The 144179-nt window shown below is 40.4% G+C and overlaps 2 protein-coding genes and 1 long non-coding RNA gene across 11 annotated transcripts; 1 reads left to right on the forward strand and 2 right to left on the reverse strand.

Annotated features, from left to right (window-relative positions):
• Positions 1 to 204: 204 nt before the first annotated feature.
• Positions 205 to 39194, reverse strand: ARNTL2 (aryl hydrocarbon receptor nuclear translocator like 2). Of its 5 annotated transcripts, none has more exons than XR_003990443.1 (17): positions 38957 to 39194; positions 30555 to 30702; positions 29232 to 29267; positions 25438 to 25476; positions 23030 to 23187; positions 20189 to 20268; positions 19311 to 19403; positions 17325 to 17442; positions 16353 to 16496; positions 14449 to 14689; positions 13440 to 13546; positions 12694 to 12844; positions 11457 to 11512; positions 10661 to 10680; positions 5530 to 5617; positions 3731 to 3839; positions 205 to 2460 (listed from the first exon to the last, which is right to left on the reverse strand). XR_003990443.1 is itself a non-coding variant. In XM_030478566.1 (17 exons), the coding sequence occupies exons 1-17, from the start codon at positions 39015 to 39017 to the stop codon at positions 2324 to 2326; spliced, it is 1875 nt and encodes a 624-aa protein (XP_030334426.1). In that variant the 5' UTR covers positions 39018 to 39194; the 3' UTR covers positions 205 to 2323. The 5 variants fall into 5 exon arrangements, 4 of the variants coding, with proteins under 4 accessions (XP_030334426.1, XP_030334427.1, XP_030334429.1 ...); XM_030478566.1 differs by having other exon boundaries at positions 10572 to 10680; XM_030478567.1 differs by lacking the exon at positions 38957 to 39194 and adding an exon at positions 38496 to 38685 and having other exon boundaries at positions 10572 to 10680.
• Positions 38655 to 45822, forward strand: LOC115604932. Its single transcript, XR_003990444.1, has 2 exons — positions 38655 to 39089; positions 45607 to 45822. It is a non-coding gene; the product is annotated as an uncharacterized LOC115604932 (long non-coding RNA).
• Positions 45823 to 46792: 970 nt separating this feature from the next.
• STK38L (serine/threonine kinase 38 like) lies at positions 46793 to 97919 on the reverse strand. 5 transcript variants are annotated; one of them, XR_003990445.1, is made up of 15 exons: positions 97768 to 97919; positions 68760 to 68904; positions 66690 to 66741; positions 65300 to 65422; positions 64633 to 64716; positions 61831 to 61954; positions 61121 to 61275; positions 60078 to 60180; positions 59238 to 59299; positions 57463 to 57580; positions 56930 to 57053; positions 54087 to 54182; positions 53606 to 53738; positions 52382 to 52473; positions 46793 to 50945 (listed from the first exon to the last, which is right to left on the reverse strand). XR_003990445.1 is itself a non-coding variant. In XM_030478571.1 (14 exons), exons 2-14 carry the CDS (start codon positions 68891 to 68893, stop codon positions 50818 to 50820), a joined length of 1395 nt encoding a protein of 464 aa, XP_030334431.1. In that variant the 5' UTR covers positions 68894 to 68904; positions 97768 to 97919; the 3' UTR covers positions 46793 to 50817. The 5 variants fall into 5 exon arrangements, 3 of the variants coding, with proteins under 3 accessions (XP_030334431.1, XP_030334433.1, XP_030334432.1); XM_030478571.1 differs by lacking the exon at positions 53606 to 53738; XM_030478573.1 differs by lacking the exon at positions 53606 to 53738 and having other exon boundaries at positions 66588 to 66741; positions 97768 to 97870.
• Positions 97920 to 144179: the final 46260 nt, after the last annotated feature.

Raw genomic sequence — 144179 nt, forward strand, 5'->3', positions numbered from 1 at the left:
TATATCTTATTAGAATTGTATTGTTATACAAACAGCAATAAGCACAGGCTATCTCAGCTGTATTCAACAAGTGTGTTAACTTCATCATTACTTACAAGTCACACTTTTTCTGTAAGACTGTTTTAAGCCACAATAATTCACAAATAGTAAAGGGAGAATCTAATAAATTAATTGAGAGCCACAATATTGATCATTGCAGAAGACTCCAGGTCACATTTCTGGTTTTATTTTTTAAAGAAATCCAAGAAGAATCAAAAAATAGTGGTTTGACTCTAGACAGTTATATAAATCTTGTCAAAGAGTGAATATGCTTCTTCAATAAAAACATGTACACCATTTTCAAAAAGAAACTGTTGAGGAAAGTCTGTATAATTTCAAGTTATTTATTTACTCAGTTATCTGTGTTAGCTGCAGTATTTCTTGCTTTATTTAGAGTTTATTTCTATAATTAAATAGAAAAAGGAAAATGCATTTTACAGTGGCAAAAATTGAAATTCTCTGAGTTCATTTATACAAATAGAATTCTATCAATTCTTTAAAAGTGCCGGTTTATTTTTCTCATTTTGCTCCATGATGTAGCCCAAAATTCATCTCTGTGAAGAAACAGCAAAGTTCATTCTAATAAAGCTAGTGAACAGATAATTTTGGCCCCATATCTGTAAAAAAACCAAAACCTTTGACGGTAGGAAATCACATGCAAGTTCAACGCAAAAAATCTATAGACTGAAAAATAAAAGTCAATCCAACAATCCGTTCTAGCAAATCTGGACAAGATGTCACCAAAAAATTCATCATTTGCAAAGAGGTTCATATCTATAAGATACAAAGGTGCTCTGTCAAAGCATAGAAAGAAGTCAGTGCATGATCAAATCATGCATTCCTTCAGGAAAGGGCCGTTATCCAACAGTAGAAGCCTGACATCTAGCGGCTACCACATCGATTTGTTCACACACCTCGGCCGTCGTAAAAATAGCCCAAACAGGCTGCCTATCTCTCACCTTTAGTGTTAAAACGAATACCATAGCGCTTATGGTAGTCCCTGTGGTTAAATGTCTGTATTAAGTATGCACGTATTGAGTATCTTCAAATGCTTTCCTTTCATTACCTGAATTTAAAAACCAAAACAAAGCAGAAAAACTATGCTTTTATGAGATATAGTTGATGCAAAAAATAATCTAAACCTTTTAATACCAGAGATAAAAGATCCACTTTATATAGTAGTGCTATATTGTTCTAATGCAACCTATTAAGTGCCATGTTCTCGAGTAATATTCTGTAACTGGGTTACAATTCTTGCAAAAGCTGTCCCCCAAAAGAAGGTCATCCTATATAGCATTTACTTACAGACAGCACTATATTACACAAATACTTTAAAAAGTCACAGACTCAAGCAATAGAAAATCACCCTAATCTCTCCAAAAACCTAGAGACTATAAAAGATAGTATAGAACATGTTTGCACTAACAGACAGTGCTAGCCTCACTCTGGGACCAAGACAATCCAAACTTCTCTAGTTAGTAAATAACCTGTGGTGAGACCAAAGTGCTTTATTACAGTTACAGCACTACTTTCCTTAGGTTCTACGCGCTGCCCCTCTAATAACATATTACAATACAAAATAGTAATTAAGATTTTGTTGCTCCTTTCTTATACCCTTACCATGTACTGGGGAAATGACCATTTTTCTCAAAACATTCTCTTCGGATTGTTATGGTGATCCAATGCAAATCCTTGCTCCCAGAGCTGTATGCTTTATTTTCACTTTTGACTACAAAAATTGCACTTCTGAGAAGGGCAAGGAATCACAAACTGCTTCATTTGAGAATTACAATACCTTATTTTACAAGTGTAGTGTGTGCAATTCATCATTTCAATGAAATTTAATAGTTACAAATATTCTTAAACTGTGTAAGTACAGTAGGTTCTACAGAAAGTAACATGGATAATCAATATTCTACCATTTGAAACAAAAACAATAAATAAAAGTTTTAAGTATTAAAACTAAGAAAAAGTATTCCTGTACACTGTACAGTACCTTTTGGTTAAAGCTTCTTAGCAAAAATATAGTGTTTTAAGCATTCCAGTTACAGATGGTTCAATATTAAAATTTCAAGGTTTCCCCATCATGAAAAAGATATTGCATTTTTCCATAGGTGCATCAGAAGAAACTGTCTCTCTCTGAACAAGGCTTCAGTCTTTAGAAATATATAGACAGTAAGTATGAATTCAAATGAAACATTAAAAAATTATAATACAGTACTGAGGATGTATGGTTGTTGTGCATTACAGATTTTACATTCCTTCTTCTTTTAAAAAAGCAGAACTAGAGAGCCCACTGTATATCACTGAGTTCCACTGGATCACCAAGTCCTCCATCAGCCTCCAAGTAATTCATAAGAGCTGTCATAGCAGTGTCATCATTTTCACATATTGCATCAAAGTCCAGCTGAGAATTACCACCTATAAAATTATTAACACATTAACGTAAGCAGCATGAAGCATGAAGAATATAATAACTTTTACAACATACTTGTTTTTAAACAGCACCTTCCTTTGAAGTCAAGACAAACACGTTAAAAAAAATAATCCAGTAATAGAAATAATGGCTATCCACAAACAGGTACAAGGACATAGATAACTTGATTTAAGACAATGACTGAAGTCTTGCCGATCCCTTGGACTACCTCCAACTGCTAGCTAATAAAACTTGTATCCATGCAGTAAAGTTCATGTCACTGAAGCAGAAAACCGTGTTCTACTTTATGTTACTTTAGTGGGAAACACAATCCTGTGCCTGAATTCTCATCTAATGTGTTATGCCGGATGAACTCCTGAACCTTACGAGTTACTATGTGTTAGCTCTAGAAATCAACGCTATACCCTTGCCTTTAACAAAAGTAAGGTAAAATGCTCTGGCTCAAGTATCAATGAAAAATATTTCCTTGCCTATCCTGGATAATTGTTGGTTTGGATTTCTTTTTCAAACACTTATTTGAGGATTAGCTTTTTTTTTTCCCTTGGGGATTTTTTTATATAAAGAGCTCATAGCTAAACTGGAAGAAAGCTATAGATTATAAATAAATAAAGCTCTAGTAACAGAAATGAAAGAGGGAGATGGAAAAGTTTCTAAGAGGTGAAATACAGCATAAGCATAAACATTACTCCTCTAGCACTTTGCCTTTTATATTAAAAACAATACAATAGAATTCTCCTCTTACAAGGCCAGGGAATCCTACATTCAGGCAAACTGCTGCCTTAGTGCACACTTGAACTGAAGGATAAGGAAAAATAAAATTCTTTCTGAAACATTTCACTAGCCCTTTCTATTGACTGTTCACAGCTTGCAGTTAAGGAAGACATAAAGTGCTTAAAGGACAAAAGTTTACAAGTTCACAAACTACAACCAGTTCCTGTACATTGCACTGAAATTCTCTCTTTTCTGGAGAACTAGTAAGTACCTAATTAGAACTGCGGCATGCAAGAATGCAATGGTAAATTTCTGTTACACAGTGTTATTTTTGTCACGAAATTCAATCACTGATCAACCTTTGCTGTTTGCCTTCCAGTGATAACAGATCTGTTTTAAGAGTCCCCTCATCTTCAGACAGACAGACAAACCTCTTTACAATTTATACATGGTTGTAAAGTGGCGCGCTCAAAAATTACACCATTTATCAGAAATGTCTTCCCCTGCAACCCTCAGAATACCCACAAGAGAAACAAATCTTACTGAGGAGAGGTTCATTACTGGGATATGGACTAGCACCCTGGTTTTGTTCTGAAGTCTCTCTAACTTCTGTTTCCGAAGGACGTAACTGAATCAACTCTTTATTTGGCACCTGAAAGAACAGAAGTAGTAAAAAGGACAGAATTAAATCCTGAATTTAGTCACAATTATTACATTTCAGAAACTTAAATCACTGTCAAAGTATTAAGAACTAAATAGGGTAAATGAAAAATATGCAGATCTACTGCATTTAAAAATACATTTTACTTAGCACTGGACTTGGCCTAAATAAAAGGTGTTACTTAGACATCTGTCAAAGGTACTTTACAGTGATGGCTTCTCCTTTATTGAGGGTCTAATTCAATATTCAGCAAATAGATCCAGCACAACAAATTGTACTGGTATATACATTCCATGTGTAGTTCCATAAACTACAAATTCCCAGTGACATCATGTTTGTCGATGTTGACACATTCTAGCTAAAAGATAACAAAAAGACCCTCATACCTCCCATGTTCTATATGCATTAAACTATACAAATTGTAAACTTTCATCTTTCCTATTATTTTGCATTTTGTTACCATCATGATAAAAATCTTTGCTCTTCAGAAAAATGAGGCTAGCAACAATAGAGATGGAAGTCATTCTAACCCAAACATACAGGAAAGAAAATACCTTTTTAAAACACTTCTTTATTTGTTTCATGTAACTCAAACATGCAATTTAGCAGGAGAGGTATCTTGGGCTGCCTGACTTGTGTATATTCTACTAGGAAATTAATAAAGTTGAAATGCCTTACAACAGCATTTTAGGAACAAATCGGATACCAAAGCACTGAATAAAGAAAAACCTTCAATGAATACAATCAAATTATCCTTATGATGAGATGCTGCAAGACTTAGAGAGTTCAGTATATAGGAATTCAACCAACTCTTAGAGAGAAAGACCTGCAGTAAGGCATGGGAGAGCTTATCATAAGAAAGGAGGAAGCCAAAACAATCCCTAGTCCAGAACAGCATTGTTAGGAAATGAAAATTGCAATGGGAAGATAAACTGTCTTTAAATGGAAATAAATTTACATTCAAAGAAATGCTGATGGAGAAGTAAATGTCTTTTAATACAGTGCACAATACACAACATACAGTACACTTAAGTAAAAAATATCCTAATTAGTCCAAAGGTATGATCAATATCTATAACAGTTATGGTTTGTGGTGTTACCAGCACTACTAGATTAGCAAAACAGCACATTCTATCAATTTTTAGAAAACTACTGAAATACCTTCAAAGTAAAAATTTGAAACATTGAAGAACTGGGAACATACAGCACAGACTTTTTAAAAGGGTCTTTAAGAACATTAACATTAAAAGTACAAATGAGAGAAAACAAGAACTGATTTATATTTAGGTTGTCAACAGGTAAAAATACTTCTACCCTCTGACAGTTTTTTATCAAAAGTTTTTATGCAATTCCAAATCCCGAAGAGTTCTCATCACATGAATCACATTCATATTTAGCACATTTGTAGAGCTTCAGCAGAGATCCTAATAACTGAGTGGAGACTGCAGTGCTCTCAGCCTTGGAAATAGCCCCTTAGGGCTTGAACTGATGCCCCTGTAAGTAAGGTTGGAACTTCTGCTGCTGTCACATCTCTCAGATGTTCTCAGTTGCCAGGTAGCTGGCAATGCCTTACACAGCCTCTCCCAAAAATGTAAGCCAGGGTTTTCATTCAAACATAGGTTTTAAGCTATCTGACATTAACCTTTCATTTTCAGATTTTTACAGGCAGTGACATACTCACATTGCTGCAGTTTACAGTTAAAGCTGGAGAAGGTGACTTTCTCAAGAGATGTGATGGACTTAACTCCTCAGATGGTGAAGAATGTAACCTAGAATCGTATATGTTTAGTTGATTTAGCAAGTGACATTGTTCATAAACTGAAAAATAACCTAAGTGTTGCAGAACCCACCAGACCTCCCCAGTGACGAAGCACGAGCCAGCTAATCTGAGACAATGTTGTCTTAAATTCTCCTGAAGATTCTACATTCTCCTGCTCCAAGTTTTGATAACACGAAGAGATCAATAAAGGCCATGGGTCATAATTACTTGAGCACACGTTTATTTTTTCTGTTGAATCACCAGCACTGACAGACCAAAGAGTAACAGGTTTCAGAATCATGCACACTGGGACAAATAGGTACAGTTCAAATACATCTAGAATACAGACAACATAAAGAGGTTCTGCTAAATGATAGAGGAAAACCAACACATCCTTCTAATGTTCCCTCTACTGTTATTTTGTTATGCCTGTCTTTCCATATTTTCATAAAATTCCAACTAAAGACCACTATTTGTTACCAGAATTCCTTGAGATACTGCTCATCCTTCCTCACCCAATGTGCCAGATAACAAAACTAACAGTGAGAGTGTCATACCAGGGCCCTTTGAACAGCTTGCTCCCATCTCCCTCTGCTCTTCCTAACTACCAAAGAACAAGCCTATAGAAAATTGGGGTACTCTGGATGCCTCTGTTTCTGTCACTTCAACAGATCTGAAATGTGATAAGGGATAGGAGGAAAGATAGAAAATGGATGAATAAACAGCCTATCTTAAGTAAGTTGAGCTGTTTGTGGTGAATATTTGTTAGTTCCCTACATTCCAATCTCCCATGTGCCATTTGATAAGCAGTACTGCTATCTCTAAAAGCCAGGAGAGAAACTCCAGATTGAATAGATTGCTGTAACTGTATTGCTGTAACTGAACTGATCATTCATCGGATGCCAATTCAATTCAAATATGGCTGTAAATAGAGCTGTAGGCATAGTCCTGGAGTTCTTAAAAAAACTTGATGATGTCTGATGCACAGCTTGAGAACCATCTGTGTCTTATTGGTATTAAAAATGCAGAGAGCAGATTCAGGTAATAAATGCACTCATCCTATTGGATTAGGTTTGTAGTCACGAAGATATTTGATGAAAAACAGCTGGTGTTAGCCTCTGTTGATCACTCTTTTGTCCAATCCTGATTTCCTCAGTGTGTGCAAAATGATAACTTGATTTCATACAAATGAGAAATGAAGAAATAGCATGAAGTTCTGCTCTTTGGCAGGAAAGAAACACAGCATTGTTTTCAGCAACAACTCTGGAAAAGTGAACTACATCTGGGTGCAAGCAACTACATCCAGACATCTCCAGAAACGGTCAGTTCTTACTGATGAGGCCAACTGTATTTGTGACTTTTTTTCCCCGTTTTATTTTCTCTCAAGATATAAACCTGTAAGATGAATATGATGCCAGACATCCCAGTTACGCAGTATAACCGCTCCCCTCCTTAGCTGGCTTCTTTTCAGCACTGCCCTTCCTTTGGGCACAGAGTTTACCTTATTCCGCATGACTTTGTTCTTAATCCAGTGAGACACTGGCACAGGTTTCCCAGAGAAGTTGTGGATGCTCCATCCTTGGAAGTGTTCAAAGCCAGGTTGGATAGGGCTTTGAGCAACCTGGTCTAGTGGAAGGTGCCCCTGCCCATGGCAGGGGGTTGGAACTAGATGGTCTTTAAGGTCCTATGCAACTCAAACCATTCTGTGATTCTATAGCAACTTCTTGGCCTATTAGTTTCAGCACAAGTTTATGTCTCAATTCCCAGTGTCCATGGACAACTAAGATCACTGAAACAAACATACCCGCACAAGACTAAAATTGCTTGGATTACTGTGGCTGATGAAACTGGTAAGCAAAACATTTTTCCTTTCAAAATCTTGTGACATTCAGTCTATTAGCTGAGAAATAAGATGACTGTTACCAAAGAACAGCAGAGGAGTAATGGGTTGGTTTAATCTTCATACGAAGCTCACAAGATTTCCCTCTGTTGCTTAGGAAGATAGAGAAACTGTTGCCTCTGTACCAGTATGGAGACAAAAAGCGTTGCTTGTGGTTCTTAAAAACACAAATACCACAGAACTTTCAAGGGGTAGCTTTGAAGAAAATTTTCCCAGGAATGCATTTGTTCTTTCATCATGCAGCAAATTTAGTATTCATCTCCTTCAACTGGTTTCCTTAAGCTGATGACACATATGCTCACATGGATAAGCATTTTCAGCAGAAGTCAGGTATCTCAATCAAGAACACCACATTGAGATGACTGAAGCATCTAGAATAAGAGTCAAACTAAGCTCTTGGGTCATGCCTGGATATTAACCATCAGGGATGAGAACTTCTGCTGACTTCTTCAGTCTTCAGAAAGATATTAATAAATTAATTTTATTATTAACAAGTGACTCTCCTTCTGTCTAGGTGGTACTGATGAGAGGACATTAACAATGGTATTTCCAAAATGTAACACCCCATCTTTGTTGCTGATGATATTAATCCTTTTTTTGTTGCTAGTGCTTTTCTTCCTCCTTGTTGGAGAATTCCAGCAACCTGCCAACATGCCTTGTGGTGGACTTTAATTTTTGTTGTACTTAAGTAGCAATTTTTTTCATCACATCACAATTGAAATATTTGTTCTTTTCCTCCTTTCATTGAAAATGAATGTTTCCCTGTTCGTTTTGACTATTCTAGTAAAAGGATGTGACTTCATAGTTGGAACGAAATTCCAAAATACTGGAAACAGAGTAAGAAACATTTACCACTGTCACTCATCACACTCTTCAGCTGTGACCATGGTTTTTACTGTTTCAGAAAACTAAATACTTTCTTCTGATGAAGAGACAGCTGAGAAGTCAACCACATTGTGAAAAGATGATGTGTAATTCTGGACTTCAGCATGGACTTATGAAAGGGAAATCACGCTTAACCAAGCTGACAGCCTTCTACAAGGAGGTGACCAGCACAGCGGATGAGAAGATGGCACTGGATGTTGTTGATGTTGACTTCAATAAAGCTTTTCACACTGTTTCCCTTAACAACCTCATAGGCAAGCTGATGCCTGCTTCTGAAACAGCAGAAACTGACTATGATATGGCATATGATGTATGTATAGACTGGAGGACAAGAGCATGGAGTGCAGCCCTGCTGAAAGAGATTTGGAGGGTTTGGTTGATGGTAAGCTCAGCGTGCGTCAGATGTACCCTGATGGCCAAGGGGAACAATGGTATCCTGAGGTGCATTAAGCCAACCAGTCAAAAGAAGGGATTGTCGCACTACAGTCAGCATTCTTGCAGCCTCATCTCGAGTACTGTGTGCCAATTTGGGTTCCACAATGTAAGGATATAAAAATATTAGAATGTGTCCAAAGGAGGACAACAAACATGGTGAAAAGGCTACAAGGCATGACTTCTGAGGAACAGCTGATACTAAGTTTGTTCAGCTCAGAGGACAATGAGTGGTGATCTCACTGCTGTCTACGACCTCCTTATAATGGAGAGCAGAGAGGGAGGTGCTGATGTCTTTTCTCTGGTGTCTGGTGGTAGGACATGAGGAATTGCTTTAAGCTGTACCAGGGAAGATATTAAGAAGATCATCTTCACTGAGAGGATGGTCAAACACTGGAACAACCAGGGAAGTGGTCATGACCCCACATCTGTTGGTATTCAAGAACTGTTTGGACATCACTCTTAAATATATAGTTTAACTTTTAGGTTACCCCATGTAGTGTCAAGAGCTGGACTTGATCCTCACCAGTCCTTTCCAACTCAGGATATTCTAGGATATAGACCTATTCCTTATACCACTACCATTGTTGCCAAAGCTGGTATACTTCTGCCTGGAAGATTTAATATTACTACTCTCTTTCAGATCCAGTTGCAAAGGTGCCAGTGGAAAGAACTACATGGGACCTTGGAACACACTGCTCTGCAGACAAAAAATATCTTGGCAATCCTTTACCTGGAACTGGAATTATAAGATCTAAAGTCTGAGGGACAGCTTCATTATCCAAAACTAACACTTAAATAACTTCTCCTGTGCTGATGAGATGATAGCACCATTATCCTAAATCTGACCTGAACAAAAGTAGTTAGATCTGATGAAGCCTTAGTTCCTGAAAGAGTTGTGACTGAAAACAAACTTTTTCTGTGCATGTGCATCCAAAGGCATGGAATTAGGGGGCTCAGAGACTTCTTAAAAAATGTTTTTAGACAACAAACGATACAGTGCAAACTGACATAGCGTAATATGAGAACAAGGCAAGTCAGGCACCACTCTGGGTACACACCACAATAAAAAATATCAAAGATATCTTCACATTAAAATTATGTTTCTTCCTTTCAAATTTCTTGGCTATCTGTATACCTGCTAAAACTAGTTAGCTTTAAAAGGGCCAATCTTTAATTCACAATTTGAATCTTGTATGGATTCCCACTTGGAATGACGCAGTAAGGTTTTTTTAATCTGTGGCTGGGTATGGGTGGGAACTGTGCTATCATTTTAGCCTGCATTCAGGATAATCAGGCAAGGGACAATACAGGCTACGAAACCACTCCACTGGGGACTGTTGCAAGGAAAGTTCTCCTAGCAGAGCAGTGCTATCAAAAAATATAAACATTACTCACAGACAAGCGATTTTCCATTCCCGAATGATTTATCTACCCATTTCAACACCATGAGAAGCAGCTGCGTCACAGTAACACTTTTGAAGTCACAATTAAATAATACTTCCATTAACAAAGGAAACTGCATGCCCAGAACAAAACTATTTATCGACACCAGTGATGTCTTCTTTCATGTATGAGACTAACATTAGATTATAATCAATAGCATCTCAATAAAGCCACTGCTCAACCTAAAAATATTTACACATAACACAATAAAAATGAAACTTGAACAACCCTCACATACTCCCATATACCTCTTCTCTATCTTTACTTAAAAGCCTAATGTACAATGTTAAGCATTTATTACCTTTGCAATTCTAATATTTCATTTGCAATTTCAGTTCCTATACTTCCAGCACCAAGAACTGTTCCAGAGGACATTCCAGGTACACTTACTAAAGACTGTTTTACAGCATCTACAGTTAAAACAAAACAAAGCAAAAGAAAACCTTAAGTCTATAGCAGTTTCATTACACAGCAAGGACAATCAGGCCAGGATCCATTTTAAAGCAGTTTTTGTTCTGTACCTCTTATTTTCAGAAATTAAATTCCTTAAAACCCTGACTCATGGGGGAGGGAGTTGTCTCATTTGCAATATGAAGTGAATAATGTATTTGTGAAAATTGCCAATCTCCAGTAGTGAAATTAGCTTTAATCATTGCCACCTCCAGTCTCTCACAGACAATGCAAAACACGACAAAAACAAAACCCTTGAATTTTTCACAAACTGAAAGCAGTCATTAAAAGGAACAATTTCAAAAGCAAAAATAAAAACCTTACAGCAAGATGATAAAAAACCATGTAGAAATCACAATCTATGCGTAGCAGAAAAATATTAACAAAATATATATCAATATCAGTATCACCCTCTATTCTATAGGTAAACTCAGACAGTACAATTGCATTTCATAAGAAAACCAGGCAAAATATGAAAAGAGGCTGTGACAGAGGTATAATATCCTATCCTAGAATATATTGGTATTATAGTAGCTATGGTAGAAGCTGCTAGAAGGAAAAGATGTGCTATAAGCTTTTCTGGTCAGAGTTACATGAATGGTATGAATTAGGATGCTGTGAGTAACTAGAAATTTTTATCAGAGTTAGCTTTAAAACCAATTAGTACTTCCTTGCACACAACCTAGAATAAAAAGAATTCCATGCACCTATGATAACTGTAAGAAGCAACACTTGCCTTCTGCAGGCTGGGAACTGTAGACGACCTCATCTTCAGCTGACTCATTATGACCTCTAAGATTTAAATAGATAAAATTATTTTAAAAACCCCAAATCAGCAAGCTTTTCAAAAGCAAACCCCAGCATGCTTACGTTTGATTTCAATAATATTTTACACAGAGTAAAAACTAACATCCTCAAACTAGTAAAAAAAATCAGAGATATTCCTCACATGTTTCTATGTTCAATCCTTTGTACTGTTTCTGAAGCACTGGGTGAAATATTATTTCCACTTATTCTCCAAATAGGGAAAGACCAATATAGCTGTCTGTGTTCCATGACAAGAGAACAAGGCCACGATTTTTACTACTAGGAGGGGGACCAGCTAACCAGAAAAAAATGCTACAAGGACAGGCCTTCCACCAGCAGCCTCTGCCTACCTTTCTTCCTCCAGACAGCTGCAGATGCCCAGATCTCAAGGGCAGGCAAAAGTGGCCTTTGGCTGTTGGACAGCACAGACTGACTTAACTGCTCTTCTCTGTCTTCTTGAAGAAAAAGGTCATGGCCAAAACAGACATGTTGACTGAAGACATGAACCAGCTACAGAATGGGTAAAAGGCCCCTCTGACAACTTTGTCCCCCTCTCAAAAACCCAGTCATTGCAAAGATCCTCAGTATCACTGGAACAATCAATCCAAATTATAGCTCCATTGCAACACAGAAAATGAAAAAGACGACTTAAAAAGAAGAATTAAATACAGACTTTTCTGTCTCACAGGCTCCTCCCTTGCAATCAACTTGGAGATGATCTTTTTGTCCTGCCTTGCATTTTTACAATCTATCAGTTATGCTTCTCCACATTCTCACATGCAGTAGGCAGGGTAGCATTTAAAATTAGGTCAACTGACATGCAGTCTTGTAAAGCTCAGAGGGAAAAGCAGAACTAACTTCACATTTCCATTTAATCATATCTACTTTTCTTAAAAGATCCATAATTTCTGCCTTTAAAGAACATTGTTCACCTCTTTTTTTTCTACTGGGAAACAGCAGAGTTTTCAGAGTCAAATCCATGACTTAAGACTGAAATAAAAATAACTGGCAAAGACAAAAAAATGTTCTTCCAGGTTACTCAACCACTTTTTGCGCAGTGCTGATATTTTCTAGTCTTGTTCTGCTTCTTAAACAGGTTGTTTCCTGTTAATGCTAACTGTAATTAAGACAAAACGATAACATGGGGAGTCGTATGAATTACTTACAATACCACAGTGTTGTTTGATACAATGTATTCTAGTTCTTTGGTCCACGGATTCATGAAACTAAACCACTGACTCTTTAAAGTAACAAAAGTCCCATCTTTTGCTCTAAATTTGTAGGAATTTGTAAATACTTTTTCTTTATTCTGCAACACTAGATAAGAAAGGAAAGTTGTAGTCACCATATTTATTCTTGGAAAGATAAAGTTTAATAACAATAAAAATCTATATTATAGTATCATAAAACCAAAATGGTTTTGATGGCCGGTAATACAAATTAAATGCCGAAACCACTGACAGGACAGGATCCTTACTAAAACCAAACTATAGTTTCAGCACTGTTATTAATCTTAAATTAAAGCCGAAGTAGTAGGTTTCTGCAAACCACTAGTAGGAAGCCTCCTGACTGTGAACTTTCATAATCAGTGTCTTTAATCATATGATTAGCACACTTGCTTTTCAGGATTCCTTCCTCATTCTTATAAAGAACTGAAGCAGAGGGTTGAAAGAAACATTAACATTATTGCCTTGCAACTAAAGCACCGCACCAAGATCCAAGGCAACAGAAGTTTCTCCCTGCTTTTATTTCAAGCTTTATGCAGGCATGTCTTGACAGAGATGTAGAAAAGGACAATGCTAAGACTGTTTAGTTTTCTTAATTCTCAGCTTCTGATATTTTGATTTGTAGTGTTTTCACACAGCAGCTAAACGTAATTGTAAGTAGTCTGGGAGGACCAATTATTTTGTACCTTCTTTATGTTTTTCAGCTAGATGATTGTGATCATCTTGATGGCAGTACTCGTAACAAGAAGTTCCTAGAAGCTCTTGTGGCAGATACCCTAAAATTGCTGTTGCACTGTTAGAAATAAAAACATGAACTACAGTGGATTCAAACAACTGCAAAGCTGTTTTCTTCAGTATCAGATAAAGCAGAAAAATAATATTAAAGAAATAAGTGCTTGTGTTCATGTTTGGGGAAAAGATATAGCATTAGTATAGCTCTAAACCAACAGGAAATATTATTCACTGCAAATTATCCATTTGCAATGAATGGCAATTTAAAGACAAAATAACAGTGTTTAAACATGCAAACCACAAGTACACACACAATACTTTTGATCATTAGGTCTTCCCATTAGACAATCAGGGTACTGGTCATATAAGGAGTTGTTAAAAAAAAAGCCCAGTAGTTGAATTTTTCTCTGCCACTTTAAGGAAGAGGTCTAAACTGTCACTTTTAGATGAAAGACAAGATGATTGAAAGCAAAAAGCTTCCAGTGACAATAATGACTCAGTCTCTGCATCAAATAAACGTCTGTTATATGAAGTTCAGGAAATAGGAACTTCGTTTTCACTTCTAATGAAACAATTTGGTACCTCATTTAGATAGAATGTATTTGTTCCAAATAGTAAGATTTAAAGAAGTATAATTTTTGGTTGTGTTTACTGCTTAAGTCGTATACATCACTATGAAGCTCTAACTGGAGATTTTTCTTTATGAATAAATAAGTACGAGTGCATTTTATGACATATTTTAATCTTGCTACCTCACCTTTTCCTATAAGATAATACACTTACTTTTATACAGTACATTTTGTTTGACAAATAACCAAAGTGCAACTACTCATAGATTCAGAATGAATTGCACCTGAAAATTCTATCCTGCCTGAGAAATTGCAGCTCTGACAGAAAGTATGAGAAAATTTAACTAGTGGTGCCATTCAGTAGTTTCTTTTCATTAAAGAACAAAATGCTTACCGCTGATCTACATAAACAAATTTTCCATCCATGGCAAACCGTGTAACAAATTCTGTGGCTTTGACTTTTATCTCTCCACTCTTTTGTGGAACAATATAAGGGTGTAACCTCCCAATTGCAACAAGACAGTTAAAGTTACTACTGTCCTTCTCTACATCATTTTCCTCGTCTACTCCCACTTCATTAGGAGGCCAGTTCTTCATATACCCAGTGCAATGAATGGTACAGTATTTTCTGTGATCTAGTGAAAAGAAATGAAATAAGAAGCAGTTACAGTTCAAAAAGTAAACTGAATTACTTTCTTTTATTCTGTTCACTGTGAGACCACAGCAACTATATCTTATGCTTACCTACAACAACTGTACAAAGCTATAGATATTTTTACAGAGTATTTTTTAATTAATTTTGTACTACTTAATTTTGGCTTACCTGGAGAGAGCACTTCTAACCCTATGTAAGATTTAGGAAGATAAGTTATAGGTGTTGGCAGTTCAAACACAGTCTCACAGAAATAAAAGTAAACCAATAGTTTGGTAACCCACAGATCACTTTCTCCTTATATGGTTGCATGTGTATTGTAAATGAAAATAAACTCTGCAGCTTCCAAATCAATTTACCTTTTGTGAACACAATGACCTTAACATACTGCAATTGCTAGAAGAATAAGTCAAGAGAACAATACAAAACAACCCAGCTTGTTTTCTATTTATCTCAAGCTTCTGAATTCCTCAATTTTCTGGGAACACAAGTATTTTATAAGTCTTAAATTACAGCATACACTGTCATTCATTCCTGTGGCTGGAAGACTCTCTGCTGCCTATCTTACATGCAAACGCCCCCATATGCATCAAGGTATAGAGATGATTATGTGTCCTGAATTATCTTTTTTGAACTATCTTTCAAAAAATTGCCAAAGAATTCTTGATATCTCCATTCTGAACAAATCATGCTTTACATAGATTTGATTTCCTATCAACTATGCAAAATGAAAGAATGAATTATCTACTATGACTTTGTCACAATTTCTCAGACTGTCAAAGTGCCTTCTCTGAATACTGCTTTTCCAAAAAACATTTGTAAAAGTTAAATTCTTATCTCACACCGAGTTAGCTGGCACGCCAAGGGAGATTGAATTCTATTTACTTACAATTACAGACCTATTTTAACATTTACTATTGTATAGTATATCTCAACAGTAACAGGTTACACTGAAAAACAAAAGTAGGAGGATTTATTCAGGGTCAAACAATTTCAGCACACCTTTGCAAAAATCAATACTAAGGTATTAAACAGAAGGTGGAAATTACATTTTAAAAAGATCCATTCTCTGAAAACTTGACAAGAGTCTACTGCTGTACAGGCATACCAAAATATGAAGTAAATTAAAATTATTGGAAAAAATAATGGAATTACACTGATAAATTAACTTTTAATAGTAAAAGAAATAAAAGGAAAATTCATACTTTTAAGTACACAACACAAAAAGTAGATCAGAAAAAAAAGTTGGTTTACTTGCTTTTTTTCCTTCAAAACAGTAGACTTTGCAGGCCTTATTCACAGAGTTATCTTCAAGACTTACGTTATTTAGTTTCCTTCTTCTGATCTGCTCCAGTGCTTTCAAAAATTTCCCTTAGACTTCTAAAATTTGACTACAACAAACCACGCACTCCTAAACAGCCACTGTAACTCAGGTTCCTCCCTCCTTCTTTTCCAGGAGGAAATAGGGAGGAGAAAGAGTACAATTAGACTGTTTTTCAAAATGTGTCTCTAGTACGTATCTACACGTCTCTACAGCTACTTTGTTAAGTTACTGATAACTACAAGGGTCACACTACTGACTCAGAACTTGAACATACCAAATTTCAAGACAGAAAGCCCCCACTTTATCTACACTGTTTGAATACCTTTCTTATTTGGGTTGGGCAAGCACTCCTTTTCTTCTTTGACTGTGGTCCTACTACATTTTATCCGACAGAAGAAGGAACGTCGAGCACCAGAATTCAGTCGAGCTGGTCCAGCTTGAAAATCTGTGTGTACTTGCAAGCCAGCTTACAAAAGTTTGGTAAAATAGTTAAAAAACCCCAAACAAGCAAAATCCAACAACAAAACTTCAGAATACAAGGCCTTTTTCTCCTTTTAGCTTCCAGTACATTCTCCTTACTGGTTAGCTGTCTAAATTTCTCCTTACAATTAAAAATGAAAAAAGTCTAACTTAAATAGGGCACAGAAAATGTGACTGTCACACAGATTCAAAAACTAGGAAGAACTATCATACTATTTTTAAACCTTCTTGATATTTTGAATGGTATTTTAATAAGTATGCCTTATAAACTTTCAACTTCTATTTGGTACAAGGAAGAACTGCTAAGATGCTGATAAAAGCCAGCTATTATATAGTCATTAGCTGCACAATATATAATGCTTTCCATATTAGAAATAACTGTAAACAAAATAAGATTTGGTTAAATTAGGATTGACACTTAGCATTTTCAGAGAAGACAGTGATTCTTGATACTGAAGTATTTTATCCCATGTTCGACTACATCAGGTCTTTTGTATTGACAAGACCTATCAAATACAAGAAAAAAAAGTAGTATGCCTGGTAGGAAGAACATCAGACCACATCTTGCTAAATGTTTAACAATGCAGGTTTCAGTAATTCTTATTATCTAAAATAAATTCTTTCCTGGGCTAGCTTTTAAACTGTAAGTGCATTCTAAGCAGCAGATAAGCAATCAAATATGTTTGGTTCATAGAAATTATACCTCAAGTTTGTACATCTATGCACATACAAACACATGAATATATCCTGTGTGATAACTAGATTTATTAACATCTCTTAAAAAAAAATCTGAGCACTTTCAAATATGACTTACTTTTCCCATCTACGAGCTTCTCCCTAGGAGAGACATCTGAAGAAGAAAGTTGCTCCTTAACTTTTGCAACATCTTTTGGATGCAAGTAATCAAACAAACTTTGTCCAATTAAACTGGCCTATTTGAAACAAAACAAAAACCAAACCAAAACAAACAAAAAAAGATATAAGAACCACATCATTTTAGAACATGACCCTACACATATTACTTTTCTCAGAAAAACTTCCTACACTATTAAAAGTCAAATACCACAGTTACTCTACCCATCAATATTTAGATCCTCATTTAATTTGCAATTAATATTTTTAATATATAATTTTTATAAAAACCGTAGTAAAAACAATTTTTTACTTCCCCTTTGAAAAACAGTAGATTTTAGGAGACATTAAAAAACAGTTCTGTAAAATCAAATGTTAAATCAAATGTTTTATTTACACACATAATGATTTCTGTTAACAAGCAGTATGCTAGATTTGAATTGCAACTAATTTTGGACCCACACTACTTGCTATGCGATCACTGCATACATAAAGGGGAACACTTTTCCAATAAGCCAAACATGGGTTTAATGAAAAGCTTCTAAGAAAGCAGGATAAATGTACAGCCTCTGTCATTTGCCTAGTCCCCATCTAACCCTAATACAAAAGGAAAATGCTGAGAGGGGCAATGACCATAAACAAGAAGTTTCACCTCAACATAAGGAAGAACTTCTTTACACTGAGGGTGGCAGAGCCCTGGAACAGGCTGCCCAGGGCGAGTTGTGGAGTCTCCCTCTTTGAAGATATTCAAAACCCACCTGGACGTGTTCCTGCGTAACCTGCTCTTGGGGGCCTTGCCTTGGCAGGCGGGTTGGACTGGATGATCTCCAGAGGTCCCTTCCAACCCTAACAATTCTGTGATTCTGTGTGCCTCAGAAAGGCTAATAGCAGCCTTGTCAAAATATACAGGGTGACATTCATTACCTACAATGATTCACGAAAAAGTTAATGAATTCATGCATTAAGTCAGTTATGTTCTCTGACCCTCTTTGACTGGAATAGCAAAGATCTTATGGGTCTCGAAGTAGGCATGTCTGATGTCAGAAACTCCAAAAGGTACTTTTTAGTCCTTCAGTAAATTCAGTGCAGAAGTTTAATAAAAAATAAAATGGTATCTGCCTTATGCTTGTTCCCAAAAGATGATTCATTTTAATTTAAAAAGATACAGTTTTAGTGTTTTGGATTTTTTTTTTTTTTTTTAAAAATAAAACATTTTTAAAAATCTATAAAACATATGCAACAGAGTCCAGATTGGTTACTCTTCTGCTTATGAAGAAAATGGAACATAGCACAAATGGTTTCAAAGTTATAGAAGTAGTCAGATGGAAGCACTATTTTAGCCTTTGTTTTCAGAACAGAAGTCATAAACATATGACTTGATTATTTGTGGTTATTGTCCATGATGTTCAATGTCAACTACTGTAAGGTACTTATATTTTTCCTATTTCTCTTCTTTTACAGGCTAAGCTAACTCACACTATCTTGGTTTCCTTCAAGTTAAGAGTATCCACATGGATGGTTATTGTGGTTGAGGTGTTATGTAGTACATCTGAGCATAAAGGCATTACCAAGGAAAGCTTTAATTAACTTCCACTACTGCAATTTTCGTTGGCCTAAAAAAAGCCCCAAATCACTTCACTATTTAAAAAGAAAATCACTTGGAGATATAAATTAGGACATCTTCAATTTATCCCTCCCTCTCAGACCAGCAGTTTTCTTAAGGATGATTGATTAACATCTGGTGCTATGACTCAGGTCTGGAACACTGAATATAGTTGCAAATATTTTATTTCAGATATTCACTTACTCTGAAGGAAGTTAAATCAAAGAAATTCCAAGGAATTATATCCAAGGACTGTTTATAGCAATATACAATAAAATGTAAAAGTTTAAAACTGTCTAAGAAAATGCAAGGTAAAAGCAAACCAAGAAGCTCAATTATAACCACCTGATCATAATTCAGTATTTTGCAAACCGATTCTGAGACAAACAGTATTTTTCCTCTGTTGCATCCAACCACAAATAGGAATCCATCTGCTGCCTGAAAATACAAAGATACCATAGTTTAAAATATACATTTAAAACATACAATGAATATTGATGACTACAAGGAAACATACTTTTAAACATGGGTTTTTTTAATTAACTAAGTTATAAATCACACTAAAGAGCAACTAAGGTTACAAGGACCAAATCAGACCTTCAGCTACAGACAGCTAAAGTTTCTTAAACGCAGCCTTGGGAAAAGAGGTGGCCAGCTGCAAAACAGCTTAATTTAGGAGTCATCTTACAGACCTTGGCAAAGCCTGCTATTGCAGCAAAAGGAAAAAGAAAATAGCTGCAAATGAGAAAGAGTAAAGGGGTGTTGGTATAAGACAAAGTGCAAAAACAAGAAAGATTTTCTTTGGGTCTTTCTCTGCATCTCTGCATCTTTCTCAAGATTTAAAAATTATCTCTGCATCTTTCTCAAGATTTAAAAATTTAAAATGAAGGAGAGCAAACAACTGGAACTATATTTATGTGTAATTAAAAGCATTCTCTATACTTGCATGCAGACTTCAATAGCAACATAAAAAACTGTATGTATTAAATATGCAGACTGCATACAAATTTATTATCCCTTCAGGGGCTGCTGTCTGCCATGCTCACAAATCATCTTCTGCATCCCTTTATGAAAAAGCCTGTATAGTGTACAGAGTTTATGAACTTAACAAGTACGTCAAAGCACTTGCCTGAAGAAAAAGATGGCAAAACATTCTCCAACTGAAAACTCAATGGCAAGCTTTAACAAAGACATCATTTAGCTGAACGATTCCTTCCACTTACCCTAAGGATTAACTGTCGGAGCTCATCATCCTTTAGAAATGAAGGTTTATACCGGACTTCTGTATAGGAACTAGTGGAACCTGGAAAGTAGATTATTTGTAGACGTAATGTCAAAAGTCACATTTTAAATTTACTTTAACAGAGTTATACTTGGTTTGTATTTTAGATTTTTTTTTTCAACCAGAACAGCTTAATTAAAAAAATTCTAAAAATATTAAAAATAAAAGAACTTCATAAACATATGCTGGTAATTAATACGGGCACACCACCAGTTTTTTCTTGCCCTTTACTTAGCATGAACCAAGGAAACTTCTGCTCAGATATCCTGAATGTACTGCTAAAGAAAAGGTATTATGAGAACTGAATTTTCTACAAACATTTCATAAGCCTATTTCAGAATCCTTAACATTTTCTTAATCTGAATAATTCCAGTGTTATCGATTGACTTCTGGCATGAATAATGCTTCATTAGTACTATATATCCAACAATCCAAAAACCACTTTGTTGTAGTTAAATCAAAAGTGTCACTCACTACATTTACTGTTCTAGCACCTGTGGCAAGTACTCAAAAATAACTTTTAGCCATTAAAAGCATTTCCACAACTTCTATATATTTTTTGAGGTATATAGCATTTGAGCTTTCCAGCAAATTTCAGCATTCACCATAATTCCACATAGTACCCTGTATTTCTTAAAGCATTTCTTTTGAAGATACATATAACAACTGTGCTGGATGGAGTCCAGTTTTCATGTCCTATTGTTAAAATACGAATGTTTTGAGCTGAAGATTTCTTGTAGATGCTTGTTTATACTGCAAGTGCAATTACTGCCCTGCTAATTTGTCACAATATTGCTTTATGCAAAATTCTCCTTCTGCTTGGGCTGATGGAACTCTGGAAAATCCTTCCAACCTAAATTATTCTATGATTCTATTACTGTCAAGTTAGTAGAATAATTTGTTTCCTACACTCCTTTGACTTAAGACTAATGGGGCTCTTATTAGATATGCTTATTCATAACCAATTTTTTTGCAATGCAGACAGTCTTTGATCTTTGCTTGCAGTTGACCAAATTATTATGCTGAAACAGTGCTGCCAAAAACCTGAAAACTTGTTTGCTGCTGGTGGACTATGCAATATGCAACTTGTATTTGGATATTCCAGCGCTAAACCATTCACTGAGATCCATGATTACTTTAAAGTTGGTAGCTGATTGAGAATACAAATTTTTGATACCTTTTTTTCTTGGTACTCTGTTGTAGTTTAACCCTAGCTGGCAACTAAGCCCCATCCAGTTGCTCACTCGCTCCCCCCACCTCAGTGGGATGGGGAGGAGAATCAGAGAGAAATAAAATAAAAGGTAAAACTTGTGGGTGGAGATAAGAACAGTTTAATAATTGAACTAAAGTAAAATATAACAACAGTAAGAATAATAAAAGGAAATAGGAGAGAGAAATAAATCCCAAGACAGACAAATGCCACACAATGCAATTGCTCACCACCCGCTGACCAATACCCAGCCTGATCCGAGCAGCAATCAGCCCCTTCCAGGTAACTCCCCCCGGTTTATATACTGGACATGATGTGCTGTGGTAGGGATACCCCTTTGGCTAGTTTGGGTCAGGTGTCCTGTCTCTGCTGCCTCCCAGCTTCTTGTGCCACTGAGGGGCATGAGAGCCTGAAAAGTCCTTGATCAGGGTAAATGCTGCTCAGCAACAACTAAAAACATCGGTGTGTTATCAGCACTGTTCTCAACCTACATACAAACCACAGCACTGTACCAGCTACGAGGAAGAAAATTAACTCTATCCTAGCTGAAATCAGGACATACTCTCTAATATTTCATGGTGTTTAAGACTTTAATGCAATCAAAGTGTAATCAAAGTAATGAACTATTCTATTATTGTCTTGCAACATTCTTTTTGACTACTATTCTTGCAGGCAACAAAATAACTCACCAAGTTTGAAGGATGATTATATCCAAACATAATTTTTTCTTTAGCTTTATGCAACTGGTTTTGGCTTTACAAAAAGTTACACTGTAAAAGACTCGAGTTCTCTATGCTCTATACCAGTGTAACTACTTCCATCAGTTTCTTTAGGTAAGCATTCACATAGCTTCCCATCGTTGAGGAGATTTTTTTCCTAATCTCACACTGGACAAACAATTCATTAGAAGTATCTGGTATTTTTTAATGACTTGGTCTTCAACTTAAACCCTTCCCAAGATTCAGTTGTTTGGGGGGGTTGTTTTGTTTTGTTTGTTGGTGGGTTTTTCTCTTGTCAGCGTTTTCTTCCATGATGTTCTAAATTTTGAAGTCAACAGATAAATATGAAATTCCAATACAGAGACAAAGGGTTGATGCAATCACAAACGTAGGAATAACAGAGGAGTATATAGACCATTTGCTTCTGTATTAGCAGTACAGCTGTTGGCATTGGTACAGCACCACAGGTATTCTGGTTACAGAAACTATGACAGAAAGTGGAGACATCACAGAACACATTTAATTTGGGAGTTGGAAAATAACAACAAGACAGGCTTACTTGATCATTGTAATTTTAAAAAAGAATCAAGGAGTGATTTGACTGCAAGGCATTCCCTTACAGACAGAAAATATCAGACACCAAAGGGTGACTTTTTTCCTGCTATACTAAGCAAAATGAAGAAATGAAGTTCTGGAAGCTACAAACACAAATTTAAATGCAGAACAGACTCGGAACTGAATTCAGCAAGGAAACGTAAAATAAATGACCTTTGATTTATTTAACATCTAAGAAGATACACAGTATGATTCCTGATTGAACAAGGACTTTCAGAATTAGTTTCCCAAAACTCACCTTTTAAAGACTTCAAGTGTTGCACAGCCATCCGTAACACTGTAAGCTTGTCTAGCTTTCGTGCCACTGGATTGCACTGAGGTATCATAGCAGATAATTCCTCTATCAAATTATTCATTTTGTCTCTTCTTCGTTTCTCTGTTTGACTGTGAGCCTCTCTAAGAAGAAAAATTGTTTTAAGATGTAGAACACATTATTTTCCTGATAATATTAATCAATTAAATTTGGGGAATGGAACATATCACAAGAAGTACTACTGCACTGAAACAGTTTTTCATACACTACTTGTATTTGACAATTGAATTGTATTCACTTGAACAAAGCGGAAATGGTCACAATAATCATATGAACTATTGAGGGCAAAAAATATCTCAAGCAACAACTTGATTATCTGTGGCAGGGACAAGAGGCTATGAAGATTTACAAAAGTTAAATTCTTCTTGCGACCGTTGACATACATGTGTCATCCCCTGACATCTTACTGTGTACCAGAGAACTTTTGATGTCATTAGTAATCACTGGAAGACATTTCTGCTCCCTAGCCCTGTATCTACCCAGTCTGTGTAACTAAGATGGGGTATTCATTCTGATACTTCTTTTTTTTTTTTAAGAATGCTCTCAGCACTTGTTAAAGCATCACTGAACTCTCTTCTGCAATTTCACCAGAGCTACTTCAGAAAGCTTTCCCCTGCATTCACCTGATAAGGTGGGTAGAAAGGGTTTCAGCCTCTTTGCATACCTTGTGTCTCAGGTGTCATCTCTTGGTAAGCCTCTGTCCAAAACTCAACCACAGAAAAAGAGAGCATCTCTTCTTGGGCAGTTCTCATCAGAAAACCCCTTCTAAAGGCACGTGACAGTGCACATCACAACTATATTTATATCTCAGGTCACCTTTTCTTTAATTCTTTCTCATGGAGTATCTTAGCTTTTCTATCTAGTCTCCTCACCTCTAACATTCTCTATAGGATCAAGAAAAGCTTAATTCATTCTATTCCCACCTTACCCAGAATACAAGCTAGCCACTCAATTAAAACAAAAATTATTTTCCCTTCTGATTGAGACCAGGCACAGCGGTAGTTAACCAAACAGAGGGACAACAAGTTTTGGTTAACTGATATATAAAACTCTTCTTTTTAGGCATACTATAAAAGAAGGTATTAAAGGTTACCTACACCTGGCCTGTTGAGAAAGAATAGAGCACAGTTTTAAAGACCTTGTTGTCTATTATTTTTATTATTTTTCCTACAAATAAATCCCTTCTCCACACAAATCACTCTGGTCATTATCCAAGCAATTAGGTTTTCTCTCTCCAAAGGCTCTTCAAAAAATTAATTTTATCAGCCTTCTGTTTCATTCCTCAGTTACAAAGGGGAAGGAAAAACAAGTTTCCCAATAGGCTTGAGAAAAGAAACATTGGAAGATGATAACTGTTAAGCAAACCACCACAGAATCTTCTGTTTATTATTTTTCCCCTCCAACTAATGAACCAAAACTTAAAGAAAGAAGTTAACACCACAAAATGCAAGTTATTGAAGCAATGTACAAAACAGAATCTTGTCTAGCAATCTGGGATACTGCATAGAGAAAACTAATTTTGGAGTTAAACAAAAAAGCCTGTAAATATATTTTGGAACACTTTAATTTCTTCCATTTTATGTAAGTTACAGGAACACTTCACAATTATCAGCTAGCCTTCTGTATAAATAATGCTTTTGACAGAAGACTGGATCATGTATTTTTGCCTTGACATCTCTGTTCCTATGACAAATTAAAGACACTATTTTTAAAAGAACTTTATAAAACAGCTCTAGTATTATTGAGTGGCTTCTCTATAATTTAAAGTATTTATTTGGATGAATCATGACTGCATTCAGTCACACAGCATTTCAAATCTTACAAGTGCTTTATGTGAATTTCAATTTAGATTCAGGTAAGATGTGAATTCAAAATGCAATGGCAAACTTTGAATAATTCCCTATACAAAAACTTGTTCCAGGACAAGAATTCTTTGTCATGCTTTAGCTGAATCCATTTTCAAGTGGAATAAATTTTAAATACCTCCAAGTGTAGACAAGTCTAGAAAAAACAATTCTCAAATTCATCCAGACTGACTAACAGCTCCCCACTTCATACAGAACTTCAGTGTACTGCATTTAAACCTCACCATGAAAATTTCAACCTCGGGTTTTTGCTAAACCATCTGACAGATTCTGCGAGACATTAAAATTAGTAAGAAACAAAATCCTCAAGGAGGCTCTAAAAATTACTGTACATCTGGAAGGCAGGAGGAGAAAAAGTTTACTGTTAAGTTTTCGATAGTTTTAATGAATGTTACCCACAAACTGATATTTTACTATTGTGAATATTAGAATTTACTAGCAAAATGTACTTTTATTGTAAATTAGTACCTGAAATCTTTTATTTTAACATGTTCTTCATCTTCACTCCTAGAGAAAACAAGATACAGTTTTATATTGCATATTTAATACTAGGCACTTCTTTCCTCCCATGAATTTGAAAAGATACAGAAAATGCTACAAATTTACTATGGCTCTAATGAAAGTGAATCCACAAAAGTTCCTAAGCCAAAAATGATCTAGCAAGTGAAGCATAAAGAGACCAAAGCATAACTTCCAATATTCCATTCAGCTATGTGAACATATTATGGGAATATTTCATAATTACGGGGCTATTTTTATAATGGAGAAAACATTAATGGAACATTCAAATAACTTAAGTCCAGGCTTGACTGTATTTGTTTCTATAAATTTTACAAGAGAGAGTATCTATTCATGTGTTTATTTCCAAAATCTTACTGTCAAATGATGAATAAAGCAACCCCAGCCCAGACTGGCCTTAAAATAAACTTTAATTGCTTATAGTCAGAAAAAGTAAAAATTAAGTATTTTTATATACCCTACAGCAACGACCGGAAAGTCTGTAATAAAACTGTAAGTGAAAGACAATCATAGTGCTTATATCATGAAAAATACTTGGCAACAGGAAAATACAAAGGATGGTTCAAACAAGGGCAATGATCTTTCTTCTTCCCCAAGATCATTGTATTATTCACCACCATCTATTAAGAATTTCAGAACATGGCCTAAGTTACCTTGCCAATTCAGCATGAGTGATTTGGTGCTTGCAGAGAGGCAGTTTCTATACAAATATTGGGTATTCTTTTCTTTAAAAGATAAACTGATACAAATATTTTTAGTCTTTCTACAGCAATTCTTCAGCTATTTTTCATTCAGCAGTGGAAACACTTCACACAGTACTCAACTCCATTCCAGAGGAGAGACCTGCTAACCTATGACCATTTTAGAAGAGGCATTTGTTGTACCAGCAGGATTATAAGGCGGCAGGCCAATCAGTCAGCAGCTGTTTCCTATGAGGAAGTGGAAGTAGGAAGTAGGACAGCTGGAGATAACAGCTTTAGGGAAGACACCAAAAGCTGCTTCCACCTGTAACAAAGCACTGACCCCAGTGAGGATCCAGCAGTCAGAGCCAAATTAACACAGACTCCAGCGCATCACCCTGAGATTTCACTGAACCCAGGAATCTTCTGGACAGTCTGATAAACCCAAACATGGAAGTAGGTTAGACTCAGAAGACCGTAGGACTTCTCTTCAGTGAAACTGTTTCAGATTTAGATATGTTAGTAATAACTAATATTTTTCTTTCATTTTAAAAGAAACTTTTACCAGAAATATGCATGTATTATGAACTCAAACAGAAGTTATATTGTCTGACCATAAGAGAAGAGGTAAGGGGAAGCCAGACTAACTGCAGTGCAGCATGTGGCCTATTATCTATTTCTCCTTCTCCTATGGGAGCTCCACTTGGAGAAGAAACGAGACCAAATCTGCTGCCTCACCTTGCATACTGTGTGCAGCTCTGGGCCCAACAATTTAAGCAGGATGTGAAGGTCCTTGAATGAGTTCAGAGGAGGGTAACAAAGCTGGTGAAAGGGCTGGAAGGAATGTCCTTTAAGGAGCAGCAAAGGACTCTGGGTTTGTCTAGTTTGGAAAAGAGGAGCCTGAGGGGTGACCTCTGTGCTCTCTAGAGCTTCCTGAGGAGGGGATGTGGAGAGGGAGGTGTATGATGATCGTTGGACGTCCCATTCCAACTGAAATATTTTCTTCTATTTCATAAAAAAGAATACTGTACAGCTACACACAAACCAACACATTTTCTAAGTAAGGTATCCAGGTGCAGAAAGAGAAATCACAACAAAGCAATCATGTAACTAATCCTGGCAGTCAGGTGAAGTTCCCGATGACTGGAAGAAGGGTAATATAACCCCCATTTTCAAGAAGGGGAAGGTGGAAGACCCGGGGAACTACAGACCAGTCAGTCTCACCTCTGTGCCTGGCAAAATCTTGGAACAGTTTCTCCTGGAAAACATGCTAAGGCACATGAAAAACAACGAGGCGGCTGCTGACAGCCAACATGGCTTCACTAAGGGGAAATCCTGCCTGACCAATTTGGTGGCCTTCTATGATGGAGCCACGGAACTGATGGACAGCGGCAGAGCAGTTGATGTCATCTACCTGGACTTGTGCAAAGCATTCGACACTGTCCCACATGACATCCTTGTCTCTAAATTGGAGAGACATCAATTTGATAGATGGACCACTCAGTGGATAAAAAACTGGCTCGATGGCCGCACGCAAAGAGTTGTGGTAAATGGCTCGATGTCCAGTTGGAAACCTGTAACGAGTGGTGTCCCTCAGGGATCGGTGTTGGGACCGGTCCTGTTCAACATCTTTGTCGGTGACATGGACAGTGGGATTGAGTGCGCCCTCAGCAAGTTTGCCGATGACACCAAGCTGTGTGGTTCGGTTGATACGCTGGAGGGAAGGGATGCCATCCAGAGGGACCTTGACACGCTTGTGAGGTGGGCCGATGCCAACCTTATGAAGTTTAACCAAGCCAAGTGCAAGGTCCTACACCTGGGTCGGGGCAACCCCAGGCACTGCTACAGGCTGGGCAGAGAAGAGATTCAGAGCAGCCCTGCAGAAAAGGACTTGGGGGTGTTGGTTGACGAGAAGCTTAACATGAGCCAGCAGTGTGCGCTGGCAGCCCAGAAAGCCAACCGTATCCTGGGCTGCATCAAAAGAAGCGTGACCAGCAGGTCGAAGGAGGTGATCCTGCCCCTCTACTCTGCTCTTGTGAGACCCCACTTGGAGTACTGCGTACAGTTCTGGTGTCCTCAACATAAAAAGGACATGGAGCTGTTGGAGCGAGTCCAGAGGAGGGCCACGAAGATGGTAAGAGGGCTGGAGCACCTCCCATATGAAGACAGGCTGAGAAAGTTGGGGCTGTTCAGCCTGGAGAAGAGAAGGCTGCGTGGTGACCTCATAGCAGCCTTCCAGTATCTGAAGGGGGTCTACAAGGATGCTGGGGAGGGACTCTTCCTTAGGGACTGTAGTGGTAGGACAAGGGGTAATGGGTTCAAACTTAAACAGAGGAAGTTTAGATTAGATATAAGGAAGAAGTTCTTTACAGTGAGGGTGGTGAAGCACTGGAATGGGTTGCCCAGGGAGGTTGTGGATGCTCCATCCCTGGCGGTGTTCAAGGCCAGGCTGGACAGAGCCTTGAGCCACATGGTTTAGGGCAAGGTGTCCCTGCCCATGGCAGGGGGGTTGGAACTAGATGATCTTAAGGTCCTTTCCAACCCTTACGATTCTATGATTCTATGATTCTAATAACTATCCTATAACATACATGCACAAAGGGTTTACTTATGCTGCACAGCCAATCTTAACTCTGGTTTGTCACCTTGTAACATTGTAGCATTATTTTAACATAGTTGTGGTAGTTCTATTTTAAAAAGCATGTGACAAGGTTAAAACAAACAGAAAGTGTTTACATGCCCTGATCGGAGGGGAGTACAAGACCTTTCCTCCACCTCCCTAGTCTTCTTATTTAGCTGTTGCTTTTCATTCATTCCCATTCTTATCTTAACTTCAATGCTAAGAAGTCTGGTGAAGTTATAAGCAAGCCCGTGTCTTCCTAGGAAGAAATATTATAAAACCTTAACATTGCATGGACCTATCCATCCTATTAATCACCTTGTGCTGTACAAAGACCTGCCCTTAGACAAAGCATTCCTTAAGGTGAACCACATAGCTCACCTAGCCAAACAGGACATGTTTTTAGCACTAAAACCAGAAATGGATTAATTTACAAAACGTACCTTTTCTGAAGATCACCATCAACTTCAACTGTATCTCTGCAGAAACAGGTAATAAAGTTAAGCAAAATGTAGTTTGAAGCACAAAAACATGACTTGATGTACCCAATGAAAAAAGGTCACAGAAAAATTTTCGTGGAAATCCCACTTGATCAGTTATTTCCAGCAAGAACATCAGTTGTTAGAAACTAATTACTAGTTCTTATAAAATAATACTTTCTCAATTAGTATTTCAACTTGAACTTGATTTTTTTTTTTTTATGACAGAAGTTTCATGAAATCAGAAAGATATCCAAACTTCAGGGAAACACTATTGATGAACCAGCACCTTTACTGAGCAGGTAAATAAAAACCGTGAATGGTGACAGGCTCCTTTCAGAAACTAATGTATTTCTGGAGTTTTCAGTGATCTCCAAGATACATTCGAATCTCCAAGTTGACAACGGGTATATATCAACATCCACAGTATGGCTGCATTCTGTAGATCAAGGGACTATATATAAAGGAAGCAGTGGTAAAAAGAATTGCTTTAAAAATCACAAATACATGTAGATTTCCTACTTCTCCCCTTTTTAAATGTGGATTTTCCACACAAGTTTGGAGATACTTGTAGTGTATTAGATCTACAGACTGACTTGTGTCCCTTACTTCTGGCTGATTAACATAGCTTTGATTAATTCACTTTTAAAAGATATTTTTCTACGTAAATGCTTATTTGGTTAACTGTCGTCTGTTTTGCAGTTAGAACAGGAGAAAGCAGCTGAAAGTATCATCTCACTAGTCAAGTATGACCCACTTAAAAAGACTGAGCACTACTGTAAGACAGTTCTCATTTTTAGGTCACAGGCCTGTTTGGGCATTTAAGTAAATGGCTGCCCTGGTCACTGAAGAAGCAGTTCTGATTCTGCAGTTCTAGATCAAAGAGCTTAACTAGTAATCTTGTTTCACACTTTAAGGTAATATTCTAGTGTGAGACTTCAAGCAACTTAATACCAATTTGCTGCAAAGAGAACTTGCCTTTACTAGCAGGCAACAAAGGGGAAAAAAAGGAGAAAAAAAATAGGTGGGATTGAAATTTCAGTATTAGAGACACGCTGCCCAGACACTTGAAGGCAGGAAACTGCATTATAGAATCCTACATATATCCCTTTGTTCAGGTATTATTTTTTCTATTTTTAACAACTCAGGACAGTCAGAGAATGTGTTTGGAAGAAATTGTAATAAATAACAGTAATAAACAAAGGAAAGAGGATTAGACATGTTGTGTAAGTAACAGATGAATGTCTCAAGTTTATGCTGAGACACATGCAGAATCAATTTACTTACTGGTTATCAGAATCACTTCCTTTGCGCTTCCTTGGAATCTCAGCCACAGAAGCATTGAAAGAAGTGGTGGTAGCAGGCTTAGTTACTGGATTCATGAGGCTGGGGACTCCAGAAGCAATGCACGAGTTTCCATCTATTGAGAAATTATCTGTGGATAAGGAAAAAAAAAAAAGCTCACTGTCCGGTTAGAGCTGTACCATCATCTATGCATGGATTTTCATTTGGGAAAAAAGACCCCAACAGTCTGTGAGTGGCTTCTATGCCTCTCACACAAAAAACATAAAGGTTGCACTGCTACCACCTAAGCACAGAGAAAAGTATGTTGTCTTCCCACAGTCCTGTAATGATCTCATCAACCCAATCAGCACACCAATGCAATATAAAATACACCTATTCTTCTCCTCATGCCATCTTGGCAGACTACACTTAAATCCCCCAGTACCTCAAACATCCTGCTGCAAAAACACAAGATGTGGCATTAGAAGATCAAAATACTGCAACTAAAAGTAAATTAAATTTATAGAGTGAACTGTGGCTTTTAAACAGGCCGGATATCTGAAAAATGAAAGTTTACCATAACAATGTTTCTGACAAAATCTATAATTACACATAATGTTAGTCAAGCAAATAAGAAGAGTCTTGAAAGCTTGACAAGTTCTGCCTCAAAGTTCCCTTCACAATTCTCCTCTCAATGAAAACTGCTTTGTTTCTGGGAGGGACAGAAGTCACAAGCAAAAATAATGCTAGCGACCTACTGAGAAAGGAGAAGAATCTCAAAGAATCTAAGCACTATTACACTCTTTCCTTACATCACTACAAAGTTATCACAAAGAATCACCCAGCTGATGTCTAGGTAAAGAGTCAGAATGAACTCTGTTTCAGCAAACATAGGCACTCCTTTAGGCTTCATGTGCTAGTGAGGCAAGAATCCTACATGATACATCTAGAAACAATAAAGAATTAACTCCATGAAGGGACAGATGAGGGATTGAGAGCGGTTATTTAAGGAAGTGAGCATCTCTTACTTTTAGCAGGAGGCAAAAACCAAGATGAGTTCTTCCAAAATCTAGCAGGAAAAAAATCTGGGTATTTTATTGTAAGCTTTTTTTTTTTTTTTTTTAAGCATTTGTGCTGTCTGTAAATGATAGGTAAATATGTGCAAAAAAAGTGATATACAGTGTGTGGTTTTTTCCTCTTCAGTGTAAATACATCTTACACTGGAAAAATTTTCTAGGTTCTCATTTTCCATTGGAATATGACTCTGGAGAGTTAAATGAAAATAGGCTAATACTTGAACAGCTTGCCTGGTCTTCCACTAATCCTCTCTCTACCTAGTCAGACCACATAGAGTCAGCCCCTGTTTTATTTTAGAAAGCTTTTTAACTCGTGAAGTCACGCAGAAAGTTTCATAAAGAGAGGTGGAAACTCAAGAATCAATAAATACTTGACAAGTAAGTAACAGCCTTTGATCATCTGCAACAAAGTTTGTTTACTTCAAATACACAACATATTCAAGTCAGGGATATTAAAAATATATTACACCATAAATACTACAAGGGCACAAATGGCAGATGCTTGAAATATTTTTATGACTAATCAGCACTTCATAATAGTCTCATTTTATATTTATACTATAAATTTGTGCAGTTATAAAACAAACACCATCCTACCCCCCCCCAAAAAAAAAAAAAAAAAAATCCAAAGGAACTCTTTATTTATAAAGAATAGTTTTAATTCACTTAGGTCATAGCAGCCTATAATTACTAGATTAAGTTATCGAAGTATAATCATACTTCATGAATATTCATGAAAGAGTACTTACTAAACAGAAACCTGCATGTATCAAAGACAGGAATGCCTTCAGCACAACAGATCCTTTAGTCCTGGAACAAAGCAGGACAGAACAGACCCACTGACCTAAATACTCCTTTGCACACAGATGGCCAGCCTGCTTTCTAAACCACTTCCCTTTAAAGAAACAACATGAAATGCAGCATTTAGAGCTTTTCCAACTTATCCTTCATATTATCAAAATAATTACTGCTTTTTTCCTCACACCCAAGCAACAAATTCTGAATACTACACTTCTCTACATTTCCTAATAACTCTCTTAACTGAAACACAAAAAATGTTTCGATTATCAGCAATGACGATCTGTTAAGAACTTCTCCACTAAAACGTTTAGGTGATAAATTGAATCCTATCACTGTGACAAACTAGACGCCATGTTAAATGCCATCTAGCTAAATGCTAGTAAATAGCTGGTTGATCTTAGACAAGATATAAGGTTAAGAATCTGTGCTGATCCCCAACATGCACAGCAGGTAGCATATATTCTTTATATACATTCTTTAAGATACTCAATAGAAACCCCAAACAAGTAGAGAAATAAATTTAAAGCTTCAGATCAAACATAGTAGAAGAGTAATTATTTGGAATTTAACAGACGAGCAAATCTTTTCAATACCTACTACTCATTGAACAAGAAGCAGACAGAAATAGTTCATAAAGCTAAGTCAGCATTGAGAAGTCAGTAAGAGCTCTTTAAAATAATCTCTTAGGGCTCTATAATAGCTATCATTATGATACTAGGTGATTCCAAGGTGCTTACTCTCTCCCTGAAGAGTGTCTTAACCTCATGCATTCTGATGAAAGATTTCTTTACTTCTCTGGTTATACCACTTTGGGAGAGCTGGATAAAGGATTTAAAAATCTTTGGGTTCTCAAAGAAAATGAGCTTGAATGCACCCCAATAACCAGGGTGTGCCTCTATGATGGGAAATATCTGGATTCTTACCTTTCTTTTGCGCTCCTGGCTGACTTTCTTATAGTATCAATTTGTGTCAACATTTTCATATGGTTAACATCAAAATCAAACACCCCTAAGAACATATGAAGCAAAACTAAATGTTTTCCGATTTCATAGCAGCCTTGCTTCATGAAAAACAATATCCAGGAAGACCATTCTTTATTACAAGTTTGTTTTCCTGGAAAACCAAAATCAGTCAATTTTTAAACTACCAGAAATAGTTTAATTCAACTAGAGATATTTTGTTTTACCACTGTGAAGGCCATTAGTTACACTAGTCTGGTTTGCAAGACAAAATTCCAACTGAGAAATTACACTTTAAAAACATGTTATTACTGTTCATCTCAAAGTTTTGCCAATGCCCTAGCACTGAATTGTAATCTTTGAATTGTAACAAGAATTGAATTGTAATGGTAAGTGAATAGTTCCTCAAATACATATGTCTATTTATGATGTTTGGCTCTCAGCATGAAGCATATATGCTTATCTATATTAAAAATGAAAATTTTAAAAGCATATTATGCACATCAGGACAGATCTCTGAAGCAAAGCAAAGACCACCCAAATATTACAAATGCGCCATATGAAAAATAGCTCATCCCCAGTAAATGTATTGGAAACAAAAACCTAGTATTTCAACTCTAACTTTATTGTATTTCATAATCAGGCAAACAAAGTGTTTAAGGAATGGTCATCAACATGTACAGTTCTCATCCACATACAAGAGCATACCCTACTGAATACAGCCTCCCTTGTGTTTTTCTACCAGAAAAAAACAACCAACAAACCCAGAGTCCCCAAGGGTGTTGGCAAGGTAGTGAAAAACTGCAAATGAGCCACATGAAACTACTGTTCAGGTGTGGGATATGAAGTAAAGACACACAAAATCAACTGTATTTCTGTGCTCAGCAAAGGTTCTATGTAAGTCACATGCAGTGCATTAAGAAACAAGGTTTGGGAGACTCTAAGTTTTTCCAATTACTGACAATAATATTTTCTAAACGCATTCCTGAGCTGTTTTCTCCACTAACAGCTTTAAGGTTTTCAGTTCCTAAACAACATGATCTATTAGAAAAGGCTTGTGGCCAAACTCCACCAACCATAAAAGGTGAGATTCATTTGAACAAATAAAGATGTCCACAAATGAACAAGGCATTCTAGTCCCTCTTGGAGGGTAGAACACATTTCTAGGGTGATTCATCTCTACCTAAAATAGATTCCTACAGTTGGCTAGATGAAATACAACATTTCTAGGGTGATTCATCTCAATCTAAAATAGATTTCTACAGTTGGTTAGATGAAATACAGTCCAAGAGTGTTCAGTAATTATACAAAGACCAAAGTAACTAGCTCAGACTTGGATATCTACTCTGTGGACATCTAAAGATAAACGAGATGAATCCCACCCAAGGTAGCTACTGAACTATCATGCAATTCTTAAAATATAACAGCCACAGACAGCACCTGTTTGTGTCACATGCAACCAGTTTAAGCCCAAGACAGTCTTTAAAATGATTGCCTAAATTATGCTGTACAACCTCATGACCCACTCACCTCCCCATGAGAGGTTAGCTTTTCTGGTTAGTTTACTCTTCATAGGCTTTCCTAAAATACTACTTCAGACTTTTTAGAATCATCAAAAGGAAATCATAAAAGATACTCATAAGCACTCCAAAAATCAGCAGAAAAATACAAGTCATGTAGGTATTAATGAATTTAATAAAAAGGCTGTCAGTCAGCCCCATTTAGCCAGTTTATAAAAAGAACATCTAAATCCATCTATCAGGATCTTACAGTAAAATATGTCTGAAATAAAATGTCAATGAATAAGTGCATTTATAAACCTTACGGGTGGCACTCTTCATAGTCTGTGAATAAATGTACACACCAGACTCGGAGAAATGTCGCAGCTCTGCAGCTGCTTAAGTTAACAATGTGGTAACACTGGCACAACCTTTCTAAGAATAAGAAGGCACTTTCAATCCAGCTTCCTATTTTGAAACACTTTCTGGCAGAAGTAGAAGAAAGAAGCTGCTTTGAATTGAAATTTTTAAGACCACAGATGCCACAGACTATTAAAATGTGTATTTTCTAAATGTATATTCCTGGCATGCACAAAAAACTTTAGCTAGAAATTCAAGCTTTGACAAGTTTAAAGAAGTCAAAACTATGTTAGAAGTGACTGTAGTTAAAGCGGCACATAAGGGTTCTTTAGTCTCACTAGATGAGTTATTAAAATCACAATCTACTCACCCAAGCCAATGGGGTATGTCTGCAGTAGTAGATACAATAGCGTAACAGCAATAGGTCAGTAGAGAGAAGCAGCTGGTTCAGAAGACCGTTTCTAATTTGTAAGTAGTTCAGGGAGCTTACACTAAATCACATTCAGTCTGGTTCACTGGGCCAAAAATCCTTACAATGCATGTGTTTTAAAGCTGTCTGAGAACAAACCACTGGTTCAGTCCCTTATGTTTGGAGTTGGAGTATGTTTGGTATGTGCCTGGAGTGGCCCTAACCTTGCTACAACAAGATTCTAGTTCAGTTTCTTCTGAAAGGAGTCCACTTCATTTATACCAAAACTGCTGTTCAAACCAAACCCATAAGCAGGAAGTGGGGAGGATGGGATTCAGTTCAAACCAGTGCTATTGCTCTGAACCAAAACACTGATGTGCACACAGCCTCTGAGTACTTACTTGATTTCAGGGTCTCAGTCTAAAGTCCTTGGGAGCACAGAGTCATACAAAGCAGCAGATATATATATACATATACATGCACACAAATCTAGGCACAGAAGCAACCTACATTTCCTAAACTGAGGTACTACTCGAGATGCCAAGTTGGATTCCTTAAGTTTTGTCAAATTGACATTTGGGGTTTTTTAAGGCATAAGATAACTCTGTAATTGCTTAGGTAATCAGAGACATCTATCTTTACATTCAGCACAGAGGATAGCTAGTGAGTAAAATAGTTTCAAATAATTACATGTCATGTAAATTTCTTTATTTTAAATATGGAGGGTTTTTTCCTAAAATTACTTTAATACATTCTTACTGCAGATTTTCACGAGAGAATGGGAAAACTATACTTATATCCTACATACATACAGGACCGTATGAGGAAGGAAGTTACAAGTGCTGTGATATGCATCAGTTTACAGGTCCTGCAGATCTGAGCACTTATAAAACAAAGAACCATATCTTCTAAACAGGGATGAGAGTTGCGTTAAATTTTCTTTTTATTGATTGACTTTACAGCTTTAAAATAGGCCATGAAAACCATCTTCAGACTAGTTACAGCAAGCAGCATCCATCTCATAGCCCACAGTATATCTCATTGGAAGTAAGGGCAACAATTTTCATTGGAGTCCTGAAAACAGCATGAACGTACCGCCTAAAACATTTCGGGTTCCTCCCATCCCCCATTTTATAAGCATGCGTAATGCAGGAGCAAGATACAGAGATTTCAGTAATGAAGGCATCTTATCAACAACACTATACACAGAATAAACTCTTATAGGTTAATTTAAGAACATTGGATTTGTTTTTAATATCACAAAACGATGAAAGGAAAATTACAATATCCTGAATTACAGACATTTAAATCAAACATTAATATGGGCAACTGATTACTTTCTACATCTATTTTTTACTTATTTACACCACTCAGAAGAGTGGTCAAGAATCACAACCTACCAATTAAATAACACATTTACTTAACAGATTTCAAACACCAAGTATTTGACCAAGCCTATTAGTGTATTAAAAAGATGACTGTAACCTGCTAATGAAAAGATAGTACACAAGCCCTTGAAAGCCTACCCTGCTTTCCTAGTCACTTTCAGGCTCAAACCAGGTCACTGATAGAAATCAAGAGTCTCATATATCCTAGCTCATTACTGCAAAAAAACCCCAACAACCCCACCTCTCTCTAATCATATACAGCTAAAGGAATGGAGGTAGCTGTTTTCTTATAACTTTTTGATTCATATTATTGTGAAATGCTGATTCCCATCACATCAGCTGCAGAACTTCCATGGGTTTAGCTGGCTCTGGAGTTCAGAACAATCCACTTCCCACTATCACCCACCAAACTATTTCTTCTCGCAATGAATTTGATTCTTTGTTGATGTGAACTGTCCAGTTTACAGTTTGCTTTTTATAATGTGCAAGTATACCAACAATAATGGGGACATTCAAGTGAAAAAAAACCTGTTAAGCAGCTAACCCTAGCATGCACCTATTCCACAAAAATTAAGATACTTTTATCTTAAAACCAGGAAAAAAAATCCTGTCTCTTCAAAATCTGTTAGAACAGCTATAAACATGGGTAACAAAAGAAACCGGGGATAAGGGTTTCTTTCACAATCAAACATGAAAACCTATTGGTCATTGCTTTCCCAAATGTATTTGTAAATGGAAATGTCTGCATATTTGGAGTTTTCTTTATTCTGATTATTTCCTTTCCTCACAATACGTGCATGATATAGAAACAATAAATCCTTATTCTAAGCACAATTTAACAGATTGCAAAAACTCTACCAAAAAAACCCACTTTGTTTTCAAACACTAGATTATTTGCTACAAAATCATACCAGTATTTATACAAGCAGCAGAGACAGAATAATGCCAATCATTCTAGACAACCAAGCTCCCCATATATATTAAAACACATATAACCCAACAGACGTTTAGAAAACAACAACTATTAAAAACCTGTAAGAATTGGTGCTAACAAACAGAACTGCAATGATGACTTGGGAGAGGTCTGCTCACTTCTGCTTCCCAAAACCCCGTGCAAAACACTTATTTCTCCTCGGAAAGGGAAAGCAACATACTCGTTTCAAAGCAGGAGGCGCACGAACAGCTGCCGGTGGTTTACAACTAGCCTTGTTTTAGTAGCAGAAACTTATGATTAAGAACAAGGAAGGAACATCAAACCCTGGTCACCATACAAGCGTGGGCATGCACACACACAAAAAGTCAAAATCATGATACCTAAACTACTAAATTATGTTACCTAGCCTATTAGGAACACATAAACCGGCTAAGCAGATACCAGAATCAGTGAACTACATACTAAGTTACAAAAGCCATGACATTTTTAGTCCACACCACTTCAGTATGGTGACACACCTGTAACAAACGGAAGCACAGAGTGAACATTATACTCGGGATTTCTCTGTGAGTGCACAACATAACGCCTTGTAACATCCACCCCTGGCACCTTTACTGAACTTCACCGGCAGAAAGGAGTTTGCAGCGTCCAGGTTATACTTTGAGCCAGCGGGCGTGCAGGCAACAGCGCGAATTAAAACAAAAATCACCACAAACCCTCACCACCACACAGCGATACTGGGAACCTGACCAGACCGACGTGGCGCCACGGCAAGGCTCTACCCCCTGCCCTGCATCCCGGCCACCCGCAGCCACGGAGGGCTCGCTTGTGCCACATCACGGAGGCAGGCAGAGGGACAGGCGGGCGCTCCCCACCCCACCGCGTACCGTACGCGCCCACGGCCGCCCCACACACAGCACAACAGCCGCTACAGCGGGGCAGGGGCCACCCAGCAACCGCCACCGCCCCCCCGCCCCACCTTCAGGGCCCCGCCGCTCCTCCTTGGCCCCCTCGGCGCTTCCCGTTCCTGCCTCGGCCATGGCGGGCGGCCCGTGCCACCGCTCCACAGCGCCCCCGGACCCGGCGGCATGCAGGAGGTGAGGTGAGCTGAGGTGAGCAGCAGCAGCAGCCGGTCCCGCCGGCCCGGGGGAGGGCTCACCGGCGCCCCGCCAGCCTCCCCCCGCCCTGGCGCCGCCTCAGCAGCGCCGCCATCTTCTCGCGACATTTCGGGCCTTCCCGGGGAACCGCGCCTCGGGCGGGCGGGCAGGCAGTGTTCTCTCGTGTTGCGGGGAGCTGGGCTGGGTGGATGCGGGGAGGGGGCGGGGGCCCGCGGGGAGAGTTGCGGTAGTCGGACAAGCCACCCTACCCCACCGCAGCCGTGTTGAATGTATCGTGGAGGTGGCCCCGCTCCCTCCTGGTGTATTGCAGAGCCGGGGTAGGCGTGAGCCGCTTTGACCTTTGTCGTGTGGGGGAAACACCTTCCAGCAGCCTTCCAGAACGTGAAGAAGGCCTATAAGAAATGTGGAGAGGGACTTCTAAAAGGAAGTAGTGATAGGACAAGGGGAATGGCTTTAAACTTCTAGTTTAAAGAAGGCAGTGGATTTAGACTAGATTTGAGGAAGAAGCTTTGCACAATGAGGGTGGTGAGGTGCTGGCACAGGCTGCCCAGAGAAGCTGTGGCTGCCCCATCCCTGGCAGTGTTCAAGGCCAGGCTGGATGGGGCTTTGAGCAACCTGCTCTAGTGTGAGGTGTCCCTGCCCGTGGGAGGGGGTTGGAACTAGATGAGCTTTAAGGTCTCTTCCAACCCAAACTGTTCTATGGTTCTATGAAAATACCAAAATTGCTTTGTACCTGTGTACCTGGTAATGTTTTCAGGGTGCTGCATGGAGGACGCCTTGTCTGAGGAAGAATCAGGATCATAGAATAATTCTGATTGAGAAAGACTTCTGTGGGTCATCTGGTCCAGTGTGTGGTTAGAGCAGGACAGAGAACAGCCACAGTAAAAAGCACAAAAAAAGGAGTTAACTCTTAGTACTATATTAAATTGTGTTAGTAGACCTGGGTTACACTAGATGCTCATGTTGTAGCTATGTTCTTTCCTAATACCAGGAGTACACTTTTGAAGTGAATCTACCCATCACCCTCACTGTGCTTTGGTTCACATCTTGGAATAGTCTTGGTGTGTGCAAAGTGTGTTCATTTGTTACGCACAAAGATCCGAAGATGCACTTGCAAGAGCATAACATACTGCAGCTCTTAATGGGCAATCACTCCAGTAGACCCCACTAGAGCTAGTCTGAAATGAAACAGTGCCTACAAACAGTGTGGGCATCAGGACCTCAGCAACGCCCGTTCCATTTGACAGAACCTCTCTTACTGTCCTGCCCTGCTTGTGAATGTTTGATACAGGCTGTGCTTGCTCAGTTCCAGTTGTTGGTGTGGCAGAACAGGCTATTGCCTGGACTTACACGTCCCTGCCCGTGCCATCTTCATGGGTGCACGTGTGCCTGCTTCTAGCTGGTGAGCTCCGGTATGAAGGAACTTCGCATGTACAGTGCAGCTGGTATCGCTTACCAGTAAGCCTGGATCGAGATGATTTGTGATGTGTGTAAAGGAAGCTACTTTTGCAGGTGTACTGTTTAGTGGGCTTTCAGAGTGTCTGTTATTAGTAGTATTTTGGAAATGACAAAGGTAGGTACAAGTATATTAACATTCTTTAATATCTAAGGTGTTAAAATTTACGTGAGCTGCTGATACATGCAGCCCTGAACTCCATTTGTGCCACCTTTTATACTCTGTGAAGTTCCCAACACAGTTCACATTTGACTTGGAAGCACGCTGTCAATATGGAAGTGGGCAGCTCAATATGTTGCCCATCATTAAGCCCAAGGATTACACTAGGCATGTGGAAGCACTGAATGGATAAACGGCTCTAATGGAATATGCTTACCTGGGCAGGGAATTGTGGGTTCCAGCTGGAGATGTTGCTGAACAAATGAACTATGACAGTCTCAATGCCCATTTTTTTCATAAGGTGCTTTTTTTCTCTTGCAAACCCAACTTTTCATCTCAGACTTTTAGCTTCTATGTGATCACATAGTTACTATTGCAGTGATACCTGTGTTCCACCAGGCTGGGTTCAGCTGATCATACAGAACGTGTGTTGGACAAAAGCAATTACAAACCAATTCTGTCTTAAATGAATTAAAAAGCAGTAAGAAAAGCTGAAAACCAGGAGCTAGGGTTGCCATCTTTGAGAAAATCATTATCATTAATGCACATTTTTTTATTCATGTACTACAACCGATACTGGAAAATACTTCCAACAATTTGTTCCTAGGAAGCTTAAACGTCATATTTGGCCCTGCCAAAATACTCTTTTTGCCCCAGTTTTGAAGCTAGGAGCTCTCTCCTCCAGGTTTGCATCACCAGTGGACACCCAAAGGTTAAGGAGATTTCAGAAGAGTGAGTCAGCATTTCAGAGGCTCAGTAACTGCAGCAAGTTGAAGATGGCCATTGTTATAAAGCTCAATGAGGTAAAGATTTAACTAGTTCCAGAAAACTGTTTGAACAAACTTAACAGCTTAACAGCCATTAAATACAAACTCTCTCCCTACGAGGACATTCAGTGAGGACATTTAAAATGCCTCCTTTTATTCTTTTTTTTTAACTGACTTACTGGAAACAGAGCTAATGTACTTTATTCATATTCTATTGATTATTTTTTGGTGCAGCAATAGAAGTACTTGTAATTCAATGCAGGAATTTTTGGCACTTTATGGTATGTCTAGATCAGAAAATCAGAGCAATCTCTTAGCAGTATTTCTGCCTGTCGTGTTTCTTCTGGGCATTCCTTATGTGATCTCATGGTCAGTGTCACATCTCCTTGGCACTTAGGGAGTTCTTATAAACATGATGTGCTCCCAATCATTAACAGAGATTTTAGACATCATTAATTGTACTTGTTTCGTATTCAAAGGTGATGATTGGCCTCTTCGTTGAACATCTCATACATCTCATATATGGAGTAACTGGTCTTTATAACACATAGTTAGCCTTGAGTCTTGGCAGAGTAGGATCCCAGTTTATGTAAGGCACCGACTTTGAGTAGGCCACACTTGATATTTTTGCCCCATTTTTAGGTGAGCACTTTCTCTCGAGGAGCTTTTAGCTATAAATTAGAGAACAGAATGCTTTATGTAAGCCTCTTTTTTCCAAACAACTTATACAACAACTTGCTAAAGGGCTAAAAATAACAATCAAACCTCAGAGCAGTTAAATAATAGCCTGAGACTGAGCAGTTAAAGAAAGGTGTCTGTATTATTACTCCTTTTTCTTTTCAGTAAATGATTAATGACATCCAAAGCATAGCATGTCTTAGCTGTTGCAAAGGACGTGAAGAGCATGCAGTCAGCCTTTCTCTGAGATAGATACCATCTTGAAGAGGATGCAGATTGCTTTGTGTATTTGCTGGGGCCAAGCTAGCTGCATGCATGCCACACTTAAGAGACCTATTTCATAAGCTGAAAGTGACTGGACAAAAGCAATCTCCTCTGAGAGAGCACGGAGAGTCGCTCTGTGTAATTAGTGACTTGCATTGCTTCACTTTAAAAACGTACTTGGGTGACTGCTTAGAGCGAGCTAACTAACTTTCTCTATTGAAACTTTGTAGCAGTAAACCAAAGTTACTCAGCATACCTGTAAATAAAAACACTGTTTTTTCACAGTCTTCTCTTCCAGAACACAAGCGTGTGTGGTTTTCCCCCAACCATGGTATTACATGGCTCAAAGTAATGTAAAGAACAATGCCTGTGTCCTGAATCAAGTGTGTTTTTATAGAGTACACCTGAACCAGCTAGCTAGTTTGAAGAATGAATACAATAAAAACCCTCATGACCAATTTATTTTGAGGTTTTCTAACCAAGTTAAAACAAGTCGAAAAGATCAGCATTTTCCAAAGTGCCTACTTTATTTTGAAGTCCTGGCTGGTGAAGTTTGTGCCCACAAAGTAATTCGCTTGCTTGTAAATCTCTTACCTAGAAGTCTCTCAATTTGATGGTGCCACTTTTGATTTAAAACCAAAATAATACTCAGTTTTTAAATAGCCTTTTCATTCCTGGCAGAAACTGGTATTTTCTGAATGCATGACAGGAGCCTAATGTCTGATGTGTCTGAAAAACAGTACTGCTGCTACAGATCTCTACACAAAGATAAATAAAGCTGCTTAGGGGGACTGTTGAAACAAAAAGCAATGGAATTGTGCCATGGTGCACAAGTGGCCGCCCCCAAGCTGAGTCCTACCTCTCTAGGCTCAGCAAGATCCCACCCAGTACCTTTTCTGCTGTGGCCAAAGCAGAACAAAACCAGCTGTGAGGGCAGCGCATCTCCAAGGACAAAACATCTTCTCTTGGGTTTGCGCGCAACCAATCTGTGAACCTCCAAGCTGCAATGGTCTCACCCACCTTGCCTGCAAAGGTCCTGCCGGTGCCTTACATGACTGTCTGAAAGCCTTCTGCTTGGTTAAAGCAGGCTTGTTTGTTAGATTTTCGAGTGTTGGCAGCCTCATATTACACAGCTGGCATAGGAACAATACGAAGATACAGACATGTGAACCACCTGCAGTCAGTCTGTGCCACTGAGTTGAGGCAGACTTAAAAGGGAAACCCAACAGCTGTCACACAGAGCAGGCCCATAAGTATGTCTAATGTCACTCAGCAGAGCTGTGCTCATTGAACGCATTACATTTGTAGTTCGCTACCTGAGAACTTCACAAACCAAGAACTCACACCGATCCCTCTGCTTCCTAGAATATGCAAACGCCATACTGGGGCCCAGTTATGGACTATGCTATTTCAGAAAAAGGCATTAAATTGCACATTTTGCAGAGTTTTTTTGAGGCATTAGTTTCATTTTGTTTATAAAAATATAGGTAATATTTTCTTCTTTAATAGCAGAGGTACCACGCAAATTTCTCACCATTGTAATGTGAAGCCACAAGGGGTCCTCTTCACGTACTGCCTTTCAACTGCCTGAATTGTGTAGATTGTAAAATCTCCTTGTCTTGTTTGTAAAGAATGCAGCATCAGCATCAGCAAACAGCTTGCTTTTGAGACTACCCTTGTTCACTGCTTTCTTTGGACTCTAGATAGGGATCTCCTGCTGACATTAGTGGGAGCTGGACAAGACCTTGAAGGCAGGCTGCTGGATTAAAAATCTTGAGATGCATGTCTGGTTTACCAATGATTCGCTCTGTCATGATGAAAAAGTCACTCAAGTTCTTATCTGACTCTTCGTTATTGTTAAATAGATACATTGAAGTCAGAAGCAGACTTTGTAGAGAAATAAAGTGTCCAAGAGCAGGAGAGCTACTGTGTTTTTTGAGTAAATACTAACACTAGAGACACATATCTTCACATCACTGCTCCCACTTCGAGTCTCAAAGTTTTGTGGATGGCTGCATGTGCACGGACATGGCCAGGGGGATTGTCTTGGCATCTGCTTCCTGTTGGAGCTCTATTACCTTTATATTGGATTTAGATTTGACATTAGGAAGATTTAGGTAGATTTAGATTAGACATTAGGAAGAAGTTCTTCCCTGTGAGGGTGTTGAGGCACTGGCACAGGGTGCCCAAGGAAGTTGTGGCTGCCCCATCCCTGGCAGTGTTCAAGGCCAGGCTGGACGGGGCTTTGAGCAGCCTGCTCTAGTGGAAAGTGTTCCTGCCTGTGGCAGGGGATTGGAACAAGATGACCTTTAAGGCCCCTTCCAACCCGAACCAGTCTATGATTCTATGATTCCAGCCTGTACATCCAGACCGAGAGGCAGATTCTGCCTACATCCTTGGAATGAAACAAGGAGTTACGTAGGCTTGGTGTGTACATAACACTTGCTATCTGTAGGTGCCGTCTTTTGTTCAAAACATGGAGCAGGGATTGTGGTTATGCTTTTACACAGCAGCTTCAAGGTCACAGCATGTACTCTGTGTGTACATGTACACAGATGAGCTGCCCTCTCAACATCATTTAGTTTCGTGGGCAGGAAATGTAGAGTCAGGGGCAAAGATTTTGTCTTTGGAGCGGGGAGGATGGGCAGAGAGCCCCGGGGGAAAGGAGCTGCTACCAATTGAAGGTGGACTGCACAGGGACAGCACGTATAGAGCGCATGTATTCCCAGAGGAGAGAGAAGCAGCAGCAGATGGTGACTCACTAGAAACGGATTAAAGCAGCTGCTACGGAAACAAGATGTGGCATCAAGGGTCAGTTCAAATCAGAAACAAACCGTTCCTAGCAGAGCTCTGACTTGATTGGGAAATGAGAAGCCTGGGTTAATTTCCCTGCTCAGCATGAGGAGGTTCAAGCCTACATGCCCCATTTCCCCAGAGAACAGTAACCTCCACGCTATCACGTAACCTGGAGGGGGGGTGGTGGGAGGAGTAGGAGGCAGCAAGATGAAACTCTGCAAGTGTGAAGATTCGTTTCCCCTCACACTGACTGTAGAAGTGCTCCTGGGTGAAAAAGTGCACAAATCCCACTGCCATTACTATTGATGGAGAATAAGTTCAGTGTATTATATATACACATTAACTTGCCCTTCAACTGTCCTAACAAGTTCATGTACCTGGTTTCTTTCAGGTGGCAGCTTTTAGGCAGCATGGCATTCTGTGCGGCAGAGCCTGAACCCGGCTTGGCTGAGAGGCTACAGTCTGCTGGTACCCGCATTTAAAACCTGCTTTCCTCTTTGAAATTCAGCTGTGGGATAGGCATTTTACAATCTCTGTGGTACTTCAAATTTTCATGCATGATAAATAAAATTACCTTAAAGGTTAAGCACTTGCTGAACTGCAAATATATCCTTGCCTGGTCTGGTGCTGGGAACCACTATTGTCATCACTACCGACAGCAAGAGAGACTGTTCTGAATACTCCTCCCTTCTCTTTCCATAGGAAGAGTCTCAGAAAAGATCTTTTATTGTCTAGAGCACAACTGTTTTGCTTATGTGTAAGGTACACTTTGTAAAAGAATAAAGAAATGAAATACAGTAGGGTTTATACGGCATGTTTTATAAACACTAAACTACGTAGTATTTAAAAGTGCTTGATTTAAAAACAGGAAACGTTTCTCCACATGCTGAAGGCATAGCCTTTATATTTGCCATCAAAGTGCTGTATTTTTGAGGAATACTGAATTTGGTAATGCAAGGAGATAAGAACTAAGCCTGCATATCATTATGATACGTAGCTCTGAGATCTGATATGGTTATTGAAAGAAATGTGTAATCCCATTGAATAAAATTTGATACAATTTTAACAGGATTTTACATTTCCTGAGAGCAGCAATTCTCAGGCGGAAGAAGGGCCTCCAGAAAGGCCAGTCACCAGCTGTGAGCTCCACTTCTCTTTCAGCTGCTCAGCTCTCTAATACTTTTACATGACTATTTCACACCTGCGTCTGCTGCTGCTGCTCTAAACTCAGCAAGGAATAGGGAACAGTAGGACAAAATTGTTTCTGTGGCGAATCAGGGGACACAACTGCCCATGGAGGCCTTTCTTCAATAAATTATGGCCTACAGGGAAGAAGGTAAGTCTCTCGTGAAGAGCAATAACCATTGTAGAAGTAGCTTCACATGACTGCACTTGGTACCAGTTGAGCAATTTTTGCGATCTCTACTTTCTGATTGAGAGAGTAGCACCACTGGGGTTTTCACTGTCCATGGAATTCGGGATAAGATACACAAAACAGCCCCTCAATGCCCGAGATGTTTCCTGTGCTGGAAGATAAGCACATACAGTACATGGTGTGAAAGAATAAAACCAGCAACTTTACAAAAAGAATGCTACTTTTATTTTCAAATGCTGTAAAAAGCCTCATATAAATTTTTATAATGCTTCTATGTAACTTTCCCAACCACAACTAATGAAACAGTCTAGGAAAAATATAGCAGTTGCCATTTCGACTCCAAGAACGAGCTGCTGTAAGATATCAACATTAAAAGGACAAGGTACAGTATGTTACAATGCTTGTAATTGCTCGTATTATTGAAAAAGTGAGAGCACTTCCTAAGCATTAGAGTATAACCGGGCTAAACTGCAGTATTCCCTACTTGCTGCTGCACAGGAGGAAAGTCACCTCTTTAGAAGGAGCCGACGCAACACCCTTTGTACTGCTTCTGCCCATTTTTCTTAGTGTGGAGAGCTTTCAGCAAGCCCCTTTGCACTTAGGTGAATTCACCCATGTCAGATGCTATTATTCCATACTGTATCCAACGGCACAGGTGTTTTAACAATTGACCTATAAAAATAACACTTATATAACTCTCCAGCAAGGCAAATTTAACAGTGCAAATGCAGTATCAACAATATTTGATTTCTGAATGCTGGCAATTTTTTAAACTCCTTTTGCACATGAAACAACCTCTGCTGATGTCCTGGAGCTAAGGCCACTCACTCACGCTGATAGGAGATGGAACAAAGTGCAAAAGCTCAGCTGTGTTTCCCAATCCAAGCTTCCTCCCCAGTTTCTGGGTATTCAGATCCAGAATTTGGATTCAGGCTCACCACTTCCATCGACGCACTCAAGTTTTCCCTGCTGGAACAGGTTAACTTCCCAGCAAACCTCTGATTACAATTTGCATACACAATTCCACGTTTTTAACAGAAGTTAACAAAACATACTTCCAGAAAATAAATTTTCAACATGGTTGCAATCATCAAGCCATTTCAGGATCTTTGGTACTCCAAGAATAAGAGAAATAAATGGCACAGTGACAAACATCACCAAAGGAAAACACACAACCATCCAAAGGAATAAGACAAAAAATAACAACAGATATGTTTGCACTTCCATTTTTTTGAAAGCCAGTGTAGATTAACCTTCTGTTCTCTTTAGTCCATTACAGTGTCACAGTTTCACCTTTAAAAAAAAAAAACTATCCTAAAAGCAGCAGTTATATTTTGTTTAACTTGACTTACTGATTAAAATAATGCTATGTTTAAAAAACCCCAAAACAACCAGAAAACAAACTACCACAATGCAGGAGTTGATGCTAAACAGGCTGCAGGCTGTTTCCCTATGGATGTGACTTCTGTGTGAGCACTGATATGATTAATCATCTGCAACTTTAAATGAGTATTATCTTTAGTGTTACAAATATGAGGGGTGAGCTTTTTTCCCAGGTTTGTAAACCAGTGAGTATGTACAGATGTAGTTGTTTAATAGCTTTAAATTGTGTATTTCTCTCCCCTCCCCTAAACCCTGCAGGATAAAGAAAGAAAAAAAATCACCGGTATTTACTCAGCATTTGCAGTTTCCATGAAACTTCTCTTGTCTCAGCAAGTTCAAGCAAAAACTTCTGTTTATATTATGCAAATAGGGTTACTCTGGTCCTTTGAAATGTGTTGGTCACAGGAATTCCACTTCTGGTGCACATAGTGCCCCATGAATGATATAGGAAATAAAACCTAATAAAAATCCTCTTTTGAATAGCAGTGTCCTTTGAGGCCAGGTTTGCACCACAGATATTTTCTGCACAAGCTCCTCTGTCTTGTAGAGTGGATTGGAGGCCTTAAAAAAGGGATTTCCTTTCCTGAGAAGCCTCAGAAGCTGCTAGGGCACTGGCAGAATGAAGCCTGAAAGTGTAAAGATGGATTGAAGTGAGTGACTGTCTCTGGACAGTCTTTGGATGGATAGAAGTTGAACTTCACTACGCTGACAAGGCTAAGAACAACACTGGGGAATTTCTGAGGGACCTTGTCCCAACAGTATAAGATCTGGGAAGAAAAAGGGGGAGATCACTGAACTGTTCCCATGTAGTGACCAGCATTTAGGCAAAAGCATAAACTGTATAAATTGGATGGGCCTTGAGGCACTGCCTACTCCCCTTTGATGGCCTGAAGACTACGATTTGTTGCAGAAATGCAGTACAAATAACAGAAGGGAAACAAAATATTGGAGGAAAGACATCGCTGAAGGCCTTAAGGAACCTAGTAGCTGTTGGATGGGGGAAGACCACACACACGAGCAAACCACTGATGCACAGAAAACTTGCTGGCACATTTTTTTATGCAGCAGATGAACACCCCAGTGTGTTTTTAAAACATACAAATAATTGAGAACAGCTGCACCATGGTGCCTAACAGCAATAAGTATTTCTGTAATGGCTTTATAAATAGTCCCTTCCATTTTGCTGCAAAAGCCAGTCTAATGGAGCCGTCTGTAGCCTATGCCAAAACATCCTGTGCTTCACTCCGATGGGTTTTAGAGTGTCTGTCATTTCCGTTCACAGGAAGACAGCAACAGTGACTCTGCTTGTTTAATTACTAGGGAATTGTCCATTGCTCTAAATCTCCTTTGTAACCAGAAAGTGACATCAAAGATCTCTGATGTATTGGGATAGATCTGAAGTACTGCAGATAATATGCTGGTACAGGCAGAGATATAGGTAAATTTGCCAGTGACTGGATAATTGCAAACTGTTTGAGGTGTGCAGTTCAATCCTGAACTGCTGCTGGGCCAAGAAGCAAAACCATACACTGCAAATGGAGGGATTTCTGCTTTAGCTTCCTTGACCCAGGAGAAGACGACCTGTCTCTGCTGCTAGTCTGTCACCATCCTGCAGACGGGGGAGAAAAGCAGTTGGATGTTCTGCCTAATTCAGTTGTGGATGTTTGTGGTTCCTGGAAACTGGACTGCAGACTCATCCCATGGTCCATGGTCCATGTTAGATGGAGATACTAGAAGACAATGGAGCCTACAGGAGAGTCTGACTCTAGTGGGGGCTCCATTTCCTCTAGCTTGGCAGAGGCTGCCACAGGGTACTCTAGAAAGACAAGGCTAAAACGGGATCCCTTCTGCCTGGAACTTCTTGGGGTGACAAAACTCAAAAAGCAACAATTTGGTCACTCTTCTAGAATACATTTTGCACTGACAGAAAAGGCTATTCGAATTACAAGCAGCAAAAAGATGGTCTGCTTTACAGCAGAGGCAGGAATGCAGCCCTGGAAACTGCCATCTCTTCAGAACTTGGTATCAGAAAATCTCCCTTCTGTTAAAAATCTTTATGATTTTTACTCAGATTCCTTTTCTCTTCTGAAGTTGCCAACAGGCATCGTCATCTTAAACAGTAACACCCATCAACTACCATTTAAAGCAAAAACGCCACTGAACGGATCACAGGGACAGTCTCACCACCACACACAGTGAGAAAAGGAAGAAAGAGAAGAAGACATGATCAGCTGATAAAGCCCTCCAGTGGGGAGAAGCGAGGGTAGACAAGGTACACATAGGCCCACAGGACACTGCTATTTAAAATAACTCAGTGTTGCCACACTCACGGGGTATCTGCAGACCACAACTGGAATGCCCTGGAGCAACTGTTCAGAGAATTTTGCAAATGTGGGCAATGTTTTTTTATACTGCGTACCTAAAACCCAGGTAAGCAGTATAGTAACAATGCTGCATAAAATGATATGTTTTACTCCTGGCTGGATTAGATGGTTTACAGTACAAAGCCACACTACAGAGAGGCATAATTAACCGTTATACACACATAGGCAGTGCAGTTAAAGGGATGTACGTTCCTTTTATTCCAGTACCTTTGTATAATAAAGTTAACAAAAATATTCAAATATTAAAAAAAAAAAAAAGAAAAAAGGAAAAAAAAAAAAAAAGCCAGCTGGCACTGCCAACTAATTCCTGTAGTAGTCTCAGAAATCCTAATCCTGTAGAATTTCCTTGTGAAATTGATGCGCACCAGAGTCAATGTATTGATAACTAACGCCAAGCGGGTCTGGTGATGAGCTACCTGAGGTTTGTGTTTTTATATCTTTTGTGGGTTTGTGTTTTGTTTCACAACTTCCCGGCTTTCATATAGGAAGGGATTGAGCCACGCTGCGTGAGCCCTTCAAACCTCTTGTAGGTATAATTGAGGAAAACCCAGTCTTTGGATTTGTAGTCAGGTTCCGTTGTGTTTGGCACTGGAATTCAGAAATAAAAGTAAAAACAAAACAATTAAAACCCAGCATTACTTCTGAGAGGACTTTTCACAGAGCACTGACATAAACAGCCCTGAGCTCTTATTCCCCTAAGTCAGCAAAAGAAATCCTGTTTCTGACCAAGTCAGTTTGACTTTTTCAGTATGTCTACACACCATTACAGGCTCCCATACCTTGACAGAAACCTCTAACACACCCAATAAGATACACAGTTACAAGAAACACAACATTTAGAATGCTCCATGCACAGCAAACGCATGTACACATATTGTGTTATGCTCACCACAAACAGAAGAAAAGGGATATCCAAGTTCTCCCCCGAGAACTACACATATCACACACATATTACTCTCCCAGAACTTCCTCCTGCTTACAGCTTCAGCGAGGTTTGTACAGCCTCTTTTTGTTTCATGAACAGCCCACATGGCTGGCATGCTGCACACGGACATTGACTGCAGTAGGCTTCTATATTTAGCTCCTGGTACTGCTTTTAGAGTTCTACAACAAGGTTTTTAACTGAAAATGCCAAACACACCAATATCAAAGTTTTTATTTAGGTATCTAGATGCACAGTGCCATTTTCAGTGGGGCTGAAATGCCAAAACCAATACAAATGTACTTGGCATTATCCAAATACAGACAAATAATAACAGCTGTTCTTAGGCACTGGAGATTGATTGCTTTTGCATTAAAAGGACTACCTTCCTCACCGTTAAATAAAAGCCATTTCAGAAAAAAGCCTTAGCTTTTTGATAATTCTCATGGTTGTTAGCACATCTACACTTAGCTGTCCTCAATTAATCTTTGATATGTAGCTGCCTATGTTTAAGCCATTAATAATTAATTGAAAACAGTGGGAGTTGGGAGAACTTGGCATGTCAGAGAATCAAGCCTTTTATGTATAAAAATTTCCTACTACTTGCCAATAGAAATTAACAATTACAGAAAACTTCAATGATTTGCAGAGCCACCCAGGTGTATAAGTCATTATGTTAACTCATCACCTGTCTGAAATGTTTTGCCCACAAATATGTGAAGATTTATGTTTGGCATGAAACTCAGAAGTCGTTAAAGATCAAAAGCAAATCAGTGCATAACGTTTTACCAGAATTTGGTTAGACAGACTGTATGGTAGAAAACTGCACTCTTTTCTGTGCTTGCTCTATATGCAAATGCTTTTTATTAACTGTTAAAATCTGTGGGCTTTCCCCCTCCTCCCCTCCAAAGTTCTAAGAAGTAAAAGCTATGAGAGATCACAGATTTACATTTAGATTTGAAAGAAGTCTCTAGTTCAAGTCTGTGTATTACTTTGATTAGAGCATCAGAAAAACAAACACAAACCACCAACAACAAAAGCATCTGTAGAGCATTCTGGCACGTCAGAGAGAGAAAATTGGTATTTACAACAGCAGCCTCACCTGGCTGTAAAATGTCAGATTCGGGAAATTCATCAAAGTTGGAAGTATCATCAATACTTTTGATTTCTATAGGGATTGCAGCTGGTCTTTCCCTGAAAATAGAAACAAGTGCCAGAATAGTGAATGCTAGGAAGAAACACATTAAATTCCAGTTTTAACTTAGTTTTCTACAGTTACAACATGCCTTTAAAGCACAAAGGTTTCACTGAGTCCACGGTGATGTATCTGACTTGCCTGTTTGCTGACACCATGGGGAGATTTACTGGTTTCCTATCTGGCATTAGTATCTTCTTGGCAAACACAATTTTCCCATTAACCAAAACAGCATTCGACACTTAGCTGCCATATCGCTATTGCTATGATCTTGGTTGTCACCAAGAACCACTGTGGTTCATTTCATAAACCCAGCTGAGCAGGACTTTACTTGCATTTGGAGCCATCAGATGTGTTACAATTCCAGTGCTCAGCAGCAGCCTGGTCCTCATCCAAATATCTTTCAACTGTAGTTCCTATTTCTGACACTCAGTCACCAATATCTCTCACCTAGAATTGGTTGCCTCTGACATGTTACTGCTTTATTAGCTCAACAATTACGGAGCCCTTTAAGAAGTCTTAAGGTGGCTTTCGAAAGTGCTTAAGTGACATGTCCCACGAAAGCATTCAGACTGGAACACGGCACGGTGGGGAAGTCATTAATTTACACCTGTAAACTTATTGCGCTTGTAATTATTACAATTACAATTAAATACACTTCTGAGTGGAACAGGGAAACCATTTCACTAGGTTGCCAAATGTGGCGTGAACAGATATGTTACTGCTCTTGCTGCTTATTAATGCCTCCCACGCTGAGGAGAGAAATTAAATGAGGCTTTCTGCACCAGAGAAAATGAGAAGTACAAGAGCTGTACAATCACATGGCCTCAGCATGCATTTTCATGTAGAAAATTCAGTATTACCGAAAAAACCCCACACTATCTCAAACATTAAAAGAGAGCTAAACAGTAGCCATCATTTCAACTGAAAGGATCTGTGGGGCCACCAAATTCTGTTCTAAAGGTGCTACACACATTTGGGTATGTGTAGCTGTAGGTCAGCTTCTGCAGGCGCACACTCAGACTGCAAGTGGCACGGCTGCCTTGGCCAGGCCCTCTACCCAGGCGTGGTCCAGCAGAATTTGGCCACATAGGTGAGTCAGTGCCTCTGCCCAGTGCTCTGTAGACCTACCGGTTCACTCCGGTGTAGTATCTGCAGCATGCAATAAAGACATGCCCTGCATTTTCCTCTCACTTGCTGCCTCTCCTCTTCATTCATCTATTTCCCCTGCATTTCTGGAATAGAGTTTGCTTTTCTTGTGTTCCTATTACAAAAAAAGTTAATTATAGCAATAGCTGCAGAGCCGACTATTACAGGAAGAGGAGGTCTCTGCTGACATCAGAGCATACATCAGGAATAACACAGCAACCCTACCACAGTTTCTTTCCATCCTGGGCACTCTTGGGCAATCCGAGGCATCTCAAGGTCTGATCAGAGCTTAAATGTCTTGAGATGCCTGAAAACCTTTGCTGTCACCCACCTACTGCCAGTAGCTGCCTTTCAAAATAAAAGATAAATTCAAAATAATTATCCTTGACATCATAGTACATGAAATTCTTGCTTCCATGGCTTTTATTCTCTCTACAAAATGTGTGTGTGTATCTATGCATACCTGATATGTCCCCAGTCCACTCCCTCAAAAAACGGGTGACTTTTTATTTCTTCTACTCCATTACTACCAATTCTATTTTCTGAGTCGATACAAAACCTGAAAAAGTCGAAAAAATAAAGGGAAAGTTACAATCAATGCAGACAGAAGCAACAGCAAATGAAACTGCTGTGGCATCCTGTATCAGGAATTTGAGGAAGTTCTTATTGTTCCATCACTTGCGGTAATGTAAAAGCAGCCTGTTGCATCTAGGAGAAGCAGAATGCTGTAAGAGTCCCAAAACAAAAAGCTATGATGACAGTAACTTACGACTTCCTACACTGCTGCATCCCCATCTTCAAGGTTTGTGAGAAGTTGCAGCAGTTCTAGCCCTGTAAGATTAGTTCAGAATGGAGGCTAAGTCCCTGCCACTGAAAACTCCTCTGCATGTCCTCAACTATCTAAAATCCACATTTCCCAGTCAAACTAACAGGAACAGATAGATTCAGTGAAATAGGACCACTCTCTGATGTCACATTTTGGAACTACAATGAGCCAGACACATTCAAAACATGCCACGTCCCTGTTCTCCCTATCATCTCCTCTTCCCTCTCCTTAGCAGACCAGGCACAATGGTACAATGACCCAAGGCCTATTTGTGATACAGCCCAGCTGCATAACCTCATCTCAGACTCCAAAAGACACTGTCAATTTATGAGAAGAAGCTGTGAGAAAGTCCACAGAGTCAATTAAGAAGAAAAAGGTGAAAATGGAGACAGAGATAGGATTGTTCCCTGCTTAGGTAGGCAGGAGAAAAAACACCAACAGGAAAAGTATAAAATCCTGAAAAAATAAAATAGGAAGGTAGAAGCTCTCTGACAGCAACTCAGTGACATCAGAGATTTGTTCCAGTGACTAGCAGAGGCTGACATTTCTCCTCTGGACTGATGCCTGCCTGGACCAATGCCTGAGCTGGCTGGAAAAGACTCTCATCAGAAGTATCTTGTAAAGGAGATGGTGAGCATACCAATGCTTAGCCTAAGGAGTTCATTAAATCCTAGCTATCTTTTGTATGTTTTAGCAAAGCCAAAACTGCTTTATATTTTTACACTGTCCTTGCAGTCTCTTTCAGTATGGCCAAAGATGTCACCAGTGCCACAAAGAGGGAGGCTTACAATAACAGGAAAAAACGCCCATGTCAAACAAAAAGCTCGGTCTTGCCAAGTGTGGAGTCACCTGATGACCTCCTGGAAATTGGGAGTACTTGGTAGCATGGGGATGTGGGCCTCCTGTTGCTCTAAAAGTCAGCTGGCCTTTGTTAAATGAAATCCTGTTTGCCTAGATGAGCAAAGCCTCTGGTGGTTGATTTAGTTATCCTGAACTCAGTCTCTCCACATGATCACATCATCCAGATTCGCAAGGCGCTTTGCACGCGAACACACCACAATACAAAAGAGGTCACCGTCTCACTAGTTAGGGAAATTTTCAGCAAGTGATTTAGTAAGATAACAAGGTAGGCTGTAACTGTCTCCAATTATAGTCTGTAATGAATGTTCTTTTACTTGTAGTCGAGTGTCACTTGGGAAAAACACTGCTTACATTTCTACTGTACCCCAGCCAGCAGGTTGATGCCAAGTACTAATAATAGACCTCAAACTTTGTAAAACAGTTAGCCAGACCAGACTGCAGGACTTGTCAGGCTTTGTCTGAACTTGATCTTATTTTAGATTGGTTTTATCTATATCCATAAAAATAAAGAAACTTCAGCTTTGTCTGCAACTTCCTTTAAGTTGAAATATATGTTGTCTGAACTTGTCCAAGCTGTAATGAATAAGGTACCCAATGGCCAGCTGTTTGTTGCCTAACCTGCTGGTTTGATCTCGTTTTAGTAAATTGTCTATAACAAAAGCTGGCTTACCCTAATTTAAATCCTTCCATGTATGGAGAAAAGCTAATAAATTCAAGTAGTCATTGTACATGTAAGTTCATAAGCAAGACATGTTAACAAATCTACTGCCTGAAATATCTAAAAATGCCCCAAACACAGCCAAGACTGAGGAAGAAGAAATCCTCCGCAGCAACACTGTACTCTTTCCAGCAAAGATGGGATGCTGGCAACACACCAGACAGGTTAATTGGAACACTAGAGAGAGAGATACTGAAAACATAAATCCATTACACACAAACTTATTAATGAGGATTAGCAATAACAATGTGAACTGTTAGTATCACTGTAAGTGGATTAAGAATAACTATTTGTTGTATTTACTATGTTTGTTGTACGCTGTTTGGACTAAATCTAGTTCTTGGCTCTGCCTATGAAGTATGTTCACCTTTTTGCTTGTAACAAAATTGTGTAAGCATGTAATATGATTGGGGCAAGGGGGAAGGAAGGCATCAAAGCCAAAAACCTCCCCCTGCAAAAAAACTCCCAGGACAAAAAAGCATTTCTGCCTGGCCTTGATACCAAAGCGCCTGCAGAAACTTCAGCACAAACTGAACGGATTCAAAACTGTCATTTTGGAAAAACTAAGTAAAGCCAAAACACCCAAAGATTTCTGTTCAGTGCATTAAATTGTGGTGAGTGGTTATTTTCTAGTTCCCTCTGAGAAGACAAAAATTGTGTGCTAATAACCTTCTTTACAGTCTGCTCTGTTTCTCCTCATACTGTGGCACAAATCAAGATCATTACAGCTTATTCCTTTATCTTAAACAAATGGCAAAGGGAAAAAAGATGATGGATGGTGACACAGAAGAAACCAACTTTCCCTCTAATCTAAAGTTTCCTTCATGCAGAATGGAAAGTTAACCTAATAGAAGATGACTATGTCTGGGTAAGTGGCCAGAAGTGGGCTTTTGTTACTGACCTTAGAATTAAATCCTTTGCTTTTTCTGAAATGGGCACCTCTGGAGGAAATACCAGTGTTTCTTTCCAGTTCATAACTTTCCTATAAGTCTCTTGTGGCGTTTCTGAGCAGAAAGGTGGATACCCTGCACAAACAAACGGAAATATTAACAAGCTTTTCCCAGAAGAAGAAAGTGACCTGGGCCTCTGCTTTTGCCACTAGGGTTCCCAAACCTAACAGGTACTACCAAGCAAAAGTTTTCTCTTTTGTAATGCAGCATTAAAGGTTATTCTGTTACTTCCAATAATGACTGAACTGCAAACACATTTAATAGTGAACAGCTACTCACTGTAACAGCTGAGGCATCACCTCTTGCTGTCTTCTTGGAAAGGAGGAAGGACTTCAAAGTTTTCTGGAAGCTGAATTTGGGGCTTACTTCAGGTAGAACAATGAAGTTCTGGTACCACTACTATGCAGGGGATCAGACTCAGTGAACTAATGAACCCTCTACCTCTGAACCCTTTGAATGATTCTTAAGTTGGAGTTTTACATACCTATTAGCATTTCATACATAATCACTCCCAAAGACCACCAATCACACAGCTTGTTGTACCCAGTCTGCATAAATACTTCTGGTGCAATATAGTCTGGGGTTCCAACAGTAGAATATGCCTGGAAAGAAAGAATAAACTCTTTACAAGATGAATACTATGTTTTTACTCTTTGCAAACCCTTTTCCTGGGGATTCATATATAGGAGCTTGTTATTTGGATGGATAAGAATGCCTAATTTGAGAATTCACAGATTCTAAAATCCCAAGAACATTATTCTTTTTACAGGAGTAACCATAGAGAACCTTGAAAGTAAATGGAAATCATCCTCCTAAAAGTGATGATGTAATATTCCCACTGCAATAGCAGAAGGTCATCTTAGCTGAAGCTTCAGGTAGCCACTGAAACACACAAGAAGTTCTGTAGTTGTTGGCTTTCTAAAAAAAAGAAGGAAGAGAAAAGAAGGAATAACCAGTGGTAGATTCCCATGTGTGACACTGGTGATAAATAGCTGTTGAATGTACTACCTTGTCTTTATTGCAAAATTAATTTGAGCTCCTTCTGGACCCAGGCTCCATCCTTTTAACCTTTTAAAAGCCTGTATGATTCTGGCTAACAACTAGATCTTGAGCTATTTGGGAATTTCTGTTTACCGATTGAAAATTTTGCCCAGGATGGTGGGGTGAGAAAAATATGAAAACCAAACAAAAAAGTTTTTACTTTCATTTTCTGACAAGAAACAAAACACTTCATTAAACAGAGCCAAGACATTTAGTTTTGCACCAATGGAAAGCCAAGAATATGGCTCCTTTTTAAACAGTGTTGATAAAAGTTGTCATATTGGCCTTTTATTCTCTCTGTTGGACTGCCTCATGATTCACCTAGCTTCACCATGTAGTTCTACCACATCAGGCTTTACTGACCCGGAGATGTAGTCTTTTCAGGGATCTCACTCCAAGCAGGATCAAGGGCATGAAAAACAGTCCCTGTGAGGCAGCGTGATTGCAACTTAATCTCGCTGTGTCTCATGAGGCAAAAAAACCAACCAAAAGCTTTTCGGGAATACTGCAGCATATGACTTTTAAACCAGAGTGCAAAGTAAAAAGTTCCAAAATTTGAAAACTGATGTTTTTGCAACTGCTATTTGGTGAAAATCATGAGCAGGGCTGAAATTCTGAAGCCCCATGGCTGACAGATACTTTCTTTTGATTCAGTTAATGTCACAGCTTCCTATATTACTTGACCACTCCTCATTATAAACCCAGGCTGCAGCACTCCAGTGCTAATACCCTCCACTGCCTTTGAATCACATTCCCATTCAGCAGAAGGACAAACAAATTTTCCCCACAATTCTCTGAAAAAGCACCACAGAGCTCTGCATCTTCTTGCAACACTGAACTGCAGGAGTTCACACACAGTGTCAACACCACATCAGTCTAGAAGACAAACTCAAGATACAGCTTTGCTAAGTGGTTACTGACACCTAAGGTTAGTTAGTCCAGATGTTTGTAAGGGAAACAAAGGCATAGAGAAGAGCAGGGTCTTGCTAGTCACAGCTCTGAAATCAAACAGACAAAGCAACCCTGAGCTATTCCATAACTGGAATCACTAGACCATCTTCTTTTGAGTTATTTGCAATTTTGGGAGCTTGAAGAGAGCAACATCTGAGGGCCTTTCAGTTTTTTTAAAAACAGCAGCATTAATGCAGAGCTTTTATTTAACTTTTTCTGCCAATAGTTTAAAAGGAAAAAAAAATATACATAATTTTAATAACTCACCAGCTGTCGCCTGTTCTTCTTCCATGTTTCTGCTTTTCTCTTTGAGTTCATGTTCTGAAATGCTAATTTATAAAGTAGTTATTAGATAATAAATGCATTTGTGAGAATTAAAAGAAAATATACAAACACTCTGATTTCAAAGAATAACTGGTTTGTATCTTTAGAATGCTTTAGCCTAGAAACAAATACTCAGTCGTAACTGGAGCTGGGAAAACAATAACAACTACTGTCCAATTTGCAGCTGAAACTCATCCAAGTAGGATACAGTAGCAATTCTATATTAGAACTTCCTGAAAGTCTTATACATTGATCTGGGCTAAGCAGCACTTATTGTTGCAGCTGGCAATATCTATTCAGATGCAGGCAATGGTACTTTTAAGCAACAAGTGAAGAATCCAAGAACTGCAGAGGAAGTCTACATTTGTAGAATAACACACTAATGTGGTTGTGTCACCAAGGCATATTGATGAACAACTTTACTCTTAGGAAAAGCTTTGTGAGATTGTCACTGACTTCAGTAAGTCCGCGCAGGAAACCTATGTCCCTTCTGAAAGAGCATCTCTCTAAGTTCCTAACATTGTTCTGAAAAATACATTAAGACACAGATACATTAGGTGCATTTGTATCTGTGTATGGATATGCAAAAGTACAGCAACACTGCAGAAATTCTAACTTTTCCTGTGAAATGCTTCCATGTCCGAGGGAACGAGCATTTCCAGTCTTCCAATTAAATGCAATCATCCTGACCAATCTTGCTTATCCCAGTAGATATAAGTTAAGATGTGGCATAGCTGCAGCTCAGAACTATTTAAATGGTTAACTAGGACACCTTCTACTTACAGAAGTCACTTGGTGGGTTGTGTGTAAGGTTCCTGTAGAACTCTGTTCTGTGAGCCTTCTTTAAACCTGTGCATAGCCCAAAATCAGACAGTTTTACATGACCCTAAAAAAAAATAAAATATATAAATATATTGATGAGAGAAGATGAAAATATAGTTTAGAAAGGTAGTGCTTGAAAAAGAAAGTTTTAAAAACTGCACATGCCTTCTCAGGCCACGATGGACTTGCACAGGACTACCTAATCCAGGACAACTAGGCAAATAATGACTGAATCTTGGCGTATTTGAGAGTGTGTTTTCTCTCAAACAGGTTATTGCCCCCTGGGAACAGTTATACATACAATTCTGCAAGAGCTGAGGGCAGCTAGTTTGCCTGGTTTTGTTTTGAGCTTGATGCCACTGAGACTGCAAAAGTCTCCAGGATGGTAACCTGGCTTTAATCAGGTTTCCAGACATCAGAGCTGGATAGTCTGCAGACTTGTATATGATGCTTACTGAGGTCCCTTTAATGGCTTGCTATAGTTAGTCTAACAGACAGACTCGCCTCCGCTGGCAAGTAGGTAATGAAACAAGTAAAATAACTGTAGGAACTGAACTGATTATTTAACATTGTCTGAATGTTTCATGCTTTCGTTCATCTTGAAGTAACCAAGGTTATCCGTTTTTAAAGTCTATGAATATAGAATCATGGAATTGTTTAGGCTGGAAAAGATCTTTAATATTGAGTCCAACTGTTGACCTAGCACTGCCGAGCCCACCATGTCCCTAAGAATATGAGCATTTGGGCATCTTAAGTGGATTTCTCACTTAAAAGTATTGCCTTAAAAGGATTAAAAGGCTTTTCAGTTAAAACCAAGGGTGGTTTTACTTTAAGCATATTGGTGTTCCACAAGGAAAAGACAGAGACCACTTTCTGTCTTTACTCCAGCTAGTTTAAATCACTGGTGTGGCACTACTAGTTCCCACTGATTAGCACTGTTATAAATGGCATTATCTGTGGACTGAATGTTTAAAGCATAGGCAGTTTACATGCACATTACATGCCTTAGCATCCAGCAGAAGGTTATCTGGTTTAATATCTCTGTGGATGAATCCCAGCTGGTGAATAGCATCTATGGCCAACACAGTTTCGGAAATGTAAAACTGTGTCTCCTCTTCTGATAAGGTGTCTTTCTTCATTAATAAGGTCATCATGTCACCTAATCAAAGAGATGGAAATACAGCTTAGAAATCAGAACATTTTAATCACAAGACTAATTCCACGTGAAACCCCAGTAGAATCCAAATTTGACCTTGCAACTGGCCTTATAGCTACTAATTATAAAGCTATTATTGCAAGGACCTACATACCCAACATACTTTTTTAGTAAATTGGATGTAAACCTGTTGAAAATCCTGAATAGGAAGAGCCCAGGAAGTGAATTTTAACACATAATGCATATATTGTACAAATAAACTGTTTAAACAAGAGCTTTTATTGTTGTTTTTACTGTTAATAGCTTCAGCAGTAAAAAGCAGAACATTGGATTAGAGTAATTATTTAATCCAAGTCTATTTTAATGCCCCTTCGTAACTTTTCTCCTTCCCCTAAAAATCAGGAATGGTTGCACCACTGGGACTTGATTTAAAACACCATTGAAATTTTTACCATCACAAATTTTACAGCATGCTTGTGTGTAACATTTTACAAAGCTGACAACAAGAGCAAAGGAAGAAGTACTTGTGATTACCTACCGCCACAACATACAGCTTACCTCCAGGCAAGAACTCCATGATCAGGTAAAGATTTCTTTTATCCTGAAAGCTGTAAAACATTTTCACTACCCAGGCTCCATCCGCTTCAACCAAAATATCTCTTTCTGCTCGGATATGGGCCACCTAAAATTTAAAAGAAAAAACAAACTATTATTAAAGGACAATTTAAATATTTCAACGAGGAACAGAATATTACTGCCTAGTCTTAAAATCCATTTTCATGATCTTTAGGAAAGAAACTATTTTTCATTCTTTCTTCATAGTTTTTTACTAGATCCTACAAATTTTTGGGAGCCAAAATACCCACAAGAAACTCACAGAAGTCAACTCAATGTTAAAAAAACCCTGTTCACACAACTTTGCAGAACGATCTCTAGAAACACAAAGCATAGCTTCATAGCTTGTTAATCTGGTTTTGTTTGTTTGGAAAGAACTGACAAAGCTGGTGAAAAAGTGCAATTCCCTTTTTTACTATACCTAAAATGAAACGGAAACATTAAATAAAAAAGCCAGAGCTGACCATCACAGAGCTTTATATGGCACATGGTAGTGTCACTGATGCAAGCTTAGACAAAAATTCCATGTGCCAATACTGACGAAATTATTAGAAAAGGCCAGAGGTGTTCTTAAAGAATTCAAGAATCAAGAGGTAAATGGTAAATGTGTTATGATTATTGTCACAAGTCACCAGATTTCTCATACACGTATAGAAAGAAAGAGCTAATAGCTACTTCTAAACTAATATCTCAGTTTAAACTTGGCAAGATAAGCCTAGGAAATCTTCTCTAGGAACAGTGACAGTGTCTAAACTAATTACTTCCTGTAAAACCCGATTCCTTCACTGCTGTGAAGAAAGAAATGCCCGACTTACACTGAACTACTGTCTAGTTCCCAAGTCACCATTGCACATACTGATGACAGTGCATGTACCCCATCTGGAAGGGGTACATGGTACACAGGGACTGCTCCTATGCACATGCTCCATTCGCATAGCAAACCTTACTTAAACTGCATGGCAAGTGCCTTGGCCATTTGGGAAAAGGGCTGGGATGAGTTTCAGCCCACAGATGACAGTGGGTAGCGATGAGCACAGTGGCCAGTATTGAAGCAGTGCAAAAATGGTAAAGGTCTTGAGCTATGTAAGCAGGGGGAAGTGAAGAAAAGATGGAGCCATTCCTCCAAGTGATGTGCATGAAGCTAGCCCAGAACTGATATAGCCACCACTGCTGCTGATGGGCAAGTGAGTTTCAGAATATCTGACGTGACTCAGGCTATTCCAGCTCCAGCTGAAGCCTTGGGGTAAAAAAAAACCAAACAAACACAGAGAGCTGTTACCCCATGAATTCACTGGGAACAAATAGTAGAGATTGGAAGAGGATGGTGTGTTTCACTAGAATGTACCCTCATACTTCAGGAAAATGAAAGACATGCATGGAAAAGTATTTCTTTACAGCTCTAAGATTTTCATTATTCATACACCAGAAAACAACTTCTGAAGAGAAAATATGTACTACTATTCCAGCTTCAAGGGCAGTCTTCTTCATCTCTTCCCCAATTCTACTGGCCAGGAGCATCTTTACGTGTACGTGTTCTTTTCACAGGGTTTCACAGGGCCCTGGGCTCTCTCTCTGTAGTAGGCACTCCAACTTTGACTCATCCAGCTCTATTTATTCTCATCAGAAAATATTTCTTTCCACCCTCCACTCCTCAATGTGGCTATAAAATACAATATTAAAACCTTGCTTAAAAACCAGCCAGGATATCTCCCAGTGCTATCAGGCTTGAAAAAAGATAATAAAAAAAAATCTTCGTTATCTTGTATTTGTGTCCTGTGTTGCTTTCCACTGAACAAACCAGGCAATGAAAATTACAGCAGAAAAAACACTTTCCAGGGAAGATTTCCATCCCAAATGAAATGGAGAGTGCCAGCTCAGCCCCATTGCCACATCAGGTTACAAAATGAGGGCAAGGCTTTAACCTGAGGGCCACACGTATCCTGCCTGCTGTGCAGAACATGCTGTTTCTCTAGTCCCCTGTATTAAGGGCATGGGCTTGAGGAGACCAAAAGTCTGTGCCAGGAAAAAAAGTAAAGTAGAAGTACCACTGCTGGGAGACGTAATACAAGAGCAAATGATGGGTAAGGTTCAGTCTTAGGTTTGATACGGAAAAGTCCTCTCTTATCTGCCCTTTTGCTTGAGACATCTGCACTTGATTTCCTTGCTTTGTGGTGCCGAAGTACTTGCCATGTCTGACCAGGAATTTGCAGTGTATTGTTAACTAAAAAGTAAAAGCAAAATCCAAACCAAACTAACAAAAACAAAGCAAAACAACGCAAGACCCAGCTAAAAAGGAAAACAAAGGAAAATGAAGCCATTGAACAGTGGGATATCTGTTGGTATCTAACCATCAAAAGAAAATGTCAAATACTCTCAGTTTACACGTTGGCACAATATTACTTTTCAAGAAGCACTTCCCTTGAAATGCAGTTTTACATATTACGTACTATAAGGTCTGTGTTGATAAAGGAAGGAAAACAAAACCAAAACCCAACCCGACTTTGTCTCTATTCAAAACTGATTGTAAATAAAACATTTTTTAAAATGTTGTTACATGACCTTATTTCCTAACTTTTGCTTATTCTTGTGTACTGTGCTAGCAGCTCCATAGATGCTTTGGGCTGCTATACCATTATTGGGGCTTTCAAAGCGGAAAATATGACCAAATAGTATCTGCCACAAAGAACCTCAGCAATTTTCTAGAGAGCCTAAGTTTGAAACCTAGGGGACTTATACAACACACACCTGCTCTTTCTCCAGCATGTCTGCTTTCCTTAGTATCTTCATTGCATAAATATGACCTGTATCCTTCTTTTGAACGAGGCGTACCTATAACGAGAAATACAACCCACTCAATCTTCTCTACACCAAAATTAGACCCCAGTGTGGAATCTACTGGAAGGCTCAACATTGCTGGGCATAGAAAAGTTCTTTTGTTAAACATTTAAAAAACCATGGAAAAAAGAAATATTTCTACACTACATACATAGTGATGAGCAGACAATTTGAAGTAACTATTGTTTTAGGAAAACTCAGCAGGCACAGTAAACGCCAGGTAGCTGTGAGATTGTGCACGCTAAAATTCAAGAGCAGATACAAATGTGATGTGACACGGGGCAGGGAGAATGTTTATGAAGGGGAGCTGTGCAACAGCAAATCCATCAATTCTTGGAGCCACATGGGCAACATCAGTTTAGGAAGTTGCAGGAAACCTCCCAGGGCCTTTCCAGGGGCCTTGAGAAATTGATGCACGTAATTCATTACTTGACTTACCACACTTGCACAATTATTCAAATAGCTGCTGTTCTGCAATAAAACTCCCCAAGTGGAACTTTTTATTCTGTAATTAAAATGTTTCATTTTAATGTTCAATCCAATTTCAATATCCTGTTCAAGCAAGAATGCCACAAACCTCCCCAAATGCTCCTCTTCCTATAACTTTCAAAGATTCAAAGTCATCCAAGCCAAGCCTAGTCCTCTTCAGCCGCAGAAACTCTGTTTCTTTGCGAGCGTGTTGTGACCGGCGCAGTTTTTTCTGAGGAGACACAGAGACAGAAGTTTGTAAGTCATTTGACAGTAGAAAATCAAGATAGACACTCTCCCTTCCTGTGAAATATTTCGCTGTAATCCTAATGGAAGAGAGAAATGTAAAAAGGAGAAGTCTTTCTAAATTTCTAAAAGTATGATCCAGGAGCACAGTCTTCAATACAGAGGCCCAGGTTCACATTTTTGGGGGGGTTGTGTTATTATTTTTAATACTTAGATCTAAATAAATGGGAATAAAAAATAATTAATTAAAAAAAATAAAATCACACTGGTTCAAAGTGCATCAGTCCAAAGGCCAAAGTCACCAGCTGAGGCAAGGACTCTTGGTTTTGGGCATCTGAAGGATCAATAAAAGCTGAAACTTGCACCCCACCAAAAAGAAGGGGTGCAAAAAAGGCAACAAGAAGCCTGGCAGGCAGTAGAGATCCATTTGGTTTATGGCAGGCAAACACTCGTATTTGAAAGAAAAACCTGTCATACATTTTGTTCTATAAAAATGTCAATGAGATTCAGCCTGAGAGAAGACGAACACCGACCAATGCTCCCAAAGATGCCGAGAGTATTTCAGACCGTTAATGAGATCCATCGATCAGGCACCTAACTGCCAGATTTTGTACTAGGGTGACAGCTTCATTTAAAACCACAAGATGGCATTGCGCACTCACGGTCGCCCTTCTCTCTTCCCAGAAGTTACGGCAGCCGGACAAACTCAGAAATCACTGAGGCACTGCTCCTGCTTATTTCCCTGACAACCCTTGAAGGCCGTACAGACACCTATGGTTTGGTGGGCCTCAGAAAAGCAACTTATTGACCAAAGTTCTGAGAGATGCCAAGCAGACAGAGATCCCTCCTTATCTGTATCCAAATGTAGCAAGGGTTTACCCAGTTTATTGCTTAAATGAACTAAAAATGGTTCAGCATTTTGCATTCTATCCACTTCTAAGCGCATCTCACCTTCTTTTCTTGCCAAATAGAATGGCAAACAAGTTTAATCTTTGAAAAGCATGCTATATACTTGATGTGGCCACGTCTCATAAGGACTAAGGGTGTCATAAAAAGCCTCAGCTATTGCAAGTATCATTCAAGAGTATTCACAGCTTCCCTAATAAACAATTATTTACAGGAGCAACATTCATTTACAAAATAAAACTTACTGCCATGCTAGCTGATGGTTCTGTAAGCTCCTCAAATGCCAATTTGAAGTAGGGCAACAAAAGCAAAGCGGTCTCTTCAAAGATTACTTAAGTAGTATTTACCTCCTCATCTGCGAGGCCTTCCTCTTCCATAGCCACTTCTAGCTTCTTCTGCCTGCGAAGGGCAAAAACAGATTGCTTTTTTAAATATTTATGAAAAACAAATGGAACACTACAGCAAGACAACTCCTTCACTTCACATATTCCAGATACCAAAGAATTTGCCTCAAATGGAAAATTGAAGACTTACTGCCCTCTCCACCCATTTACTCATTTGTGATCAAAGCTGTTGAAAATGCAAATTCAAGCAAGCACTTAGGTATTTGCACAATTAGGCATTAAAGGTCCAAACATATAATCACTCTACTGATTTGTATTTCTTCATATAACCTTGTTGAAGCAAAGCTGGTTTTATCAGTATCTGATAATGAATCAGAATAAACACTTTTTTTCCCCCCCACCATTTCTATATTGGCTCTACCTCCAACACCTCAGCCAGCTCCAGCTTTCACCCCCCAGCCTTGCTGACCTCTCCCTGGTCACATGCCTGGTCCTGTTCCCCTTACTCTTGGGCCAATTGACTCTACCCCCCTGGGTTCATCATCATCACCTCCTCCCAGCGTCCTGCCCAGGCCAGGGCTCACGGGTCCTGGGGCTAGTCCAGCTGGTGCCATGCCAGGCTGGGAGGATCCAAGTGGCAAGTGAAGCCTGCGGGTTACCCTACAGATGGCAGGGGGTCAGCATGTGGTAATACACAAGCGTAGAATGGTTTGGTCTAGAAGTGACATTAAAGACCATCTAGTTCCAACCCCGCTGCCATGGGCAGGGACACCTTCCACTAGATCAGGTTGCTCCAAGCCCCGTTCAACCTGGCCTTGAACACTGCCAGGGATGGGGCAGCCACAGCTTCTCTGGGCAGCCTGTGCCAGTGCCTCACCACCCTCACATGTCTACTGGACCCCTCTTTTTCTACCCATGAGACACTTCTTTATAACTGTCAGGGTGCAGGTTTCAGAAAGCATGTCACCCACTAGCAGCAGCCAAGAGCTTGAAGGCTCGGTGCCAGGCTGCTGGTGTCTTTCTGCACTTTGAGAAGTACAGCGGGATCCCCTAAATTAAAGGCCCTGAGCAGACACTCTATTCTCCTAACTAGAAGCAACTCAATTATGTGGGATAATGACTAAATATGATGAAGAGAGAAACCCTGCTGCTCAGCTGAAAACCCCTCAATTAAAAACATATTACCAGGGGAATGATAATTTCACATGCTGATGACAATTTGAAATACAACATTCATTATCATCAAATACTGGTGCGTTGACACTTAATTCAAGTAGCACTTCACCACATCAGAGGCAGAATTGGGCACAGATGAGAAAAATTAAAGTGGAGATGACCAACACACACTCCCACAGAGTTCCAGTCAACACCACCCAAGAACAATTCAGAGGTGGGAACTGCATTATACCCAGAATTCTTCCAGCCCACCCAAGAGCCTCTCAAACCCTCCATCACCAGTCCTATGCTCTTTACTGCCCCTTATTTCCACCCCAGGCCACCCCCAGCTCCCTGCCTCCTTTCCTTACCCCATCACTCCTGTCAGTCTTTTTCCCCACCTCCTGTAACACTTCCTTCTGCAGGGTTTATGAGTCTTGGCACAAGCTCCATGCTGCAGAGCATGAATAGACACCACAAACCCAAGTTACCACCCCTCAGCAGCTCTGCAGCATCTCCCTCTGTAGATTTTATTCCCTGTGGCATGTGTGGAGGAATTGGAGATCACCAACCTCACATGCTGAGGAAGAAACCTCACACGTGCTGCAAAATAAGACCCTGCACAGAGCAGTTTCCACAAAGCAGTAGTAACCTGATGAGGAGGTAGATTATACGAAACACCAAAAGTGGAGGTCCTCTGTCACTCACTCACTGTTTGTTACAGTAGCAGGGGATGTTCACAGGTCTACTGGCACAGCCAGCAGCTGAAAGGCAGCCCGTGCCCTTCAGGGATCAGCTCCTTGCTACTAAGTAGAGAAAAAACCTTACAAGAATGGAGAAAGAAAGTGCCCTGAAAGAAACACCATGAAAAGCCAAACAAGAAAAGCTGAAAGGGGTGAGAGGAAGCAGAGCCAGTACCTGGTTTCTCTCTCTTCGTGCTGTATAATTAGGTTGCTGTAGAAGTTCTCCAGCGTAAGTTTGGCCACCGTCACCCTCTCCCGGGTGTGGTTACTCATGGGAAAGGATGTTGTAGTCCCTGCAGTCATCGCCATGGTAACATGTACTGAAACAGAGCATGTCACATCATTACTCACTTGGAAAAAATAATACAAAATTATATATACACATGTATATATTCCTCTTTCCCATTCTCCATCGCCAAATTCTTAGACACTACAGAATTCACAGGAAAGGCACTGTTCTTTACGTAGAAGAAACTCCATTAAAAAAAAACCGTGTTATAAAATTATCCCAAGATAGCAGGACGACCTATTACCCACTCTCTTAAAAAAACCCCAAACCAGCACACTGGCAAAACAAAGGGTGAATCATAGCAAAGAATTATGCAGGCTACGGGCCTTGTCCGTGAATGAGGAAAATGTACCTCCAGCAGACTTGAGCCCAGCTTGCGTGACAGAAGAGGTGGCAAAGAGTGGAAAGGAAGAGGGAGAAGCCAGAGGAGCACCAGGCATCTCCCACAGCTGGACACATCACAACTCTATGCCAATTTCAGACTCCAGAAATTCTAAGTGCTACTAAAGGAGAGGATAAAATGGAACAGTAAATGGAGAAAATCCCTAATCCTATCCAGAGAAGAAGCTATTTCAAGGACAGAAGCAAGCCATCAGCTATCTTTGAATCTTAAAGCCGCTCAACAAAATTACATGGGGACAGTTGGGGGGGGACTTCTAGAAATCATTGCATGGAAATGAAATAATGGAACTGCCATATTTTAATGGAAAACTGCTGCTGCTGGGGTTTTTTTGCCTGTTTTTTTTAAAGCAACAACCAACCACCAAGAATAGAAAACCCTTCCCTACCACAAGGCCACTAGGCAACCAGTCTTTCCATTTGTTTCCTTTCCAACCATCTCTGTACCATGCTGCCGATGAAATGAGCATTTTCTGAAGTAGCTGTTCATTATAACGCTGCCTGAGTTTGGATTCACAAATTCAGGGGGAAATAATCTTATGCAGCTGTAAATAATTTACCCTTATAAATACAGTATGTATAGGTCAGGGCATGTGGTCACTGAGCACTTAAAAACTGGGAAGGGAGAGGACAGAAGAAGGGCTGTTCTCTACAATAGCTTTCACCTTGAACCTGAAGAACATGGACATACTAGAACAATGCTTTTAATGCTGGAAAAAGACATCTTGGGGCAGTCCTGAGTCCCTTGCAGCTGGTCCAGGGAAGCCAGGGGAGATGTAAAAAGAGGCACAATTTGTCCTGGGACTCATGCCCTACCTGGAAGTGGGTTGAGGCACTTTAAAAGAGCCTCACGGAGAGCCACGAATAGCAGCACCTCAGCCCCACGCTCGTTTGATCAGGTTGTTTTGGGGTTGGTTTTGGAAAATTCCACAGAAGTACATACACTTCCTTTTGACTATTTACGTAATCCCCTTCTATTTCACCAGGGGATTTTAAGGAAGACAAACCCTAAATTAGGCTTATGATCTTCAAGCAGATTCTAATACCTTTTAAGGTTAACTGATTAAAAGTTTCATATGGAAGAAAACTTGCATGTCCGCATCAGGATGGGGAGATTGCTTAATTCTGCCTGGGTTTTTTTGGGTTTGGATTTGACTGCTCCCCTCTGTGAGGACAGGATTTTCTCTCATGGATTTTTAATTGCATTTGGTGCAACAATAAGATATCTGTTGCCAGAAACGCAGCTGCTGTGTCACAAATAAAGGGGTTTTATAGCATTATGTAGATATTATTTTAGCTGTGTATTTTGGACTGTGCAAGATGGTGGAGTTCCAAGAATAAAAATTTAGCTGTCTATACTCATACAAAGAGGTTTTAATAGCACTACAGCTGCTCCAAGATGATGTCAATATTTCTATTTTTTAATCACTTTTATCCCCTTCAATTTTCTATTACAGAAAGATGAGAGCTGTCACCTTTTAGTCTTTACTAAAAATTAAGGGGTTCTATTCTTCACACATGTACCCCCTATTGGACACCTCTCCAAAAGCTGGAGAACTTACTCCTGCTCTCCCTACTCAGTCTGTTGTACAATATTATACTCTCTTTCTCCCTTGACAGGTGGGAAAAGAAATATAAAACAGGTATCTGAGTGGAAAAACCTACAGCATGTTGACACACCCAAATCAAACAGAGCAACTGCTGACCACACACTGGCACCTGTGAGTAAGTTATTACAAGAAATGACCTAATAGAGTAAAACCCCATCTTCTGGTCATTTTGGAGTGTCAGGATAGCGCAGCATTAACCCAGGCTTGAAATGGATTAACCTTTACTTAAGGTATAATGAGGACACTTCTAGCACTGGCAAGCAACAGGATATTTATCCTTTGCACATCTTGTATTCCTGGTAGGATAATATAACCCTGCAATTCTATTTCATGTTAATTTGTTTTCCCTATGCTCCTATACTCACAAATGCAGACGTTACCAAATAGCAAATCTAAGTTACTTGATTTTATTAAGCCTGTAAAAAGGAGATAACAATTCTGGCACTAGCACACCATGCTAGAAATAGCAGGGCTGACCCTCACTGTAGTTCTACAGTAGGAAAACATAGACAAGAAGCTAATCCATAAACTAGCAAACTCAGAGAAAGCTATTTACCAGAGAAGAAACTCGTATTGACTTCACCATCACACCACAGCATAAACCCACCATTATCCCCTCCACTAAAATAGGAGGGATACATTACCAGAAGCATTTGCTTGCCGCATAGAATCATAGAATGGTTTGGGTTGGAAGGGGCCTTAAAGCACCCCATATATCCTGTGCACACTCCACCAGCCCTGCCTTCAGACCACATTGTACCACAGCACAATTCTTCAGGCAGAATTTACTTCACATTTGTTCCGTTTGCAATTGGTGTCCCCAGTTACCTCTGTCATGGGGGGGGGGGACACCAAAACAAAACACAAAAAAAACCCCCACAACAAAACAACAACAAAACCCTTTGCAAACCCAAGAGTGCCCTAAGCTCTCCAGGTTCCCCAAAGCAAGTAGAAAAGAGCACAGACCTGGCAGGAGACACAAGATACCCTGCAAAACCCTATGTCAACTCACAGCAGAGAAAAACTTCAACTTTTTTCCTCTGGCCTCTCTGCTTCCACTAACAAACTTCAAAACAAAGCACAAATCCACAACCCAAACAAAATATTCAGTTGGGAATTACAAAGTAAAGTCCTTAAGCATGGCCTTTATAAACAAATGATACTAGAGGGGACGGGGGTGGGAAGGAAGAAGCTTCAAAATGGGGCCTTTTACTGACAGCACACTGCTACTGACCTCACCACATTAACAGGAATGTTTTGAAAAGGTGCCACCCACAGTTCTTGAAAATGCCCTCAAAAACCTACTAATTCACCCAAATTCCTTCCATTTGCATAATGGAACCATTCTACTCCTGCTGCATCACCAGCCTTGCATTAGGCTCCCTGGACCATGAAGGAGGTCATATTAAACCAGCCAGCCACATTTGGTGAAAACTTGGGCTGATGAGGACCAAAGGCATTTCTTTCCAAAGGGCCTGTTACTTTGGGAAAAAATGATACACCACCGGCTGTGGGAGAGAGAGAGAGAGACATCAAACCCATCTAATGGGCAGGAGACACTGAGCAGCGCAGAGCCCGCAGGACAGTGTGTCAGAGCTGCCAGAAGCACAGAGGCCATATGTGCTGCTTGGCCCAGAAAGAGAGGCTGTGCCTCCTGGATGGATGGCTCACCTTACAGCGGGAGGGAGCCCTTCTCCTGATACCTGCTCTGCTCAGCAGCAAGCACCTAGGGCATGCAGATGAGGAGCTACAGATGTGCAGCAGCTGGGGAAAATCTTGCCCCCAGAGGCAGATGGAACTGCAGCAGAGCAGGGAGGAGCTGAAGTATGTTCCTGAAGGATGAGGGAGAGCAGGGGACAGGCACTGAAAGGGGACAGCAGGCCCAGTGCTAACACACCGAAGTTTTCGAGAGTCTCCTCCAAGCAAGTCTCTCCTGACTCACCATAAAATAGAATATCTCAGTTGGAAGGGACCTCTCCCTTCTGGTAGAACAATGCTGCCTGGTCAAAGCATACACCAGTTTTTTGATTCCCAGATCTTCCCTGATTGGGACTCAGAGAAAGGCCAAGCAGTGGCCTACAGTTCACCAAAACTTCAGTTTGTACTCCCACCAGCTTTAAGTTAAACTGTCAATTGATTTCCCTGAAACAGTTTCCACCACTGAAAAGCCCACACCAAAATGCAAAACCATCCCCCAAAGCAGGTAAGTTCATAATTTCAGATCCTTCTAGCATATTCTTCCAGCCTTTCACATTTACATTTTTAATGATTTCTCACTTCAGTGAGAATATAAATATGTGCAAGTATGCTACAGTGAAAACTGAAACCAGTCTTTCCAGCTATCTTCCTTATTAGAGGGTTTCACATTTCTCAGGATACTACAGTAACCTATTTGATCAATTCTTGCTTTCTCTCACAAAGATTGCCTGCAAAAGAACAAGTCTGTGCCAGTTAGACAGTGGTGGGTATTGTGACTGGGCTTCACTTCTGTAAGAAGGGGTCTGAAAGTGCCAGTCTCTTTATAGGCAAGTTTCCTGCACAACTGTCTTATATCACACAGCTTGTTCTTACTATTGAATAAAGCTGCATCTATACTATCAAATTAATCTGGACTTAAGTCACACAACATTCTTATTTTTGAAACTATGTGTATAGCATAATTATACAGTAGCCCTAACATAATTTTACTCTGGATTCATTACTTAGTGCATATTTAAGTTAGGGAGCAAACATCAATACAATTCTCTTGGAGAGAAAAGCATGGTTTTTTACCACATGAAGAATGCCATTATCATGCTGCTGGCTCTCTGACTTGGATTTAAAATGTAAAGCTACAAACATCAGCAAGAAAGGGAACACCAATCCTTCCTCCCAAAACAGCTACATCACAGAAAGGCTGATAATTATTTAGGCACCCAAGCACGCCCCTAGAGCCCAGCATTTAGGAAGCAGTAAAAAGGGTAAAACTGCAAAGTTTAAAAAGATTCCATTTACAATCCAAGGGAATTGGCTCTTGAATGAAAGCCTCTGGGTAAGGCAGATACCAAAACATATTTTTGCCTTTCAAAGTTCCCATTTTCTCAGCATGACACATTTTGGCATTCAACTTACTCCCGAAATGAGGTATACAAATGGCATTTTTCAAGCATTAGAAGGTAAAAAAGAAAGGAGAGGGTTTCAGTGCCAGACCTGTTCCAAAGTAAACAAATACAGCTCAATAAAGCGAGTACCTTCAGAAACGCCAGTTATCACCACTGTGCATAGTGCTGGAGCTCTTCTGCATGAGAAGCTAGAGTGGACTTAATAAAGCTGCTTGGCTCCTTTACAGACAGCGCAGCAAAGCAACTCACTGAACAGGCACTAAAAACCACCGCTGGCGAGGATTGTGTTTGAAAAATGAAGTCCTGTATAGGAAAACAGCATGGACACAGCAAAGCTTCAAGTAAGAGCGCCAGCCCTGCTCTCTCCAAATTGTCTGGGTTCTTTTTCAGAGAGACAGGAGATATATATATGAGGGGAAAAAAAAAAACCAACCCACCATACACAAATAACAGCATGATTCACACCAAAAGGCAGTGGGCAGGGACAGATAAATGAAATAAGCAACCAAAGGCTCAGCAGGATGAGGTGGTGTGACATACCAGCAAGAGTAAGGGGAGGAGCAGCAGCTGGAGCAGCAGCCGCCCAGGCACTCCAAGCAACTTCTACATGCAACTAGATGTCGTATGAGCTGACATGCAAACAGAAAGCAAAGATAAAAATGCTGTACAACAGCTGATCGTTCCAGTGACGAAACAGAAGGAGAAAGTGGTCATAATGTGGTATCAGCTGGAGGGAAAATGACTTTCTGCACTACAGTTTCTGCTAGTACAAATCTGGCAACTGTGCTGTGCATATTTTCACTGCCCAATTGTTTATACCAAACCTTCTCCTGGAGAGGTTCTCTGCCTTCTTTTTCTATAACCCACTTTAAATCCACTTCCAAAGCTTTTGAGAAAGCTCCAGAGACAAAACACTACAGGACCCTGAAGCCTCCGAGCAGCAGGCAAACAACAAAACCCCACTACTCCAAGCTATGTCAATTATGGGCCATTATTTTTCAACCCTTGGAGCTTGATCTTAATACTTGTGTTATTACTAAATATATCTTTCCATTTTCAGAACGAAACCTTGCCCAAAGTTCACTATGTCAATAAAAAAACCCCTTCAGCTCAATAGGTTTTGACCTAATAGTCCTATTCTGGCATCTGGATGATGCTATCTGTGCTACTGCTGTTACTGAAGTTCCTAGTTACCAGATCAGCATGTTTGCCAAGCACTGCTCTGGGGTATGTTTCAGAAAAATAAATATTATGATCCTGCATAATGCATGTTTTCAGTAGTATCACCATTCACAATCCCCTATTTTATTTAATATGTTACCTGAAAGAAGCAACATTCTGTGCCAAATAAACCAAATCAGATTATTTCACATGCAGATTTTTCTTCTTTTCAATGTTAATCGCTAAGACCAGATCTTTCTGAGATCCTCCGCTTTTTACAGCAGTCCCCATCTGAGAAGGGAAAATGAAGCAACAAGACTGCAATAAAATGGCACTGACACTTTAGCTTTCATTTACCTCATTTATATACTTCATTTCCTTTAGCTTGTTACTCATTCCTCAATGTGCATCATGTTCTAGGAAGTTTTGCTACTTTAAAGTTACAGCATGAATTATATTTGTTCTATTTAAAGCAGCACTAAACCTGAGTAAAATTAGCTCTGTTGGAACAGGCCTTGCTATTTAAAAGCAAAAGATGTTCAAATGTTTTAGCCATTTTAAGTCATTCTTGCTGTCCCCATGGAGCATCTGGGTGAGTTGCCCGTTACAGTCCCAGCTAAAAGCAGAAAGCAGCACTCCATGACTTGCCCAGCCCCAGCTCATAATCCAAAAGTCATGGACACTCCCAGTGCCCGACCCCCATGACCATGAGAAAACCCTGAGGGGACATTCACAGACCCACAGGACTCAGGATGGAGATGCTGCATGGGTCCTGCAGCCCCAGCGGCTGCTGCACTTCTAGCACTGATGACACCAGGGAAACCTGAGGGACAGCAAAGCCCAGAGGGCAACTTAGGGTGTCAGGAGCTGACTCCAACATGCCCCCTAAACTCCATGAGAGCTTTTCACCCAATGCACCCAAGTAAAAAATGCTTTCAAAATGAAGGAAGTTACTTTCCTACCTCGGGGTAGACTCCTAAACCTGTAAATACCCTAAAATGTCAAGGACGGGCATTGGGCAAAAATCCCCTCTGAAACCACCAAGGTCCCTTCCCCCAGCAAAGGCCACAGTTGCGTGCACACTGTAACTTGGCATTAGCCAGTACTGTTTCTGAAAGAACCTGTCCCACTTTCCGTCCAACCATCTGTTTGTTTCTCTCCCGCTGCCGCTCGATGCTTTGTGCCAGCACAAGAAGCTGCATAACCCAGATTGAGGAACTGCACCAGGCTGAAACGATTTCTTCTAAAACAGTTTTGGTGAGGCTGGTTTCACCTGCATCAACTGAAAAGGGCCACACTTCCCCAGGCTGAGCCTGCTCATTCCTTCCCATGGAGTTTGTCCGGAAGCAAGAAGCAGGCAATAGGGCCTCGTCTTCTAATTTGGCTCACAGAAACGAATCTCACAAATCATTCCGACACACCCACAGTAATGATAAGGAAATATTTCCTAATATGGAATAAAACCTGAATATTGGAGTTGTGCTGCACTCCAGGATTTCCTGCTATTCAATGAAGTTGAGCAGCAGAAGCCTCCCATGAACAGTGGCCCTGATTCAGTTCTCTGCTACTTTCAATGAGCAGAGTGCATGGCTGCCAAACACAAATTCGTTTCCCTAACAGGAAAAGATAAAAGATGAAACTATGTATGTACAAATATATATATATATGGGTGTATATATATAAACTGCATATACCTACACCTAGATAAAATATACGCACTGTTTTCTTCCATTTCGAGTCAATCTTTTGTCCACATCAAGTTACAAAACAACTTTTGATCCAAACATCATAACCTTTGCTTTCACTAACAATGGGAGACTGGTCACCCAAAGTTTAGAAACACAAATCCACTAAAAAGGTCACTTCCATCTCAGCTCCACTTGCCTCGACCTTTGGCAATACAATTATATTCTTTATGCTCTACTTCAATAGCTCTGTCCCAAAGTTAAGGGTACGTTTTGAGACATCCTGTACTTAGAACACTCGCTCAGCATTGAATAACTTGCAATGACATACCGAAATCTTCATGAGCTCAGTCCTTTCAAATAACTTAAGTTATTTTCTTTATGGAGGGTTTTTAAAGACAATCTAACCATTCGGGTTTTAGCAGTACCCACTCAAATTTCTTTACCATGCATGCATGTGTGGCTGCAAGACAGGACTCCCCCACCCACCGCATTAGCCTCGTTTAGGGAGAGAAGAGAAAATAGAGGCTGTACTTCTGCTCCACCAGCAAGGACAAAGGGCTAAAGCTAGCAACAGGAAGGGAATAGAGGTGCTGGTGTATCCACATGCTGCTGTCTTCCACAGTGCTCCAAATGGGAGGTCAGCTCAGGACAACATCCTGTATGACTAAATGAAGCACAAAACATGATAAGGGAACTAGACTTGCAGTGCCATGTGGCCATCCCTCCTTCCAGGGTGTACCACATTATCTGAATTGATGCATTTTAATTTATTGGCAACAAAAGAAACCAGTAGGTTGCTGAAAAGCTAACAATGGCATTTCATAGCTCACTTGTAAGTTTCCTTTCTCCTGGCTCTCCCCAAGCTTCACAGTGCTGCAAATCTTTGTCCTCTTAGAAGTGTCTAAAAACAGGAAGCTCTTCTATCTACTGAAGTAATTGCATTCCTGTGCACTTAAGCATTTTCTCAGCTTTTAGCAGGTAGTTGCATCCAGGCATATTCAAGAAAGCCTTGTTCTAAGATCTGCTAATATAACTGGCGAAAAAAAAGCGCCCATGCTAAATATTTTGCTGCCGTGTTCTGCATCATGAAATAATTATGAATGGAGCCAGGTCAACGACCAAAAAAATCTGCTTCCTCCCCAGTTATTAGTTTTCTGGACAAAATTATACTGAGGTATGTCCCACTCCAAAACATGTACAGCAATCTGAAAGTAAAATTCAGCCACAGTGCATTTCTCTACATCTGGCTTTTCCATGGCCAAGAGACACAACTTAGGACAAAAGTAAAGAATACAAGAAGGAGCTTTTAACCTGGAACCTGCATAAAGTTTCCTTGAAATCGTAATACATTTTCAGCTTTGATCAAAGAAGCTCTGCTCTTTAATTTTAGGCATGCTATAAAGCCTTTCTATTTTCTAAGGAGCCTAGGGAAGCAGGACCAGAGGGAGGATTTGGGTTTGGGAACTAGGAAGCACTTTTGCATTCGAGAATGCTGGAGGAGAAGAGAACACTGAGGTTTTTTATTTTTACTAATGTATGTTCAAACCCCTGACTCTTAGTAGGCTCTTTTCAGATCACATCAATCAAATTAAGTATAGTAATTACACATGATAAGTCTGTGCCAGCAAAGAAGCTGACCGCTAAATGAGATGCAGAACACCAATGACTGGCTATGGCCTATGCAATGCCTCTAGTCAGGGTTAATGAGCACAACAGATCCCTCTGGCCTTAAAAAGCTGCGAATGCAGGTAGTACATCTTGTTAGTATATGCAGTACTGGAGAACAGATGCTTGCCCATTTGAATCCCACTACAACAGTTCATTTCTTTAACTATGATTTTTGAAGAAGACAACAGCTGTTGGCACACAAAGCAGACTACCTTGATGAGGCCCAGGATACACAAAGATGAAAAGATGTGTGCAGTCTCTTGATGCAGGAGAGGATACATGGTACCACCTTCCTAGTGCCTGAAGCCAGAAAGCAGATTTGGAAGGATGGGGATGGAGCTGTGCCATAGTTTTACTAACAAACGATCAGGACCTCTGGCCATCAGTACCAAAGGTGGAGAAAGAAGTATTATTTCATGAAGAAACCCTAATGGCAACACCTGAACCCTAGAGTGGTAACAAGGACAACTGCAAAGAGAAAGCATTATATTCTGCCTTATTAGCAGACTGTTTTAGGGGCGAACAGTCAATAGAGCTGTGGTTTTGCATTTCAGCATTTATACCTCTTTGAGAACATATATATCACTATCAATCTATAGATCACTTTCAGAACAAAAATACACTGGAAGTGGGTAGCTGGGGCTTATCCTTCTGAGATTTAGGTATGGAGAAAAACAGCTCTTACAGTGGCAGACTTACAGAGCTTTGCCTTCATAAAATCTGAGTCTTCCTGCAGCCTACTGCCTATTGTCCCAACTGCTCATCTCCTCTAGGGCTGAAGAGTGACGAGAGGAGTGTTTTGTTATAGCTATGCTATGATCCTACATGATCACATATGCACCCTTCTAGGAAGATATGAGAAAGGCAAAAAAAGAAACAGGAAATAAAAGATTTGCATCTAAGTGAAAGATAATGATGTCTGTGATGAGCATTAATTCCCTGTGGAAGGTCATTCTTCCATCTTGGCCTGGGAAAACTCACTCAGAATGGGTGGTGTTTTCCTTTAAATTAATCTCAGAGATTTGATTCTATTATCTGGTTTCCTAGTTAGAGAATAAGAGAGGCAAAAGCAGGGTGCAGGGAAAAGCTCCAGCTATATCCAGCTGCAAGGGAAAGTGAGAGGGAAAAGCAACAGAGGATATCTGCTTAAGCTTCTATAAGATACTAATGCTGTATGTAGCTGCTATGCTCCAGTTAAACATGCAAGAATGAGCAAATTTCCAGATTTTTAAAAAATAAAAATCTTTAAGAGTCCAGTTTCATATGCTTTCAAGATGAAATAAATTATGACAAGAATGAGAGAAGATGATGACAACTTCTCTAGGAGCAAACCTTTCCCACCAAGAAAGCCTTCAGAATAGAAGAGTCTTGCAGCATGTCCTGAGGGCTAAGCATGCTCTTCACTGAGAAAAGGAGTAAGACTCATCAGTAAGAAGGACTCTTCATGGAACACAGGTAATCTCCTACAAAGGTATGGGCTTTACAGGAAGGAAGAAGGAAAAGCAACACTTGTGTTCCCACAGAACAGCTCTCACCATTCCTTTTCAAGTTGTAAGTCTCTATGGCCCTGTAAACTGCCATTGTGCTTCCATTTCTTTATCTGTCAAGTGGAGATTAGACAGGTGGAGTTACTTGCAGGAAATTTGAACAGAAATACCGGTTTAGTGCAAACAGTGTGTCAGGATGGAGACTGGTGGAGTGGCAAATAAAGAAGTCTTTCAGGCAGTGATTTGAATTGCTTGACAAGTTAGATGCAACCAGCTATTTCCATAAATAGTAACCAGAGAAAAACCCAAATAAGCCGTAGGAAGAATGAGATAATTTCCACTTTTGGAATAATATTTAACATTAACATTTCCTTATGGGGATGGGCCCCATGCACAAGGCCCTTACACAGAAAGGACAGACATTGCTGCCAAGTTCAAGGAGTGTCAGTGCAGGTCTATGAATTGCTTCTTAGAGACATCTCTCTCTCCCACTTTGCTGATCCCTCCAGTCCTGAGCATTCACTCTTACAGTTTCCCCAATAATGCAGCCACAGCCAAGTTAGATGAACTCAGCAGTCTGACAAAACTAAGTTATCAACCACTCCCATGCTCCAATAAGAAGGAGACCATTCTTCCATAAAAATCAGAAAATTGGGTTTGTCCTACCCTCCAACTACACAACTGCTAAATTCAGTGAAAAAGGAGTAATGAAATATGGATAGGCACAGAGGACAATGGGGAGAACAGCACTGCCCCTTTTGCAGGCACCCAGATTTGGACTACACCCCAGTAGGGTTCAGATACACTTGTGGCAATGGGAGAACTGGACTGTTACATCAAATTGGATACAACGTAAACCCTAGAGTCTAATGGTAACAACTGTTAAATGTCAGCTCTCACCAATGTGGTCACATTCTTCTTGCACCATCTTTTGCTGGCTTCATTTGAAAATGGGCTGATGTAAAGGAAAGCTTTGCAAAGTTTTCAAAAGGCAGGCTATAACTACTTTCTCACATCCCCTTTACTTCAGGCTGCAACAATATAGAAGACAATTCATTTGATTTTGATGAAAAAGGTTATGGTGAGGCTGATCATGATGAACAGCTGAACATCTATCCCCTAGATAGTGCATCATGTGCTGCACTGTTCATGAATAACCCAAGCTCTTTTTACGAAGACCACGAAGGGTTTGTACTATGTGCTGCTTCTGCTCGCTTCAGAAGCCATACCAAATGCTTCTCCTAGAGCACTGCTTGGTTCCTGTATGTTGAATAAAGCCCAACACAGACAAGCAAGCTCAAACATGGAGCAGAAGACCAAACTATACAGTTAACACAGACATGATTTATACTTGAATAGTTTTATGCTCATCCAAAGAATGCCAAGAACATAGACTTAGAGCAAAGCCTGGTACCTGACCTATAGTAACACACCAGGAATATCCACCTTAAGGTCCACTCTAATTTCTCAGTCATTCCTTCATGCACCTCCTCTCATTCTACTCAATGACTCTACCAGAAGCATTACCAGCAAAGGTATCCCTCACACAACATCTAATGGTGACTTGAGTTTATTTCTGCAAAATAAAACCACATTAAATTCCCGGTATTTGTCAGTGATGCAAGTGTTGAAATAATGAATATTTTGACTTTTCTTTTTCTAATTGCACATGGTGTATGTACAGAGGAAGGATGCTTTTGTGGCTACAAGACAGGAAACTGCATTAAGAAACAGACAAGCTGGATTCTATTTTATTTCCCATGTGCAAAAACAAACCCTACAGAAAAAATGAAATAAAGAAAGAAAAAAATGTACTTAGGGCGTGCCTCAGTTACCCTACGTGAAAACAAACATATTATTTCTGTTCCTAGCGGGTCATGAACTTAATGAGTTCATATGCACAAAGAACCTGGGCTCTTAAGAGGAAAGATGCTAAAGTAGTATTAAAAATTATTTATTCACTCATTCTGAAAATTCATTATTTAACCTGGCCCCAAAACATACAAAACATGTGGTCCCTTCCTTGCTATTCCACTTCTCTGAGCTGCCCATTCAATCAGACTGGACAACAAATGAACCACTACAGCTGACTGCAGAAGAATCATCAATCTGTATACAGTGGATTTGGAAGGGAATTTTATGGGAAAAGGCAATAGAAGGGACAATTAAATATTAACACACTGCAAGTGGCCAAGTTTGGTGATAACATTTCCAAGTTGAGCTACACTCAGCCTTGGCGAAATGTTGCTATTGTGAATCCAGCTGAAAGTATTCATCTGTATGACTCCCCAGTCAATGTTTACACATTCTGTTGCTCATATGCAAATAACATTAATCAGCTGTCTTTTAAAGTACTGATAAATAGACAGCATTTGGAATGTTTTACCAGTTTCCTGGTAAAGCCACACATAATATCAGGAATGTAGTTTGTCAAATTGATATAACAGAGGGTAAGAGAGAATACTTCTCGATTTCACTATTCACTAGGAAGCAGCTGCTCTGCTATATTCTCACTTCTGAAAATATAGGAAGCACTAAAAAAAAAAATGAAGAGAAAGGAGTCTAATAATGTAGTATTAGTACAGCATAAAAAAATATTTACATCTGTGATTCCTCAGACGATTAATTATTGTGTCAGTTGAGTCTTAAAATACATTTCAACTTGCACTCATTTACAAAAAGAAAACCAAGTAAAATCCCTTCTTTTAGAAGTACCCCTGGGCAGTCATAAAAGGTCTGTGCAAAAATTAGCACTTTTTACTCTGCAGATGATGCCCCAATTGATACTGAGCCCGACCTCCCTAGCCTAGATGCATAATAAAAATTTCATTACTCTCCCCAGATATAAGATGGTAGCACAGGGATGGAAGCAAGATCTGGAGGCTAGTCTGTATTTCTTTTTTTTTTTCATCCCCTTGAGTAAAAGCTTGGAAAATAAATCAGTATAAAATAATAAAATAAATTATGGAAATTTCAGCAAATCCTGAAAGCACAGGGAAGCTGCTCTGCTGGTAGCGTCTAAGAGGGAAGGTGTGCCCTCCCCCTTCCCAGCATGCCCAAAACTGCTGAGGTCTCTTGGGGTTGTTACCAAGCCTCAAGATGCTTTCCTCTCCTTTGGATTATTCCTCATGTTAATAATGCCAGAAAGCACCTTCATCTTCCAATAAGATGGAGCTGCAAGCTTCATTCTGCTTCCCTATATGACATACCTTCCCCAGAGCCTTCAAGGAAATTATGGTTTGCTCCATTAAAGTATCTTCCACTTTGTGAGGTACTTTGCAAAACTGAAACATTAAACACATCATCTTGGTAAAGCAAGTCAGTAATTGTATCACTGTTGACTACAGAGGAAAGTAAACAAACCCAGGCTCAATCCTGGGAAGACCCTGAAGGGTCTTATGAGCAAGGGAAGAACTTGACCAGACAATCCTGCCTTGTAACATATATGTACAGCAGCCTGGGGAACAGACCCCTTCCAATGCCACTCAATTAGTAGTAGAAATATATCCAAGATAACATATAGGCTTACATAACATTCTCCATGTATAGATCTGAAAACACAAGGACGATTTCAATCTGATTTTAGAAATACGGAAAGTGAGGTACAACAAAATGAATCAGAGCCACCAAAATACAAGAATACTTGAAAAAAATGTGTGTGTATATATATATATATCTCAACTGTGCAGCACCACACCAGCATCTGAAGCACAAAGAGTAATTTGCAGAAGCTGCCAGAAACCTGAAGGAAGAGCTGAGACATGGAATCACTGCATTAGCCCTGACTCTTACCTTGAGTTTAGTATTACAGTCAGATCAGGTCAGCACTGGAGGAAAGGCAAGCTTTTCTCTGGCAAGCCTTCATAGAGATACACGTTCAAAAAATAAAATGTGTGCACTTAAGGAACATAAAAATGTTTTATGGAATCCTATTTTTAACACCAAATGGCACAATGAACTATGGGAAAAACTAGAATTACAGCAGGAAACAGAAGAAAGCTCAGTTGACCTGAGCCCAGGGGTTTCCAGAGGTGCAACTGTAGAGAAGCTGCCTACTTACACTGCTGTTTGCACGGGACCCTGGGGCTTTCATAGCAGCTATTGAGGAAGCACGTTCTTCATGCTCTCCTGGAGAAAACCAAACTGATTCAACTAAGCTGTCAGCAGAACAAAAGGAGTCTGTGAATTCACAAGTTTTTGCATGCACCTGCAGGGATATTTTACTACGGTGAAGCCAGCAGATTTTATTACTGTTGAAATTTCAACTGCCACAGGAAACTACTCAGAAGTCACACAGCAGTATCAGAGCACATACATGCATTCAAGGCTCCACAAGTGGAAGTCCACCAGGGCCTTGCTTGTGCCCATCTTCTCCTGAAAAACATGTCAACCTCTGTTCTACCAGCTAGCTGTGGAGTCCTAAAACAGTCACCCTTGCATTAGGTACTAGAAAACATCTCCTCCTAGTGACTTTTCATATCCACTGACTACAGAGCACAGTTAAGACTACTAACTGGCTCAGATGTGTAATTTTTAAGCACCCAAAGGTAGGTAGGTGAATCTTGCCTGGCAGTTGATACAATGCCAACTCTCACTGTGATGAGGGTACCTGGTATCTTCGGATTTAGCAGTTTGCTTCTCCTGACCATTTCAAAAGCCTATAACTGTTGTCGATGTCTATAACCGGTTTCTTGAATCACTGTTAGAAACCCAGCCTCATCCAATAGTAGTCCTACAGCAGATGGATTTGCTCGACAGTTAAAATGTGTTTCAAGGGCCAAAGGAAACAAAAAAAATAGGTGGCATCCCTCCCCCACCCCCATAGAGCACTGGACTTCCCCGCAGAGGAAGACCAGGCAATTGACTATCATGGGGATAGACTCAGATCCCACCAAACTCAAGATAATTTGAATCCAACTGTGGTTTGAGCATCTTGTCATTTTTACATCGTTCAGCTCTGGGCACCTCACAGACAGAAAAATATTCTCCACATGAAGAAAAAAGATGAAGATTTGAAGCTCTCTATAGAGTGTTTGCTAAAAATACCTCTTTGGAGACATCCTTTGCCAAATAACTGCCAAATCTTCAAAGGCTGAATTATAATGTTGAAATATTTGTAATACAAGCCTGTTGTGTTTCTTATGAAGGATGGTTGGCAGTCAGAGATGGAATCTTTCAGCTCAAAGACCTGGTCCAGGCAATAACTGGAAACAGCTCTTTGGTGGCTTAAGTGAAATGAGTCAGTGGATCTCAGTCCAGTTCTCAATAAACCAGGAACCACATCACGAAAGCATCTGTAAGAGTCACTTCCTTTGTTTGATACCACTGTAAAGGCTGAGGACTAAATAAGGTGGGGAAAATGAATTATCCTTCCTCAAAATAGCATGTTCCCTCAAAACACAAATTGCTTTTACCTAGCATCCTTGGTGAAAGTATCACAGTGTGTTTTTACAAAATATGAACTAATTTAAATATTTCTTTAAGTAATATATGTAACCCCATACTTTCTCAGTACAAAGAAACACCACCTGCTGACTTCCAACATGCCAGAGCCACACAAAAGAACAGCCAACATGAATATTCCCATCCCATATGCTAACTGCATTCCTGCTTCCAGAGCCAACAAAAGTTTAAGAGCTCCTAAGTATTTTTCTTCAAGAAAATTTAGCATACAAACATAGGCTCACCTTGAATAAACTGCTCAATTTCAAGGACTCACATCATTAGGAATATTTGCCTTTTCTCTTGCCAGTAAAGGGGCATGAAGCAAGACATCATAGAATATAGGAACTTAGAAAACTAAGTAACTAAGTATTGTTACTAAAGTAACAATATTTTAAACTCTGCTTCAAGCATACAGAGTAATTTTATAAGGACACAGATAATGAGATCAAAATCTTTGATCATGAACATCAAACTTAATTTCTTGTAATAAATCCCCACACCCACAGAAAGCATCATACACATCCTAGTTTATTAACTTTGCTAGAAAGCAAAACCATACAAGTCACAAATAAAATTTAGAGCAATAGTTTTTTAAAACATCAGTTGATTCTATTAATTAATTAAACTTTGTCGCACTCACATGCCACAAGATAACTGAATATAAACACAGTTAATATTAGGGGATTGGTGCTGCTCAGAAAATTGAAATGCCAAGTTGAGAGAACAGCATGTGTTTCATTCAAAGAAGATGAAGGCTTTCTGAATTTTGGCGCTTTGTAAATACCTGCTAAACTTTGATTGAACAGTGCTTGTGAAGTACGCTAGGTCAAATGTGGTCAGTATCTCAAAGAGCACCAGATCTTTCAATATTGAAAAAGCACTTATAAAGAGATCTTGGTACATTCATATATTCCCTCTTTGCCTGTTACTTCAAAAACGTCCAGAGTATCCACAGCAGAGGCTGAGTTATCCTTTGTCAGTCCCCTCTCCCTCAATGTTGATGAGAATTATACCACGAAATTCCATACGCGTAGTAGATTTAGCTCTGTATCAACAAAAGAGGCTTCTTGCTTAGAAGCAGCGTTGACTGAACGACCAAACGAAGCCAAGAATTACAAAGAAATTCTCAAGTGTTTTATTCATACATTAGTCCTTGGCAAATATTAATTTAGATCCCCTTAATTTGGAAAACCATTAGAAAGTATTCAAGTGCAGCTTCTTTGTAAAAACTAGGATTAGCCAAATTTTCTTTCCATCAAAAATCCTACACTCTTGGTCAAGTACAAACTCCATTCCTGATCTACTCAAGGAAGAGAAAACAGGAGGAAAAAGCATAAGCAGGTGCAGCACCTGTTATACCACAAGCAAAAAAACCCCTATTTCTCTCCCTAGATGTACATATATGATGGGAGCCTACTTCTGTGATTTCACCTTGTAAATCTGATGCCTTGTTGACAAGATGATCACCACCCTCGAACAGAAGGAAGCTGCACCCAAAGCACCAATTCAGATGTTCCAGACAGAAGTCTAGCCTTCCATCCAAGACAAATATGGAGCTTAATCTGCACTGCTCTTACTGTGGTTTATTAGCCTGCAATATTTGGAGAGGATTTGCTTTACGATTCAAATTGAACAGGGATGGGTGGGCCTTACTTAACCAATATCTTTGTGGTAAAATCCAGCCTTGCCTTGGCAGGCAAAGAGAGGGAGGGAAAGCACTTAAGATTCCACAATGACAGAAGAAAATCTCATCATGCAACTGCATTCTTCCACTGCACACAGGCAAGACGCAGATTCACCATCGCTCTCTAATGTCCTAAGTAAAAATACAGAAGCTTTTATCCTCAGTCTGTATGGCAGCGTTCTTTAAGGACGAAATGACTGCTTCAGAGCACTTAGGCAAAAGAACCAAGAAAATACATTTACACTGCATTTCTCAGGCTGAGAAAATGACAGTCAGATAGAAATAAGATACTGTCAAGACTAGTTTCAAAAGTGAGCTTCTAAATGGAAAAAATACAAAGAACACCAGAGGGTTTCAGTTGTGTGTGGGGGCTTTTTTGTTTTTGTTTTGCTTAAAGAGAAATAGTATAACCAAAATTGTCCTCATAATTCTTCTCTTGCAGGCTTTGCTCCCTAAACATGACAGGCTCATCCCATGCTTGGGGGTCAAAATCTGAAACTGAGATTGGACTGTAAACAAAACCAAAATAGGCTTTCCAAATACTATTGCTCTTTTAATAAAAAGGGCAGAGAGAAAAATAGCTAAAATGTCTTACCTTTACTAGAATATAACAATTTCTCCCCAGTTACCCCATAATTACTTCCATTTTCATTTTTTATTTTCCACTATGCTTTTAATCCTTTCAAATGCAGTGATCTAAAGTACACATGAAAAAATGGATGTGTATCTATTAACTTTTTTTTCCTAAATGTTGCTTTTTATTGTAAAGATTATTTTACAAAGCAGAATGTTATTTTGCTTATTCAAACAGGTAATGGGGAAGCATGTTTCCTTATTGTACTCACACCATTGCCAGGAGTTTTGCATCTTACTGAAGAGTGAAGGTGAAGGCAGCAGCATTTTAGGCAGGCTGCAAGCAACCTCTTTCCTAGTTTCCAGCAAAGGCCTTCAGAAAAGTTATTCTGTGAGCAGCTAGGCTGCAGCACAAGCTGTGAGTAGCAACCGAAATCAGTGGTGGAGGTCAGGGTATTTTCACACACATGAAATTTTCTCATCTCTGGTTTGGGTGATATAACGTTCACCTATTTTTCTTGAACACCGAAAAGGATTTTTTGTTCTTTTTTCATTTGACACTACACAATTGGCTTACATGCCTGTGAGCAAAAGCAAACAGTTAACATAAATCAGGTGCCCTCTGGGATTAAATGGGGCTTAAAAGGTATTCAAGTGCAAGCCTAAGACTTTGGAGTTATGAATCAACCATAGCTGTCCAGAGACAATGCTTTCAGCATGAATTTAGAGCAAGTGGCATTGTGATAGCAGGAAACATGGCAGGTTGTACTTGGATGCCTCCTGAAAAACCAAGTGGAAAGCTCCTCTAGGTCGCCCTACAGTAGTATCAGCACCACTGATATTGATAGAAAGAGTTGGATTAGAGCTACAATACATTAAGTCAACTTGACTATCCATATATTGGTTAACCCACTAAACATCCATGGTCAGATTCACACCACTGTCAAGGGATTGATTGTATCAGTGCAGCATTCATTTCACACTCATGGTGACAAAGCCTAGAGCAGAATGTCTTCGAAGGCAAGAAGACACATCATTCCTGTCACAAGAAACTTTGATACAACTTCACTTGCATCTAAATTACTTCCCAGGTGTAACCAACCATCTGGAAATGCCAAGATTTACTTACTCAAACTAATTAGCTAGTAAACATATTATAATCCTCACCTGAACAGCTCCATCCTTCCATATATAGTACCATGCCAGCACAGCTGAAACGCAGGTTTCCATCCCACACATTTGTTCTCCTGTAACACTACCTTAGCTACACGGCCTCAAATCTTTGGAGACAATTTTGCATTTCCTTGTGCACCTGGGGCTCCCAGTGACTTCAGTGTGTTCCTTCCTGTTGAAGGAATGGATGAATGTTGCCTGTAAACACTGCTAATTACTGAGAACTGGAGCTGGTCAAGAAGTGGTACACGCTGCAATGTAAGAAAGAAGCCAAAAAAATTTCCAGTTTCTTTGAAGGTTTGCCAGCAAAGCTTGAAAATCTAAAGCATCCCACTTCATTCTTTTTCCCTTTATCACTGGCTCATGATAAAAAAGACAGGGAAACAAAAGAAAGGGAAAAGATTTAATGGGGAGGGGACAGAATCCCCTTGTCTACTCCCTTGATCTTCCAAACCAAAGTAACTGGTTTTGTTTTTCCACATCTTTATCGCCCTTCATTTAGAAGCTGTCCTTCTCAAAATTGTATAGTAAATTACCTGCAATTCCTTTTCTTACCTGAAACTATTTCTGAAGATGATTGTTCCTAATACCACAGCCCATCATAACTTAGTGATTTCCAACCTGTGGTCCACAGACACTGTCAGCAGCACGTGGCTGGTCAATGGGACCGGAACGTTTGTTTAATCAAAGGCACATGATGGTCTGGGAGTGCGTTGTGGCCCAACAGCAGTCTGTGGCTCACTGGACTTGAGAGCCACCGCCCCAGCTTCTGCCGCTGTCTAACCACTCCATGGCTTGTATAACTCAACCTCAGAGATATCTGTTACACTCAGGTTCAGCTGAAGAATATCAGGGAGAGCTTTATTTGACTTCAGTTCCAGATGTATCTCTTTAAGCAGATACTAAAGGTCAATTATACTCATGTTTTATACTACACATGCATGTTTTTATTTCCTTCCTATAAAGATCTCCCTGATGTAATGTCTGTATCCTGCACTTTGGGTTTTTCAGATACTTCAAAACAGTCCCTGTTTTACAGATTTTTATTCTTATTATTGTCATTTTGCCTGACTTCAAGTTCACTCAATTTCCAGTTGGAACAATTCAAATCATAAGCAGTTTACAGGAGATTATTCCAAGTGTTCTTAACGTAACTAAAAAATTATGAAAAAAAGAACCAAAACAACAGAGAAAAGTTTCTAATTGCTAGTTAGGCAACTGAGCAGTGAGGCCACCACATCCAGAGCACAAGTGGGCTAAAGATGCTCCCATAACACATGTTTTATATGAACTTTCTCTCTCTGTTAACTGAAACTCCCTGACAAAACAAACAGGGAGCAGGGAAAGAGCTTCCATACAATAAGAGAACCCACCTACTATACTTCAGTATAAAACGGTCCTCCATTTACTTTGCTCACAAGAGATTTGAGAGCTGAATTCATGGAGAACTTCTGTTTTAATGAACCTTGCTTCTCTTCCCTTAGTTATTACTTCATAAGATGCTACCTATGCCTGTTAACATTGGGGAAGGACTAAACTCTAAGACTTTACTAGAAATTGTATTTACAATATAACCAGGGTTGGTTTGGTTTGGGGTGTGCCCCCAAACTTGAATGTATTTCCTTTCCTACAGCATTTGCAGAACCCAAGATTCATGGCTCGTTGCTCATTTCATAAAGTGAATATGTTCTTTTAAAATGTAAGCAGACAGCTCTAGTAAGAGAAATTTTCTTTAGGCACAACAAAACTTTTGATTTACAGAAATGAAATATGGCAAGTCAGTCATGACGAATATTGACTCGCCTCTCAACCAGAGTTTTCTACCACTTTGTTGAGCTAAGCAAGCACAAACAAAATCAACAAAACCGAGTGACAAAGATGTACATTAATGACACCAGAAGTGATAAAATTCCCTTCTTTCACCTTAGCTTGACAGAATTCACTGTGATGCACTCAACTGCTTTCTGAGATATGCCATTACTAGATCTGAACTATAAGACAACCTTGCTTGGTAAGTAAGTCTCACCAAGTATATTTGTTGCTACCCAAGTATCCGTTATCCAAAAGCCATTACTCCACTAAGCAGGAATGTGTTTTAGCAGTTGGCTGTTACATGTTCGTAACAGCCATGTCTTTCATTGCTGTATGATTGCCTAGTGTACCACAGAGAAGCTCATATGCAAAACACAGAATTCCCTCATAGTTCCAGATGTTAGAGCTTGTTATATTATACTTTTAAGTATTGTTAAACAGACTTCATCCTCCATATTCAGATTCTACAGTTTGTAAAAACAGGTACTCCCATTAAATCCTTACCTTGCGATTGAATTTGTTCTCCTTCCCTACTCCGCCAAACACTAAGTACCACGGAACAGAAGAATCCAGTTATCTTAAACTTCAGAAAACAGCAACTGCCTTTAAACAATGCAGTACAACGCTTTTGCCAGTGGAGCTACTAATATAAGCTTTCCTCTTCATACAGGACTCAGCATGCTAAAAATTAGTGACATTTTAAGTGGAACAATTCTTTCATCATCAGGCTGATATTTGGCTGGCGTTCTGGTTGCCTCCCTTATAAGGCACCAGCGAGAAGGAAGGGCTGAGAACACATTATGCAACTATTCATTGCAAAAAAAATAATTAAAACAAATTTTAAGAAATGTTTGTGATAAACACCTGCAATATACACAGGAAGACAAAAGGAGCCTGATGCCATTGGAGTAAGGTCCGCTATTTCACAGAATCATAGAACAGTTTGGGTTGGAAAGGACGTTACAGCTCATCCAGTTCCAACCCCCTGCCACGGGCAGGGACACCTTCCACTAGACCAGGTTGCTCCAAGCCCCGTCCAACCTGGCCTTGAACACTGCCAGGGATGCGGCAGCCACAGCTTCTCTGGGGAACCTGTGCCAGTGCCTCAGCACCCTCATAGTGAAGAATTTCTTCCTAACATCTAATCTAAATATACCCTCTTTCAGTTCAAAGCCATTCCCCCTTGTCTTATCACTACATGCCCTTGTGAGAAGTCCCTCTCCAGCATTCTCGTAGGGCCTTTTTAGGTACTGGAAAGCTGTTATGAGGGTCTTCTGGAGCCTTCTCTTCTCCAGACTGAACAGGCCCAACTCTCTCAGCCTGTCTCTATAGGAGAGGTGCTGCAGTTCTCTGATGATCTACCTGGCTGATTTGGAAAAGGGGAATTTTTCCTGAAAGGAAAGGCTTTCCTCAGTTTTTACAGGAAGAAGTGGAACACTTAAGCCTGTGCACTGCTCCCGCCTTCCCCACATTTTGGTTCAGATCTAGCTAATCAGCTAAAGAGGTAGTTCTGCACTGGGAAATAAGGGAGATACTGGGCCACACCTGTGTCCTGTCACTCTCCCCTCTGTGCTCAGCGGTGACACAAGGAAACCCAAGATGGCTCATTGTAACTTCAGCTTCAGACAATGGTAAGGGAATTCTGTGGCTAGATAATCTGCATGTTGGCTGGCCTGTACAAAACAGCTCTCCTGAGACAATGAAATATTGCTTGGAATTTAACTATCAGTTCAGCTATAAGTAGTTTCTTTTTTTACTCGTGCACTCATAACGACACTGAGGTTTCTATCAAGTGAAGTTATAGCTCTTTTGGTGTTACATGGCAGTTAAGCCAGGCCTCTCTCAATATTGGATTCAGCTCTACTCATTCTGTAAAAAACAAAGTAGAAAACAGTGATTTGTGGGAAAGGTCCACTTTGTCAAGCCATCCCCCACAAGTGACTGGTAGTAGTGCCAGCAAACTCAAGGTTTGCATACATGGCAGAAGCAAACACTGTCCCTGGAAAACCCTTTTCTCACAGAGCAGACTCAAAGAGTCTCCAAACTGGCAGCTATCTAGCAGGAAGAGGACATAGCTGTCCTCTGGGCGGCTTCTCAGTGATGCTGGCAGAAGTTCATGATGGAGCACAAGTATCTTAGACAAGTTGTCCTACTCTCTGTTGCATCAGTGACAGGGAGATGGAGACTAACCTTGTACAGTCAGCAGAGTCCCCTAAGCACACACAACTCCCCACTTGTAGCAAGCCACTTCCTTTCACTGTCTGCATCCCTCTTGGCAGTAGGTTCAGGGTAGTCATGTGCCTTTCTGAAGTTATGACTTTCATTCTTTCCCCTCCTAATTTAAACTCCTCTGTATGGAAGCTGATTGTATTTGTAACTCCTATGGCTTGGTGCAACCTAGTATATCTTCACCTTAGTTGCATCCAACTTAAGCACAACTGTCTTTCTCATAAGCATTATTCTACTACAGTGGCTCATAAAAAAGACCAGAAAGACATACTTGCTTTAGGACAAGGTACCCACTTGACTGAAGATTTCTAATTGTTTGTCTGGGAAGTGGTTTGCTTGGTTTTGCATTACTACAAGGAGATTTAATTGCTAAAATTTCTTGGCACGTTTTATAGACGCAATAGCAGTGCCTCACTTAATGTGACATTACACACAGTACTCTCAGAGAATTGTAAACTGCTATCTTTATTACACATAGTAGAAGAAGGCCTTGCAACCTTCCATCTATTCAAAGATAATAAATTTGTTTTTTGTTTCCACTTCTGTGGAAGGAAATGTAACAAATTCCAATATGCCTAGATCTTTGCTAAGTCTGCAGCTCCTCTACAGCATGCCAGTGATCACAGGCTCAAACTTTGGAACATAAGAGATACTGCTAATCTAAACTGCAATAAAATAAACACTCTTCCTCTAAACACAGTTCCTCTCCCCATATGATTCGAATCATTCCCTTAGTTCCTCCCTCCCATTCATTCTGCCGCCTATGATAAACTCAACCTCTTTGAGCAACCTGTTCACACCAACTATTACTTCACATTGTCTGTTCCTTACTAATAAAAGGTGAATAGTTGTCTCCCCTTTTTACTGATTCACAAGATTCTCACTCTTGTGAAATCCCATAAACCCAGACTACAATTTTAATCAACCATTGTTCCCCTTTACTAGTAAAAATATAGAATTTTATTTATTTATATAGAATTTTATTTAAGATACTTTAAATAGAATTTAAAAATATATATTTCCTTTGACAATCAAAATCTCATATAAGCAGTCTTCTGAAGTTTATTACATTAAAATTCTAGGTATCTGCTTTCTTCATATTCTATTCAGTTGCAAGTCTCAAACCCATATGTCAGCTGACAAATTGCAAGTTTGTAGGTATAAATATTAAAGACATACATCACAAACTAAGTTCCAAATCTACAGTTCAAACCATAATGCAAAATGAGATAACCCTATATTTGAACCACGAAGATTAATATTCTTTCCTGATCCACTCTGCTTTTTAAAGTTCTATAAGTAGTGAGATATTAATGCAAGCCTCACAAAATTACCAGATTTCACAAGTAAAAGACAGTACTGACTATGACAACTGCCCATTATAATGCTTCCCATGCTGATAAAATTATTTATGACAAGGAAAATAAGTTTTTTCTGATAAATTCATTCCCTCCCCTCAGTCCCAATTTTGGTTTTATTGTTGTCAAAGAAAAATGTGCTATTGTTTCCTCATGCAGATGCAGGAGCTGTAGGACTGCCAAAAGTTATTCTGTAGTTTTAGACTACAGAGCAGCAGCACCTTTCATACCAATCAAATGATCTACTCTTTGGCATTTGGCATCAACCAACTTCTGATCCTTCAAGAAAAGATCCCCCCACCTTAAATACAGTTCACCACATAGATTCAACACCATACTCTAGATAACTCTTCCCTGAGTTCAAACCCCATAACATTAGACTAGGTTACCCTCAGTGTTACTCCTTTTTTGCAAAACAAAAGATGTTATTTAGTCACCAGAGTTTGAAAACTCCTGTATCAACCCATCCCAAAGAATTAGCCATCAGTTATTTATCAAACCCACATTTTCATGCTACAGTAATGCAATTACTACGGATGGCAGGTCTGCTCTAAGTGCAGCTATATGCTGAAATGAGCTACGAACAAGAGAAGATTAAATGATTTTGTGGACAATAGCATGTTTGATTTATGTCAACTGTCATTACCCTAAGACACATAAAGCCTCTTTCTGGGGGACTAAAAGCAAACCATTTACCATATATGGCTTAGTAAGTAGTCTTTGTGCTGATGAATGCTGTATTCAGAGAAGTAATTCTTTTCATTGTGATTTATATGTCTATCCTGCATCTCCTAGAATAAAAATATCAAAGTTTAGCAATTGGCTTTACATTTTAACTAACCCTTGGCTTAAACTTGGTGGGAAGAAGAACATCTTTATTAGAATAAACATGGATCCAGTGAAAACTGAATTTATAGGGAGAAGATAAGCTTTAAAACCAAGACAAACCCACTGCCTAGACAGATAGGAGTGGACAAAACCAGTGCTTCTCAAACTGTGACTAAGCTCCTTGTGGTCGCTAAAGAATTCAAGAGAGATCCCAAAGTACAGCAGGTAACTTAAATCATTAAAAACCTCTACCCCCCACTCAAGCTTCAGGGGCATAGAGACAGATGAGCTAAAAGGAGGCTATACAGAAGTCCTGAGAAACAACAGCTAGGCAAACCTCACCACGTGTAAGAGAAGCTATGCATACACTGAACTCCATTAAGCATGCCATCCCGTATCATTCCAACCAGTCCACCAGGGACTCCACTAAGCACAGGACCAGAGGCCAGCACCACAAGGCTCGCACAAGCAGGTCTACAATGGATTATCTGACAGAAATCCAAAGCTTCTATTCTCCTGGGAACATTCCCTCATTGCGTCCTAAGAGAATAAGGGCCTTGTCCAAGTCCACTGCAAGTTAATGATAGGGTGTGAGTTTGTTGTTTGCTTCTTTTTAAGAAAAACTAACTTTCTGAAAAACAAACAAACAAACAAACAAAAAAAAAGCAGCAGAATGAAATAAAGCATGATACCTGTCCAGTGTAAATATTTACTTCTGAATTCTGTTTAGCTAGCGGTTTGGGAGTTTATTTTCCCCTGAAATGTTTGAGAAATAATTTTCTAATTTTTTAAAGCTCTGTTAAGCAATAATATTTAAACTGAGCATATACTATGCTGTGTACAATGTGAAAAACAGCCGAGTTCCAGTTTCGCAGAACTATGTAAATTTTACTTTTTTTAACCGAAGATACCTTTAACAAAGTCAGGAAAACATGCCTACATATAGCATAGAAGATGAAACTGCATCAATTCTATTAGATACAGTAGCAGATTTCTCATATGCAGTGAGTGTTGCCACTGCTCATAATCTCTCAGGTTAGTAGCCTATGGACTAGTATTGCAGTTAACTGCTCAAAGTAAGATTTATACTCTCTCACCCCTAAGATTTTCAGCAGATTTCAGGATTCCTGTGTATGCCCAAGCACCTTTTATGGAACACGCGCAACCATTTAGTGAGATTTATTAGCGTTATATACACTCACAAACAAGATCTCTCTAGTTAAAGTGACTTCAGACAAACTGTAATCAAAACACTGAATCGGCATACCCGACAAAACCTAGCATCTGTGGCCTCCAAAATAAATTTCATGCCTCTTCAGCAAAAAGCAAGTAAAAGCAAAACAACATGAATATATCCCACCAAATATCCTGCGAGAAACTTTTTTTTTTTTTAAAGTCAAACTTCCACACTGCTTTTGATTCAGAGGCTATATCAAGGCTTATTTATTCCTATTCCGTATTTAGCACCAGGAAATCAGGTAAGCAGTATCAGTGGCGGCAGCTTTTAGCATGCCTGTGAACTCTGCTATTCTAACCCAAGACGTTTCAAACTAATTAAAACCAACAAAAAAAAAAAAAAAAAAACCCAAACCACCCAAACCCACAAACAAAAAAACAGGAGACATCTCATAGTTCTTTGCACTTAACTTTTATCTTAGTCACTGTAAATTGCCTAAAGATACAGAGCACGAACTGGGCTGTCAAATCACGGGCCAAATCCCAAACTCCTTTGGCTCAGGACAAAAGCAGGTTTTGGATTTGTGCATCTAATAAGCGGCGACTTGGGAGCTCCTGGTTTTTTGGCTGGCTTTTTTTTGTTTGGTTGGTTGGTTGGGTTTTGGGGTTTTTTTGTTCTGTTTTGTTTGTTTGTTTAATATACTTTTTAAGCGCATTACAGAGGTATTTTTGTCTCTTTACTTATTTATCCACGGAGCGGGCAGGAAACCCTCAAGCCCGAAAGCCACGCTACCTACCGCGGGTACACCCCGCCTCGCCTCGCCTCACCTCACCTCAGGATGGCCAGCCGCGCCTGAGCCTGACCCTCACAGCACGCAGCACGGCGTCCGCACCCGCCCGGCTTCACCTCCCACCAACCCACCAAGCTCACCTCTCCCCCCGCCGCCATCCCGGGGGCACCCGCGGCCCCTCAGCCCGCCGCGCCCAACCGCCGAGCTGCCTCCGAGCTCCACCGTGGCCCCCCCACCTCCCCGGGGGGGATGGAGCGGCGGCCGTGGCGGGGCAACCCCAGCGCCTCGCTGGCTGGCGGCACCCACCCCGCGGAGACGGACGGGGAAAGTCAGGCAACTTGTGCCGCTGACAGGAGGCGGCAGCCCCCGCTCGCCCGCCGGGGGCAGGGGGAGAAGTCACCTGAGGGGCAGCGCGCCGGAGGCAGGCGGGCAAACTGCCCCGGCGGGTCCCCAGCCGAGACCCACCCCCAACCCTCCCACCTCCTCCCCGGGCTGAGCGGCAGCCGGGGCTGAGGCTGTCCTCCCTCAGGCTCTACGGCTATGGCTGTTCCTGCTGCCTCACGGTGGGGGGGAGGAAGGAGAAGAGGGAAGGCAGAAGGAGACTTCCAGTCTCCAATGACAGGATCCCAGTTCCCTCCGCGCCACGCCAGGGGAAGGCTCGCTCCCCCGCCGCCGGGTCGGAAGGCTGCGCCGGCTCCCCGCAGCACTCACCTCTCCTCGCTCGCTGCCTGCAGCCGGCGCCTCAAGGAGCGCGGCCCCCTCCTCCGCGCTAATGGCAGGAGGAGCAGGAGGAGGAGGAGGAGGAGCAGGACGGCAGCGGGAGGGCCTCGGCGGAGCAGTGTTTACTCGGCGGCTCTCGCGAGAGCCCGGCGCTGCCTAACCGCCTCGCGATCGGCTGCTTCTGCTGCCCGCCCCGCCCCGAGGCAGGTACCTCAGGAGCCGCCACAGCAGCGGCGTGTCCCCGGCGGCTCGTTCTCCTCCTTCAGAACCGCCCAAAGTTCCTCAGGAGCCGTGGCCGGGAGCGCAGCCGCCAGCCCCGGCTCCACACGGGCCGGGCGGAGTGCCCATCTCTTCAGTCTAAGCATCCGGCTTAAACCCTCGCTCTTGGCAGGGTATGGTGGTAGAGGTTTACTGACGGGCTTGTAGCTGTGAAGAGCTCTGTCAGTCAGGAAGGCACGATTAAACTTGCCGTGAGCACACGTAGGTGCCCGGTTGCTCAACCAGAAGACAGCAGAATTATCTGGAAATAGCGCATTTGCAGGGCTTTCGCTTTTGTACCCTTCTGTCCCATAGCTGAAGAAGTACAAGGGTGAGGATGTTGTCACAGGCAGCAGATAAGTGAAACCCTGCTTTGCTTTTAGTACTACCTGATCATAAAATGAAGCAGCCAGCACTTGCGGTGAAAGCTGTTATGCCAAGGGTGCAGCAATACAGATTTCACACACAGCCAGCTATGTGGAAGGCCAGTCTCTGAGCTCAGACTGGAAGAATGACAAAGTACAATCATCTGCTTCTGTCACAACATGCAACGTGTGCAAGGGAGTGAAAGTTTGTCCTCATGATGTCACTTCACTTGAGGATAGTTGCTGATGAAGAGGACTTATTTGGTAGCCATGTTTAATTTGTTTTACCTCATTAGTCTTTTTATAGAGACAAGGGTCTTAGGAGCTCTGAACACTAAAGCAGATCTCTTGCCCAGAGATCTCACAATCTCAGGACCTGCAAGAGTATCTATATGTCCCCTTTGCCTGCAGGCAGAGCCAGGAAATTCACTGTGGACCTCACTGAGCTCTGTGGATCCATGTGCTGAGAGTGGTTTCCAGAAGCATTAGATTTGGTAGGATTGAAATATTAGAAGCCTAAAATTAGCATGTTTTAACTTGAATGCAACGCAAGAGTTCTTCCTTTGTGATACCTGAACTCTGTTTCCACATTTGAAGCCTGTGGTAATGAAGTGGTCCACTCCCATTTACCATGTTGCAGTGTTGAAAGCACAGACACACAACCCAGAAAAAGAGTGAGCAAGAAGGGAAAAAGACATTCTACAGTATGATAAGTAAATTCAGTGTGAACTGGTTATGGGTCTAGAAAAGCAGTATTTCACTAAAGCAGTCTTCCCAAGCAAAAGTGTTTAAAAATCTTTAGCAATAACAATGGTAAATGGAAGTGACAGACACCCCCGCCCCCAAGCAGGAATGGGGACTGATTTTGACTGGGGATTTCTGGTGTTTGAGAGTTATGGTTTCAATATCTTGCTTCTGTCTGCTGCCCTGCTCTAAAGCTGTCAAAGGGAAGTTGGGGGAGGCAAGGTCAGTCTTTGAGATGATGAGGGCCAGCTGTGACAATGAAAATTGAATGAATATTCACAACATGACGTTACAGTTCCTGACTTGCTGCTGCTACTCCTCTCGTGGGTCCTGCCAGCACAGCAGATGGCAGACACTGAAAGACCGTTGTGCCAGTGGAAAATTACTGAGTTTGTTGGTCCTGCATATGTGTGTGTGAGAGAGGGGAAGTGGGGCAAACTTCTATTTATTTAATTATTTTCAAGAGAGAAAAGGAAAAGAAATGGTTCCTGAGACTACAGAGATTACTGGCATGTAAAGAACTGGCCTCCTATTTTAAATTAATGATACATGTCTGTTTACATTATAAGTTTTTCTTGTAATTCCATGTAACTTTCTTCATAAATCAGAATAGTGAGTTTTCCTAAATAGTAGTGCAATTAAAAAGAGAGACAGCACTGTAAGAATAGCACTGGCTATTACTTTAGAGACCTATGGAAAAAATACATATTTCATGTTTCTATTTTTAAGTGGCTGTAACAGTATTTATGTTAGTGGACTTTCCATTGCAAAACAGATATGGTTTATTTTTATTTTCTAATTTTACATATTTTTTTATACATAGCTAAGCACACAGCAGGTTTTCTTACTGCTATACACATAAGAGGTTATCTTGCTTGATCTTGCAGTGGGGTCACCACTGCTGCTGTTGAAGTCAATGGGATACCTAACTGAACACAGTTCTGTGTGCCTGTAGTCTTTGACGGTCTGCACACTTAAAGAAGTTATAACCAAATGCTCATTCTAACATGAACCATTGCAGAACCAAACCTGCACATAGTGTCTGTGCAGGCAAATGAAGTGTGGAGAGTTGGCAGAAATAAGGTTTTAACCAACACTGGGTTGCCACTAGACAGTTAGTTATAAACAGCCGTGTTTGCCCAGTTACTTCTGGTTTTGTATATTTGTAGAGTTGGCCCTTCATTTAGAGGTTTAAGAACTCATTCACTACGTAGAAGGGTAACATCTCTTTAAGCTGCCAGGCACAGGACTTCTTAGAAAAACATTTTGAATCAAAATCTTTGCTCTAAATGTGCATACTTCTGCACACTGTGTAATGTTCCAGTCCTGCAAGTTGCAACAAGCAGCAAAAGGTTCTGCTCTCTCTGCTCAGACGTTCGGGCTGCAGCATCAGGATACACCCTGGTGGGCAGCAATTAAAGGCAAACACAAAAGCCTAAATACCTCTTGACAAACTCCACTGAGCCTCTGAAGCCTTCAGAAAACTTAGGGGAAGGTCTACAGCAAACCAAAACAATATTGGGCTCATTACTGCAGTTCAAAGGAAGAATATATTGTCTGTGAAAGAACATTTATGTGAGGTTTTGACATACATTTCTTTCTTCAGTCAATTGGTGTAACAAATCACTGTATCAGTCATGCTGGAGATGTGTCTTGGAAAGATTCTGGGCTTTTTTAACCATGAAAGGTCTTTCTCAGCAGCAGAAATAACCTATAAATGTTTAAATCACAGGAGACATTACAAGTAGTTCGCAACTAACTACTTAATCAATGTAACATTTAGGAATCAATTCTGACTTTCCTTTCTTGCTTTCTTACTATTTTTCTATACCGTATAAACCATTCCATACTTTTCATCATTCTTGTTGCCCAGCTCTGAATCTTTTCCTTTTCTATTACATTTTTGCAACTAAAAAGACTGTAATCTCACTCTTCAGGCTGTGGATGAACCATGCATTTATCCAGGGCCATATATTTCTTGCCTCACCTCTTAATCTGAAGGCAGAATACACCATTTGCTATGTCTCTTAAATCTAGTAACAAAGTTAAGCAGTGTCAGCAAGTAAGTAATATTAGTTAAGTTTTTAAATGAGGTGCCTTTTGAAGGCATTTGCAACAATCTAGCTCTGTTCCATACAGGCAACTTCAGACTGTTGCTACTCCAGATCCCTTGTTAGAAAGTTCTACTTTATGCTTTGCTGAAAGCTCGGATAATTTTCTGTATATTAACAGCATCTATGTCACTGGGAAACCATTTGTGTTTCCATTTGGGTAGTCTAAGGAACAAACCAACTCATTCAGCTATACAAAATCAAGAAAATTACTACAGTCACCTTACAGGCTGTCAACTCATATCCTGAATGTCATAGCAATTCACAACTGTCCTTCCAAATCCAGTATTTTGCCAATTTTCGATACCATTAAAATTACTTCTTTCCTATATAAGTATTATTATTCTTTAGCATGAACTTCTGGCTTGGCTGTGACTTTTGCAGGCAATTTGGAACCCACAGCATGGTTCTTCCTGGCACAGAGATAGCAAATTCCTCATGCAGGAGTTTAAGGATGTGACAAATTAATGGATTAATTTTGTAAGCAATTAAAATATTTATAGCTGAGTTCACTTAAACAACGTCATCTCTTAAAATATTATTCCTGGATTCTCTTTGGAGAAAATCTGTTGTGGACTCGCAAGAGACATATTTAGTACATTATCTTTTTCCATAAACAAAGAAACACAAAGTCTGGAACAAGAAAGTTCGCAAAACCACTAACTAATAGTAAGTATTTTTAATTTTTAAGGAAGCTCACTATTCTTTCTCAGTTAGCATAGTCAGCATTGTCCTTTCTTTAAAATTTTAGACAAAAATGAAGTTGACAACCTTTCTAGTCAACCCTAGGGATACAAAATAACATATTCGACAAAAATACTCATACTTTTTCAGACATTTTATTCTTAGTCAATATGTTATATCTGTTCTTACACTGTTTCAGGAGTTACCATATGCTTTTTTCCTCTTAGCAAAGATTCTCTGCAGATTCTTTGCCAGATTCATTGTTATTTTCACATTATCCTGATACATGGGAGATCATCTGTATATCGCAAGCTTACCACACAGTCTGTCTCCTTACTTAAGGTTTGCTTTCCACTTATCTTTGCTATATAGCTATTTAGTTCAGCTTTTGTGTCTGACATAAAGCTCTTAAAATAAATTAAGAAAAAAAAAAAGAAACTGGAACAAGATGTAAACTAAATGATGCAACTTGCTGTTACAGTCTGTTCTCTGGTTTTCAACCCTTATGCATCTATTTTAGGGCCCGATACTGAAGTCTCTATACTCACAGGAGTTATCCTGTTGAACATGGGCTTCTGGAACAGTCTAGGGAGAGGAAATTCTTGCTTGGAAGGGATGGCCTGCATCACAGCATAGCATAGCTGTCATAGGAGAACAAAGAACAACCAAATGGGCACAGGAGGCATAGAGACTAACCTGACTGGAGTTGGACCCATATGTATTTCTTTCACTGTAACTCGAAACACCACTTTTCAGGTCATAGGGTAGGGTTGAGTGGCTGGTAACACAGAACGAGACTGAAGTTTGCTTGTCACAGGGTGACAAGCTTCCTGCCAGAAGGCCATGGACTTCTGTCCTCTCTCCTTCTTGATATCTTCATGGGTGGATGGCCAGTTGCAGGGGAGTCAAAACCTGCAATTAGTTTCAGAAGCTGTATCTCATAGTATGGAGTCAGTATGGAAGGTAAAAAGATGGATTACAAGGAAGCGGGATAAAACATCACCGGGGTTGTGAAGAAACATTTCTAGGACAGTGAAAGATTTGTCCAGAAGTGGTTGGTATACACTTAGAACATAAGCTTACATTCATGTTCAGGCACTCCTGTTGCTAAAATGCACGGTCCAGCTGTCAGATACCTCAGAAGAGCTGCACTGCACAGAGAAAGATTTGGTGAGGGAAGAAGCTGGAGCAAGGATCACAGGTAGCCTGAGAAAACCAGAGTTCCAAGGACAGTGTAAAGGGATCACCAGAAAGAACTTTGGAGCTATTTCTTACCCAAAGCTAAGCTGATCCAATGCAGCACTACAAACTCTTAAGTGCTCAAAAATCTTAAATCAGCTCTCCCCTCCCAAACTTCCACAAAACTCACAAAACCATGAGTCTGGAAAAGAAGAAGATGATTATGGTGATGAAATCCTGGGGTTTAGTCAAGTCCTTTGGTTGTTTAATTTCCTCTGCCTTGTTCCCCCACTACCCTCCTTTTCAATGGAATGACTGAAGGCCTGAAAACTCTGTTGTAATTATGCACACAAAGATGCAATCCCTGCTCTGCTGCATTCTCAATTTACATCTCCAGTCCTTTTCCTTTCTTTCAGCTTCATTCCCTAGAGCCCTCCCTGTTCCCTAAGAACTCTTAGCAATACCTGACTGTCCCTGCACATTCCTACTAGATTTCCTCAACCCACTAACAGACTGGCACAGCTCGTCCTTTGTTTCCAGTGTGTGTAAAGCATGCCTTTGTCATGTCTTTCATTACTGACCCTTCCTTACTGAACAGTATATGGGCATTTTCCATAATGCTTGCTATTTAATAACATGAGAAGTCTCCTCTCAATTTTTAGCACTAATCTGGTTTTCTTTTGAGAGGTGCTGCCTCTCAGCCAGCACTGAAGCCAAGTGCTTGAACCCTTGCTGTTTCTGCCATAACTGTGCTTCTCCTACACCTCTGCTCCTCCCTCAAAGATATAGTTAGTGAGGAAGGTGCTGCTCACTGCCAAAGTTACAGAAAGGGCATTTCTCCAATCTTGGCAGTAAACAGTAAACTCTGGCTCTGCTATGCAGAGCAAAGAGAAAGAGGACTTTGCAGGAGCAGAGCTGTCAGCTCTTGAGGTCTTGGTATTCCTCATCAATTAAATGCAGTAAAAATCTACAGGGATATAAAAATAATAATTCTCAACTTGGCAAGGGTCAATTCTTCAATGGGCTGTCATCTTTGCAAATTTGCTTAGCTACATGTACCTCCTAATGGGAAGTAGGAGTTTCTAGACAAAACATTTCAAAATCAAAGTGTAATTTTAATTTGAAATGGGGGTATAAAAAACCTGATGTCTCTCATACAGTCCCTATAAATATCCAGAAAATGTACTCTCTTTCTACTCAAAGATGAATTGTGCTGCTGATGAAGTCTTGATAAACTATCAAGAATCAGTTCTTGGTTGACATAAATTTTATGGGGCCTCTGTCCATTTGTCTGTCCCACGCACAAGCACATACATGCACAGTCAGTGTAATTAAGTCTGGCACGTGAAGATGTCAAGTGTACTGGCCTATGTCAACAAGATCACTTGCATTCTGAAGTTTTAACGTCACTAAAGAACAAGCAACACTACATGCTATTGCCATATGCAGTAGGGTATCTGCCTCAATGTTCAGCCAGTGAGCGATGATGCAAACACAGGGATGAGTGTGTGCTTCTCCCATTCATCTCTAAAGTGACCATCTGAAGGTCTCCAAATGAAGCACTAACTACTGTGAGCATTTCAGCTATAGTTTTAGCATTTCGGTAATAGTTTTCAAAGATTACTAAGGGGAGCAACTGGTCAACTGTTGAGTTTGTAGGTCAAGCCCATGAGAAATTGTGACAATCATCCTGTGGAGACATACATAATAAATGGGATGACATTTTGAAGTCTCACCTGTGTTGCAGGCAGAGCTTGCAATGATACTATCATCTTCCCAATGTAGCCTCTCAGCACAGAGATTAGATTAGGTCGCTTTTATGCTACTTTTATAGTAAAAATGATGTAAACATGGTGTAATTTCCTTTCTCTTTTGCTCCTCTTCTTTGTGAGACTTACCTTTGCTGTCCTTCTTTTTCACTATCAAGGTAATTGAAAACATAAATTATATAACTAGCCTTTTCACTTTTAATATACCACAACTACACACTGGAATATAATGATCTAAGCACAATCTCCATCTGCAGAAGAGAAGAAAGTGATTCCAAGCTAACAAAATAGTTACAAACTTAATGCAGCCTCACACTTGTTTAGACTACTAATGAGGGAAAGCAGAGAAAGGAAAACAATTCTGTTCCATTCCAGTTATCTCGTGGGCTTGGATCTTTAAATGAAAATGATCCAATTAATTGTCACAGCATGAAGGAATCAGTTGGGTCTCATAAAACCAAGGCAGAAACCTAAAAAAAAAAAATAAATAAAAATTTAAGGTCTTAATATAAGCCAACAAAAGATCTCCTGTTTTCCATGCACTTATTCCAGAGAATTCTCTGGAATAGGTGTCTCTATAAGTATAATGTCATGGAGAGGTAAAGCAGTCAGCTCAGGCACAGTTAGCAGGACCAGCTGTATAATGCTGGATCTCTCTGACTGTGGCTGTGCCAGATGAAATTCTTCTGGAGTCCTCAGTAGCACAGAGCCCTGCGCAGAGGCTGCTGTGCATGGATGGAAACAGAGTGAGTAATTAAGCCTGCAATGCTGAAGTCCGCTATGGGAAAGGCCACAGGGGGCCCAGTGAAGAAAAGCTTTTTAAAATGGCATCAAACATCCAATCCCCGGAACTCTGTTCTCACCCTCCTGTCAGCAGTCAAGGATCAGCCACATTTTCCAAGAATTCTTGCGATTCAGAAAACAGGGCAATAAGCTGCCAGCAGGGTGTCAGTGAATCTGGAGCTGCCAAAGTAATCTCCTAGTCTCTCCAGAGGGAACAGAATGTTAATCAATGTACTCATTTTCCTCCTTCCACTATAATTAGCCATGCATGGCCACAGCTTGACCACCTAAGTTAGCTGAAAACTGTTGAAAACTCAAAATACTCAGAAGGCTTGCTTGCAAAAGAGAGAAGCTTTGGAAGGACAAGAAGAAGTCAAATATCTAGCCTAGATTTGTGAAGGCCTATTAAAGCAAGCATGCAAAAAAGAGTAAGCACGGATGAAAATTCTCTTAGGTTTCTTAGGAATCTAACCAGTCTCCTGTCTCCCTGAAACAGTAATTTCTTAGTAAAAAAAAATAGTTCCAAGGCTCTTTCCAAAGAGATTGCGTACATTAATTAGGGTTCTTTCACTAGCTGGAATTTTTTCATCAGCTGAACTAGCTAGGAATCCCTACTCTTTAATGACACTCTTTTCCTGTTGTGTGTAGAGATGGAGGAACAACTCATGAAGCAACTGTAAAATCAGTAAAATCAGACTGAAGCCTTTGGTTCTGCACCCTGATTATTGTACACTAAGAAAACATCATGGCAGTGAATATGGGAAGGAAAGATGTGACAAAAGCAAACACCAGCTAAATTCTTCAGAGAAGCTGGAGAAATTTCTTATTGGAACAAAATATTTCAGATGTGAACAACTGGTCAAATATGTTGGAGGGGGAGAATAATACATAAACTCACTTTTCATAAATGTTTGTTGCAATAAATAAGATCCAGAAGGTAGTTTAGAGAGTAATTTCATTTATGCTAGGAGACAAAGATATGAAGTGATGGTGATACTTCCAGTAGGTATCCAATACTACCTTCTAGGACTTCTTTTGTTGATGTTAGGTAGAGTGAGGAAGCAGCAAGAACAGGGTTTCTTCATGAAAGAGGACAAGCTAGGGCCAAGGGTGACCACAGCACAGATAATGCCCTCACTGGCCAGGGCACGGTCCTACAGCATGTGAGTAGGGTGTGCAGCATCCATCAACAATCCCAGGCAAGGCAAGGTGTTGGTGAGGTCTAGAGTCTGCTGAGAGAGTCCAGTCAGGAGCAGCACAAGACAGAATGGAATCCAAGACTACAACACAGATCTGAGGTCTGTCCAGGAGACAGGATACAAGCTTCCTACAACATGGATCAGAGATGTACTGGGAAACAATGCCAGAGATAGGGCTAGGCACAGGAACATCTACAACATAACTGGGGCAAGGCCTGAAGACCCTGACAAGGAAAACTATGGTAGATCCCTTCTGATCAGGGAAGCAAGTCAGATGTGAGTAAGGTGGAAACAGCAGGTTTATTGTTCTCTGAACTGCAGAGATCAAGTGCAGGGCTGTTGCAAGTACCTCCAGATAGTCCCTGTTACATCATCTGCATTCCCTTATGGTTCCCTTTTCACCCTCACAGATTCTTCTTTCCCATGCTCATCCTCTCCCAAATAAACAACCCGCACTGCTTAACTGTTGTCCCTTCTTCCCTCCTGTTACTCTTTTTGGTGCTTATCATATCACTGCTTTAATAATTTCTGCCTCAGTCAGCAGTTCCATTTTGTCAGGACCCCTCTTTTGTTACATATGTTTCCCACTTTGCCATTGTTCCTGTTACTATCTTGTTAGTGTAGCCACAGGTCAGGGATTGCCAGCTGCATATACATTGTTCCCCCTTTGCTACCTTTAGATCCTTGTGGTTTTTTATGTTGTTACCTAGCTCAGTGATGACCTTCTGCATATTTCAGCAATTTATATCAGCTAATAAATAAAATACGAGCATACGACTTGCAACAGCAAAAGACAAAAATCTGATTTCTCAGTTGTTGGGACTATACAGTTTATTTCCAAGTTGAGGACATACAAACATATGTGAGAAGTTCTTGTTAGTGGCCTCCTTCCCTTTCCTTCTTGTCGTTCTTACTGCCTGCTACAGATAACCGAAGACAAATGAAGATACATACTCAAAGGTGCTCATTTGGAGCCTGGTTTTTTCAAGGTTTCCTTCTCTGAATCTGACCTACATAGTCTTCTGTCACTCCAGGCTTCAGTCAAAGCCCACTGACACCAGTGTTGGATAGCAGTAAGAGCAGAGATGGAGATGTTTCTTTACCAGGAACTGTTTCTGTCCCAGCTCCTGCTCTTGCTTAGAGTTGAACAGGTGATAGGTACTCTTTAAAACTGAAAAGAGACTTGTTGAGGGTCATTGAGGCCTTTACAAGCTTACCTACTAGTGAAAACTACAGAGAATTGCTAAGATTTAGAGGACATCTGGTTTATATCTGTAAGTGAAGATTTTTTTGCCTGATTACTCACTTTTTCATGATGTCATGTCCTTCTTGTATGTTTACCGTTTCCACTGTTTAGGCTACACAGGGAAATCTCATTTGTCAGTTTGACCATCATGCATCATTTCACTTGCATTACAGAGTAAAAGTCTATACTGCTGACCTCTGCGCAGTTCTGTGGCTGGACTTTAATGTAGATAACCCAGAGCAAGTTTTAAACCTCTTCTAGCCTGGAAACCAGTGACAGAATTGTTTCCAGGCATCCCAGCTGCAGAAACAGCTTTTTCTGCTGCAAAGAGAAGGGGCTGGAGTTGGCTGGTTCAAAAGGAACTCTTGAAAGAAGAAATAGGTCTTCAAAAGGGAATGCTCTGTGTCTCTTCTGTTAGTCTTTTGCTCTCTAGATCTGACAGGACTCCAGTTTGGAGGATTCTTCACAAATTTACAGGCATATTGTGGACATAATATTCTATTTTCTTGATGTGAGCAGCGGCAGCAAGAGATGCTAATCGGAGTGCTCTGCTTGTTCCTCCCCTCTCTGGAGGTCCCTGTCTTTTTTATTAAAGTAGACATTAAAATAATTCCTTAAAGTCCTCTACAAAATACTGGAGAAACTGAAATACTGCAACCACCTCTACTTTCCCCTTACTCAAGAAAAACATCTATTTCAAGCATGGTTTTTATCCTGCTGCTTATCTGGCTTGTTGTACTGAAGCCACACCATTAATTTTAGCCAAGTGATCACTACATTCGTGCTTTTTTGAGCTTGCCTTTTTATACCCATTCTTCGTTTGATTTCAAGTTCACATGCTACACTTTAAGCATGTAATTCATATTCTACTAGCTACGTGAGCAGAGCTGATCTTGTCAAAGAACAAACTACCTTACAAATAATTGTCTGCAGCCTAGTGTAGGTTTTCTGATTCACTCTTGATTAGGTGAAAAGAAGATGAAAAACTTCTTTCATTGCCAGTAAAAATCACATTTCAATAGCTGGACTGTCAAAAATATAATGATGCAGCACAACTAAATCCAAGAAGGCAGAACTTATGCCATTGCACTATTACCCTGTCCAAGAACTACTTTGAATTAAATAGTGTTCCAAAAAATCTCACTTAAGAACTCCCTCAAAAAGGCAAGATTCACCAAGGAATAATTCATAAGTAACCTATTGGTAAAGCCACTTCATGCTTCAAGTGTTACCACATCTGGTCCAGCAATTTTGACTTATCGAATGTTAAAACTTCCTGATTTTGTTTTAGATTTACATAATTTCCTCTCCTCATGTCTAAAGCACCATGCAGTGCCTTATTTAAGCCAGAGCAAGTAGCCAAATGTACCAGTTCCTTACAGAATGATGGTAAGTCATCTTTTATTACAGCAATTTGGTACTTGCTGCATCCACTCGGGGTATGGGCTTGCCTCGTGAAGCGGATAGATAGATACAAGCACTGATAAAACAGGGCAAATAGCCTGAGATCTGCAAGATTAGCATGCTTTTCATAAAATGCATCAGTGTAACCAGGCTAGATTCCCAGGAACTGGGTGGCTGCAGGGATGCAATGGCATGAAACAGGTGACAAATTTCTGCTTCTCTTCCCTGTAATAACATTCTTAGGTGTGCAGTAACAGCAGTGAGGCAATCAAAAATAAAAGCAACAAATGCATTCAATTAAATATGTCACACAAGACTACACCCCTTTCCTTGTGAAATTTTCATCACACCCTTCTTAAAGTGACAACTCTGAACCAGTTTTGCGATCTGCCAGGAAAGGATGTCATTAGAGAGACAGCTCCTGAATGTGAAAGTGATTGACAAAAGTTCAAGCTATTGCAGTATTTGAAACTGGCACTAAAACTCTTAACTCAGTTTCTTAAGCTCTCTTAAAAAGAAATCCTTCATATTGTTGCCAAATTTCCTGCTTTTCAGGTAATGTATTAAGAGAAGCAGTCACTATCCAGATGATCATTAGTGAAAGAACATGGCAACACTTAACCTAGTTATGGTTTACAGCTGAAGTTCAGTCCTGCACTGTTAAAGCCAAGAGATGCTGCTCTTCTAATGTGTTTTTACTTCTGCCTTCCTATTCCTGCTGTAGGGTTACTCCTTTCTGGTATCACGTGTGGGATGATGCTTCCAAGACTTCTATGCACATGGCTTTAGTGATGGAGCTGAGAAGAGCAACTGTATTACTTACACATTGACTCCTCTCTCTTGCTTTAATGTATTTTACCACCACAATATTTATTCTTCAAATTTATTCTTTAGAAGGGAAAGGGCTCGTTATATACATTTCACATCTCTTGGCCTATGTGCATTTTGATGATGATACTGAAATTAAACATATAGAGAAGGACTATGTTGAAATGAAAATTGACTGGTAGAATGACCATAAAAGGGTAAAAGAAAGAGCAAGCCAAATTGCAGGTCTTGTTGAGATAAGACACTTGAAATTAAAGGGAACTAGAAATGCAGTAAGTTGCTGGTGATTTTTACTTTCAAAAAAGTTGTAGAACAGAAGCTTAAAGCAAAGCTGGCTGTGCAAGCCCATGCTGGACGATAGGGCAAGATTTAGTCAAAATTAAAAGAATTTCTTTTTGGCATCATGCCCTAAATGTACAGCAAAACATGATCCATTGGTTGAATCACCGGAAAAATCATGTGTCTTTGTAAGATGTTAAGGAGAACAATTCAGTGAAGAAATTATTCACTTCATTTTCCCTAATTAGCCTTATTTTGGAATATCTTCCTCAGTCACAGTTTTCAGGCTGTGAGTGCTTATGGGGATGGAGATCTCATTGCAACACCCTACTGCTTATGGAGAGGGCAACTCAGCGCTTACTGCCAGGTGCCACCATGCACACAAACACACAGTTCACAGCATGAAACAACAGGTCCCACACATTTGTTAACTGAGAAGAAAGAGCTTATAAGATCTCTCTGTCATTCTAGCTGTCCAACACCTAGCATCAAATATGTCAGTGTACTGAAGCTGCATCTAAGAAATCCTGGTTTTGTTGTGGGGCGGGGATGGGAACTGGTGACCTGGACAATAAGAGCATCATTGCTATGGTCTGAAATGAGAAGTCTGATACAGAAGAACTCTTTTTCTCTTAGGAATGAATCTTCATCATGCTTTCCTAACTGCAAGCTGGGAATGAGTAGGAGAGCTTTTGGCCTCAATGCAGATAATTTTTTGAAGGATGGGAGAGGAAGCAGGGCATAGAGCAGTAAGTCTCCTGCAGCAATACGTGACAGAGCAAGAAAGGCAACTCAGTAATAAGTACTACTGACCACACTTTCATTACTCATTGTCTTCCCCATCTGTTTAAAGAGAACACAGTATAGGCACTGGCTTGAATTAGTTGTTGTTTATAGTCCTGCCTAAGGACAGAGCCTTTTTCCAGATATTGGAGATGATTTTTTCCTGTCCAGAGAAGCTCAAAGTTCAGGATAGATATTAGGTGCAGGGGACCAACAGCAGGCAATATCTGTTGAACTCGATGCCAGTCTTACAAGCACCCTCACAAAGAGCTCTTTAAAGTTTACCTGACTTTGGGAAGAAACATGACCAGCACTAGGAAAATTAGCAGGTGTCTTTAGAAGATATGCTAAAGGACAATCTCCTTGTTGAGAAGCAACAGAGTAAGCTGCTTTGCTTTGAGTATATGGGCTCTCCTACTGCAGCACGTGTATCTCTGGCTTGCTGAGGCATCATCTGTCTGACTCCCGAAAGGTGCTGACCCATAGTTGCGGTTGGTTAACACCATGGCTGACATTGGATTTCCAGTTTGGATGGTGTAAGCTCTAATGTCCTTGATGCTCACTCACTCTTTGCCATATCCATTACCCCTTACTGAATTAATCATAGCAGAAAATGCCAAGTTATCTCTGTTGAAGTTCCCAGAAGCTCTCTGTGTTTATCTGGAAGAGGAAGGAAGTCAGCACGAAAAATTGTGTATGAAACCTCCTGATTTCATTTGTATCCAGGGCCATACAACATTTTCAGGGTTCTTTAAATGCACATGGAAACTTAAGTATTTGGTCTTGCTGTGGTGTTGGGTTTTTTTTGCCAAAATTTCGGGACTGCCATTGTTGTTCAATCAAGTGAAAGGTGGCCTGGTCCCTGGAGGAAAGAGTCCTGCAGATATTTCAGGGGATGCAAAGGGTGGACACTGCTTTTTAGCTAATCCCATCACTGTCATATGACATAATTTTATAGAAATCAGCAAGCAAGAAATGCAAGATTCATACAATTTACCCAGCTGGGCCAGCTAGAAACAGGCAGGAAAGAGGGGAGAGTGAAGAAGTGTAGTGTGTGTTCTCCTCACACCAGTTTCTTCGTAATGGTAAAATGCATTGCCTTGCAGAACTGCTCACCCAGATGATCTGTGTAGTTTTAATTTGTTTCTTAAAGCAAGGCATTTACATGAAGACAGAATAACTTGGCTAGCTTTGCTGCTGGCTTAACAATGTGGTACAGAGGCAATCTACTTAGTTTACTTCTGAAAGCTACAAAGAGGTGTGAGTCACAAAACACAGAGACAGCATTTAGACATCACTATCCCTAACGTTCAAGGAGTTCAGCTCCATTGTTTCTCTTCAAGCTTTTCTCTCTTTGAGATGACAAAGTGATGATCCCTGAAGAAGAGGAAGCTAGTGTTTATTAGAACACTCTTAAAAAGAGAATCCTAAAAAGGGTAAGGCGGTTTGTAGCAACATAGAACTGCAAAGTTGATAGTGCAGAAAACTGGAAATAAAGGCTAGAGAATCTATTCCTGATTCAATGGGTAGCCTTAGGAAAGATGCTTAGCCCTCACTTTTGTTAAACTGCGGATGCTACTTGTAAGGATTACTACATTCAAATTAAAGCTTGGTATCCAGTTTAGAAACAAACAGAAACTGCATCATATTTCAGCTATATGTTAAGGCAGTTGTTAAGGCAGATATTTACTCTGAAATCACAAATTACTAGTTTGCAGTGGGGCTGTTAAAATAACACTCCTAATGCCAGGCTTGTGTGTGTTTTAGCCTGAGCCTGTCTTGGTTTCTCTTGTTGAAGTCACTACCATTTGTACCCTTCATGAAAAAAGCAGTAGAGTGAGCAACTGTCAAGGAAGGGGAGAGCAGCAGAGCAAAAGGCAGGTACATGGAGGGCTGCAATCTACCGTCTGTCTTCCCACCTGTGACAGATTTTTGATGACCAAATATTTATCAAAGCCAGGTAAAATACATCTTTCATCATCTTGTGGGTGGTTCAAGGTTCAATTTAATTGTTTTTCCGGAATCAGAACTGAACAAGCCAGAGCCAGTTTTGTCTTGCAGATGCCTTGGGGCTGAAGTGCAGATTGACCACTCCTATATTTCTTTACTGTGACAGGTACATACAGGTGTCTCAGGAATTCACCACTGCAGAAGCAAGTAACCTCGGCCCCTGCAAGTAGGGGGAAAAGCTCCCTTAGGAAGCTTTGCTCTTGTTGGGTAACTCTGTTCAAGGTTCATTTATAATTCAAAAACCGTTTCATGGGAGGTGTTTCGTGGATGAACACTAGCTCCAATTCTGATTCCAGCAGAAGATCAGCAAATGCCACTTAGACCAATGCAAACCTATTGCATGTGATCTTTCCCCGGAACTTCACAGTGAGATATACCCAGAAGAAAACCAGGTGTGTTTAAAACCTGCACTTTTTAGACTTGGAGGGTGAAGTGTTTTCATCAAACACAAAATTCAAGTAGACAGAGCAGATCCTTTAAGAAGTGTGAAGGCTGCAGTAGGTAACAAAATTTGAATGGGCTGATCAGCCACCTGAAACATGGTGCTGCTACTATTTGAAAGCTGATTCTTGGCCAAAAAAAATCCATATCAGGGAAAACCAAAAGACTAGGTGGATCTTAAGGACCCTTACGATTGTAATAAAAAATGTATAGCTTCTGGTGGATTGCTGTCTCATGTTTTGTGATAAAATGTTTAAAGGGTGGATGAGTGTTCACTAAGCTATAGTGTCACTGGCAAACCAATACCTTTTCTACAAGGGTATGAATTCACAGCAGAGGTTACTCCTTGCTTTCTTCTGGTTTATGGAGTGCTATAGTTTGCCAGCATAGGTCCTCCAATGCACTTTATTCTTCTTGGCAGGATTTTCAGGGTGACCGAATACTCCACACGGGGTCAGGCATTCTGATTATCTCAAAAAATCAGCTGAATTGGCTGAAAATCTGACCTTAAGCATTACAAGAAGCATTGATGGGTGATGGGCTCCTGAGGGTTGGATCCAACTGTGAGAGCTTGAGCTCTTCACAGCCTCTTTGTGTCAGGGACCAGAAGAAGCCACCCAGCCTAAGACAGAAGCTCAGTGTGTGCAGAGCATGATTAGAACAGGCCAATATCTCTCCACCTGTCCTGTGTGTTTAGGTTTTCTTCATGCTTTTCTCCTAACCTTCCTGGCCTACTGCTGGGACAGCACGTTTTGCTGCTATCTATTGCACCAGCAGTGCATTCTGCCCCAGTCCTTTGGTCAGTTTGGTTTATATAGCTCATTTCTGATATATGTGGTTCACAATAAGAGCTGAACACAGGTAAGAAATCATCAGCCTCAAGAGGAAGGGAGGACTTTATAACAGAAAGGGAGAGGCTGAGGACAATGCTGTGCTATTTCTTGAAGGTGTCTTGAATTCTGCTGGCAGCAATGAAACCCACACTGTCCTGGGCAATACAATACACCTGATACACAAATGCAGACCCTTCAGGTGGTAAAGAGGTGAAAAAACTCACCTGAAATATAAAGAAGCCACAGGTGATCAGAATTCTACTGACATCCAAAGAGAGCAGCTTCTGACAAATGTTCAATGGGGGGTGGAACAACCTCTTCTTTGCCAAGGGGTAGGATGGTCTTGAGTACAGATATCTCTGTTACCAAAGGCAGGCTATTGAGGAGCTGGGAGCTCAGGATAGCTGGCACCCAAGCTATGCAGGTGCCAGCCAGACACAGTAACAGGAAGCAGGCTGGCATCCAGTGTAAATCAGCTTGGCAGGCATGTTTCCCCCCAGAAATCAGCCTGGGCTTCATCAGAAATTCATTGACAGTGACACATGCCTGCAGAGCATGTTGGGCCAGCAGGCAAGCTCTCCTCCCAGTGTGCTGTCTGAAAATGGAAGCAGCTTTTACAGTAGTCGGATGCCAGCAAAAGGGGCACCTTGTGGGCTGTTTGAACCTCACAACTGGAGCAGCAGATGCACGGAAAGCACACAAGAAAAGGCAAAGTTTGTTACGATGGAAAGGTCAGCTGTTCAGCTTTGTTAATGCTGATGTAGACCTATTTTGTTTACACACTTGATAATTAGTGGCTTTTGCCTAATTGTCTCAACTAGACTAATTGTTAGGTTTACCAGTCTGAAAATAAGACAATCTATGGTTGTAGTAGAACAGAATCTCTCACTGTGAGTTTGTCAAATAAATGCAGATTGTGAAATATGAATATCTACTCTGCTCTGCGAGCAAAAGCCTGCATTGTAATGCTGCAAAGGGTAGTCTGGCTGAGTAATAAACCTCCTGTGAAACACACAGGCTCCAAAAGCAACAGATAATGAGTTTGAAGTATGTAAGTAGCTTCAGACTTTGTTACACCCAGCCGGTTTGTGTTACTGAAAGCATCACTGCTTTCACGGCATAGGAAGGAAGGACGGAGGTTTTAAGTGACATGTAATCACCCAACAAATGTCCAATGAGGTGTCAGATATGAAGCAGCTAGTGGATACCACATACCAATAGGTTTCTTGGTGTAGGGATGATAGGAAGCAAATTTGACTGTGCAGTGGGAGTAAGGATGGTAATACTGGAGTAAAGGTGGGAGTAAAGGTGCTACAATAAGACTATGGCAGCTTATATTTTGTGATGACACGCTGCCTCTGCTGACAGCGTAATCCATAGGAGAACTCAGTACCTGCAAGCTTCTGTGGCCCTTGCAAGTGGATGCAAGTAGATATGAGCTGAGGACCTGACTCTCGTACTTCAAATAGGTCTGTAAATGCTAAGTATTTTCCAGCACCAGCGAAAAGTCTTTCCAAAGATGCACTATTATTACTCCCTCCTTCTAATGCATGCACAGTTCTTGCTAGCCTGCATGAGTAAAGAGACACGTGAGGGATTTGCTCACCTGGCTTTGACCACACTTAAAGGAGGCACATGGTCAGGAAATGCCTCAGTCTGCCCCACCAGCCTGAAAGGCAGCCTACAGAAGTAGCCCAACCAGCTGTGTTTTAGGACAGCAAAGTTAAGTGAGATAAATTTCATCCTAGTGTAACAACAGCCAAGGTTGCAATCCAAAGGTGTGTAAAAGGGCCTATCACTCCTAGCCATAGTAAATTCAAAGGGCACCTCAGAAAGCATGTGGACAGCTTTGTATTTTGCTCCTGGCTTTTTCTGGTCTGCTCATCTGCACAGCGTGCAGCACAGTTAATATCTGATTGCTACCCTCTCTCTTGCCCTATGATGCACAACATCCTTAATTAGCAAAAACACAAGAATGAGACAACATATTAAATTGCTAATGTGAATGAGTATTTCTCAGACATTTCTCTTTAAATCAGTGAGAAAACCAGGCTGCAGATGTGTCAGCATACACTCAACAGCATCACTCAGCCTGACCCTGCACGTGATTGAGCAAAACCCTTTCAAGGAAGTGATTCATTGTTTTGGGTTTGCATTTTTATTTTTTATCTCATTACACATAACGAGCATATAAATGTGCTTTTTGTTTATAGATGGTTCTGGGATAAAAACGTACCCTGTGTGCATCATCAGCTAAGTAATCCATGTCTGCCTTTATCCTAGGGTGCAGACACCAGAAAAGCATAGTTGAAAGATGACCATCATGCAATAATTATGTCTCCTCGTATTGAGTCAGATCATTTTGATAGACGATAGCTTCTGAGAGGTTGTTCTCCCTGAGCACCTCTTAGAAGTTGTGAGCCTCAGGATGTCTTGCGTAGTTGTGTCTATTCTGAAGTACTCAGCTCTATCTTATCCTGTTGTTCTAGCTAATGGATAATTGATTTAATGGGAAAGTTTCCTGTTCATAGTCAACTTCATGGTACTGTCTGCCTAGATATGTAGTATGCCAAGATACTGGCTCCCAGGATCATATTTCTGATCTTCCACCTACTTCCAGCACTTATCTGATGTCCTGGTTTACCATGTGTCCTAGCCAACAGTTAGACCTAAGCAAGTCAATACTGAGCAGATGTCCCAGGGTACAGCTTATCAGGTGCAGACTGTCATCTCAACTATACTGGGTTCAGGGACAGGCATTCTCTTCAGATACAGAGTTAGAGCCAATCACTGGGTATGAGAGACAAGTAAATTCCCCGGAGAAGAAAGTTGGGTTTATGGCTTTTTGTTTGTTTTCCCCCACTAGCTGGGAATTAGAGCCATTAATTTAATGCAATGTTTTATGTGAGACTTCCTGTGTGGTCTGTGACAAATCATTAGTTGAATGTCTTGTTGTCTGTGAAGAAATACTGCCATTTGTGCCCTTGAAAATCAGCCTCAAATTCATTGGGCCTCTGTAGTCATTTGCAAATTGTTTCAATTTAGGAGCGGAGGACAAGTCTTAGAAATCCTCTCTGCTTAAGAAGAGGAAGCATTTCGGTACTCATAAAAGAGAGTGAATGCTGAGCAAAGGTAATTTGAAAATTATTGCTGTGATTATCAAACTGCAGTACCAGTAAATAATGTGGTATCATAAATGTAGTAAATAATTTGCATCCAATTTCCACATTTTATTACAGTGTCTGTCTGGAATTCAAAGTGCTGCATCCTAGCCTGTTTCTGTAGCTCAGTCTGGAGGAAGACCAAGTTTAACTCTTCGTGTTTAACTCTCCAAAACAAAACTGAAAGAGGGCAATTACACCAGCTTCCGACAAGCAGGGGTAGAGAGGCCTCCCATTTCAATGGGTTCAATGCCAAATTCAAATCTTCCTTTAAGTCTAGAACCAAATCCCTAGAATTTTAGCCGTGTTTTTATCCCTGATAATGCTCCCAAGATTTCAGATAAAGAACTCTATCTAGAAGGCAAGAGCCCTGTGCTGTACCCAGCTCTGCCAGAGCAGCTCAGACAAGCGTGGCCATCAGGACCTTACTGTCCCAAGTCCTAAATGCATCCTGCCAGGTGACTCACCTGTGCAGTTAGGTCAATGGCACCATGAACTATTACCCTACTTACCTGAACTGCAAGTACATGTGGGATGTGTGTGTGGGATTTGCTTTTCATACAGAGAAGTGAAGCAAAATTTGCGGTGTTCTAACACAGCCCCACGCTTCCATTATGTGAGGAGGTTCATTGTGGGGATGTAGATTAATGATTCTCTACCACATTTGCCGTATGGCTGACAGCTTGGCAAAGCCCAGGGCCTCCAGCTGTCACACACGATGGTGCAGCTGACAGCAGCATGTGGCTCACCCTTCTCTTGCCCTCAATCAGGCTGTTTTGAGGCTGACTTAATCTGTGTCAGAACATGGCATCAACTTACTACTTGGCTTGCCTAAAATGCTGTCACAGCTGCTTGTGGCTGATGTTCTAGTTACCCATGTGAAATAGTCTCTTAGGACCCACCACTGAGCTCCGTGTCTGCCTCTGGGCAGTTTCATGGGAATGAGCTGTTAAGATTGCTCTACTCCCATTGTGCCCATTGTGGTTGTTCCTCAAAGGCTGGGGCTGCTTGCCTGGGTGAATGTATGATAGCTCTGCAGGCCGCCAGCGCATGCTCCCTCAGTATGGGCTCAGAGGGTGAGTGATTAACCTGGAGTGGTGAGATTATGTTAGGATGTGTGTGCAGGTGTGTTGTGTAGTATTTTCCCCTAATCATGACAGTCACCCTCTGCTTTAATATCTGACACTGTTTCTGTCCCAGGTGGATCAGGATTTTGCCCTCTTCATCACTGTCAGCATATTCGATGTACTGTCAGATGGTTTCTCTCTGTTTTTCCTGCAGCTAATGAGGATGCCGTTGTAGGGCAGCTGTGGGAGAAGAGCCATATTCATCCCACCGACTTCTTTCTCCCGGCTTCTGCTTGGGCAGTGCCTTTTCAGAGTGATTCACTGTTTGAAGTGAATGCATAATCAGCTGTTGTCAGAATGGACTCATATTAACTCTCCATATGGCCAAATGAATTTTGCTAGTAGCAGCTGATACATTTCACACACCTTCAAAACCATCATTGCAGGTCACATCTTTAGCGTTCTTTAGCCTGGGCACAATAATGGATATTCCCTTTTGAGGGCGCACTAATAGGTGCTTCTGCTGATCAGAACATTTTTATAGACTAAGTGATCTCCTTCTCTGAGCAGAGTGCATTGTTTCTTTAGATGATTCCCCTAGAAGGACACAGTAATGTTTTTGGTGGGTTACTGGGTATATCAGGAGAACACAGGCATCTGACAACTGACAGGCAGTCAATATGGTATATCTGCATAGTGATGGTTTGTTTAAGTGGAGTTGCAGTAGACATTAACTGGTTGCCAAAACCCATGGGTATAAGTTATTTAGCCTTGAGTTAGCCTCACACAAGTTTAAAGCAGCAGGATCACATCCACACCATATTTACTTTAGTGATATGCTTTAGGCTAGTTTTAGGACCAGAATGTAGTTTACAGATACACTTTCAGCAGTTAAAGGGGCTGCACTTGTAAACTGATAATATCAACATGTTACCATACAGTGAGAAGACCCTATTCCACAAGTTGAGTGCAATAGCAGTCACGTTGGAATGGTGTTACTGCAGCCACACCAGTACGGCAATATGGATGTCAGGGTGGCGGGTGACTGTCTTTCTTCCTTCTTGCCATGGTGTGTTTGCACCTTTGTGTTCAGCTGACCAGCTACTCCAGTGAACCAGGTACTGCAAATGCAGCAGTGTTCATCAATGGCTACATCCTTCTTTTGCCTGTGTCCTTCACATTGAACACAGTGAGCCTTCCTTGGCATGTTTCATTTTCCAAGTTCAGTTTAGATACAAACCCAGGCTGGGTTGAATTAGCCTTTCAAAGTGATCTAGATGGGCCTGAATCCCTCTGACCCTGTGTGCTTTTTTCAGTCCTTGTACTCAGAGATTCCTTTTAAGTTCTCAGGCTGAGCCACTAGGTTCAGCTTTTCCAATACTTTGTTTATGCTTTTCCTCATGCTTTTCCTCCTCTAACCTGAAAAATCACATTTTGGTTTTTTGTATGTGCTGTTTTTTGCCTTTCTTTGCTTGGGTTTTGGGCATGCTATGCAGGCAGGCTGCTATTACCAGCCTTGCTTCATCCATCAGCAGCAGACAAGCAATCCCATCACAATGGGCAGCAAAATCTGTTTCCAGGTCCCTTCTAGGATCTGGCCCTACCTTTTATAATACTTTGTGGCAACAGAAAAGTTTCATGCAGCCTGGACAAGGGCTTTATGCCTGAGAGCTGAAGTCTGTTAGTTCTTTGTTCCAGCTGCAAAGACTACCACCTTTCAGCATGAGATGTAGGTGAGGCTCATGCTCTCAGTTTCCAGAGAAAACCTGCACTCGCTCTAACTACAAAAGAACAAAACAAAAGGCTTTCTGTTCTCAAATGGTTTAAGAATAAGGTGAAGAACTATATTTCTTGCAGTCATATCACTTGAAAGTGATTTTACCCTAGAGAACAGCATTACCTCACACACAACAAGAGAACGTCTGTGCACTTAAATGTCAGGCCTCACGAGACAAGAGTTGCTCTGCTGTAAGAGCTTATGTAGCTTTCCACAGTTTTCTCTCATTTGCTCTTTTATTGGTTCTGGTATAGAGTGACTGATCATCCTTGCACAGATTTCCTTAACTCAGTGGACAGTTTTAGTTAACACAAGGAGGGATCTGTCACAGCAAGTGGAGCAGCCTGGTAAAACTGCTCAGATGCCAGCACTCTTCTGCAAAGCAGAATGTTACGCACCTGGTATGTTCTTGTTTAACAGATATCTTAATCTCTGTGGCTCTGCTTCACCTCTGCCTTGTTTGTCTTGTCTTTCCCTGGTGCAAGTTCATAAAGGCAGCAACTACCTTCATGTTTGTACATCGGTGCCTTCATCTCAGCCAGGGGCTCTTGATATTGCACTGCTAACTGTACTAACTGCATCATTTCCTTCAGGCCACTGCTAAAGAACGAAAACACAGCTGACATCTGATTCTCCAGTTAATCCATAGGCCCCATGCTAATTACCTTTACACAGTAGGCTGCACAGCCTAAGTGCAGAAAAACAGTTTGTATCAATCCAGAGAACAGCTAATGAGAATAACCAGCCATTAACGCATCAAGTCAGATAAGTGCTGGAGAGCACATCTGATGGCTCAGAGTCTCATAATATGTGAGAGTTGGGTTTTTTTACTACTCAGTAAAATAGCAGCCACTTTTGTGCAGCTTAGCTTGACAGGAAATGGCTTTTATTAGGGTTATAGATCAAATCAAGATGTATGGTGAGTTACAGTAGCTGGGATTAAAATTCTAGACTTACCTATTAAAGTTGCCTTCTGCCAAAACCGTGTTTCACTCTGCTGGTAAAGGACCTTAGGGCCAGCTGGGGGAAGTGAGGGGGGAGTAGAGCTCTGCAAGTCCAAGTAGCTTTACCAGCAGTCTAAGGTGCAGGGACTGGGTGAAAAGGGGCAGCATAAATGCTAGTGAAGGGTGCCAATATGCTGTTTTAGGTGCTCTTTTAGCCTGACCTAACTCACATGGGACTTCTGTATGTGAAGATCGTTTGATGTTAGTCCTTACTACAGCCAGCATAGAAACAAAAGAAATACATTTGGAAATATGCTACCTGGAGTTAAATCTTTGGGACTAGCAATCAGAGGAGTTTCCTCAACTTTGATATTTTGCTTGATGGTCTTAAATCTCTTCTCTATCAATCTATCTACATGACACTCTTACACAGGATAAACTGGCAGTTGCTGAAAAGCGCTTCTCTTTGGCGGGGGAAATAGCAGAACATGAGCAACCTGGAGAGTTTTCTTCCCTCCCAGTACAGCATTGCAGAGTAAGACACTGCTCATTTTTCCATCTCTTTTGTGTTCATTCACCATAAGATAGAAGGAGACAATTCCCCCCTAGGAGCAGACAAGCATAACAGGATCTATGGCTGGACCATTTTCCATACAGAGCCATTTTCTAAAGAATTATTCTTCTTCGCAATATACTCATGTGGCTATATTGCTTTCATAATTTCCTTGGACGCCAGGGTGCTGATGATGGCACCACTGTGATGTACTGTCAAGAAAGAGTCTCTGTCAAATCTTCAGCTCACTAAGGAAGCGTAGGTTTGCTATGGAGCCAGTTTAATTGTATCCCAGCTCACATGCTTGTGCCAATTTTTGATGCCACTCAGAAGCAGCATATACCTGCAGCTTCATTTCCTCACCTGTTTCATAGCGTTATTTGCTTGGCTGAGTCAAGAAGTTGACAGCAGCTGCCACTTTGAGTTTCACCGAATGGGCTGGCAGAGGCTTAAAATCCAGATGCTCATTTATTTTCATTACACAGACTGCATATGTTTATCTTTGGTGAGCTTGATGCAAAGCTAGCTGAATTGTTTGGGAGACTTTGTGTTACCTTCAGTGTGTTTCGATCTAGGCCCATAGGAATGTTCATTCCTTTTTGCTTAAAATAGTAAGAAACATCAGGTTTTATTACCTGAGGTGAAAGCTGAATTGAAAAGAGTGATGTCTGGCAAGGAAAAGAAGGGTAATGTTTTCTTTCCACCAGAGGACATATTTCAAAATACTGGTGGATTTATAAAGCCTGCCTCATTGCATGGAAAGAGAGTGAGGATCCTTTCTGGAGGTAGCTATTGAGAACTCCTTGGATGGAAATCCTACTGACAAGAGTTTCAGTTATCATTAAAGTGAAAATACACCATGTATTGTATAATAGTTTCTCCGTTTGCCAAGATCTGATTAGAACATGAAAATTAACAGGGCAAGAAAAACTCTTTATGAAAATTACAGGGAAAACGAGTGTCCTATGAAATCTGAGACCTTCAATTCATCCACATCTGGTCTTTAAAGATCAGAGAATATCAATGAAAATAGAGAACATTTCTTTTCCCGTGGCTCTGCCTTCTAACTTATGCTTTCAAATCGCTTTGGGCTGTTTCCAGACAGCCTAAATTCCACCTAGATGTCTGTGCCTGTAGTGGGTTTAGTGCCTCTGGAGAGCAATTCAGAAAGCCTGAGGGTAGTGCAGAGTGAGAATGTCTTGAGTCAGACAGCAGGAAACACAAGACAAAGATGACACTTGGTGCCATTAAAACCAGCTGAATATGCTCATTTTCTTCTGTTTGTTTGGGGGTTTTGTTTGTTTGGTTGGTTTTGATTTTGTTTTTATAATGGTGATGTCAGTTGGTATGTTTAAACATTATTTCTGTCCTTTCTTTTTCAGGAGAAGGGCTGTGTGGAAGGAGGAGAAGAGAATCCTTTTGGTTCTAAGCAACATAAGGTACAAATTCAGCCTCTATCCAGCGGGTAGTGTAGGCTCCTTCCAGAAGGAAGATCTTGTGCCCATTGTCCATGAACCTTGTGGGTTCACACCATATCTCACAAGGAAGTAGGACTTCTTGTAAGTGACAACAATAACAGCAATTCAGAGATAATCATGCATTTGATCTGCATGTTTTAAGTGATAATCAATGTCCATACAGTAATTAGAATCTCAAATAAAACTAGTGTAGTCATACAAAGTTCTGGTTCCCAGTCAGGAGAATGGTAGCATGTCTGAGCAACCGTTTTTGGGCTGACTCTCTGCATCTGCCTTTGTACAGTGCAAGGGTGTGTTGGTTTGCTGGCATACCGCTTGGCTTTTCAGAAGGGGGAGTCTGTTGACCAGTGCAGGTGGGCCATTCCACCTGGTCTCCCACCAGCTCTCCTCAGGAGGAAAATGGTGGAAAGAATGGATGTAAAACACATTGTTCTTAAGGCCAGTGCAAATCCTCCCTCAAAATGTCTCCTTTTAGACCATAAGAAAGTTCTGGCAGATTTACTGTGGTCCTGGAGACCTAAGGGCCTTAACATTTTAGGAAAACCCTTTGCCAGTCGTCACACAGCAACAGCCACTTTCAGTTCTCTGGCGAACTAGAAGCAAGGAACCCAGTGATGTTAAGCTATGTTCCCTGAGGACTGCAGCCCTCCAGGACACTGCTGGGAATAGAGAAAGAAAGGCAGGGAAAAGTAAAGTGATTTGTCCAGTGGGAACAAAACCTGCCTTTTTCTAACCCCTGCTCGCATTATGCCTTTCCTCTTGGGGGTATAATGCCAGAACCATACTAGCACGTTAAAACTGTGACAGGGTGCTAACATCCAAATGGAGGTATTAAATAAAACCCACAAACAACCCTGCCTCTCACACAGGAAGCTATCGCAGCACACCTGCCCATAGCCAAAGGGGTGGCCGCAGTTCCAAAGGGAAAAGCATTTGTTTTCTGCCAAGGCTCTTCAGAGTGTTTTCTCTTGCTCACGGAATAGACACAGCCATCTTCTACTTGTTAAAGGCACTGACATCTTTCAAAGTAATCACCCTTATTGCCTCCAGGAAAGCGTATCATGGGGACTGGCAGTTCTGTTCCATCTCGTTTCTTTCTTCCTTGATTCCAGCCCCTGCACTCCCTCTACACTCAGAAGTCCTGGGACACATTAGAAACTGAGGCTCATTTCTTTCTATCTTTGCTACTTGCATGACATTTTAATGTCTTTAATGTATTTATCTTCCTAATACCACACTAAAGTAGGGAAGTACTGTTGTTTGGAATTCAAAGATAAGTAACTGAGACATAGAAGGTTGAGTCCTAGATCCTGGGCTACATCAAAAGGAGCATGACCAGCAGGTCGAGAGCGCTGATTTTCCCCCTCTACTCTGCTCTTATGAGACCTACTGTATGCAGTTCTGGGGCCCACAACACAAGAGGGACATAGACCTGTTGGAGCAAGTCCAGAGGAGGGCCACAAAAATGAAAGGGCTGGAGCACCTCTCCTGTGAAAACAGGCTGAGACTATTGGCGTTGTTGAGCCTGGAGAAGGCTCTCAGGAAACCTTATAGCACCCTTCCAGCACCTAAAGGGGGCCTGCAAGAAAGATGGGAACAGACTTTTTAGCAGGGCCTGTTGCAATAGGGTGAGGGGTGATGGTCTTAAACTAAAAAAGGTAGATTTAGACTAGATATAAGGAAGAAATTTTTTACAATGCAGGTGGTGAAACACTGGAACAGGTGAGATGTCCCACCCCTGGAAACATTGAAGGTCAGGTTGGATGGGGCTTTGAGCAACCTGCTCTAGTTGAAGATGTCCCTGCTCCCCAGGGGGGTTTGGAATAGATAACCTTTAAAGGTCCCTTCCAACTCAAACTATTCTGTGATTTGATGATTCTATGATCAGCAATGGCATTTAATGCATCTGGTTTTGGAGCTAGTCCCGAGTGACCTTTATAAGGGCCCACAGCAAGCGTGTGCAGCAAACAGGAGTTTAGCCAACATCTTCCAGGAATCAAACCAATGTCTATGCTAGTGCTTCCTTTCCATCCCTAACTTCATCCTGCTCTGTGTCCTTGGGTTTTACTATTATCTCTAACTTTTGTTTATCACAGTATTTGTAAAGGATCAGTCAAGAATGAACTCCATTACTACCACAAAGTAGTAAGAAACAGCCCTGACTGTGATTGCCATACTTTGCCACTTTGCCAAATGCAACAACTCACCAGATAGCATTCTGGTCTTATGGAAACTAGTGCCCAAATGCACAAGTAAACTAACCTGGGGAGGAGGGGGAGGGAGCTTTTGAGGATGTAGGAGGTCACTTCTCCCATTTTCTTTTTTCTTTTTTTTGGAGAAAGGATCTGAAGTTGCCATGCTTTTTGGACTGTCACTTTTTATTTTTTCAAGCCTATAGTTAGAATAACAGGCAGAAGTTTGTATCCTGTTCAAAAAGTAGGTTTTTCCTGGGTTTATGATTATACACACACCGTGACCTTTAGACAGAAAGAATATTACAACATATAATTTTATGGAAGTGAAACAAAAGGAAAAGCTTTGCCACTTCGCAGATGTTGCTGTTGCTTTTATGTTCCCTGGCCTTGTAAAGAGCCTTTGTGATTTGTTTTCTTGCCTAATGCTCCTACAATAGCTCCTTTGAGTTTCTCATCTGTCAGCTAAAGCATTCTAGATAAGGTTTATTCCACACACCTGACTTTTCAAGCATCTGTTTGTTGCTGTGCATGCAAACCTGTGAATGGAAGTGGCAACTACAACACATTTCAGATGCAGCCTGAATTAATTTTTTCTGGTTTCTATATGAACATGGGATCATTTCTATCTTGTGCATCCTCAGTATTTTATGAGAAGGTACAATGGTACTTTCAGTGTATTTTTTTCCAATGAATATTTACCAGGACAATAGCCCTTGGTAGGCTTAGAGATTCCAAAAGTTGGAATGCACCTACGCAGATCCTTGCCTTAAAAATGACCAGCTTTCTTTTGAACCCTGGCTGAGGTTAAACCACAACAATGAGGTAAGAAAATATATGCGTTCACTGATCAGACTGTGACTGGTTTGTAGGCAGAGAAGTGCAGTTACTTGTTGGCTGCTCAGACACATTTCAGAGCATGTCTGTAAATTCTCCTTCAGTTCCCACAGTCCTGTGTAGGCTTTCTTCTGGAGCCTGCTTTCTTCTGGAGAGTCCAGCTGCAGTGGTTTAAGGTGAGGACACCAGTCATTTCAAAGGCCTATGACTGTTTGGAGCAATGGGAGGGTCTGAGGGAGACCTGAATCCCTGCTCGGATTCCAGAGTGATGGACACATGCTGAGAGTTCTGTGAAGCAGCGTCCCTGTCAGCCCAGCCTCACTACAGTTCTGATTTTTCTCCCTTTCATTATCATTCAAATGAACAATTGAAGCAGGGGGAGACAGGAGACTCTTCACCTCCAAAATGGGTCTGTAAGTGATTTCTGTATTTGAAAAAGCTACTTTTGGAAGAAAGTATGTGCTGTATGAGAGTTAACTTCAGTAAGTGTCCGTTAGTGACACCATCCCCCCTATCACTTCTGTAGCGTGTTGTAAATCAATAGAGCATAAAACAAGGTGGTTGTCCAGTGAGAAAGCTCATTTCCCTTTGATCTTTACCAGTATTTCAACTGTAGACCTCTCTGGAGCTCTTCTGGTTTAGAGATAAGATTATGCAAGTGAACACGATCTGAAAGGGAGAAAAAAAGGAGAACATTGTCTTAGTTATTAAAACATGGGACTAGCTTCGTTTCATCCTGTGCTCTCTGCTGACTCACTTTGACCTTGAACAAGGCCCCTTTATGTTTTCCTGACTCCAAGAATGGGGTAATAATAGTATTTTCTGCTTCCTGGAAAAAGATGTGAACAAGGCTCAACATATCTAATGCACTTTTATGGAAGGTATAGCAGGGACACAAAGTTCTTTTTCTGTGTAGGGCAACCAAGAAGAGTTATAACCAGAATGTCCAGGACACTGCCTTTTTTACACCCCTATAAATGCATTTTTTTTTGCTTGAAAGATTCAAGCAGAACAACTCAGCACTTCAAAGATTGGAGCTAGGAAAGAAAACACATAAATTTTGCCCTCTAGCAAATATTTTGGTGATTTTGCTTAGAGACATTTTGACATCACTGTCTGATGTAGGGCAGTGTCTAGTCATTTGGTGTAAAATCCCTCTTAGCATACATTATGTTCAGTCACAAATCCTTGAGAAAAACAGTTGGCAAGTGCTCAGTGGCACTTTGCAAATAATCCTGTAAATGTCACTCTTGTCATGCTTGAGCCTCTGATGAGGTTATTGATTTGATGGTGGAAAACGAAGTTCTGAGCAAACAGTAGCGATGTTTCAGGTATGAAAGAAGACCTGTATTCTGACATGAGGATTTTGGAAACACCATGGATATGTGCTCTGTGTTTTTTGACAGGAGGAAATGCTACTCTTCTGGACCTGTCAGTGTAACTTTGATTCCTGAGAAGATTCTGGAAGAAGCTGTTAAAAAAATTACTTTGTAAGAACCTAAATGATTATAAACTAATAAAAGAAATGTCCAACAAGGATTTCTGAGAATGACTCATGTCAAGCATGTTTAATTTCTGCCTTTGGCTGGTTAAGTGGCCCTAGTGGGGATACAACTAATGTGATATAATCTCAATCCCAGTGACATTTCTGCCTCTTCTCCATGACATTCGCGTAAGGAAACTAATGAAGTACAGTGCTAATATGGTTGTGAGAAGACAGGTGTTCAATGGCTGAAAACTTGCTCTCAGAGAGCACTCATCAGCTCTTCGCTGTCAATTTTCAGTTGAAGTTTAATCATGCTCTATTCTGGACCTGGCTTTGTTCAGCATTTCTCTTGACAGTTCGAAGCACCACAAGAGAGACTATGGTCATAGTATTAGTAAATGGAATGGCATAGTCAAGGTTGCAAGTACTGTCACACAAGCATCAGAATTCGACACATGCTTGAAAGATTGGAATCTGAAATCAAAACAGCTGAAATTCATCAAAGACAAATACAAAAGTCTTCCTCCTTAGGAAGGAGAAATTCAGCAGACAAGCACAAAATTGGAGGTTATTGGCTAGGCAGCATCAGAGCAGAAGAGGGAGATTTTTCTGACTGGACCCTTCAAGATGAGTTAAGATAGCATTTTTGTCTTCTAACAACTAAATATGAAGACATCGAAGCACTGGTACAGATTGTCTGTGATGATAATGAAATCTCCCCTGTTGGAAAATTTTAAAGAACAAGTGAGACAAACGGGTATCACTGTTGTTGTTTAACCCCAGATGGCAACTAGTTACCACACAGCCACTCACTCCCTCCCTCCCCCCGCGCTGGGATGGGAAAGAGAATTGGAAAAATGTGAAACCCTTGGGTTAAGATAAGAACAGTTAGATAACTGAAATAAATTCACAACCAATGCCCAGCCAGTCCCAGTGCAGTGATCGGTGGCTCCTGGCCAACTCCCTCCAGTTTCTATACTGAGTATGACGTTCTGTGGTATGGAATATCCTTTTGGATAGTTGGGATCAGCTGTCCTGGAAGAGTTAGATTAAACGTCTCAACTTCTTGTGCACCTGCTCACTGGCAGAGCATGCGAAACTGTAAAGTCCTTGACTTAGGGTAAGCACTACTTAGCAACAATTAAAACATTGGTGTGTTAACAACATTGTTCTTACACTAAATCCAAAACACAGCACTGCACCAGCTGCTAAGGCAACAAATTAACTCTATCACAGCCAAAACCAGGACAATCATTCACAAGATGATAGTCTCCCTTCCTTCCCTTGCAATTCTGGTGTTCTATGATCTACACTACAGAGCTCAAGCTAGGAATATGTCAATAAGCAGATACTGCTGAGGAAGAGATGAGCTTTGTTCTGACAATAAAACTATCTTTATGTAGGCAGCAGTAGCAATTATTCCACTTTCTGAAGTAGTGGTGAAGTCCCAGCTGGAGTCCTTTGAGCTAGAAGCAGTAAGTAGACACAGTTGAGGAAAAAGCACAGAAAAGAAACAAGCATGATAAGAGGTGTAGAAAATGTGACTCATAAAAAGAAAGGTGAAAGCATCGGATTGAGAAGAGAAGGCTGAGAAACGGCACAGCAGCTTGGAAGGGATTGATGCAGATGGGGCAACAACTGTGAATTATTTTGCATGTCTATTCAGGGAAGGGCAAGAAAGAATCAGTTTCACCTTCACCTAAAAGATTTCGGAAGGATATTAGGTAAGTCTTTCTATCTGAAAGTGTGGCAAAGCATTAGGACATACTACCCAGGGATATTGATGTCTTAAAGTGAAAAAGATCAAAGTGTCAGGGATGGTGTCCAAATACTTTTAGCCTGCTTCGGTGCAGAATGTTTGATGAGATGATCTCTTGAGACTCCTCCCAGCCTGCCAGATCTGTGAATTTATCTTTGGCAAGCATTTATTTTGGCATTTAGATAAAGTATGGGAAAATGAAGCCTAATGAATATATCTGGGAAAATCACTGACTTTGATAATGAGTATGAGCCCTTTCTGAAGAAAACAACTATGTTGCAACGTGCCACTGCCAGGATGATTTATAAATATCATTACTTGCATTGTTTTTGCAACTACAGCCTTCCAGACTCACAAGACTTACAAGGGCCAGGCGACCATGTAACTTGTAGTTTTTGTGTCCTGCTCCTGTTTATGCTTTGATAAGCATCTTGAATTTTAGAGAACATCTCTTGGGAAGCTCTGCATTGGTAAAAATATGCTGTGCTTTCAGAAACAGAACATGAATCACACAAGAGTTGCTTTTGGTCTGCCAATATGGTAAAAAAAATGTCTCTTGGAAGCTCATTCTATTGACATAGTTAAATACATTTCTGGAAATTCTCATCCTGCAGATTTATTTCCAGTTTGCTAAAATCAACTGGTAAGGACTAGGACTGCTGCCAGAACATGCCTTAACATCAAAAGTCTTCTCATCCTCCATCAGCATCTGCTTAATTGAGGCTGTAGAAAAACTGTCTGCTGCTTTCCCTCTGTTCAGTGGTGAAAAGAAACTGCCTTTGCATTTGATAAGCTGGAAAAAGTTGAAATATTTGACTGTTAGGTGGAAGATCAGCCAGTGAATGTGAACCAAATAATGTCACTGTTTCATGTGCTTCTGCACAGAAATCCAAGTGCAGCAGGTACATGCTGTGTTCTTTCAAAAGACAAAGAAATTTTCCCCTTTTCTAGTTAGCTGTATTACTGTTTAGTTTCTGAGATACAAACCTGTTAGTGACTTTTCATTTTACCATAATACCTGCAAAGATAATTTTTCTGGAGGAAAACTGATTTCACAATGGATTAATGGACCTGTTGGCAGACAGAAATAGGGAGCCTCATCTTCCCTTTCCTTAGCAGAGAATTTGCGGAGAAAACAGCCCTTACTGCTACGCAGTTGCATTGATGTTAAAAGAGATATAATGGCTCTGGGATATGTATTATGGGTGCCGTTAACTTACAAAAGTTAAGATGTGCAGTTAAATTACAAAAAGGTGAAAAATGTATGAACAAATGCATTAGGCAGAATATCCACCTTTTGTAAGATAAAGAAGGATCTTAGAGCTAGGAATTCTTCCATTAATTTGCTTTACAACCACACATTTCAAAGTAGGCATCCAGCAGCTGCTGTTTCTCTACACATACTGGATTAGTTTTTCACCTCTGAAGATACTGAAATGGTATGCTGTGCCTGCACTGACCTAAGTGCAACCGTCTGAGAGAGGGCAAATGGTTTTGCTTCCAGTCCTGCCAGGTCATTTTCTGTGCCTTGTGCTTTCCACCTTCAGAGGAGGACTGCTGAGCCAGCCCACTTCTGCCAAACAGGGCTGAGCAGAGCAGAGATAAGATGTGGCAGGAGACCTGCTAGGACAAGGTGAAGGCAGCAGCAGTGGTAGGTCACCCAGGGAAGCTTTGAGGGGTAGAGACATGGGTATATACATGTTGACCCTTGCCATGGCCCCTCATGTCCCTGGGCAAGGCTGCCCTGAGCCCTTCTGACCCAGCAAGATGGAGTAGCTGCATCAGCCACCAAAACAGCTCCAACACAGCAAGCCCTGAGCCATGTCCTGCTGGCTCCTGCTCATTCTGTGCACATGCCCTGGATTTCCCACTTCAGTGGAAGAGATGAAGCTGGTGGGAGGAGGAGAGCAGTGCTCTGGTTGGGTGGAAGAGAAACATCAAGGAACTTCTGCACTTTGAGAACAAAAATGTAAGCTTCCAGCCCCATCCTGGGTTTGCCCTGCATGAAGATCCACGGTATGGGGAGTATTTGCAGTGTTACTTGGTGCTTGGTTTTATCTGGCAGCTTGGGATCACAATACTAGATTTGCCTATCAGTCAGACTTAAATGTATAGGAGATAAGGCTTTGATTCAGGAAAACATTTCAACAAGAAGTCATGTCTTTAGCACAAAAACACTTCAAGGGCTATGCTGAATGTGTCATAAATCCCTTTCTTTGATATTGTGAAATTTCTGTCAAGAAAGGCAGATTTCTAAATGTCTTTAATTGCACTAGCTTATGTAGTTCAAACAACAGAATAAGAAAAAAAGCTATTAGAAGGGAAATTAAAAGCATACGGCACTTATCAGAATTATTTTAAATATATTTAAATGTGGAAAGCTGTGTCATAATCCTTAATCAGTCACTACGAATCTGAAATTCCCATCAAATGCTGATGGGTGTTTTGTCTTCGTGAAGACTGCAAAACTCTGTCCTCCTAATGGCATGGTCTGGTCTACAACCACAGCACCTTTACTCTAGACACTTCTAACAAATTGCTTTACCAGAGGTTGTTTTTTTCCCCTCTTCACTTTTTTCTTAAGCTGCTTCTGTAGTTTTGAAACTTTGAGTCTTCCTACCTTTATACTCAAATCTTATTAGACACAACTATATATAAGTGAAGGATGAGGTCATCTTTCCCTTTGATAGAGGAAGGCATAAACCAAACCAGCTGTCTGGTACGTAAAGCCAGAAAAAATAAAATATATGTGTTTGAGTATGATTATGCATTGGAACGGAGTGACATGCGACACAGCAAATTCTTTCCTAGAAGATTTTAAATCAAGACTAGATCCTTTCATGAAAATAGGCTTTAACCAAAAAGTACATCATTGAAGGAAATTGGATGAAGTTTCGTTGCTTCAGATAAGATGATACTAATGGCCTTTTCCAGCTTTAGAATTGCTGAGTGCTTTATTGAATGAGAAAGAATGAATTTTAAGTACTCAATTATTTTAAATGGAAACTCTCTTGCATAATGTGGCACTGTATTTTCTCCTGCAGTACCTGATGAAATTATTCCTTCCCAAAGATAAATAAGGAAGCATGCAGGTTTTCCACAGGCTCTTTAAAATGAGTAATGCACTACTCAAAGGGGTCTTTTTTTCAGTTTATTTCTGGCACAAAACCGATGTGGACCTCTTAAGGTGTTTTTAGAAAAATCACATTTTTGTAAAGTGTGCATTACTTTCTGAGAGCAGGATTTAAGGGTATATAGTAATTACTCCATATGTATGAATGTCACTGACATTTTGAAAGTCTACCTGTTGCTAAAGAAGAGATAAGTAGCATAATATTAATCTCATATTTCAGTGAAGAAGTGAACATTTAAAAGCCTATGGAGAACGTATGACCCAGTCACAGATACAGCTCTAACACAATTCAAAGAATCATTTCATATTGCTAACTACACCTTTGAAGCAGCCTGAGTAGGTATTTAATACTAGGCCTGCTGCTGAGGGAGTGAGCAAACTCTGAGAGGTGTATTGAAGTGTTATGCCACTCAGAATGTAAAGTGCCTCGGGGGCCCTGATAGCTGCTTATTTTTAGGGAATGAACATGCCAGGTCAGGGGATGAACATGCCATGTCTTCTCACTCCTCACCATCAGTGTCCCTGGGGCTATGCTCTGACCAGAATTACAAAAACACATTTCCACTTACCCCCTCTTCCCAGAAGGATTAACTGCTACACAGGGGTAGTAAGCTGAGTAAGCTACAAAGTAGAAGAAAAAAAGAGGTGGTACCACGTAGACCAGCTACTGCAGTGCTTGAATGTACCACAGGCAACTATGGCCTCCAGCCCTTCCTAATAAAGGTCTGAGATGTATTCCTCCAGCCTGAGGTCCCCTTTGCAATGTCGCATCCACGCTGCAGAAGGCAGGTGCAGAAGGGACTGACTCCTGGCCCATGGTTCAAATGCTGTCTGTAGATCTGTTGTCAGGCACTTGCACACACCAGCAATTAGATCACTTCCCCCATACCAGAAAATACTTACAGTAGTGCAGTCCCTCATCAGAGTACCCAAGTTTATCAGACCACGTAGTATAATGGGGGCAGGAACATTTCAAAGAAGGAGACTGACTTGACAGAAAGAAGGAGAATTTGTTTGTTGAAATAGTCTAATTGTGCAAGGTAGAATCATAGAATGGTTTGGGTTGGAAGGGACCTTTAAAGGTTGTCTAGTTCAACCCACCCTGGGGAGCAGAGACATCTTCAACTAGAGCAGGTTGCTCAAAGCCCCATCCAACCTGACCTTCAATGTTTCCAGGGGTGGGACATCCAACCTGTTCCAGTGTTTCACCACCCCGATTGTAAAAAATTTCTTCCTTATATGTAGTCTAAATCTACCTTTTTTAGTTTAAGGCCCTCACCCCTCACCCTATTGCAACAGGCCCTGCTAAAAAGTCTGTTCCCATCTTTCTTGCAGGCTTCCTTTAGGTGCTGGAAGGGTGCTATAAGGTCTCCCCAAAGCCTTCTCTTCTCCAGAACCTAGAGAACCCCAGCTCTCTCAGCCTGTCTTCATAGGAGACGTGCTCCAGCCCTCTCATAATTTCTGTGGCCCACCCCTGGACCTGCTCCAACAAGTTCATATTCCTCTTGTGTTGGGGGCCCCAGAGCTGGACACAGAACTCCTTTGCAGGTAACTCCTCTGGCACCCCGGTCCTTAGCTGCTCCTGCAGATTCTCTGGCAAGTTTTCTGCTCTTGGTAGACTTTAAAAAAAAAAAAAGAAAAAGAAAGAAAGAAAGAAATATGTATATATTTACCATTAATTTGGGTATTTTTTAGGATTTGTTATATAAAGTCCTTCTTTTTGGCCACCCGTATTACATTCTTATATTTAATCTGCTAGAGTTTACAGTCCTTTCTCTTTTCTCCCTTTGGACACGCCTTCAGCTTTTTGAGCTTTCTGATGCCTTTGCTTGCTCTGCTTCCTAACAAAGCTGACTACCTTTGGCCTTTCTTCAAGCCTTTCTGAAGAGATGGTATGTACTCGCGCTGCGCTAACTATAAGGCATCCCTCAGCAACTTCCATCCAGCCTGTAGAAACTTAATTCTCTTAGCTGTCCCTTTTAATTCCTTTTGAAATGCTTCCTCATGTTTATACAAGTTCCCCTTTCTGCGGCTGAGCATATCTGTAATGGATGACACGTTGTCATGGCTGACCAATGTGTGGCAACGCGCACATCTTCCAGGGTCAGCTCTTGCGCACACTGAAGCTCCAGCCTGCGCAATAAGCTCCCGCAGCAGAGCTTCCAGGGGAAAAAGAGAACTGAAGTGGTCCTCCTACTAAATGCTCCTAATAAGCAGCATTTTCTGTATGACTTGTTAAAAAGGGGAACTCAGGTTAAAGACCAGAGATGAGGCTTTTATTCTGCTAAAGGATCTAGCTAGCCTATATTTAGTAAATGGTATTGAGACCACGTCTCAGAAATTATAGGCAAGATGACTAAGAAGTCTGTTTGTCCTGGCACATGTGAGGTCACTGTTTGTGCACTGCAAACAAGGAAATGGGAGAGAAATTGTTTTAGACTGGAAAAGCTTCCTTGAGGGCACTAACTGGTTAAGCGGCTGACACTTTCTGGAAAATCAGGCGCTAACCCTTGTTACAGGTACAACTGCAATTCAGAGGGCTGCAGGAATAACACAGCTGTAGGAAAGTCAGTTCAATATGTTATCAGCCAGAGAAGGCAAAATGAAATAAATGACCTTTGTCATATTTTTACAGTTTCTCTGAAGCACAGAGGCAGATTATGGAGTGATGGGAAGGGTGCAGTTCCTATCAGGAGTGACTGTGCATTTAGCTGTATTGCAAACATGTGGCCAAATAATGGCACACCCAAACATACTTCTTTTTCTGCCTCCTATACCTAATGATAGAGGGAAGTCTTAAGATGCAGTCTTACCTGCAGACCCATATTAAGATAACAGAAAACTATCATGTCTGATCTCAATCTTCTTCCTAAAATTTCAGATCCTGAAGGATCAGATCAAAAGCCCAAAACCAGCCTCTCAGAGTCCTCACCATGTATGTGGCAAGTTTGTTTGGAAATGTGTCAGGAGACCTGTATCAAACAAGTCCTCTCTGATGCAGTGAAGGGATCTTTCTTACCCAAAATTTCTGACTAATCCAGAAGAGCTTTTGTGTAGTGATGACTTTGGGTGTATTTGTATAAATGCAGGGAAGAGAGCAAAACATAACAGTGAAGACCGGTGCAGTGTTGCCTTGGACAGGTTAGTTTTGAGGGCAGCTTGTTAGATGGTAAAATGACACACAAAAATGTAGACTGAAAGTACAGATATCACTTGCTTAAGTGTCTCCTTCAGCACAAAACAGTCTCATTTACTAGTGTTTTCAAATCTGTGTGAGGGAACATCAGCATCAGCATTTTTACCTTGCCCCTACGGGGTTGCCACTGCACGAGGAGCTGTCAGGTGCCCTCTCCAAAGGGGTGGATGCACAGGGATTCTTTTGTTCAGGAAATCTGAAATCCGAATCTCAATTTCATAGTTCCAAATGGAATGAAAACCCATTCAAGTCAAGCCAGATATTTCCCTTAACTTATAAGCATTCTTCGAAGCTGAACCAGCTTGGGAAGACTAAGGACATGGGGAAAGGTTGGGTGGAAATGATCAGTATATGGATGCTTGTTCAGAAAATATCAATAACTCTTGTGACAGCTGGATACTGACTTTGAAAACAAAGAATGAAAATGAAGTTATAACTGATAAGCAGAGGAACAGTTTAAAAACCCAGCTGAGGTTTTATGCACATGGTCTTAGTCTTAGTCAAAGATTCCAAGAAGCAAAAGCACGAGGTCAAGTAGCAGCTTGACCCCACTTTGTCTCCCGGACAGTGACAAATGGTAGGCTGCAAGGAAAATCTCTTCAGGCACGTGCAGACTTTTCCACAGCTAACCTGAACTTTTACATTTAACTGTGTTTGATGCATGTGGACTGATGATGGGGTAGAGAATAATAAAGTATGCTTCAGTGACTTTCCCATAACACAGCAATAACAAATAGGTAATAAAAGTGTCACAGACATTGATGAAATACAGACTATCCTGTTCCTTTGTTGTGTTTTTGTCCCTAAATATAACTCAATATTGCGGCCATGATCTTTGCTTAATGGTGACCTTCAAGCTTAAAAACAATCTGGACTTGTGGCTATATATACACACACACGCACTCACACAGAAAGGCACTCTTCTTTCTGACAGAGAAAACCTAGCAGAGGTAAAAATCCATTTTCCCCAGAGGCTTTCTTCTTCAGAAATAATAAGAATAAAATATCAAACATTTTGGCTTTCCTGAGACGTTTCTGGGAAGTGTCGGAAATACTATTTTCCTAGCTTCTCCCTGAAGGAACTAAGGAATCACACCTTTAGCATAGACATCTCTACTCCCAAATGTTTCCCCAAGTGTTTGCTTTCTGTTTGTTCTCAGTTATTGCTTTTTTCCCAATGTAAACTATAGTATATTGCTTGAAATAAGCAGTCCTTTCTCTTCTTGTATTGCCTAGGTAGTTAACCTGTGTCAGAGATGGAATTGTGAGAATTCAGGAACTTTTGATAGGGCTCAAAGTGCCATATCTCTCTCTGGTCCTTTTGATTCTCTTTCCTGTCCCTTGCTTTGTCCTCCTTCTCTGGTATACTTTAAGCCATTTTAAGATATGAATCAATTAACAGCTTTATGGAACAAAAGAAAAAAAAAGAAGAGTCTTTAGTGCTTTTACTATTAATAATACTGAAGAGGTTTTTATTTCAAAGGTTAGAACATAACAAAAACTAAGGCAAAGCAAAAATGTTTTTAGGAGGGAAAAAACAATTAGAGTTTGCCAAGAGAATGGCTCTCCTTCTTCCCATGGGAAAAAAAGAAGCCTGCAATGACTTTTCCAAGATTTTTGGTTCTAATATGATTTGGTACCAGGAAAAGAACTGATGAATAATATCTAAAAAGGACGATGAAGATTTGTTAACAAGTCTTTTCTTTGAGGCAAACAGTGGTCATCACTGTAGGTCCATTAAAAAAAGTCCTGGCAAGGTATGCTTAGGGAGGGTTGATGGTACTTTAGCCTTTGACTTCCTAACAGCTGGGATTTATCCCTGAAGGAAAGGGAAGAGAGATGAAAACCTTCTTCTGTGTTGTGCAGCAAGTGCTTCTCAGCTCTGATCTGACAGCTCTTCCTTTGGGCAGGACAAGGCAAAGGTTGGAGCCACTTCTGGCAGTACTCATGGCACAGATTTTGGGAGCCTGACAGCATTCCCTAAAATGAGATGCTATTTTGAAGGGTGAAGCACACTAAGCTGCATAAGTGAGCAAGTGAATAGATGGCAGAAAAAGGAGACTCTGTATCTGAGGCCCTGTAAGGAGGCTTTTCGTCTTTTGGCAGAAATCAAGCCTAATGATGGCAGCATTTTCAGATATTGCTCCGAGATGTCAGTGAAATCACCCAGACAACTTCTTGGCATCTCTGCTGGAACCTGAAAGCAACTGGTGGGCACAGCCTTTCTGTAGTTTCTTTCCAGAAGGCTTAATTTACTCCAGCTGGATTTGTGGGAATCCTGAGGTCTTTCTCCAGGGGAGCAACCTCGTGGAGCACAAAATCTCTTGCAAACACTCAGAGTTTCTGACAGCTGTATCATTATCTCACCTTTTTTGTGAAGCCAGGAATAAAGGAGAAATCTTTTGTGTTGTGTTTCTTCCATACACCACACTTCTAAGTCACTCTTATCCTGAAAACTTCTGTTTCCTTTCCATGCTCTTATCCTGTACATTGCATTTACTGGGCTTCAGCAAGTGCAAATACAGGTCTTACATGAATGGCAAATCAACGAATTTCTGTGAAAAAGCTTTTGTACTGCTGCTTCTTCTCCCTGAGCCCACAAATGATTGTACTGGTTTTCTTACATCCCTGTGGAGGGATAGAGGCATCATCTCAGAACTCGTAGTCACAGTGGTGTTAAAGTTCAGGGGTTTGTTCAGAGGTCTCTCACTTGCATTCAGAGGCTCAAAATGTTCCAAACAGCAAACACTGCAGAAGCAGAGAAAGAAAAAGATGGACAGGGAGAAACATATCTCGAAGTAAAACTTGCTATGCTGAAGGCAGTAAGCTTGGCTTCAGGAGTGGAGAACTGTACCCTGCAGCCCAGCAGAAACCCCTGTTTTTCTGTAGGACTAAAAGATGTCTGTTTCATCCTTGCATTTTGGCGTATGATCCAGTGATACGAAGAGTGGATGTCTTCTGTAATTTTTGTGCCTGCTTCTATTCGTGGTGCCTACTTCAGCTTTAAAAACATAACCACAAGTGCTACTACAGGCCTAAGAGTTTTATCGCCTGCAGGGTCAGCCAAATGAGAGTTTTCCATGTAAGGAAACCATCTTGAGAGGTTGTCTTTCTCAACTCTAGTCTTCATCCAAGGCCTAGAGTTAAAAGGGTTATTTGAACTCCTACTTCAAGCACATGCAAGCATGAGGCGGCGTTATCTTCAAACAGCTCCTATCTTGATCATGAGCCACATTTCCAGGCTTCTCCCTGGAGACACAGCAGGACTTATGGTAAGCACTAGCTGTTACTTCATATCAGCTCTACAGTGTGTTTCAGAAGGGGTTGTGAGGCCACGGTTCAGAGGAGTTTGTAAGCCAAGAGGAAGTTGGGAGTGAACATAAAAAGACACAGTCAGTCTGCTTAAAGTGCAAATTTCACTCTAGCTGGGCTTTAAGGTGTTTTTTGTGTAGACACAACAGAAATACAAGTTCAGATGAGTACCTTGGAGGTTCCTAACAAGATCTGGAGACCATGGACAAGTGGGACTATTCAGATCCAACAATCTGATTTGACCTTATTTCTAACTCTGAAAATACGTATCATGTGAATACAAAACTTTGTGCCTATTGAGATCCAGTGTAATTCTTAATTTTAGAAAGTAGGTGAACAATTTCCTGGACAAAGCAATGTATGTAGAATAAGAACTGATAGAAAACCTCAAAGTAAATAAAATATTATAGTCCTTTTTCCATGAAACCACATGATTTATATAATAACATCAGTTTCTAAATGACTGTTCATTCTGTATGACTTCATTCTCCAGACACAAAAATACTTAATGACAGCATTTAGGTTTTTTCCCACCTGATTCAACCCATGCAGTGCTAGAAACCTTACAAGGCTGTTCTCTCAGAGCTCATTCCCGCTCTGGAGAAGGCATCCAATGTTTGTGTGATTCTGCAGAGTGTGTCCTTTAGGAATCTGAGTTCCCTGACAGAGGAAGTGAGTAACTTGTTTTGACTTCAGTGGCAGTTACTCATATCCTGTGAGGAGACAAGTGGGAAGGGGGGAAAAAACCACAAGCAGAAGAGGATCCAAGAAAAGAGATAGAGGGGGGGTGGGAGGGAGACGAAATGTCAGTCAGTGAAGCCTCAGTGGTATTCCATCCTTTGCTGGCACAACCTAGAGAAATTTGTCCTAATTGCAAGAACACACATGGTAGGACAGGAAGAGGATCCCTGATCATTCTAATTTCCTTGGGTATCTTTTAAACATTTTATTTTTCAGTAATACATAGAATAATACAAAAATGTTAAATACAATTTCAAATTTGTGTTCACAGACAAACATTGTATGTGTGTGTGGTGTCTGTATGCATATTCATATGCACAGAGCTATAGGAAGGGATTTTGATATTTAGGGATAAAGCTGAAAAACATGTAGCAGTTCACTAATATTGCCTGAACTACTTCAGGTTTCAACCCTGACTTGCCTATTGCTTTCTGGATCAAATCTAGTAATAACTGTGTGTAATACTTGACAAGAAGAGCCTTTACTGTGCACAGAAATGTGTCACTCAGGAATATAGACAGCACTTGGCTAGTTACCTTCAGATTTGCCTGTTCCTGATTCAGGTACAGAAATGCTGGATGACGGTAACGACTAACAGCCTTTGGCCAGTGGTAACAACACCAGAGCAGCTTATTTGGGGGGGGCGGGAACCACCTGCATTTCTACAGTGCTGTTACTATGGCTTTCTCTGCCCCTCCAGCAAAGGAATTTCTCCAGAAGAAGGATGAAGGGATTCAGTCAGTGCTGAGGGAAAGCTGAGCCAATGGAAGGCTTGGATGCAGTCTTCCCTGGTGTTTGGGAATGCTAGGTCTGGCATTTCGATTCAAGCTTGTGTCATTGCAAAGTGTTTTATGGCATGGCATACATGGGCCAATAACCAGAGCTGGCTACAACAGCACCGGCTGATACCAGCATTCTCTAAAGTCTATATTGTATTCAATTGATTTAGTCCCTAAATAAAGGTCATTAATTTCTCCAGTAAGTCGGGGGCAGACAGGGAGCATGATGAGAAGGCTGATCCATTGCTTCCCAGCAGAGGCGGTTCAGAACATGCATACCTTGGAGCAAATGGTATTGCACTAACACATCAGATTGTGCCCATACATAAGTGCTGAATCAGGGCCATAAAGAAGGCTAAGTCTAATGCACTGTACTTAAAATGCTTCCTGAAATGTTTTGGAAACTTCTAACATCAACCGAGATTGTGTTCCTAAGAAATGAGTTCAAAATAGGTCAAGGCAGGCTTATTTTTATATTGTGAATAAGGCAGAGGTACTTTAAAAAGTTCAGCAAACTGCTTGCCTGACATTTAAGGAGACCAGCAGTGCCACCTCAAAAATACTGTGCCTAAAATCATGGGGGTGTGGGACATGAAGGGTGCAGAGCTTCTCAAGCATATTTAAGAGCAGTTTTAACTCACTGTCACCCCATAACCTACTGCACACAGAGCATCTATCCTGGATCTTTCCTGGGAGGGAACTATAACCTCACAGAAACTTGGAACTTCACAAGTAAAAATAAGTATTTATACAGGAGGAAGACACAATGAGGAAGGGTGTGAGGAGGGGGATGAAGATCAAAATTATTTTCTTACTCTTTTCGTTCTTTGTCCAAATCCCTTTGGCAAAGAATTCCTTTTCCCAGACTTTCACAATAGGTGTTATAAAGCCCATGGCTAATGTGTTTCGCATCTCTAGAAGCTTCTGATTATAGATTCTGTCTCCTCAGACAGCAGCTCTGTTTTTTTTTTTTGGGAGAAAGCATTGCTTACATAGCAGCATGAAGGGGTTATGAGCAGCAGAGCCAACTGCAAGGCCAATGGGTTTTAGAAGGACAGCTGTGCCAGGTCCTTGAGGCCAGAGAGCCTTTGAGGGAGCACAGGGGTGAGGGTGCCACTGGTTATTGGCAGACACAGAGAGCATCTGTCAAGGCACCCACTGGTAGAAATATATTGAAGCCAGGCAAAAAAGTGATGTAAAGAAAAGCTTTGCAGAGTGAGCGTAGGAAAGGCCAGAGGGGGAGCATTCATGGGTCTCTCTGCCAAGAGATCAAGGTGGTGAATCCAGCTGCCTTAGCTTAAACTCAATTTAAAGGTAGAAGGGATGACGGGTCAAGGAGAGAAGGTGCAGAAAGAGTAGGTTAACAAGTAATTGTGTGATGTCTGCAGTATTTTAACTACGTTTGTCATCTACCAGTGAGTTTCCTGTTCTCCCTCTTTCTATCTCCCATCTTCTGACACTCAGAATGATTTTGCTTTAAGGACATACCACAATTTAGAATAATCATTTGCTTTGCCAGTGTGGTTGTCAGTAAATATTTAGAAATATTTAACTCTGTATTTCTCGTGAGTCTGTAAAGAGCCTTAACCCTGGGTACAGCCCCATGAGGTGTGGGACAAGCACATAATTCACTGCTCAGAAGCAGATGGTACCAGACTCTCCTCCATATAGACACCCATCCTGATTCTTAGGCAGCATATGATCAGCCTTGGGTGGAGAGAAGTTTCTAGAGGATGATTTGGTGACCTCAGTAACAAAACATTGCACACAATGTTCACTTTTTGTTTTCTATTAACTGTTCTTTGTTTATTTAATTAGTTACCAAATATAGCTAGTTGTTTGTAGTGTCTGTTACACGAGTATTTAGGTCAAGCCAGCCTACCCTTAAGAGAGACAAGAAGAATTGTATCTATCTGAATGTCTGTGCCTGTGGCGTGAATCTGAGAACTCCCTGAAGTCTCTCAAATGTGATTATTTATCTCCCTGCTCAGCACCTGAAGCTATTTTTAACATTGATACGCCAAAGTAGGTATCAACAAACCTATGTGATAAGTAAACATAGCAGTTATGCATGGGCACAATCTTGGGCATGACGCAAGTCTGCAAAACCCCTGTCCCACTGCCTCGCCAAAAAGACATTAATGAAAACGTTGTGATTAGTGAGAAATGTCTGGTCAGCTTAGCCATTAACACAGACTGAACTATTCGACCTTCTTAATAAAGACAAACTCGCAGGCAGTTCTTGTGGGATGACATTTTCCTTGGGTGACATCACTCTACAATAATTTCTTGAAAACACCGTGATGAAACAAGTAATTTGACCTTTCCAGACACCTGTGAGTCAGCCGAGGCTGCTTTTTTCTGCCTCCAAGTAGAGACAGTTACAGAGCTAGTCTTCTGAAAGCTGTAGCAGTGGCAGAGGCACTAATACAAAGAGTAATTGAAGCACATTGTTGACATATTCTGGCTCCCTCAACTTCTCAGTCAATTAGGCTTTTTTTTTCACCACCCAACCTATTCCCATTACACAAGGTTTGTTTATTGTATATCTCAACCACTTGCATGCAAGTTTTAAAAATCTAGTTAAATTGCATCATGGTCTTTGGAGTATCATTGTTCTGTCTGCGAGCTGGCGGCACCTCCCTAACTGAGGCAGAGGAGAAAATCAGCATCAGGCAGGAAACTCTTTAAAAATACAGGTTTCCTACTTTAGTCTAATGTCCAAGGCACACTGCAGCTTTGGCCATCCACGTGCATCTACCCCCAGTGGCAAAGGGACACCCCTGCCTCATTAAACTCCTGTTGAATTACAGTAAGCCCTAGTCCTTCCCTGGTCCTTTTACCCTGTCACACCGCAGGGACAGCTGGCGTGTGGTGGAGACTCAGACCCTGTCTGCATTGAGGAACTCAATTGATTTGTTGCTTGATTGACTTGCTCTGTTCTTCGTCCTGACATACTCATTTGCTAATCTCCCTGGTAACAAAGCACAGTTTTGTCCAAAGCCAAAGTCATTTCATCTTGTGGCTGGCATGAAATGAAGTGGTAACATGGTTCATTGGGTAATCTGCTTA

This window comes from Strigops habroptila, chromosome 3 (assembly GCF_004027225.2).
Source record: "Strigops habroptila isolate Jane chromosome 3, bStrHab1.2.pri, whole genome shotgun sequence".
In the NCBI taxonomy this organism is placed as follows: Eukaryota; Metazoa; Chordata; class Aves; order Psittaciformes; family Psittacidae; genus Strigops; species Strigops habroptila.

Excerpts from the sequence above, each read along its gene's own strand:
- ARNTL2 (XM_030478566.1), bottom strand. The coding sequence starts at position 39,017 with ATGGCCGAGGCAGGAACGGGAAGCGCCGAGGGGGCCAAGGAGGAGCGG. Across the intron at positions 14,690-16,352 it reads GCCCAACCCAAATAAGAAAG|ATCACAGAAAATACTGTACC; the intron begins GTATTCAAACAG and ends TCTTTTCACTAG. Across the intron at positions 13,547-14,448 it reads TTTGTTTATGTAGATCAGCG|TGCAACAGCAATTTTAGGGT; the intron begins GTAAGCATTTTG and ends TATTTCTAACAG.
- STK38L (XM_030478571.1), bottom strand. The coding sequence starts at position 68,893 with ATGGCGATGACTGCAGGGACTACAACATCCTTTCCCATGAGTAACCAC. Across the intron at positions 64,717-65,299 it reads GAAGAGGAGCATTTGGGGAG|GTACGCCTCGTTCAAAAGAA; the intron begins GTTTGTGGCATT and ends TTCTCGTTATAG. Across the intron at positions 57,054-57,462 it reads TATGTATGAAATGCTAATAG|GGTATCCACCTTTCTGCTCA; the intron begins GTATGTAAAACT and ends TTGTTTGTGCAG.